Here is a 144,179-nt window from a genome sequence, read left to right on the forward strand (position 1 = left end):
TCACATCATGTACCACCAATTGATTTCAGGAGTGCTTACTTGCAAGAGAGTGCTCAAGTTCTATCGATATGTCTATGCAAAAAAGGGATTGTGCTCAGGGCTGCGTAGATAGTATACTGTAAGAACATCAACAAAAATGTACAAGCAACAAAATTGTACAATGCATGCTTAAAGCTTATTTTCTTAGAATTGGGCCTTTTCGATCTGTGAGCACACACAGCTCATAAGTGTTACTTTAGCATACATTTTTGCTGCAAACTCAGCAGACCGGTCATTACCTGCGACGAGAAATTCCAGCTGTAGTAACTGTGTAACTTAACTCTAACAATAAATGTAGCAAGCCTGAAATATTTTTTAGGCCCTTCACCTAAATACATATTACCTATATTATAGGCTCATGGCCGAGAATTAAAACTAGTGCCTACCCTGTCGACAGGACGCGACATTGCACAATTGTTAAATACTCAATGTAGCATTGCAGAGCGAAAAAAATTCAGAAGTGCACGCATCCGCAATTGCTTATTTAACAAATTTAGCAAAACTGCATTGCTCTCACTGCGGGAGCTATCTTTTGGCAATGTGCAAGCTTCCTTCCCAATTCCACATCATGCATTCACTTCACTTCAAGATCAACACTACAAAGCTAATGCCCCATCTGACGGCACAATCGGACAATTGTCCTGAATCCACGCTATTAAACTCGAGCCCCGCAACACGATGAGAGCGACATTCATTCAGCGACCTTGATGCTCAGTTATGTGCATATGCTTGTTAGCTTTCAAGAGTCTTCACACATGAGTTGAAAGCTGTCGATATGTATTAGTGACTTGTATTGTTCGGACCGTACCGTATACATTGATTGTACCAGCTTGGACACTTGCAATAAACGGTGCAAACCTTGCTTGATTGACGTTGTTTTTGCCAGTTGAGGCGAGCTAGGTAACCTGGCAATAACTACAGACGTGAAGCGCGATTTAGCAACGAAAAAAAAAACAAAAACAGAGGAAGCGAGCAGCATTGACCCCCCCCCCCCCCCCCCCACCTGCAGCAAAAAAAATTTGTCTGTTTATAGATGATGATAGTACTACCAGCGCCATCTCGCTTCGCGATACTGCAGGACTGTACGCCGCCGCTACATATTTGCATGTTATTTTGATACAACAGCCCGAAGGTACAGTTTCCGTTCTCTAAACTGGTAGGTGTTCTGTGGCCACACTTCTGCTTGTGAAGACAGTGAAAAGAACTTCTGCTTGGAAATGCAGTGAAAGTAGCTTTTATGCTTCACAAACATGCGTCTTGTATATATGCTTCATAAATCAACATGAAATATTGCAGTAATAAAATTTGGTCAAGCGTCCATTGCCAACGGGTGTCAGAATATGTGATCATCATGATGGCTCCATGGTTGGAAGCCCGTACCCTGGGCCACTACAAAAGGCACACACGCTACTGCGCCTAATCCCTGAAGCCCACGTATAGTGGGTGCATAGCAAATTCGAAAAGGTTTTGTGCTCTAATTGTTTGAAGTACGCACTACGAACAGGCTGTCACTTTCAAGTTCAACTCCTAAAGGCGAAGCTTCAAGGTCCCCTCATTTTTTAAGCAAGAATTTGCTGCTGTGAACGACAAGCATATTTCCAATGCAAGGCCTAGGCACTACGATAGAAGAAAAGAACTAGAGAAAGAGAGGAAGCAAGCAGTGAGGCAAGACAATTATTCATAATTATTGTTACATTAAAAATCATCTCAAAATCATTTTAGCTCTTACTTAATATTAATCATAAATTCAGTAAGTATGATCCGCCCGACACATGGTTGATCCCCCAGAGTGGGTAGGTGCCAATGATCTAAGGAGCATCATCATCATCATCATCATGAAATGCTGTTGAAAGAAGCACCCTCTTCCGCTGGCTGAGTTTTGAACAGTCCACTGTATTTCAAGCGCACTGCAGGCACGGATGAGAAAAATAGACACCATCAATTATGAACAAGTGGGAGTTCCGTAGTGCCTGAACAAAGGTGAACCGAGATATAACCATTTATCGATATACCTTGAGCAGCGGTGTTGAGCTAAACCCCTACGGAGAGCACGATTCGGTGCGAAAAGCATCCGCTGCTATCAGCAGCTACTCGCATACGTGTACAAGCTGTTATTTATACACGGTGCGCGCCTTGTGAGCGCCCACTTCTGCAGCAGCAGTTGAAGGAAGGAAAGTATGTTGGTTAGGGGATGGGTGTAATTGCGTACACCTTCTCAATCCATCCACTCTCTCAGGCCTGATACCCAAAGAAGTCAAACTGGACGTACGTCACGACTTCGACATTAGTCATGCATGACGGAGTTTTATCACCAATTTCAAAACATCATGCAAAAACACTACGGGCTCCTCCATTTTTTAATAGGAACAAAACCATGTCTCTTGACAGCAAGCCTCATTGTTTAACGTCAAAAAAAGAAAAAATGTGCAACTGGTCACGTGACCAGTGAGAGACGATATGTCCAGCTGAAAAGGGAAGCCGCAGATTGCACAGACACCAAGCGTAAATCAAGCTTCATCACTTACCTTATCAAGCACCGCCTCCAAAACATGCGTGTCGCAACAGCGCTCCCAAAGGAGGAATCCGCTCTGGTTATGGCTTTTCATGTCAGGCCCGAGGCCCCTCACACTTAGGGGCGAAGCTCCTTAAGACCTCATGATGTCCGCGTCTCCCGTCTGTCCGTAACACCATGTAACCTTCAACTTATAAGCAACAGAGGGCATTGGTGGTAATTGTTTTGCATGTAACCTTCAACTTATAAGCAACAGAGGGTGCTGTGGTTAATTGTAGGTGTGATGGCACTGCTGTCAACGCTATATATATATAACCTCGTTCCATACCACGCATTCTCTTCTCTCATATGGACGAAGACAAGCGCAGGAAAGCACGACGTGCTGAGTATCAGCATCGCTGTCAACGGGAAGCTACCGCGGAGACAAAAGAGAAGGAAGCGGATGCAAAGCGGCGACGGCGACAACAAAGTTCTACAGCACAGACTAGGGCTAAGGAAGCAAAGGCTAAGCGGGAAAAATGCCAAGCTGACGCGCAGTTGAGACAACTTGAAGCGGATGCAAGGCGGCAATACCAACGAGAAAATTCTACACCAGAGAATATAGCTAATGAAGCTGTGATTATGAAGTCAAAACGTAACCCGGAACTCAGAACCTCATATCAGCTATAAAGAAGAACCACTGCTATATCACAATCGGTCTCAGCACTATCACTTTGAATAAAAAAAATATGTAAGTATCACAATCACAATCAGTCTCAGTACTATCTCAACTTTAATCACAATAATCACCTCCGAAACCTTCGCTCCATAATTATCTTCAAGCAGCTTGAAATGAAGTGATTTTTTATGTGGGTGCCAATCGCAATCTTCAAATGAACTTAAGCAAGCTCAATGTAAAACAGACGCTGATAACTTTATTTACATATCACCACTGAATGGAACTCGAGTACATCCACATGCCATAATGTGACCACACACAAAATATAGTGAACATGATACTGATTAAAGGCACTTGTTCATTCTATTCTATTACAAGAAGACAAGTTAAATATGCAGGTATTGCACGAAATGTCTTTGCACATTAAAACAATGTATAAAGATAGTGCTGCTTACATTCTTTGTTTGGTACAACAGTATGAAAACCGAACAGTGAAATTTTGATAACCTTGAAAACCACTTCTGAATCATCAAAGCTCAATATAAAAAAGAGTTCTCTCACACAAATAGGCAACACATGAAATAGGCTATTTACTTATTCAACATACTTCAAAGTTTTGAGACCATGCAAAACTCACAGGCCAAAATAGCAGCATCTGCAATGCTAATAATATTTTTTGCAATAGACTGCAAATATAATGACTGTGCTGACAGCACCTTATTCAGAACCTACAATATCCAATGGGAAAATATGACTGGTGCATACAGCATTGGGAACTGAATAAACAGCTCACCTAGAAGACAAAATGATGCAAAGGTTCAAAACATGAAAATTTCACTAGGCAGTGGACAGCATACATGTTATAGCTACTGTGCATTCCAGTGGTGTAACCTCGCTGTGGATTTGGTGTTATGCAATGTGATGTCTATCGAAGGTAAAAAAGAACATACACCACCAGCTTGTGGCCTTAAAATCACACTTCCTGTCATTATAAAAAATTATGAAATGGTGTATCTCACAGTATGTATGGGCTGTGAGTTAACAGCATAGAATCATATAAGAGACACTAAGGAAAAATACAAATTCCTTAATGTTGGGAGTGTTACAGCAAGAGCATCAATGGTTTTATTGTACAGCCAATGGTACGACAGAGCTTAATTGTTATACAAGCCCAAAAAGTTTATGAATAAGGCAAACATTGATTTAACTCTTCAAATAATGCTTAAGAAAGTGGTACTACCACCAAATTACTAGCCATCTAAAAGCTTGATTACCTTTACCAGAGTTTCATAATGCATGCCAAGAAATCTGCAGTGGAATAGCTTGCATTTTGCTACACAATGGCTCATCCTGGAACAGGTCCTAGGTCCCGTGGAAATAAATTAAACTTCAACACTGTCTTTTGACACACTACAGTCAGACATGACAGCACTAGTGTTAATAGCATATCACCTAATAAATTCGATGGGCCTTCAGCATAGCCTTCTTTGAATATTGTAATTGAGACATATAGCGAGCGTCTTGCAACGATAAATTTTAAATAATAATGCAATAGTAGCTTTTGCAATAGTAGTGTTTAATCAAAATACGATGCCACCAATAGTGCAGTTATTTTAACTATCTCACCATCTAACTTGATATAGCGAAGAAACACAGCTGCCACTCAACAATGCGCTGATGAAACCAGTTACGAACAGATCAAAGACGAGCTAGAAGCTGATGTGGCTCTTGTGCCAATGAATTCATGCAGATGGAGCAGTGAAAATGGATCATACTATTAATAAAATGGACCATTCCATAATACTGGACAAAATTTGCATGAGAAATCTACCTGAATGCTAAGAGAAAAAGTACTCTCTAAAAACACACTGCTCAGGCCCATTAAGTTACTATTGCCATTAGCACCAGATTACCTTACAGTAGCTGTCAAAAAGTGTTCATTTACTCGTGATAAATAAAACTTGTATATTCGTGATATGGTCGTACGGCTCACAAGTTTCTGACAGGCTAGAGGACCAGCAACAATTTCATTACCGAAAGTCTACATATTAGAAGTATTTTAAAATTAACCAAAAAGGAACATTATAATTCTATAAAATCTTTGTAGGCTGATTTGTGCAATCAAAAGTTCTATTTTTTAAAGCAAAGATTGAAAAGCAAATACAACATTTCATGATATTTAACACCTGACTCATGGCATGTGAAGAGCTGCAATATTCTTCATGATTATGCAATATTCTTCATGGTTATGAACTGCACAAGGTTTCTTCTTAAAAGGCATCTGCTTAATCACAGCACAATAGATAAGGATGTTGAAAATATTTTGTAAATACCAAAATTGAGCAATTAAGCTATATATGATACATGAGTTTCCATTATGTGATGGTCAGAACAGCAGAAAAATATGAAGTTAATGCTAGCTCAAGAAAATAACGCAACTATTAGTTGAAGAAGTTAAAGAACAAACACACCAAAAGGGTACATAAATGCACTCACTAAAGGAGCCAGATAATGAGAACTTCTACATTATGCAACAAAATGCCTTGAACAACATAAAAGAAAGCCAAGTGGATAAATGCTAATGCCTTTCTTCTTCATCACAGCGCACATTGTGTGAAGACACAGTATACAAGGTACCGCGAGTTGTGAAAGTAGACCTAGTGGGGCACAAATGTGAATAGGTGAATCACAGAGCCTTTTAGATGAATATCAAATCGAGAAACACAGGACATGGACTTCAAATAAACACAAGCACAGCACACATAGCTTTAGGAGCTACATGTGTAGGACAAAAGACAAGACTGCAGAACTCTAAAATGCTCATAGACAAAATTAATTTCTCCTCTGAACAATGAAATAAACAACGTGCCTACACACCAGGTAACTCACTGAACAACGAAACGCATCTTGTTTTTTATAATCACACATTTAACAGAACCAAGGTTACCTATCACATTAGTTCAGATGCTTTGGTTTAGTTCAAATGCACAACTAAAAACATGGAGGCCAACTGGATAACAACTTGGATAGCACAGAAGCGGATGAAATAAACCATACAGCGAATTACTTGCCAACCCTCGGTAGACTTATTCAATCCACCGATAAATCCTTTTTTCATGCAGGCGATGAATCGATAGAACTGTGTTCAACCTGTTTGTAATTAGGCCATAGTATGTGCTATGACTATAAACTAGTTAAATCGCGGTACCTTTGCCTTGTTTTGGCTTTTATGTATGGACTATGAATTAACCCATACGTTAAACACCCAGCTTGCCCGAAGCTACTTTAGGGTAAAAATGTGTGTAATCAAATAATCCAGTTGAGCTTAAAATGCAGGATTTGTACTTCAACAGCAGCAGGCTTATATTGAAGTGATTCGATCGTGACACTTGTTATGAGAAGAAAGTTTTCTTTGGCTGAAAATTCCCGATTTCAAGATAGCAAATGACACTGTCCCTTTTTGGTAATGTGCACCTAATGGCTCTTTATTAACTAACAAATAAGCGCCAGCAATGCACGCGAGAATCAAGCATCATAATACATACAGCATGCCACCACAAGTAATCGAGTGCTTCAAACTGATGAATTAACAGGAATATGTAAATGAACAGCACTAGATACATGGTCATCTGAAAGACAGCAGGTACACAGCACAGACCATCATGTGGCAATGCTACATGTGTATCTTTTAGGTTAGATATCTTTTTTTCCCACTCACGGTGCTCTGGGACTCCAGGTGCAGTGCAGATAGACGTTTGTGACTAGATAATTAAAAGAGTTCCTGGAAGCGTTTTAACATCAAACCTGAAAACCGGGTTAATGGGAGGGTCGCTGAGCTCTAGAAGAAAGCACCAAAGGCACCGTGGAGCCTGTGGGTCGTCTCTCGAGCACGTGCAGATGATAATTTCCTCATCGCCATTGCGGGTAATGTTTATGTGGTCATATTCACCAGCAACATCCATGCCCAAATCATCGCTGTAGCCCCCACCCACTCTCCCGTCGATGTAGACTTCACTCACTTCTTCTGTCGATGCACTATAACCTTGCGGCGATGCCAGGAATTCTTCTGGCATTGTCGGTAAAATAGCGAGCTTGCTGTCCTCCATTTGAGCCATGTTGCATGTAATGTCTTCTTCCTTCAAAACAATGGGCTTGATCAACCTCTAGTAATGCGACAAATACAGAAAGACTAAAAAAAGATCACAACCCTGGATAGTTGACTGGCAACCGCTAATTTACTTTACTAGTGTTGCTTAAAATAAGCCTAGAGCTTGGCTATAATAAGTGCCTAGGTGTTATACTTCACACTTCAAGAGGTGCACATACAGCCTTTATGTACTTGAGAAAATTGGTGCCTTTTTAGGGTTTTTACCAACTAAAGTTATTGCTTCACCTTAATACTCCTTTACTGCAAATAAAATCGCAAGGCAACTTCATTTCCAAGAAAGCCAATCACTGGAAAGCATTATTTACACAAAATTTTTCACTGTCTGCCAGGAGCATCATAAAGCAGCTCATGTGAGGGAATTGCAGCACAGTTTAAAGAAAAGGATGCAGCAATCCTTTTGGAGCACCTGCCTTCTGCAGCTTCCAGCTGATTAGAAATCAGTTGATTAGCAAACAATGTCTAGGCTGATGACATTTGAACTGTAGCTAACTCATTTTTAATGAGTTGAATCACCTTTCATTTTTTTAATTACAATGAAATATTATCACAAAATGTTAAAAACACTCACACACTAAGACGAGAATGTTTCCCACAAAACTTCTGCAAGAAAAGAACAGCGCTTTGCCATATCTTCTTCGTGCATTAAGCGAAATATCTGCCACTGCCTGATAGGATCACACATCACATACTTCATTAGAAATATAATGCACACAAATATGCTGTATACAAAAGCATGAACAAAGTGGAACACATATGCCCGAATGAAAAGACAGGCCAACAGAAACCTAAAATAGTGCAGTGACCCTACCACAAATTTTGTGAAGGTGCGCCTTTGAAATTAAAATAGCCGCTGTGCTAGCATGTGTTGCAAGTATCGTTTCTCGTAGAGAAAAATCTTAAGAGCAGCATTTGCTCAGCATTATTATCATCATCAGCCTGACTACGCCCACTGTAGAACAATGGCCTCTCCCATGTTTTGCCAGTCAACTAGGTCCTGTGCTTGCTTCTGCCTGTTTATACCCACAAACTTTCAATCTCATCTGCCCACTTAACTTTGTCGCCCTTTCACCCGCTTGCCTTTTCTGGGAATCCAGTCAGTTATCTTTAATGACCAGCGGTTATTCTGCCTATGTGCTACGTGCCTCAACCATGACCATTTCTTCTTCATTTCAACTATGATATCCTTACCTCTAATTTGCTCTCTGACTCACACTACTCTCTTCCTGTCTGTTAAAGTTACACTAATCATTTTTTTTTTCACTGCTCGCTGCGTAGTCCTCAACTTAAGTTGCACCCTCTTCGCAATCTTCCAAGTTTCTGCTCTGTAGGTAAGTACTGGTAAGATGCAGCTGTTATATACCTGCCTCTAATTAGCGTATCGTCTCTTAACGCCAAATCTGGAAGATGGCTAACTGCTTGAAGCAGGTTGCGGAAATACCGTTACTAAATTGTGCATGCAATGAGGATGTGCATGCAAAACGACGACGATTGTTTACAGTGCAACTTTTATACGCCTGTTCCTTTGTTGAGCGGCATTGCGTAAGCGATAGTCATGCAAAATTAAATAAGAGAAACCAAGCCCAGAATCGAATAGGATTTCAACCACTACCCCCTCCCTGCGTTGCACTTGAGTATTTAAGCACAGAAACAAGCTGGTACTCTGCAAAAAAAAACAAAAAAAAACATGCAGGGTCATACCAGGCATCCAATCGCATTAAAGTGTGTGGTTCCTTGCCAATTTAAAATAATTTTGAATAAAGTCCAAATGAATCAATGAATGAATGAATGTAAACAGCAAGGCAGAAAATAAAAAAAACAACCAGTCACCGCAAAATCCTATCCTAATGCTTTCCCACCCACTGCGAAGTGCTTAGCCAAATTATTCATCGGACGAGAGCAGGGTATTTGGGGTAAATCTCATCTCTTCGGGATGTTTAACATGCAGCTAAATCGTAGCACATAAGCATTTTTGCATATACGTAGCAACATATCACATGGAACCCCCATGGTACCGATCCGACTTCGAAATGACTCTGATTTGCAGCAGAAAGCCATACTTGTCAGTGCACGAGCTACTGCAGCGGTTTGAAGCTTCCATGCAATTTAAATCTGTGCCCTTTAAGAAAACGCCTGAGAACAAAACGCGATATGTTTGACACTGATGGAAAATTACAAATTGTGCACAGCTGATATCGCTTGCTTCCACTGCACTAAAGCATTAATATTACACACATACACAATACGTACAGTTTTCACTGTTGCCATCCTCATAGGCAGCTTGGTAGAGAGGGCTTCAGCAGCAGTGGGGTCTGAGCATTCGGTCTCGCTCACACAGTCAGAGTAGACTGAACCACGGCGCGAGCGCCTTGCGCCACGTGTTTTCTTGCCATTTCTGAGGAGGTAGTCTGCACAATAAATATAATGCAATCAATTTGTGTTATGTCATGCACATCTAGATCTGATGAAAGCATGAAGGATAGCCCTTGATCTCATTTCACGTGCCAACGATGCCACTTTCATATTATTGACTTAAGCCACGAATTAAATTGCTTGTTAACGTGGTGTGCTTATAACAAATAGAGATTTAGGGTTGCCCTTTACAATGGGAGAGCAATAAGCAGTGCCGTTTGACAGCTTCACTGTACCAGGTGAAACTACTTTGAACTTTTTCATAGAGACCCATATATGATTACTCTACAGATCGATGGTCAACTCTCTGGCGCAGACACACGCCTGTGTTCTTGTGTTGGTGATAAACCTCATAAAATTCATCACGGATTCCAACATGAATGCTCAGATAAACTTAATCTTATATATAGCAAGGACGGACGTTTGTACCTTTTAATATGCATAGTTCTTACAATTGCTGAGAAAAAATTATATTACCTCCCACTAAAAGGAACCACGTGTCTATAGATGCAAAGCTGTGGATGGTAACGCTTACACTGGCTGTGGCGTTGATGCTGGCGCTCACCGTGGCGTTGCGCGAGAGAGAAACCTGGATCGGTGCATTCACCGGTGTTTCCTACTATAACATGCCAATTGCTGCTAATGGGCGATGAGAAAAATACAACTCTGATTAGGCACAGAGACCTCCAGTCGTCTTTTAGTTAATGGGCATGTTGCGAGTTTTTATTCTTCAAGAATGCACAGGAAAAATCTCCCACCGGCCCTACCTTGGATGTCATGATGGAATGCCTATATATAAGGGATGGGGAGCGAACGGTTGTGCAGAGCTAGCAATCAGTTTTTTTCAGTCAAGAAACTCTCTAGCAGACGCTTGCGCCGGCGTTGCGATGTGAGAGGGAGAAGCATAGGAGAGGAGAGGGAAAAGAAGATGCGCATGCACTGTAAGGGTGGTCACATCGCACATCGAATTGAGCTCAAATATAAAGCTTCTCAAACTCAAACAAGAATCAGCTAGCATGCTTGTCATTCACGCGTAACGGGCTGTGCTATAATGTCTGGCTCTCGCATTTGCTGGAGCCACGGATACCCATAGCCAGCATTTTGTGTTGTAGGGCCTCTTTAAAGTTCCCAGCAACCCTTTGCCAAGTAGTCATTGAATGACTCCATTAAAGTAGTTTACTGCGTCACGAATCCTCCACACCAAAAACTTTCAAAATCTGTCAAGAGCCCATTTACAGAAATTAGACGCTCCCAGTAACTCCTTTCTCTCATCTATCGTCTCGACAAGCAATGTGGAAGATACTCAAGGAGGGTTTGCATGGGGAAAACTGTAGTATCGTACGGTGGATGTGCTGCATGGAGGCACCGGTCGACGGGAAGTGCACAGCAGCTGTTAGCCAAGCAGGAACTGTTTTATTATATACAATGCCGTGCATATATACATAGGGTAGTGCCCCCAAGGGCAGAAATACTTCACATGAAATTGAAACCGAAACACCACATCATCCTCCCCTAGAAAGAAAAGGACATGTGGCTCTAAGATCCTTATATAGCGAATAATAGAGACTATTATCCTCATTTTGAAATATTATTAGAAATATTAGTGGTACATAAGTAACTTGTATAACTTTATACAATTTTGAGCAGAGTGCTATGACACATAAAACTTGTACAACCTTAACATCCCCCCTCATTTTGTCGTAAAGTAACCAATTGAAGACAGGAGAAGCGGCATGAGAAGGAGAAAAAAAACATAGCTATGTACACTGTGCACCATGGCTGAAAACACTTAAACCATCTTACAACAAGAAATCACAGCATACCAGGCACCAAGTGGTAGACCTTTAAATAAATAAATGTAAATGTACAGCATACACACAACAATGCACTCGTATGGTACAGATTACAACATACGGGTAAGATAAAGGAATTCGAACACAAGTCTTTAAACTTAAACGGTTTCTTATGCAAACGTTTGGAACTCCAAAGCTCATTACTCTCTGAAGTGCTCCCTTACGGAGCAGTAAGTTCGTTATCTGAGTATGAGCCTACTGGCTCGCTTACGTGCTGCTCAGGCACAGCCGAGAGCGTACAGGAATAACTGGAGTCCCACGACTCGCTTAAGCATCCCTCAGTTGCAGCTGGGGACGGTGAACCCTGGCGCGAAACATGGCAACCTGAAGGTTCGGAAACATGTCCATTAGTGTTAGGAAGGATACTGGCATGGAGACTGGGCTCATCAGTCAAGTATTTAGACGAAGCCTGAGAAGAGTCCGAGGACTCTGAAGCGTGCTCAATGCACGGTAAAATTTCCTGGTGGCTGGGCATCTCAGCCGAACTTGCAACAGGTGCCTGAATACCATTTTTCCCCGGGAAAGATGGTGATGCTGCAGGAACAGGGATAGAAACCAATCTTGGAAACGAGGCAGAGTATTGCGTTTGGTTGTGCAAAGGTATTGAAGGGTGCAAGCGTGAAGGTGGTTCCCTTCGGAATGGACAATTACAATTTTAGAAGCATTCAAAACCAATTCATTACAGAATTTAAATGCCTGGGATCCCTCTGCCAACGTAACGGTAAACGGACCCTAGAACGCGTATGACACTTTGGCCAACCTGAATGACTGACGGTGTGGCTCCTCGCTTCTGATCCACATAATTCTTCATGTATTTCTGCTAATGAAAAACTAGCATCCTTATGGTATTGTCCGAAAATGACTGCAAAATAGAAGGCAATGGCAGATCAGTTATGTCAACCACTGTGCGAGATTGATGCTTATGAAGCAACATCGCGGAAGACGATCTCGTAGTTGCCTGAGCAGAAAAATGGTAAGTATGCAAGAACTCTGTAATTGCCTTCTTTAGAGGACGTTGTTCTCATTGGGCTGGTTGAGTGTACTCTTTCAGGACCCTGTTGAACTGCTCAACCTGCCCATTGGCTTGACGATAGTTGTTGGAAGAACACAGGTGTTGAATACCTCAATCGGAATGAAAAGTTTCAAACTGACGAGACTTAAACTGGGGGCTGCTGTCTGTTACTAAGCGTGCCGGAAAACATTCACGGCAGAAAACTGAAGTCAAGAAGGTAACGACTGCATCAGACGTAACATCTCGAACGAAAGAAACTTCAGGCATTTGGAGTAATAGTCAATCAAAGTGACTGAAAAGCAACAATCTGAGGGAACATTTGAAAGAGGACCTATAATGTCCATGCCTAACTTCCACAGTTTCTTAGAAAAAGAAACTAATTGTAGGGGTGCAACTGTAACAGGTTCCTCGCGGAAAATCAGCCCATTGTCATACGCCAGTTCGTCTTTCACCTCAAAGTAAGCTACAAGTACTGAAGTCAAATGCTTCTTTGGCAGACAACCCTCAGCAATGTATTGAATAAGCTGCTGGAAGGTACTATCTTTAGCAGTAGCTGCCTGTAACTAGTCCTTATTTAAGCATGCAGCAACTTCGGCGCCTGTGCTGGCAGAAGCTGGACTGGCAGCCGATAATGCGTCCGCTACGACATTATCGACACCTTTGCAATATTGTACAGAAAAGTTATAATGAAACAGTCGGGCGCACCATCGAGAAATTCGCAAAAGGCATCGCCGCACTGTGCCAGCTGACAGCAAAGTAGTTAAAGCCTGGTGGTCAGTCCGTAATGTAAAATGCCGACCCCAAAGATACACATGCCATTGTTCTACCGCAAACAAACAAGCAAAAGCTTCACTCTCCCCTGCTGAATACAGGAGTTCCGCCAGGGACAATGTTCTACATGCAAAAGCAATAGTTAGCAGCTGATCTCCTCTCTGTTGTTGAGAAACTGCTCCGATGCTGACATTGGATGCATTGGTGGTAACCACCACCGAAAGATTATTATCAAAAATATTTATGACCAAGGGTTCAGCCAGTATTTTTTAACCTGGTTGAAACTGGCATTGGCCTCAGCGAACCATTTAAAACTCTGACCTTGCCAGAGCATGCGGTGCAGAGGCTCAACAACATCAGCATAATGCGGTATAAACTTTTCATAATATCCAACAAACCTCAAGAAGGATTGAAGTGCTTTAACATCAGTAGGAACAGGGGTATCAGGAATGGCAGTGACCTTAGACTAACCGGTGATAACCCGCGAGCACTTATGTTATGACCTAAGAATGCAATTTCAGTAGCAGCAAATACCGCGAGCACTTATGTTATGACCTAAGAATGCAATTTCAGTAGCAGCAAATACACACTTGTCATTAGCTTCATGCCACAGGAATCTATTTTAAACAAGTCACCTTTCGAATGTACATAATGCCCTTTCCAATTACGGCCCCAAACTAAAATGTCGTATATCATCGTCATCGTCAGCCTGACAACGTTCACTGCAGGACAAAGGCCTCTCCCATGTTTTGCCAGTTCACTCGGTCCTGTGCTTGCTGCTGCCAATTTATACTCACAAACTTTTTAATCTCATCTGCCCACCTAACCTTCTGTCTCTCCCTAACCCGCTTGCCTTCTCTGGGAATCCAGTTAGTTACCCTTAATGACCCTTAATGTCGTCTAAGTAACAGACAACTCCTGGGCACCCCTTCAGTGCATCGCTCATCATTTTTTAGAAAATAGCTGGCGCAGATGCCAGCTCAAAGCACACTCTGTGAAATCTGTAAAGCCCTTGATGTGTTACAAAAGTAGTACGATCACGACTCTCCTCCGCTAACTCTACCTGGTGATATGCAGATGCAAGATCAAGCTTAGAACAAATTTTACCACATGTTAACTGTTGTAAGAATTCCTCGATGTGAGGTAGAGGGAAGCCGTGCACCACATTAGCCTTGTTCGGCTCACGGAGATCGATGCACAGTAGGATAGAATTGTCCTTGCGGACGACGATCAAGGAAGACACCCAGTCCGAAGCATCCACCCTCTCAATGATGTCAGTCGACTCTAGTTGTTGCAGCTCGTCGGCAACTTGTTGCCTCTGCAAGAAGGGAAGACGACGCAATTTTGCCGCCACTGGCTGTACACCAGGTCGACGCTTGACATGGTGAACATAATTTTGGACGGTGCCGATGTCCGACGAAAACAGGGGGTGATACTCCGGTGGTGCATTTGCCGGAACCGCCGACGAGTGGACGAGAGAACAAGTGAGGGTCTCACCCCTGACGATTATTTTCAGAGCTCGGATGGCATCTAATCCCAGGAGCGAGGCGGACAATTTAAGACGTAAAAAGGAATCGTGGTGCAGTTGCCATTGTGCGAGACTGTTGCCTTGAAATAGGCATCATTATTTATGGCTTGCTCTGAGCAATTCTGTAGAACGAGTTGCGAAGGTAGCAACTTGATATGCAAAATGTTCCATTTATATTCTTGGACGCTGAGTATAGACACAGCTGCCCCAGTGTCGATGAGCATGTTGAAGGTGGATCCACTGATTCGTACGGGAAGATGAAGTGCAATAGTAGTGACCCTTTCGTGCACTTGCAAGACAGTAACTGTATTGATCACCATTGATGTGCCTTGATGACCGGTCGACTCTGTAGTAGTGCGGCAGACCCACGGGAAATGTCCACGAGGTCCCCACCGCGAACACGTCCGGCTCCTGGCTGGGAAAGCGGCAAAGTTAGCCGAATGTCGCATTGAGCCGCAGCGGTAACAGGCACCAGCGCGAGCCGGCGGCGAAAATGGAGAGAAGGTGTCGGCAGCAGTGGAGGGTGAGGAGGGGAACGAAAAAGAAGTCCCGCGCTCCACCTCCCTCGCTACGTCGAGCGCATTTTGTACAGAGAAGTCTTTGCCCATCTTTAAAAAATTCTTTGTAGGTGTAGCGACGCGATGCCAGAGACGACCTGGTCGAAAGCGAGGATATCGCTTGCCACGCCGAATTCAGGAAGCTTGGCTACTCAGCATACTTTCTGAATGAATTCGACTGCTGACTGGTCCGGTCCCTGACACAGGGCTTTGAAGTGGGTGCGCAGACACACCGCATCCGGTTGCGAATCATATATTTCATGAAGCAGCACAAGAGCTGCGGCAAACACACTCAGCATCGTCTCCTTAGTTCGCAAGTCGGCTCCCGGCTGCTGCTCATCTTCGGCGGCATGCAGGTATACGTGTTGAGTCTCTTCACGCCTAAGGGGTTCAGCACCTTCTTGTGCTCTGACATAGCGTCCCTGGCAGCAGTGTCGATGTAAACCTGTAACACAGGACGCCACTGCCTCCATGGAATAGATGGTACACCGGGACACTGAAGAAATGAAGGCAGAGGAATAGCCGCGTTCATGCTTGCCAAAGGGTGCGCAGAGAAGGCAGTTCAGGGAGACGCGCACATCTGTAGGCCTCTTGACCGAACAGGCACGAAAGTGTAGAACAGGGACGAAAGTGTAGAAAAGTAGGAATGAATTGCAGAAAATACAATACCGGTGGGACAGCTTGCATGGGTGCTGAGTCAACAACACGAGGAAAAAGGCTGGATGACCACCTAGACACCTGATGCACATTTATTGAAGATTCCCGTCGCCAAAATGTATTCCAGGCTGGAAATGGAAATGATTCCCGACTGGAAAGCCATTTCCAGCTTGAGGCTTCCCAGTTCACTTTGGAAGTTATATTTCCAGCAGGAAATGTTTCCATCTTGCAGTTGGGAAATGATTTGTTCGATTAGCATGAAATTTTCCTGTTTGGGAGCGGTTATTTGTGAAAGAAATTCAAGCCAAACAAAAAGATGCTATACATACAAGAGACAAATTAAGTGCTTACCACGTTTACTCAAATGTAACTTGAGCTTTTTTTTTTCAGATTTTTGCTTCCTAAAGTCCCACGCCTTACAAATAGAATACCAAAACTCAACTTTTTTCTTCCTGGACGCAATGAAAAGTTACCTCTCGGTAATGCAAGCTGTGCATTTGAGGAAGACTCGGAGTATTGATCACATGTATGCATGGGTGTTGGCAGGGAGTTGGAAAAGGGGAACTTGCATCCCTCAATACACATCAACATTGCCCCCACCCAAGCTGCGCCAGCGCTATTTCGCTCCCCTGGCAATGATGCAACATGACTTTGCACCCCTCCCCCCCCTCAAAAGAAAGAGATCCTGCCGACAATTATTAAGATCATATGGCCGGCATACATTTCACCATGGTGATTTTAGGCGCCCCGTAGTGCTGGGAATTAAATATAGCACAAGGTCGGACCTACTTTTATTTGACCTTATAGTCGCACACTCAGCACGACTATAAATGTTATAACTGCAGACGTTCAACCCGGTGCTTGCTCAGTTGCTAATTAAGTCGCTGCGCCAAGAGCTTTAAACAATGCCACTTTCTTCCTTGTGAATAGGAGCCTTACTTTTAAATTCACCATTGACTGCCGCGATCTAATATTTGTAAGCTTTGCTAGCAAGCTCTTGTCAATGCCGCAGCCACAAACCACGAAAAATGACGCGCTGTCGCGATTTTTGTTGACATATCAGTGGCACTAGTAGCACTATTGTCATATCGTTTCTCAGTGCAATCTAATGCTATTTTCAATAATAGCCTACTCTTCATTACTCATACTTCATAAAAAAAGTAATATTCTTTTTCAAAAGGTAATATTATTAACAACAATGTTCTAGTAAATTGAATAAATCATTACTAGCCACCGCAGCATGACTGCAGCTTTACGTTAGTTTGGAGATTTACCTTAAGTAATACCTGTGTGGCGGTTGTATAAAATTGTTCAGTTTTATCTCTGGAAAGTGCTACGAGTGATGATAAGTGCGTTCGAGTGGTTTTTACTGCTGTACTGTGTGTGATATGTTGGATTGAGCGCCAATCGTGGGACATCGATTATGTCAACTGTGATTCTGCCGTTTAGAGGTAAGTTTTGTGCCTGCATACTTTAGGCACGCTTGTCCTGTATATTTGTTCACAATGTTTCTATATGTGGGAAATGCATTACAGGCCGGTTTGGGCAAAAAGACTTTGTTGCCATATTCATGTGCCATTCAATGCTTGTGCCAATGGCGTGCATGCGTCTTGGCAACTAATGCCAGCAATTACATATGTACGCGTGAATTAATTTGACGTTTACTCAGCGTAGTTTAAGGTCGATAAAAATAATTCTTGCTTAACTGTCGCTTAATAATTCTTGCAATTTAAACCGAAATGCCTACCGAATTTTTCCTAAAAAAGACATTCGCTTTACACACTGCTGTTGTTTTGGGTGTATGATAAAGGTCTGTTGTACTCCTTTCCAAAGCTGTATCGGTGCTGTCCATGTGGGTTGGTGAGGTTATACTGTTGCTAGAACAGCGTTTTATAGGTCAATGTGGTTTTAATGTGCGGAGAAAGCGGAGAAGTGGAGGGGAGCGGGCTTGTCGATTTTTGCCAGGGCCACTGTCCGCAACCTGTCCTTCATTAGCAAGCTCTGGTACATGAATGAAGATGCTGCACTGCTCTCATACTAACGTGCAGAAGTTGCACAGTATCTTCGCCGCACTTGTGCCGGCTTCCGAGTGAGAAAGATGCAGCAGTACCAGCTTGTTTAGATGGGTTAAGTACGGTGGCCTTGGACTGGGTCTTTTTTTCTTGTGGCAGCTTGTAAACTAATTTTCTTTTTTTTTAGATATGTCACTCATCCCTTCATGTGCACCCTGTGTCAATCAATTGCGGCTGGGTGGATTGCTGCCTGAGTATGTTCTGTCAAGATTGTGTTGGAGGGATTGGGGGCTGTTATGAAGAAATTGTGTCTAGTGTTCGATTCCTCGCCGTTCGATTTTCGAGAGAATACCTCGCCAACGTAAAACGAAAGGAGCTTTTTTTTGCTCGTTGTGATTTTGTCCTGCCTCTGTCATTGTATAGGACACCGCGCAGTGGAGGCCCAAAAAGCAATACTCTAAAAAGGGTAAAAAAAATGCACATGCAGCCAGGAACGAAAACATTTTGTTAAGCTCCATTCAGGAACACTACCAGTTAATTTTTCTATTTTGTTTTTTTAAGGGATGCTTTTTGCATCTCTTTTCAATGTTTACTTTGCAAGATCCCACATCTTTGCAATGTCTTACATAGAGCGCTAAGGAAAAAATTACCTCTGGACCCGTATGCAATTAGTTTCTTGAATTTCGATAATGATGACGGGGTACCTCTAGACGCAATCATGCTTACGGGCCTTCACTCTTTGTGGCAATCAAAAATGGCAGGCTATCACTTCGATAAAAATGCTCGGCCTGCACGAGCCTACTTTAAAAAGAGTATTCACTGGTTCGTAGAAATTTATAAGGCAGAACTTGAGCCCCCTGGGTGGCTCTCAAAGTTGAGCCACTGGTGACATTATGCGAATTTAAGCATGACGACACCAGCTTGGTGCTGGTCGACAACTCAAAAACTGTATTGTGTACGTTGGGTAGTTTTATGACAAATGTAGGCAGTGCATATGTTACATGCGTCGTTTAACATTTGTCAATTTCTACACAAGCAAAGAACAGAGGTGCAACAGCAAAAAAACCTTTGGATCATTTTTGGAGCAGCAAAATGTTACTTTTGGAGAATAAAAATTTAAATTTGGAGAAGTATGAGAAAGACATTTCGAAAAAAAATATGTGCAAAACATCTAACATGCCCTAAATCGGGCAGTGTAAGAGCACTGCTATTTATTAAAAGCAGTATTTTCAACAACCCCACTGCATAAATAATAATAACATACACATTAGCATTTGCTGTGTCTGACTGCGAATTCAAATGTGAATCTGCCAAGTTGGCGACATTGAAATTTCAGGGGATTCGTAGGGGTGGCGAAACGAAACACTGGCATGAACTTTTTTTTTAGGGCACCAGAAATGTCATACACTGCTCCAAATGATTGCCAGTTACTTTTCAGACGTCATAGATCTTACTAGTACTCACAATTATGCGCTGTAAAAAGGCATGAGTATTCGAACAAGACGTGCTGTGTCTCGTGGTAAGTGCTGACAGCCCCTTCAAAATGATAACATGTTTTTTCGCAGGACGTCATTGCACTACAGGGAAGGTGGATTAGGCAGCGCTCTGCACGATTTCGACATATCTACCAGCGCAAAAAAAAAAGACAGGACATTCAGGGTAGAAAGAAACACACACATAGTGCTGATGTGTGCGTTTTCTTCCTGAATGTTCTGTCTTTTTTCCCGCTGGTAAGTATATTTTATTCATAAACCAACTCACCCAAGCAGCAGTCCTAGCGAAGTTGAACAAGTTAGAAACACCAATATGTGGCTCCTCTTTTTATTCCCTTTTTTTTTTTAGTGATGGGAGTGGGTTTAGAGCACAAACTTTTTGGTTCGCTTGCAAGGTGCGTTCGACCAGTTGAAGTAACAACTACGTGCACTTGTTGGCTTGGTGATGATACTAAATATCTATCACCTGGAAGACACAACTTCAAGGTAGAAAAATGTTTTGTGTGTCGTTGCTATTGTCACGTTGTCGCGAAGTGGACAAAGAGAGCAGACTGTTTATTCAGCCGAACTTGTGGCCAAGAAACTGATGGCTAGACTACAGCAATACAAGCTGGCACTGATAGTTGCTAACACAGCGATAGTTGCTAACAACTCACAAGTCGTTAAGTACATCGGCATTTATACACGTGCCGTGGAATATTCTAGCATTATACCCAACAGCCCCGTAGGCATAGAATAATATAAAAGTTACAAGATTGGTCACTCGGGACAAAAGCGGTGGAGCTAAGCAGCTTCACGCCAGCCGTAAGATGTCAACACATCATTCACCGCTTCAAGGAAACATGCGTACTAGTTATTTACTACAGTACCGCTTCTAGTGCATTATACGTTGTTGCGACCGGGGTTTGCAGGCACCGGAGGTCCAGAAGGAAGTTGTCGAGGCAGAAGCAACAGACTTGAAGAGGTTTTATTTACATTATATACAAGGTGAGCTCTCGTACATGACGAGCTCTTTCTTACATGGCGAGCTTTTGAATCTGGCGTTCCCCTACATGGCGCTTCTTCGAATGAGCCGGGTGGCTCATTATAAAGGGTATGTGCTCCCCAGATCCCTAGATCAGGGAACACGTTCAGATGGTACTGCCCAACCACAGATCACACAGTTTGCCCGAAGTGTCGTAGTGTGGTGCCGTCTTCCAGGCCACTGCCGATGACGCCCAGATAAAGACTCTTTCCCGCTCATTCCTTGTGGCTCTCTCCTGGCAAAAACATTCATACACACCACCACAGGCACGGGAAAGCGCCCTGACCACACTGAGACACATCAAGTCCTAACAATTTTTCAAAACAAGCTTCCTTAAGCAGTATTACCAAGCACAAAGCAGCAAATGGAACGTTTCTCTGAGCTTTCACCAAAACTCCCAATCCCGATTCGAGAATTATCTTCCCATTAGACTGCTTTCAAGAAAGCTAACTGTCAATTGATGAGCTCCCCGTGGCACACCTATGTGCTAGCGTGACTAATCCGCTGTAGCCTACCAGGCCTCATACTCATAAAATAAAGTGTTGTTTCACGCTATCTTTTAGTTCCCGAAATTTTGTGCGCCAAAGCTAGTCGTCAGTTCCCTCAGAGCTGACGAAGAGACAACTGTCACGCTGCACCTGTGTCAGGAACATCCACATCAGCCAATGCACGTCACAGGGCTCCTGCCTGGATGAACTACTACTTGACTTTCCCTTGCAGTTACCACTCTCACAAAGCATACACATTAACTTATGAACTAGTTTTTCTTTCACTCCGGCCACATGCGAACAAAGCATTGAATGAACAAAAGAAACTTTCGCATGATCCCTGAAAAAATCTCGCAAGAAACACCTTTGCGAGTCTGCACTCAGCTCTACTTAGTTCCTAACATCGTCCCTGCTTATTTACACGTAGCCACATTGACGCAGGCTTCTATGTGTGTTGTTTGTGCAATCACACAATGGTTACCTTAGAAAAACGTACAACAATCAAGAAAAAGGGCAAAACCAAAATGTGTTACCTAAGAAAACGTATGCCTACATACCTAAAGGACACATTCTAAAATCCAAGACAAACTTAAACTGTCGAATTCAAACTTCAAAACAAACCGAATTTACCAGTGAACATCGTCAAAAGCCTACGGCTGTCTACTTCCTTTTCAGAAAGCGCACGGTGTCGCATCCTGTGGGTCTTTCTTGGCAAACAGCAAATGGAACAATAGCAAAACCCATTCGCTTCGCCTTCCAAAGCTCCTTTCTGGCAACCAGAGTTACTCAGTTACCATTAGCGAGCCACGGATCTCACACTCCCGCGGCCCATCAAACATGCCGTCGACAGACAGAGTGACGAAAGACTGACCGTCCCCTTCCTTCCGTTTGCCTTTTCACCCAACGTGCTTTTCTTTTTGCATTTTGTCTGGCGGCTTGGTCGCATACAAACCAACTCCTGCGCCGACGACAAACGCCTAATTCTGTAAACTGCACTCGAATGTTTACTAACTTTTTCAAGCCGGCTGTACCCTTTGTCATATTCTTTTCTTTATGATGCCGCTTCAGTCTACACTTTTTCTTAAGGGGCATCTCTTAATCCCTGCGACTCGCTCTAATGCGTGTCACTATCCTTTCGATAGACTTATATACAACGCATATAGGCTACCGAAACGATAGAGCACTAACGAAAACAAACTTCCAACTTGTCCTGTTCAAAATCAGTAAAGTAAACAAAACATTCCTTATAACAGTCCTAAGTCAATGTTTTGGAGAAGCTAACAGCTGTCCTCAACAACTTTGAGTCAAACTCGTGGTGGTCACGCCCGGAATGATTTTCTCGAGAAGCGGGGTGTACAACATGCGTAAAAGTCAATCGCCCTACTACCGAACCCCGCGACATTCCTCGAAGCTGATTTGCCGTCGTCCCTTCCTGCTACTTCGTGAAACTCACCGAGTGCTCCGCACTGCGTCCAATGCACCGCGAGAACAATGGAAGGGTCCCTTTCTCTCTGACCACTTACTCGCACAATGCCTTTCTCTTTTCTTTGCTCTCTGGCCGCTTGGGCGCATATGATACGGCAACTTTCTTGCAATTTCGCTCCGCCATTTGAACACATTCTTCAAACGCGTCGCGATTTTTGCCTTCTTGTCTTTAGGATGCTTTCTCCATTTTGCACGCTTTTTGGTGCCGTCTACGGAGCCTTTCGCGCACCTCTGATGCTCATCAGCACCCACATGTTTTTAGCTCTTTCGCGCGCACTGTCCTGGTGATTGCGTAGCAATTTATCGATTGAACACTGCCGCGTACGTTGCGCTTTTCTTTTCCGGCAATTTGGACGCATTTGATACAGACCCGTCAGAGATGACAACAGCACTTTTCTCGCGATTTCACTCCGCCGTTTGAAGCCCTTACTCAAACGCGTTGTGCTCATTGCGAGCTTTGACTTATTGCTGCCCTTCGGACGCTTTCTCCCGTGTGCTTGCTTCTTTGCACGGACTTGGGATCCTTTCGTCCCACTCTGACGTTTTTCATCACCGATATGCTCCTCCCCTGTCTCGCGCGCGCAGTCCAGATGATCGCCTATCAGTTCATCACTAGACCGCGGCGATTGCGCTTTTCCTTTGTTTACTCTCCGGCCGCTCAGACGCATTTGATTCAAGCCAGTAAGAGAAGACAACGGGCCTGTAGCGAGAGAGGAAGACGGGACGGCGGCCAATGTGGTCGTGTCGTTCTCTCGCCACTTTCTTCCACGCCTGAAGCGGAGCCGCGTGGCTTTCCACGTCCGACACACCAAGTACGCTAGCTTGTTCTCATCCTCGCGCAGCTCGAGCTAGCATCAGCTGCGCGAGAGGCGCGGCACGGTGATTGAGAAATGATGATGGTGATGATGGCACTACAGGGCTCCCCCCTAGCGCTTTGCGCGATTTGAAGGCATATGAAAAAAAGAAAGAGAGAGACAAATGCTATATACATGAACGACAATCCATAAAGTGTTCATTTGGCAAGTCCAGGTTGTCAACGTTTATGGGCCATCGGTAAGCAGTGTGTCTCCGGTGGGCGACTCTGGGAGAATCGCAAGGAACGAAGAAGGAAGTGCCGGGTCGCTGTGGTTGCCGACAAGCGGGTCTCACAATGACCTGGTCGGACCGGCCGAGAGTGGACCGTGTGTCGCGAGGTCATGCTGCTAACGTCGGCAGAGGGTCGGCAGTGCGGGTTTTGACGTTGGAGTCGACGCAACACAGACCTCAAAGTCGGGCGGCGTCTGGCTTGCCGGTATAGATAGACGTGCCGACGCACGCAGGAACGTGTCTTAACAATGCCGCCAAGTGTACGGTGGTTAGTCGGGTACACGATTAGTGGTGGGACATTGCGTCGGATAGGCCGAGTAGGCGCTTGCGCCGTCTTCAGGGCTGTGACTGCAACTCGTGGCTGCGTAGCAGGGCGGCTCAAAAGTTGCCGCAACCTGTGACGCCAAGCACGTTGTCGTCGCCGACGTAGGGTAATGGGTGGTAGACACGTATGAGGTATGAGCATCGTCGCAGTTGTGACACACGAGCTGGTGTTGTGGACACACGTCTGGTTGTTGCTGTCTAAAGGCAAAGGCTCCAGGGCATGGTGGTGGGGGAACCCAGTCAGCGTGGGCTCGCCCGGAGTATTGGACGGGACACCTGTGCTCGTGTAATGACCTACGGTAGTCCGCGCACGAGGGTTGGCGTGCAGGTCTGCATAATTGATGGCTGCCTCTAGTTAACACCCCCTAGATTGCGCTTCCGCAGGCGTGGTATGCCTGGTGAGCCCTGTCTGAAGGGGACCGGGCACGTTGTCCTCAAGCGCGTCAGTCATAGTCGCAGCGTCTTGGAAGCTCGGCCGTGGTTGATGGCTGGTGTCTTTAACTTCAGCTGCGGGAAACTGCGAGGACGATGGTGGTCGTTGTTGGCAGGACGTGCAGAGCATTCAGGCTGGTCGACAGTCGCCTTCGGACATCGGGGAGGGTGAAGGTTCCGCAACCGGGAGGTGAATAGCGGGCGCGACAATGCCCATAGTCGTGGTAGCCACCAGGGCGTTCGGTGATGTTGCCGTCGTAGAACCTAACGTGTCAGCCTTGTTGTGAGCCATAGAGGTCGGCCGAGACGAGCCAGTAGTAAGCATGCCTGCAGCGTCGTCGGCCGAGGACAATGAAAACACAAACCTCGTGGTTGACTGGTTGCATTCAGCCCAAATGTCGAGAACCTTGGCATATGGGCAGTCGGGCGCGGGACACGCGTCGCTAGTGGCCATAGGAGAGGTTAAGTCTCGTTTATCGGATGTTGTTGAAGGCGAAAGCTTCGAGGTCGGGAACTCTTCTCGCGAATCCGCCGCGCCTTTTGAAGGTCCTCGACAAACGCGCCTCGCTGATCGCGAGCCTTGCTGCGCTTCCGTTTTTCGGACTCTTTCTCCGTTTGGAACACTCCTTGGTCCCAACTTCAAAGTCTTTCATCCGCCTCTGACGCTCATCAACATTGTCTATAGGGCTGCGAGGTTCAAGTCTCGTGGAACACTCTGCTAATATTAACTCCGTTTCCACCACCACGGAACCCTCACACCCTGCTTTGACCGCGAGCTCTTTTTCCTCGGAATGGGTTCGAATCTCAATCATGTCCCTATAGGCACTAGTCTTCTCTTCGGCTTTAAATGGCACCACCACTACATTGCACCGTTGGTGCGCTACATCTACGGATGTCTGGCCTCTTTGCTGCAATGCCTCCCCTTTGCGATGCATTTTTTCTAGCTCCTCACTCATTTCCTGCATCTTCTTCCTGTGTTCTTCCTTTCTGTGCTTGATTTTCTCTTTGTCCCGATTGCGCTTCTCTTCCTCTTCCTGATCTAATAAGTACATATTCACGAAGCGCTCAATTTCCGCCTTTTCAATTTAGCTTTCAAGAATCACCTCTCGGAGTTAAGATGCCGGCATATCGTCGTCAAAATCTAGATCGAGATCCCAACACAGGTTTAGCAGATTATCTCACGTTAATCTGATGAGGTCCATGACTACTGCCTTGCTTTGGCTCACCTGTGACAAAACATGAACCCACCAGCGTTTCAATTCTGGGTCTGGGAAAATCGAAGCCTGGCAAATCCAACAGTGGAGACCACAAGCTTAAGCACACAAGTAGCACTACGTGGTTAACCTCCCTCCCTAACCTGTTTCTTGTGTCTTTCTCACTCCACTGATTTTTACAACATCCCAAAGTTTCTCGCAACATACCCTTAAAACTCCCACAAAACTTTTGTTCCTATCAAAATTACCTAAGCATCTTTTCCTTAACCTACTTGCTCAGATAAACATCCAGTGCTGCTCTTTGCCGAAATAACAACTACAGTGGCCAGGCAGTAGTTAGTTATACCTATCTTCTAACTGGTCTAGGCTAAAAGACTCAATATATCTCCAGCACAAAGCCAGGCACTCACCCCATTACGTGCGGTTGTGGTACGCTGCGCCTATCCCGCCGATTCCAGGGCTTTCGGCTGGCTTCCGGTCCATGTCAATCTCCATCGCCGAGTCGTATCCCAACGCTGCCAACCAGTTGTTGCGACCGGGGTTTGCAGGCACTGGAGCTCCGAAAGGAAGTTTTCGAGGCAGGAGGAAGAAAGACTTGAAGACGGTTTATTTACATTATATACAAGATGAGCTCTCGTACATGACAAGCTCTTTCTTACATGGCGAGCTTTCGAATCTGGCGTTCTTCTACATGGCGCTTCTTCGAATGAGCCGGGTGTCTCATTATAAAGGGTATGTGCTCCCCAGATCTTTAGATCAGGGAACACGTTCAGATGGTACTGTCTAATCACAGATCACACACAACTGGCGATGGGGACGAGCATGCACGGCCCACGTGAACGTCCAATATTGAGCCGTGATCACTGCGGTCCAAGGTGGCGCCGGCGGGGCTCTTCCTCATCGTGTGTGTGCCGCTGGTCGAGGGGTCTCAAGCTCCTGACAGTATACTTCAAAGGGTCCGCCGAACAGCTCGCCTAATTAGCGGGGTGATTTGTGGTCGCTGCCGTGGTCTCTTCCAAAAATGATGCTGTACCCGTTGTTGTCTCCCTAACAGCTTAGGGTGTTGTGGCGACACGACGTCTCACCCTCCAGCTAGGAGGGACAATGCCTGGCTGTCATAGGCAGCCAGCCGGTCGGCTACTTGTTTGAAGATTCAAAGAAGATGTTGTCTCCCTAACAGCTTAGGGTGTTGTGGCGACACGACGTCTCACCCTCCGGCTAGGAGGGACAATGCCTGGCTGTCATAGGCAGCCAGCCGGTCGGCTAGTTGTTTGAAGATCCAAAAAGCGACGCTCCCTCGTCAGCTGTGGCGCCAGTCACAACTTCTACGTGTTTTTGCGACTGTGATAGTTCATGTGATAGTGGCCTGAATCACTTTTATCGTCTGTGATTGTACAATGCAATATCGTCGGGCTGCAATCAGGCATGAATCCGATGCGAGAGAAGTGCACATGGCGTCGACATGACAGAAACATTGTCATGCTCCGTGTTCATGAGCATTTAGGACGAAGAAGAAATACGGGCAGCAGTAGGGAGACGCTATAAAAGATGTGCAATTACGTGCTCCGGCGTGTGTCATGCTCTTTGCTTGTTTCGTCTGCCTCTCAGCTTGGCTGCTGCTAGGTACGAACGCCATCAATACTTTGTGAAGGGCATATTGCATTTGTCATTGAAGCCTTAGCCTAACATTTCTATCATTGTACTGTTTGGCATAGAGGCATTTTTTGTGCTCTTCACTTTGCCTAATGATTTCGTAGATTGCTTCGTACGAAAAAAAACAATTTGAAATGCTTCGCAGCACATTTGCAAGAAATGTATTTCTTGGCTCACGAAATTAGTCGCCACTCGCGTTGTTAGGTATTCTTTGTGCCGCTATACCTGTGTTCGAATTCTCTGCATGAGTGAGATTTTTTGAAAAGCACAGCTATGCTCAGTTTTGTTATTTTTGCCATTCCTGAATTGCTTAAAGCTCTAGCAAGCGAATAAGGTACAAGTGGTGACTCTAGAAAAATTTTTGTCAGAGATAGCTAGGACATAATCTTGGAGTAAACACTTCTGCCTCATTAACGTTTCGCACGGCACCTAAAATTGCTTTGGTTTTGCTACAGCAACTGCTTGTGACTGTTTTTCGCAAAATAGCGATGCAAAGTGTGGAGAAATTTAGTGCGAAGGTCGGAAAAAACACATAGCCAATGAAATGAGGGGTTGAACAAGCAGGAGTCAACTCGGTGAACGAGAAATTTATTTAGTGCAAGGGCTAAGGATGCAAGCCTGTGATAGCAGCACGTCTCCTTCTTCTTTTCCCACTCGAGCTCCATGTCCACTGCCCTTTTTACACCAACATTTTTTGTTTATTTTTTCAGTTCATGCCGAGATCCACCGCTAGGGGACGTATAGACCAGACGCGTCTCGCATGGGCTCCTGCTTTTCGTGCTTTTTAAGCCAAAACAAGGCCACTGACGAACCCAAGAGTTTCACAGCCTCAGCCGCCAAGACACGAGGAATCGGCGGACACCAGCTCCTTTTGGGTGAGTGCATCCTGTCTCAAGATATAAGACTTAATTCCCGACAAGCGCGCCTCCAGTTTATTGAGCCTAACGCCAAGTTCGTTCCTGAGCAAAGCTGCGTGGCGCGTGCACAACGCCCTCAGGCGTTCTTGACGGCACGGCACGAGCGCTCGCGCTCACCGTGGCGAAAAGCTTAGAATGAGCCGAGACACAGCCGCAGCAAGTGAAATGCAAAGAAATCAGCAAGACGAAGAAAATACAATGCAAACTGACCCAGTGGAGGCAAACAAAACAACAGAAAATTCGTGGACCTATGACGCTGGCAGTGGAAGAACAATTGCAACGGAAAGCACTTGGATCACGAGAAATAAGAAAGACAAGAAGGCTGTCGCCAATCCAAGGACACCGGCCAACCAACCCAGAGAGCAGCCACCTATCATTGAGCAGACGCTAAAGTCATCACCAACGCAGCAACAACGCAGGCCCAAGATGCCACCTCTGCCGCTCGATGACTTCAAGATCGTCTACCGCCTGCAAGCAGGTCTTGACCTCGCCAAATGGAACACCGTTGCTGTCACGCATGCCATCGTCAGAGTGAGTGGACTATCACAGCAAGACTTTAACGACAAGGTACGCGTACAAGTCTAAAGAATGGAAAACCTAATCATCGCAAGCACCGCCGCCTAAGAAGATGCCAAGAAGCTGGTAAGCATCCAGAAAACACAGCTTGGAGGAAATTTTTACACTGTGAATGGCAGCATCAGAATACCGGACGATGTCTCCAGAGGCGCCATCAGTGGCTTGATACCTGGTACGAGCACCGCAGAACTCACGGCTGGAATTCGCGCGCCGGCAAGATACACAGTTCTTCACGCCCGAATGCTAGGTCAATCGACCGCAGCAGTCGTCTTCTTTGAAGCACCGCACGTTCCCTACTACATAATTTTCCAGAGTGTAGACTTTTGCTGCAGACCATATCGTAAGTCAGTGCAGTATTGCCGAGCTTGTGGCAATACGGGTCATCGCCAGGACGTCTGTCCGAAACCTATCCCGGATTTCTGCTATAAATGTGGCAAGGCCGGAGAAACGCAGGGACATGAATGCGCACCCATCTGCAAGATCTGCGGAGAAGGACACGAAACAGCAAGTAAAGAATGCAAAAGGAGACTAAAGCCAAGTCCACCACCCTTCAACGTAAGACAACAGCGCCTCAACAGGCTTCAAGAAATAGACAACAACTGGAACATCAGCGGAGAAGAGTTCCCTGAGGTTAGCATATCAGCCGCTACCTCTAACAGTAACAATGAGGGCCGCGTCTCCACGCGCAGCAGTTCCAAGTCAATATTGCGTTTGAGTTCGCGCTCCAACTCTCGCACGCGTTCCGTCTCTGCGCACAGTAGATCCAAATCGATACTGCATTCCAGTTCGCGCTCCCACTCTCGCTCGCGTTCCGTTAAACGTGCGAGCTACGCTGCCATGGCAAGTGGATCTAACGACAGCAGCAGGTTAACCTCCTCGAAATCGGACACCTCATCCATACAGGTTCTCGAAGATAGACTGAAAAATCAGCAAAAAAAGCTCCAGAATCAGCACAGCCAACTGCAAAGCCAACAAAGCCTCATAAATAAACTGCTTCAGAGTCAAAAACGACAACAAGAGCTCATTGACAAACTACTTGAAAAGTGCACGCATCAGCAAGGACATTTGGACAATGCAGAACAACAATATCAAGAACAAGCAAACTCAAGCACAGAGCCGGCAATGACGCTGACCAAGGTAGGCGTCCAAGCCCTAGTGAACGCAAGGTGCACGATATTCGAAGAATCTTTCATGAATAACATGCACGCCACGATAGAAAAGATTGTCCAGTCTGTAATAGAAAAAACGGCCTCAATGTTTGAACACAAGATCACTACGCTTAATGCCAAAATTGATGGGATTGCTGCGCAAATCAACAATTTCATCGCACACGTGAAGAAAACTTACGTAACCATGGCACAGTTCGACAGCTTGAACAACCCACACCAAATGACTCGGAAGAAGGCATGAGCGAACAGTCACAATGCCTCTCGCTCAGTCTCGCCGAGTCGCGATGGCAGGCGTGACATCGAATCGATTGAAGATGGCAGTCCCTAACCATAAGTATAAGAACCAGCATTCAACTTTACGCATATGGCGATGGAACTGTCGTTAATACCCCCCTCGACACGCAAGCCTACAAAAATTCATCAAGCTTAACCAACCAGACATCATTGCACTTCAGGAAACCAACACGCAGAACGTACGACTGCAAGGGTAAACGACCTGCGCACAAACCCAACGCACTGCCATACTTGTCAAGAAAGCACTTTCAACGCAAAAACACGAAATTAAGGACACTCAGATAGAACATACCCTAATAGAGATTCTGCCGCAATGAAAGACGCAGCAAAGTCTTTTCATAACCAATATATACAGCCCCCCACGAGACCATCAACAAGACTTCGATCACTTCATACGAGAAATTAGGAAGCGCACGAATGGCCACCAGATCATAATAATGGGAGACTTTAACGCCTCTCACACGGCATGGGGCTATCATATCACCACGAGGAAGGGTTCTAGAGTGCACGATACTGCTCAACATCACAGACTAACCCTGTGGAACGACCCTCTTCAGAATACGAGAATCGGGAACAGCGTCTCCAGGGATACAAATCAAGATCTTACATTTACAGCGAACGTCACTAAGGCAGAGTGGAGTGTGCTACCGGAAACTTTAGGCAGTGATCTTCACATCATCCAACTCTCCGTAGCGCACACTCGTAAACAGACCAAGACTGGAATAGCGCGGTTAACGAATTGGCAATCCTTTAGGAATGACCTCGACGTTGAAACCACCATAATCGACATTGAAGACTGGTTTAGGAATGTGTTCAAAATAGTTGAATGCTACACTAAGGACATACAGCTTGACGTCGATACACCCGCCGTCGACGCACATCTCCTCCACCTTTGGGAGGCTAGAAGAGGACTTCTAAAATGGTGGAAGCGGCAAAAACTAAACAGAAAGTTACGAAAACGCATTTCTCTCCTCGCCGAGCAAGCTCAAGGTTATGCGAACCAATTGGCCAGGCAGAACTGGCATGCTTTCTGTGCAAAGCTGCAGGAGACTCTGAGCACCAAGAGGACCTGGCATCTGCTACGCACACTTCTAGCCACGCAACCCTCCAAAGCAGCACAGAAGCAGCACCTTCAGAGGCTTATTCGAAACTACGCCGGTACAGAAGAACACCTCCTAGAAGAATTACGAAAGAAGCTCTGCGGCGATGCACCCACTGGGGGTTCAATTCCCAGCAAAGAATACGCGGGCGCACCAAACACTGAACTCGACCGGCCCTTCAGCCTGGCTGAGCTGCACACAGCCCTAACGAAGTTCACAAGAAACACCCGCCCCGGAATAGACAGGACTGTCAACAAGCACTTACGCAACCTACCGTACCAGGCCACCGCGGCTCTTCTCCAATATTACAACAGCTGCTGGGATAAAGGAGAGCTACTTCGGTATGGAAGCATGGGGCTTCAATTCACACCAAAGAATACGCTGGCGCACCAAACACTGAACTCTACCGGCCCTTCAGCCTGGCTGAGCTGCACACAGCTCTAACGAAGTTCACAAGAAATACCAGCCCCGGAATAGACAGGATTGTCAACAAAGCACTTACGCAACCTACCGCACCAGGCCACCACAGCTCTTCTCCGATATTACGACTGCTGGGATAAAGGAGAGCTACCTGCGGTATGGAAGCACTCGGAAATCACCATGATCTCTAAGCCTCACAAACCAGTCGGCATCGAGAAACTACGCCCGATTTCTCTCACCTCGTGCGTGGGAAAGCTGTTCGAACACATGGTGCACGACCGCTTAACCCAGTACCTGGAAGATAGTGGACACCTACCGGGCACCATGTTTGGCTTCAGGCAGCATCTTTCAACGCACGACGTGCTCTTACTACTCAAAGAAGACCTCCTTGATCAGCTCACCCATCGAAGAAAGTACTCCATACTCGGAGTTGACGTCAAGGCGGCCTTCGATAACGTCAGCCACGACGCGATCCTCAACAGCCTCGAAGGCGTTGGCTGCGGCATTAGAACCTACACGTATGTCAAACTTTCTCACAGAGCAACTGTGGGCATATGCAACATCCGCAGCAAAAGCTTCCAACTACCGAAAAAAGGCACGCCACAGGGTTCGGTCATCTCTCCGTTACTTTTCAATGTGGCTATGATCAATCTGCCGAAAATTCTCGACAAAATACCTCATTTACGGCATGCGATCTACGCTGGTGACATCACGCTCTGGACCAGGGCTTCGAACACTGGGAGACAAGAGACCTGCCTACAAACCGCCGTAGATGCCATCGAACGGCATCTCAGAAACTGCGGTCTCTGCTGTGCCCCCGCGAAATCCGAGCACCTCGTCCTCAAAGCGAGAACAAGAGGAAGACCCCCTCGATACGACGAGCCCGACCCTAGCGTAATGCTGAAAGGGAACTTAATTCCAAGACTCTGCGAGTGCTTGGAGTTCACATCTACGAGGATGGATCGGGAGCTGCCACCATACCTAGACTCCGACGGACACTATCACAACTCACGCACCTCGTCAAGAGGATCGCGAATCAACGAAACAGACTCAAAGAGCATGACACGCTATGTATAATGTAAGCTCTGTTCACCAGCCGCATTACGTACAGCACGCCGTACCTGAATTTGAAAACCGCTGAAATTGAAAAACTTAATATCATGATAAGAAAGGCCACTAAAGCAGCCCTGGGACTTCCGCCAATGGCCTCTATCACACATCTCCTAAAGATGGGCGTCCACAACACGTGGCAAGAGTTCATCGAAGCGCATAGAAACAGTCAGCTGGAGAGGCTCAAACTGACGCCCACGGGGAGGTCGGTGCTCCAGTACCTCAACTACAGCGACACGTTCGTCGCCGATGCAGACCGGAAAAAGCGCATCCCGCTGAACATTAGAGAGTCCCTGTCCATCGCACCTATTCCACGCAACATGCATCCTACTTTCCACAAAAGTAGACGCAAGGCTATAGAGCTAACGCTATTTGACGAAAGTTCAAGCAAGACCCGGACGCCCGCTACACTGACGCGGCCAAGTATCCGCATAGAAACGCGTACGCTGTCAGCGTCGTCGATTCTCAAGGCCGAGAATCAGCGTCGGCCACGGTCAACGCACTCAATTCAGACGCCGCAGAAGAATCGGCAATCGCTCTAGCAACCACAATATGTACAGACGCCGCGGTGATTTTCACCGACACACAAGCCGCCTGCAGGAATTTTGCTAAGGGCCGTATCTCAGCCAATGCCATCAATATTTTGAAACGGTGAAGCACTCCACTCCCATACACTTGTGTATTATGGGTGCCAGGACACGAGGGTCTGCAGGGAAATGAAGCAGCCCACGTCGCTGCCTGCGAGCACGTCAGCCAGGCTGCCCCCTGCCCACAGGACATTCGACCCGTCGTTGAAGAGACGGAAGTTGTTCAAAACACCTACTCGTCGTTACTCCAGCATTACAGGCTGGAGCGACGAGTATACCCTCCACCACACCCAAAACTGACAAAAGAGGAAAGCGTAATACTGAGACACCTGCAAAGCAGCACATACACACATAGGGCCCTAATGCACCGTCTCTACCCAACGAGATATAGCTCTATGTGCCCGCTTTGCACCGTACTGGACACCCTGGCGCACTTGCTTCTTGCATGCCAGTGTATTTCCAGACGTGATATGCAAGAATATACGACTGATAATGAAGCAGGATGGACGAACGAAGACCTAACCGAAACGTGGGAGGCGAAGCTCGCCCTCGAGGACCTGGAAGAGCAACAACAACTCGTCGCCAGGGCCAAGAGGGCAGTAGAAGCCAGAGGGTTCCTGGACTAAGGAGCCCTCTCACCTCAGGGTGACACCGGGCGTTGCTCGGGGCACTGTTTCAAAATAAACGTTTACTTGTCTCTCTCAGTTCATGCCAAAGTCAAGTGCTGAGCCAACTACTCCCGTGTCGCATTGTGCACTGCATGTGTAGTTGTGTTCATTTATTGCCGTTTTACTCTTCCACAGGTCTTCTTCTATTGTTTAGTTCTCATGTGTAATTTATATTCATATGACAGCTGTATTTTCGCATCTTACAGTATAATAAACCTGTTTTTGTGCCTGCCTTTATCATGTACTTACCAAGAATATCACTTGAAAATAAAAGCTCTCGCTCCTCCGATGATTCTCATGTTTTAATTAAGATATGTACATACCCACACATTGGCATCGTGTGCTTTCCACTCTAGTGGGGAAGCTTACACGAAGCTCATCGATGCATGGAAGTGACACGTTAAAGTTTAAAAGAAAATTATAGTATGGCATCAGAGAAGAGCTATGCACAAAGAATAGGTCTCGGAGGCTGCATAATTTTCCTATTCACTACAAAATTGGCCGCAGGGGCCTACGAGCGTGTCTTCTCTTAACTTTATATGTCACTGTATGCGGTGGCAACCAGCGTAGTTGCCAACAACGCCGATTTTCACAGCACATCTGTTCAAGCGCGGGAAACACGGAATATGCTTCCTGCTTTTTCAACATGCCATAGCCACGTCTGCCGGCTAGGAAGTTCATATTTCCCGCGAAGCGTTGGTGGCTACAGCATCGCTTTTTTGTCTTCAAGCTGCATCGTCCCGCCAATAGGTATCTGGCGTGGTCAGCGGATCGATGGCGCACGGTTTTTTTACTTTATCTGATCGATCGCGTGTCGCGAGTGCCCTGACCTAACGGGAATTATATCTTACACTGTGGTTTCGGGCTAGGGTCTGCACATTTAAATTGATTGATGATGCAAACTGCAGATAGCCAACCTGGCTGCCGTTTCTCGCTGAAATTAGCGCAACTGAGAAAACTTTGAGGCTGGTCGAGTATTTTGGCGCAGCGTGATGCAATTTCAGCGAATTTCATTGTTTTGGCGCAGCTCGGCGCAAAAATGAAGAATTTCATCAAATTGGCACAATTAGCGCCAATTCGGTGCAATTGGGTATAGTATAAGGTAGCTGAAAGAATCAGCAGCCCCATATGTTATAAACTGATATTGCGGCGGAGCACGCCCATGAGAGATTGCAAACTTGGCATGTAAGAACAGATGCTGATTTTTTGATGAACTAGCTACCATATCATTATTGGATGCTTTCGGAGATCTAAATTCCCATTTATGTCCTGAAGATATATCTGTCAGCTTTTGGTTGAATATTTCGTTGTAAGAAAGCACATATCTCTCACATTGAAGAACCAGTACTGTTCGCCACTGTGATGTGAATGTGCGCATTTGAAAAGTGCGCGACATCATCAGCCTGAACCAAAGAGGACGAAGATTACGATCGGTTGCAGCACGTGTGGGCGTGAAGATTTGATGCCAATAAGGGGCCTCCATGGAGATTTAGGAGAGCCACGGGAGAAGAACAGCGAAGCTTGACAGGCATCGCTGAGTTAGGACCGAGTGAAGAGGGTGGCCAGGGCGCGGAGGTGGCGGCCATCAGAGCTCCTGCACCATGGTCTCTGTGGGCTCCCACCTGGACACCGAACTTCATGAATTCTTCTCGTTGCCTGGTGTGGGCCAGGCATGGTCGTCTAGCGTTTGCCAAGAAAGGTCTCTGGCTTCATGTGCGAGCTGAGATTGCCGAACGCCAAAAGGTCACTGACCTCGACCAGCCTGATGCTTCTTTCCCTGCAAGTCAATGACGTGAGCCTCTTAACCGCATCACCGCTGTCACCGTTTGTGTGAGTGCGTCTATGGATGATGATGCCATCCATCCGTCCGTCCGTCCGTCCGTCCGTCCGTCCGTCCGTCCGTCCGTCCGTCCGTCCATCCATCCATCCATCCATCCATCCATCCATCCATCCATCCATCCATCCATCCACCCATCCATCCATCCATCCATCCATCCATCCATCCATCCATCCATCCATCCATCCATCCATCAAGCTGCTTACATTTGGGTGCTCTCATAGTCACCCCCTTAAATTGACATGAACCAAAATTAGCATGGGAAGGTAAGATGGTTTGATGAATATGACGCGCTGGTGAAGACATGAATAATTTCAATATCCTGTCGCGTACACCGTCAAACACTTCCCGCCAGACAGTGGTTTATACCCGCGGGCGGGTATGTGGCACAGATAATTGACACTTAGCATCTACCCATGAGGGACGAGAACACACATGGGCAATTTTAACGCACGAGCGCTAAGAAATACCCGACAATGGTAGTGTTGACCTAACGAATGCAAAGAATAAATGTCAGGGTCCCAGCTGGAATTGAACACAAGCATTCTGCGTGGCAATAAAGCATTTCACCACAGAGCTACGCCAGGTCTCGTAACTACTTTTCAAATAGACACTAATCTTTCTGAAAATGTCAATATTGGTTCCAGTGCTGCTTACTCAATTTTATAAACATTATTTATTTACTCCTTTGATACCGCAGTCACACGTCGGGTTAACATCTGTGGTTAGTTGCCATGCGCTGAAGTTGATTCATGTAGTGGTGTCCATGGCCAGCATCCTCACAAACATGAGCACTTCATATAAGCTTCTGGTGTTGCTTATATGCATGTTCCATTTGGCATCGTTGCACAAGTACAAACAATGGGTTATATAAGCACCTGCAACTCTTCAACGTAAGTCTGTGCGTGTAGTGTTTGTACATGTATTAGGTGCCATTTCATGGCGTGTCGCTCAATCAAGAAATAGCTACATGGTCACCTTCCCTCAGATTGCTTTGCATAACGTTAATTCCCAGGTACTTGGGATCTGCCGAATTTCATTTTTATTGAACCTATGTTCATCATCACATGCCCACATATAACAACTTCAGGATGAATGAATCTTCCAGCTGTTTGCAGTTTTCTTTTTTGAGATGATTCGATATTATACTTGAGTGTATACTGCGGTACAGGCCAATCCGAAACCATAGAACACAAACCCCATGTAAAGGCATGTGTTCCTCATTGTACAAGCCGATATCACAGATTATAGTGTTAATAACAGCCACTCCTAAATTATGACCAATAATTAGACACTTACCTAGGTCTGCCTTTGGAAATCGACGGAACTGGAATCCCTTTAGTGGCTGATGGGCTCTCCAAGATTTGAGGGTTTGAAGTCGCATCTTCGTCATCGCTGCGCGAAATCGCTGCTTGGCCTCAAATGGCTTGCAACGATGTGAGCGCATCTTGCACTGGTCCCAAGCCTGCGTTTGGAGTATAGTCTTGAGGGAACCACCAAGTTTGCTCCTCCTCTCACACAGGATGTAAGTGTTCCCAGAAACATTTAGCAGGGCATTATTAGAATTCCCGTAATGAGATAAAATCATAACCTTCCCCATATTTTTCCTGTTAGCATGATTTCGCAGAAACACAATCAGCAACTGAGGATGCTAAGTAATATGACACTGCACTTTTACACAAGTCAAAGAAATATTAAAGGTGGAGAAAAATTTGTGCCTTTGACTTTATCCTGATATCTCTATGTCACGGTCAGGTGAAAAAAAATTATACCCATCTTTTTGATATATTATGCGAACGGAAGGTAACAATGTATCGGCTTTAACCCAAAAACTACTATACGATTATGATATTTGCCGCAGTTAAAGGCTTCAAGAATTTCAACCATCTAGTGTTCATTAATGTGCACTGACATTGATAAAGTACCATTTCGCCTCCACAGAAATTCTCCATCACGGCCGAGATCACACCCATGAGCTTTGCGTCAACGGCTGAGCACTGTATATACACCATGACTGACTAGAAAAGGAAGAAGCACATATCTAAGAAGTACACCGCACATGCAAAACAAAATCCAGTAGCACTCACAGAGACACATAATCCACTGCAGTAAAAGTATTTTCTGAGAACGGACACTATCACGCTGAATCATATTTCGATGTCAACCAAACATAAATTTTGATGGCAGCTGCAAGTGGACTATTTGGCACTACGTGTGCATGCAAGTTTTCACATCTAATCACTGAAAACATTCTCAATCAAACATAATAAAAGGGTGATTCCACGAGAGATCGACATGGGTCCAAAAGTTGATATTTTAGATTTCATTGAGTATTTTATATTTCGTGCACCTCACACCAGGTAGCTCGAACGTCAACTTCGTTTTATGATTAACGGCATAACTTACAAGAAAAAATATCGAACTTCACCAACACGGAGGCACCAATTTCGTCACCTGTCATTTTCGAAAATTGCAGAAGCTATAAAAAGACAAATATTTTTGTTTCAAGGAAGATATTTTTTACCTGAAATGCATGTCGAATGAAGAATTAATTCATACGGTTTCAAGTTTATAGACTTCAAGAAAATAGCTTTTAAAAATGTCTAATTTTGCGACAGTTTAAAATAAGTTACGTATTCCCCTTTTTTTTTTCTACGAAAGTAATGCAAGCAGCGTTTTCAAACTTGACACGTTTTAAGAATATAGTGTGTTCATTAGGTACATAAATTATTGCTGCCGTAGGGCAAATGAAAATTTTTATATATTGCCTCAAAGTTCTCATATTGGCAAAAGCGTACTCCACTGAAATTTGAATAATAAAAAAACCTCATCTTCGATTTTTCTTAAAATCTCGTAAATAGACAACTGAAGGCCATCATAGAGTAATATAGAAAAACATGTTGCATTATTTTGTTTTTAGTGACAATATTTGTGGTACAAATCAGAGCTTTTCGAGAACGCGTTGATAAGTTGAGAAATCTAGAAATCGGAACGGAAAAGCGGCAATAAGCTTCAAACGCGAGTAAACGTGACCGATATTGGTGAAGAAAGGCTGTTTCAGCAGATAGGAGTAACTATTTTGAACACGGTATTCTACAGTATCTGAATTCACTCTTATACATAGAGCACTGAGACTTCTAATATGTGGTGCCTCTCCATTACTGACACACAGATGGAGCTGCTGTGACGACCATGTGTTTTCAACACGTTGGGTAAGAGAATTGAATGTTGAATCAGTTCATAAATGATTCATAACAAATTTTTATCATTCGGGGCACGAAGACTGACGCATTAGACTGAAGAACACGCTTTAGGGCAAGTTTTCATTCGTCGTCTGCTCTACAGATGAATTGCTGTGCGCCGCATCTCGAAGCCAATGATTTAGATCTTATGGTTCAAAGCAGGGACAAAGATTACGCCTTCCATAATTTTATCGACAAAAACATTGTGAAATTCATTTTAATGTACTATACTTCAGTTTTGCATCCACACTGTGGATACTTGCGCACAAGTATCCACAGTGTAAAAAATAGCTAACCTTGGCCTGTTTCTTTGTTTTTGAAATGTTGAAGACGGTAGTCTCAATCTTATCACAACTCGCGATCACAACTCATCACAACTCGCACTTGTCGTCGTCTTCACCGGTTTCCGCAAGTTCCGTCGCCTCTAAGCCTGCCTTGCGGAAGCAGTTGACCATTGTGTTCGTGTTCACGTCTTGCCAGGCATTGAAGATCTTCACAGGAGAAAACTTTGCGGAGATTTCCGGCCCCTCCTTTGCATCCACTGCTGAATGTCCTGGCTGCTGACAGCTTCGCTTTCGCCAGAAATGGTTTTGCCAACAATGTTGTAGCGCTGCTTTTAAATCGGTGAATCTGCCTGCTGTTGTCCGCGAAGTTGTTTCACCGATTGTAGCGGCAAACCATTTGGTCTTGGCAATTGGTATCAGGCCTTGCACTGAAATAGATGTCAGACTCTGGCGTTTTGTGGACACACAGCGCTACCTGTTGACGCAGTTTAATGTAGTGCAAAGCCCGACTCCCTTGCAAAGTTTGCTGCACAGCCAGGTGCAACTACAGCTTACAAAACAACGATTGAGCTAAATATTAGATGTATATTCGTGCATTGAACACTAAAAAAAGAAGCTACGAATTTCTTTCCACTATATGAACTTGTAACTATACGCAGTTTCCATTATCTATCTTTGTCTTGTATATGCTTGAATTCTTATACATTTTTAGTTGACTTATGTTGCCTTCCTGATTTGCGCATCTGATACTTGTTTCTTTATTTTGTCTTTTTTCTTGTGTGTTATATATGTTGTACCCACCCCCTCTGTAATGCCCTACGGGCCTTGAGGGTATTCTAATAAATAAATAAATAAATAAATGAAGTCATTACCAAACCATGGTGAAGTTCTTGCTGGTTCACTCGCCTGAATGATGGCGAAGACAAAAACAGACACAACAGCTCTGTGCTTTACAAAAAAGACTCCGGTCGAGACTACTGTTGCTTTGGGAATTGCCACAAATATAGATTACTTCAGTTTTGCTGATTTCCGCAGCTTTTGCAAAGCAGAATGGCGAGAGCGCTAAATACAGGCTGTTGTGAACGTGTTGGGCATGCGAATACTTGTGTTCTTTATAGCCGTTCGCTTCAGTAAGTGTGATAATGTAGGTCTCAGGTCTCCCCAGACAACACAAACACAAGCTGAGGAAGTCCTCAGTATGCCTCTGTGAGGACAATATGATGCCCTCAAAATGTCCTCTCATGGTACTAGAATGACACTAATCCCGTCCCCTTGTCCATACACATAACAACCTCAGCAGATCCTCAAAACAACACTTCAGGACTTTTTCAGTATCTTTTCAGAATAACGATTTCATGGCCGGTTCGGCACTGTGGGCAGTGATACTACTAAGGTTTACTTGTTTCATCATATTTCCGTATATCAAAAGAAAAACACCTGCGAGGTCTCGTGTATATATACTGTATCAGTCAACAGAGAGGTGATAAAACAAACAAAGCTTGTTGGCTGAAATTTATTTAACAGTAATTATTCACAACTGACAGCTTTGTCAGGCATTCGAGTCCACATATAGTCTGAAAAAAGAAAAGCCGTCAACAGAGCTCAATCAACCACGTTTGTAATCTTTCTCGAAAGTTTGACACAGTGTCCTCATTACCACGTGTATAGTGCCCAATGCACTCGCTAGTGTTAGAGGCTCCGTTATGACAGCCTACCAGTACACTCGACATGGGCTTTGACTTCCCTGAGGTCGTGCCATGTGTTAGATGCAGAGTTCGATCCTTTCACGTTGGGACAAGGCTGCTTCAAAGTGCAATTGATCGCGATTGGCTGGTGTTCCAGGCTGCTTCGAACCACACCTCGCCGCGGTCGGCTAGTGACAATACATCCATGATCAGTCTGAACGTTGAGCAGCCCACTGCACCCATCAACACGGCAATTTACCTCCTGTCGTCACCTACGACTTACACTCTTAAACATATCTCACTTTTAACCATGCACACAAACAAGAAAGGACATGAACCTTCACTAGTACACAGCACCTTCCCTGACAGACCCCATTTTGACAGTCAGTTGGCTTGAAATGGCTTGGCTACTTGACTATCCAGAATGGTGCCGCATGGTCAATGGTTGCCAGCTGCTAGTTTGTTATTACGCGCTACAGCGGCGTATAATGACTAATTTAAGGCTGTGACGTTTAAGAATACACCGTTTCAAATGTACATTTCGCAATACCAAGCCCGATACCCAAGCCAATTATTTACGCGTGTCTCATTAAGCGGAATGCGTAATTTGAAAATTTTCCGCCAAAAAAGAAACAAACTAGGTGAAAACATCCAATAACTTTATGACTGTATGAAACGAATGTGTGTAGAAAGTTTTCAGATATGAAACACATCTACTTGGTGCGCAAAGGTTCTGAGGAATTATATCTAAGTGCTCAGTGCAATGCTTTTGTCATCCCCAAAAGATCTTTGACAGGACCTTTTCCGGACCAATTGTTGTCCTCGGAAAGCACTCGAAAAGACTTTTCCGGGTCAAACCAGCTTGTGTCGTCCTCAGTAAATACTAAGGTCAATGAGAACTGTGCGAGGACGTTTGTACCATATGAGGACGACCTCAGGACATCCAGTGTTGTCTGGGTCCTGTTATAGTTTTGAGCAGCCTTGACGGAGAACCGGGGTAACTTTAATTATGAAGCTTAACAGACCCTCTGTTTGTGGTGCGCGACGTGCAACAGTAGACAGGTGACGCCCGGCCGCAATAAAGATCACACACACACACACGCTACAACCACTGATAATATGAAGTTATCAGCACCACACAGCATTACACACACTAGTGCTTTCAAAGCTCTAAGTACCAGCTTTAACTAGGAAATGCAAATACTGATAAATTGCAAAAAGATTGTGACCACAAACAATTTTTTTTCCCATTGGTTTTCAGCATTATCGAAGCTATCTCGGAGGCATTGGTTTTGCCTTCAATTGTACACTCAGAAAGTGGATATGCATGTATCCCCATTCGTAGTATATACACACGGCAGATAATTGTCAGCAGAGCATTCGATCATGCCTAATAAAACACTTCAATGCACAGCAAGCAACTGCAAGCAAGAATGCAACCATAAAGCAAAAATCACCAGGGCCATTGGTGACGGATAAAGCGAGCTTCGTACCACTGATCGCATACACTGTTCGTGCATACAGTTAGTTTAGTACTTGCCTCAAGCTTGATGCCTTGGAATGCTCGCTTGCACTTAAATTGCCAGGTGCAGCATGCCGAAATAAATTAAACATATTTTGCATTCAGCCGGCATTTAGTTTTGATGAGCTTCCTACTTTCATGAAGCAAGTTTAGATTGAAGGAAGAAGCTTGCCAGGTCCTTGATTTTCAGGAAACTGCACCTCAAGACGAACAAAAGAGGAGGAGCTATGCACGTTCACTTGCGGACGGCTCTCTGTGCACTACCTAATTATCTTTCGCGTGGCGATGGAAGCGCTGGTGGCGGCGTTTTTCGCAGCGCCGCCTGGGCGGAGTCCTATGTCCATTTTCTTTGTGCCCATTTCGAAAAACTAGGCATAAAGTACCTTTTTTACATTCCCGAGGGCAGGAGCGTGCACATAACAAGCCTCCGACGTTTGCTGCTCCGCCGCCTTTGCCTTGATATCTGCCTTGTTCTTCAACAAGTTCCTCGGAGTGGTCGGTGGTATTCCGAAGTCGTCTGTGATGGTTGAACAATTCTCGCCCACCTCAACACATTGAATGGCCTTCAGCTTCGTCTAAAGTCAAGAGTCTTGTGCTTCTTGACGCTGGTCATAGCTACACGAGAAGAGGACAATTCAAGGAGTTTGCAGCGGCTTTGCACGCCATGCATACAAAAGAGAAATGCTGCGCATGCGGTGGTACGTAGGCGACGCGACAGCTCGAGAGCAACAAAGCGCTCGACAGGCCAAGACAGCTACCTGCGAGGGCAACAGCGAAAGGCCTGAGCTGTGGTTGGCGGCTCAAAACTCACAAAACCCAGTAAAAAAAGGTGAATCAGTCCAATTGGTGCAGTTCCTAGCAATGGGTCCTAAATGGCATGAATTGGAAAGCTACTGGGATGTGGTGCTTTAATGTGGAAGACCAATTGAACCACACAGTGATGATTAGTCATTCCAATAGGTCCACTAGTTTCCAATTGGTCTCCCAATTGGAATGCTTATCAGTCAATTGGTTGTACACATCCCAATCGGTAAACCATTGGAACAGTGAATTCCAATTGGCCAGCCAATTGGAATGCTTGTTGGTCCAAGTGGATGGGCACACCTAAATTGGAAAAGACTTTCCAATTGGAGGAGACCCTTTATAGGAAACATTCTAGTAGTAAAGAGTTCATGTTTTAAGTGTTCAACTGGTTGACCTGATAGACACCAGTTAATTTCAACTGGCTGACCAGATGAAGACCAGTTCTCTTCAACTGGTTAACCCTATGGAGTGCCATGTGCAAATTCTGTGAAGTCGGCAATAAGGGAAGTGGTAAAAATTTTGTAATATTTTTTTTGGAAATCATAAGACACCTTACTACAGTGCTATAGCTGCTGCAAACTTTTCTTGCCACTTAACTTCTTTATCACGCGAGCAGCTGCCGCAGATTATTCATAAGAGATTACAGTGAAAAAGTGGCTGAGCAAGCATTGGTTTGGTACTAACAACACTTCAAAAAATGCTGCATTCGAAGCAATGAAGTAAGGTCAAAATAAACTAAAAATTAATTTCTCACAACAAATTTGGTATTGTTTTTTTGATGAAAGCAGTAGTCGTGTAATTTATATCTTCATAAAAATGCATGCGCTCACAGTTCAAGCGCGTCGGCAAGTGCCATCAGCATCGTCATCACTACTGGACCATGCACCGCCGCTATAGAGAAAGGAAAAGACAAGAGAGGACATTCCGCGAAACCTGGCCTCAGGAAGTGCGTCACGACTACGTAACGAACTAGTGCTCTCACCAAACGTCAGAGGGCGCAAGCGAAAAAAAAAAACCGTTATAATCAATGCAACAGAATTGTTTTTACAAAATAATAATTATACGCCCAAATCTGGTATGTTCTTTATACATAAAAACAATTTATTCAACACACCTTACGTGATTATTTTTCTTCAGCCGTACTGTCATAAACACCATCCACCCAGCGACAAGCCCATGCATGACTGACAGAGGGAAGCTTTCGTCGCTTTCGTCAACGTCGGCTGCGTCGGCGTTTTCGTGTGTGAGATAACAGGTGAGGCACGTTTTCAAGTGAACCTTGTTGAATGACATGTTGTTGGGCTCGTTGGGTCATTTTTTCAGAAAACGGTTACACCTGCGCGAATAAGACACCATGCAACAATCATAGAAAGATGCCCACACACACGTTGCGCTTCGTGTGTGCCAGTTTGTTTCTTACGTGGCGTCTCATTCACGCAGTTGTAACTTTTTTCTGAAGCTTGTAAGGACGGGGAGGTTCGCTAAAAAGAAAGTTTGCGGCTCTATGCGGCAACTAGACGGGAACATTGTGCAACGTATGCAGTATAGCAAAGGCGGCACAGCGTCAAGCCGAGGCGACGCGTGCTGCGTCTGCCACGGACGCGAGCGTCTGTGCGCTGAGCATAGCTGGGCAGCTAGGTCATAGGCTCGGTGGCTCGGTGCAAAATATTGAGAAGCGTTCGCTGGGCCTTGCATGCTTCCCGACACGTTTCCCGAAGGCTCGGAACACGAATAATTCTTGGTGTGCCGGAGGCAAATCTGGACTAGCCAAGTGGCAATCATCTTCGTTTCTTTGCTAGCCTTGTGCCACTAGTGCAAGCTGCCCACAAATTTTTTTGACATTTCCAATATAATTTTACCGCACAAATTTCAACTACGATTTTTCTTCCCAATTTACTGTTGATACTGCGTACACACGAAGGTGCTAAAGTTCCCAGGCCGTGATACCATTTCATTACAAGGGATAGCGGCCTGGAAACTTCTGAAAATCTTTGTACGTGGTCTTGACGTCTATCTTTGTAAGTCAAGAGTTTTATGGGTCAGAGATGAATCACTGGTTTTGTATTGTGCATCGATTAGCTAATCATTCAAAGGGGTTTGCTGGTACACTTATGATGTGCACATATCTTTTTCGTAATTTGACAGCGAAGCATCCACTTACTAACATTTTCAGACCGCGCTGATGCCATGCCGTCCGGCGGTCCAAGCTACGGCAGCTACTGCTGTGTATCGTGGTGCTTCAACAATGGCAGAACCCACAAGAAGCCTGGGACGAGTTTCTTCTGCATACCACGGGACGGCAGGTGTGTTAAAGCTTTTGTATGGTTTGCATGTCTTTAGGCTTACTGTTCGTACTTGCTCAGTGAGGGTAACAATAAAAAATCACTATTCGAGCACTTCCCCTTCCAGCTGATAGTTCATTGTGTTAGCGTCCTCTATCCCGCTTTTGGTAAAATTTAGGGTGTCGCCGGTATGGCCGTAAAAATGTGAAAATTGACAGAAGACACAACACACGACTCACGCACTGTTAAGAAAATGTAAACAAAAGAAAACTGTATTTCATTGAAAAAAACTAGGTTACAATTATGACTCGCGCCACCGTTCAATTCCGCACATCGCACAACGCACAACCGCTCAAGTCGCTCGCAATTCGCAGACTCTCGTTCGTTCGCCGTTCTCGCTGCGTCTCTGGCTCTTCCCGCGCTTTCTCGCTCTCCTCTGTCGACCACATATCCGAATACACATACGCGCACGCACCACACACACACACACACCACACACACACGCGCGCGCGCGCGCACGTGCACAAATTGTTCCACGAAGTCAGTGGGACAAGTCCGTCGCTTAGCCATTCGGGGAAACAGTGTCGAACCTCCCACAGGCCGCGGATGCACAAAGGGACATGTTTCCATCTTCTTGCACTCGAACTGGCAAGGTGCATTAAAGCGGGCCGCCGCCTTTGTGCTGACCCGGCGCCCGCAGGTCTGGAAGGCTCGCCGATCGCTGCTGCCCGTAAACAAGGAGGACGGCCCCCTCGAGTGACCAACGGACACTCGCACGGCACAACACACGCAAAAAGAAAGAAATAAAACAAAACTTACAAGATTTGAGGCAGTCGCGTACACTCGGTCGTCCTGACAGTCATTAACGTCCTCGTTAATGGAAAAAAATCATAAACAAACCCACACGCCAATACACAAACAGAATTGTTTCCTTCGTCGAAGAAGACAAGAAAAAAAAAACAACTGTTTAAGTACGCACAGTTCACTCGGTAAATCCCGGCACGCACTGAAGTTTTCAACAGACGCCAACGCAACTATGGCGCACTCGCATAGGGATGGGTCTTGGCGCAGCTACGGGCCGAACGTCTCAGTCGTTGCACCTCACATTCGGGGGCGTCCGACTCCTCCGCAGACTCTCCGTCGTCATGAAGGTGTGAATGCGTATTGGTCGTTGTCCAGCACTTCAACTGCGACACGTGCGCAGTGGTCGCGAAGCGGCTCGCCCTTGTTTCGTCAAGGTCGGCAACTCGATACGTGTCAGCTGGCAACACTGCCGTGATTACAAGAGGGCCCCTATATTTTGGCTGGGTTTTGGCAGGCTTTTCCGTCTGTTCTGGAGCCCTCGTCATGAAGACCACGTCACCGACACCGTACATTTTAGCCGGGAAGTGGTGTTTGTCGTAAGCGACCTTCATCTTCTTCTGCTCGCTCACGAGGCGCTGCCGTACACGTTCGCGCAGCCCGCCAGGCTCCTCCCACTCTGACGCTTTAGATTCAACCAAGCGCTTCAGTGCCACGCTGTGAAATTCCGGTCGATAACCGTGTAACATCTCGAAGGGAGTCTTCCCAATCGTCTTGTTTACAGCGTTGTTCAAGCTGCACTCTGCCTCACTGAGCTTTACGGCCAAATCTCGCTGCTCTGTATTGACCATTGATGTAGTAATGACTGGGCTCGCATACTCGGAATGTGTCTCAGTTCCGATTCCCTCTCTTTTGCACTCTCCGACGATGTCACGTATAGCCTCTCGCTTTGCTGCATTCGTGCGGTAGGGCCGAACAGCCACGGGTGCGCTACCAGGCATCTCCTGTATGTCCATCGAAAGGGCAGATGTGCAGCCAAGTTCGCAGAGATTGGCGGCGAAACAATCCTGGTACTCATTTCGGAGGCACGCGAGCTTACGACGCTGCTCCTCTGTTACGGAGGGGTCCATTTTAATTCCCTCGCACCCGAACGGCCGTCGCGCCTCCGTAACCAGAATTTGCTCTGGCCTCGCCGCGCTGCACTCCTCTCTGCACTCATTTATTTCCTTCATCTCGCAACCCGGGATGTCCACCTCTGTCGCGTGGCCAAGTCTTTGTCCTTTACGCAGAACCACGTCATCATTTCTGCTCGTAAACACCGGCACAGTAACCTCTCCGTCCTCCATGTCAACAAGAATTTCGCACCCACAGTTGTTGAATAGCACTGCACCAGTGACGTTAGACTGCGATGACAGTCTCACCCAATTTATAACATTGGCCTGCAGTGGGGTCTCTTCAGCAGTTTTCAAACGTAATTTCGGACATGAAACGAAGGGTTCGAGATGTGAGAATGGGCACTCGTCTCTATGCCAGAATTGCAAGCTGTCGCCCAGCTTAGCGTAGGTCACATATGGCAGCTCGGTAAACGTGCGACCGACAAGCAAATCGACCGACTGGACCTCGTCGGGTACAACAAGTATCTGTATGTTCTTGCCAACGACGCCATCTATCAGCAAGTCGGCCCGGCACCTGCCAATCGCACGAGCAGCTGGAACTCCCTGGCTGCCGAAACCATACAGAGCTGTAGCATCTTCCAGCACTTCCGCTCCGCACCGCACCGCCGCTGATTCGCGCAGTAAGCAACCGGAACTGCCTGTGTCTATCATGCCAATCAAAGTCTCATTGCCATTCCATTTAACTTGCTTCAAAAGTACGCCAGGGTCAATTTTCTCTCCAGAGACAGCGTTGGTCTCATTTCTGGGGCCTCTTGCTTGGCAGTGTTTTTGGGTATGCCCAGTCTTCCCACATTTTAGACATTTTTCTATTCGTCTTTCCTCTGGGCAATCCCGCGAAATGTGTCCGAATTTGAAACAATTATAACATTTTCGCTCACCATACTGATTTGTGATAGGTGGTCGCTGGTCCCGCCTGTCGTACCCAGACGCACCCTGCAGCGGTGCCTTGGGTGCAGGTTGCATACGAGGTGCATCGCTTGGCGCTCTTCGCTCAGCCGCTGTCCCGAAGCGTTCCCGTCGCTCACGGTCGATCCTCTCAAATTCCTGAATGTCGTGCAACAGGTCATCCGCGTCTTCGTGCGACCTTCCAAGAAGCATTGTGCATAGCTCCCGTGATCGCAGACCGGTCAGCACCTGCTCCCTCGTATCACAGAAATCTAAGTGCGCCTCTCTGCAAAGGCGCACCTTCTCGTGGAAGTACGCAGCCGTGTTCTCATTTCGCTGCTGCATTCGCTCTTGCATACGCCTCCATCTCTCCGCCGCCCGTGTGTGGCTGTAGAAAGTCCGCCCGAACATCCGCTCGAAATCGTCCCACGATGAAATTTCAGCAGCTCTCGAACGGTACCAATCTTTTGCGGCGCCGACCAGGTGACACTTGGCAGTTTCGAGCAGGAATGGCGTTGGCCACCGGTGAAGCGTAGCCGTCTGGCGCAAACCTTCCATCCATTCCCGGGCTGCTGACGCGCAACCATCACCGGAAAAGTCTGCAATATTTCTGCTCAAATCGGGCATCACCTGAAACGTGTTGATGGCCGCCTGGTGTGGAGCTCCCGACGACTCCGGCTGAGGCAGCCGCCGCAGCAGGTCCGCCAACAAGCGGTCTTTCTCGCGCAAAGCGTCGAAAAGTTCCCGCTTGGTGAGCCCAGCACAGTCGTCGTCATCACGGTGACCACTCTCCCCCGGCGATGATCCGTCCAGCATGGCTGATGTTAGCTCTCTAGAAGTGCGCGCTCACTGGAAGTCCACCATTTCTTTGTTCTCGCACTGACGCAATCGCACTCCTCGCTAAGATTTTCCAAACTCGTTCCGAACGTTTTTTTTTTTTTAAAATCGGTCAAATCCCACTTCTGATGAATGTTAGCGTCCTCTATCCCGCTTTTGGTAAAATTTAGGGTGTCGCCGGTATGGCCGTAAAAATGTGAAAATTGACAGAAGACACAACACACGACTCACGCACTGTTAAGAAAATGTAAACAAAAGAAAACTGTATTTCATTGAAAAAAACTAGGTTACAATTATGACTCGCGCCACCGTTCAATTCCGCACATCGCACAACGCACAACCGCTCAAGTCGCTCGCAATTCGCAGACTCTCGTTCGTTCGCCGTTCTCGCTGCGTCTCTGGCTCTTCCCGCGCTTTCTCGCTCTCCTCTGTCGACCACATATCCGAATACACATACGCGCACGCACCACACACACACACACACGCGCGCGCGCACGTGCACAAATTGTTCCACGAAGTCAGTGGGACAAGTCCGTCGCTTAGCCATTCGGGGAAACAGTGTCGAACCTCCCACAGGCCGCGGATGCACAAAGGGACATGTTTCCATCTTCTTGCACTCGAACTGGCAAGGTGCATTAAAGCGGGCCGCCGCCTTTGTGCTGACCCGGCGCCCGCAGGTCTGGAAGGCTCGCCGATCGCTGCTGCCCGTAAAGAAGGAGGACGGCCCCCTCGAGTGACCAACGGACACTCGCACGGCACAACACACGCAAAAAGAAAGAAATAAAACAAAACTTACAAGATTTGAGGCAGTCGCGTACAATTGCCAATGCAGGATGAAAGCATGGATGCAGTATGCTGGACGCGATGATCTCCTTAGTAAGCCGGCCAGCCTATTGTACGCAACGTACAGGGTTTGTGGCGACCATTTTACTGCTCAAAGTTTCATGGACCTTGCGCACACAAGGCTTACAAGAATGGCTGTTCCCAGTGTGCGACCAGCTGCACCATGTGTGATTGACTGAAACTCAAATATGTGCAATAGCAGCCGCTTGTATTGAATCAGTGGCGACAGTTAACTGCGAAGATCTTTGTAGCCGATGGAGAAACCTCACTATAGAAGTAACACTTGGAAAGTTTTAAATTTTGTGAATTGTGGGCTATTACCTTCCTAACAGCAGCTTTACATATCTGTCGTTTTTTGATGCTCTTGACCTGCGCAACTTGTTGTGAAAGACTTTAAAGGGCTATGTCATGTTATCTTCAACCCTGAGTGCACATGTACGTATACCTTTCATCAGTGAAAGCTGGCACTGTTGACAATTCCAAAAATCACAAATTACTTGTTTCCTAGTTGGTGCCTTCTCTTTTCTTCCACCTTCGACCAATTTATGCGTTTGAAAGAGCTGTTTAAGTTTCCCCATGCTACAAGCTTTGTAACTTGTACCAACTGCACATATATGCAGGTTCTCTGAGCGTCGCTTCAAGTAGTGACTGTGACATGGCTGCAGAAGCTGCACTGCAAGGTGCGGATGAGCTTCAGTTTGTGTTATTTTAAGCCTCTTACTGACACATTGTCGTAATTTCATTTCTTCAGGACCTGTGGTAGAGGCTTCAAAAAGCGGCTCCCACACATTGAGGTGCCCCGATGAGCAGGGTGCGTTCAGTGTCGCGATTTCTTTTTTTTACCCAAATTGACTGTTGACCAAACCTCTGCAGGTGGCAGCTCCCTTGTAGCTGGTGAAAGAATTTCTGCTGACTTCGTCTTGCCAAAGAAAACCTTAACCAGTCGTTCAGCTGTCACAAAAGGAACTTGTGTGACCGGTAAGTTGTATGTTCACTTCAACACCAGAGTGGATTGATATAGAGACTTCCGCAGGCCGCTCGCAAGATTGTTCCGACAGCACTGTCCGAGGCACTGAACAAGCTTCACAAGACCCTCCAGAAGACGTCTCCGCCAACAGCTCCACGCCTGAGTGCCCTAGAGAAAATGGTGACTATGCTTTTATTGCAGCTGTTTTTAATGTGCTATTTTATGTTTAGGACATTCTGAGGAAACTATCCTCAAAAGGACACTACGTGTGCACTTACAAAATGTAAGGGTGGGCTCTAAGTGATTTTCATATTTTTTGTGCATTGTCAACATTGTGAATGGTTTGTTTTTAGGTAGTAAAATCGAAAACTTTGCACCGCAGAAAGTTGTGCACCTTGGGTCTGAAAGAGCGAGGAAATTGCTGGTATGGGATTAGTTGTTCTTCGCTTTTAAATCCATTTTTTTGTTTATTGCAGTGCGTTTCTGTGTGCCAGCGACAATGTCTCCATCAATGAAGTACAAGCAAACCATTAAACATCTGCAAGCCAAAGTAGCAGCACAGCGGAAAACTATCAAAAGACTGTGGAGACAGCCTCACCAAGCACTGTTATCGACTTCAAAGGCCCTTGGAGTTATCCGACTGCACGTCACCGAGGAGGTTTTTAAACTTCTTTCTGCACATGTTCGCTTGAGGCCCAAACGCAAGGGCAAGCGGTTTCCCGTGTGGTTCAAGAAATTCGCTCTTCACTTAAACTTCCGAGGTCCGCAAGCATACCGATTTCTGGCTCCATATTTTTCTTTGCCCTCCCGGCGTTCATTAAGGAGGTGGCTAGCTAATGTAAAGATGACTCCAGGCATATTTCCAGGAATCCTTTCTTCCATTGCAACAAACACTCAAGCTTGGAATGAACGGGACCGAGTGTGCGCTTTAGTTTTCGATGAAATAGCACTCAAAAAGAATTTGTACTATGATGCTGCAAGAGACGTTGTCCAGGGTTTTACAGATGATGGCACTCATCGCACTTCAACCATCGCTGATCGAGCACTGGTTTTTCTTCTTGTTGGTGTTTCGAGAAAGTGGATTCAACCGGTTGCTTTTACTATAGGGCATACATCAACACCATCATCTGTTATGCATAACTTGCTGGTGTCACTCATTTTGGAGCTTAGGAGCATTAATATTGCAATGAAAGCAGTCATTTGTGACCAGGGCAGTTCAAATGTAAGTCTCGCTAACCAACTAAGAGTGACTGTAGCAAAGCCTTTTTTTGAAGTTAATGGTGAGCGGGTGTATTACATTTTTGATGTTCCGCATTTAATTAAAACAACGTGCAATAATGTCCAAGCACACAAGTTATACATTGGGGATGACATCGTTAACTGGTCGCACATTGTAAGCCTTTACCAATCCTCACATGAGTTGCGGTTGCGATTGGCTCCAAAGTTGACTGAACGGCACGTTCATCAGAAACCTTCTTCTAATATGAAGGTCAGCAGAGCAACTCAGGTCCTCAGTGCATCAGTTTCGATTGCTATCACGGCAATGGTGTATGCGAAGGTGCTGCCTGCCTCGGCCATCACTACAGCTCAATTTTGTGATCGTATGGACAGGATTTTCGGTGCCTTGAACAGCTCGAGTAAAAAAAGAACTTCGCAAAAGCTGCGGCATGCAATCATGAAAAATTATTCAGAGCTGATTGACTTCCTCCGAGGCCAGCTTCCCTGGATTTCATCATGGCAGTTTGTTGGCAGTTTCGATTGCTATCACGGCAATGGTGTATGCGAAGGTGCTGCCTGCCTCGGCCATCACTACAGCTCAATTTTGTGATCGTATGGACAGGATTTTCGGTGCCTTGAACAGCTCGAGTAAAAAAAGAACTTCGCAAAAGCTGCGGCATGCAATCATGAAAAATTATTCAGAGCTGATTGACTTCCTCCGAGGCCAGCTTCCCTGGATTTCATCATGGCAGTTTGTTGGCAGACGTCAACCACAAACCGTCGTAGGTTGGCGAATTACAATTCAGGCAATTTGTCAACTATGGGACGACCTCTCCAAAAATTACAATTTTGAATACCTGTTAACATGCAGGCTTCAACAGGATCCTCTGCAGAACATATTCGGCCACATTAGGCAAAAACAGGGTTGCAACCCCAACCCCAATGTAGCACAATTTATTTGTGGCCTGAAGCACCTCTGCATAAGAAAACTCTTCAAGCTGTCAGAATACGGAAATGTCGAGGATGATGAATGTGACCTCCTCCAGGAGCAGCTCTCGCCATTCTCCCTCACCAGTGCGTCTATTGTGGATAATGAGGAGTGTGCACAGCCACAGCCTGACGACTTTCCCGTTATAGACGATCTCTCTGAACTTGCGACCAACATTCACTCCCATATTATCGATGACTCCGCTGCATATTATGTAGCTGGTTTTCTCATCAAACACTTCCTTCGGAATGCATGTGACGGTTGCAGTTGCCCACAGTTACTGAAAGACGACAGTGAGAGGCTTAAGGGTACCCACCAGTATTTCACAATGCTCAAAGCATACCAGGTCCCCAGCAAACTTTTTGGGAATCTCACTGTGCCATCAGAAGCAGCTTTTGCATACGTACAACAACTTGAATCTCACTTTCTTGCCATAATTGAGGCCACTGCACATCACCTGAAAGTGTGCAATGTTTTGTATCACCATTTGTCAAGTGTTGGCGATTTTCATTTCTGCTCTGCTGGGTGTCACGCGAAGTTTCTGAAAATGTTTTGCCGGGTTCGTTTATGTTGGCATGTGCGTTTTGTGAACCGAAACTTATATAGGGTTAGGTTCCAGTCTTCAATCTCAGGCATACAGCTTGACAAGTTCAAAGGTTAGTAATTAGCGGCGGGTTTACACTAAAGTACTCGAGTTGAGCCGAATCCTGCAATAGCTTTGTTATGTTATTACTTCGTTACAGCAGACTTCATTATGGACTTATATGCTTATATTTAGTTCAACTGGACTAACCACTCCTTCGTTGCATACTGTCACGGACGGCTATTTTTGGCGACACCGCGTCACGGCAATTAACGGGCGCCGTACTGCCCGACTGACCGTGAGAAACGGCGGCGCATGAAGGGGAGCCGAGAAGTGCAAAATGGGGTGCTCTTCTTAGAACGTCGCCGCCGACGGTTAATCCTTTTGTAACTGTGGCGGCGTCTGCAAGGTCGTAGAAGGCCGCGGTATACCCCGAACAAGGATTAGACTACGAGACACGCCGGCTAAGAGCTAAGTGGTTGACCGTTCCCACGGGGAAAAGCGTGGGAAACGCTCTGGTGGCCAAGCCGTATGACAACAACCCGACAGGTTGTCACTCTCGCTAGTTGCGGGCCCTCTCCCAATTAAAAAGGGGTGGGGTCAAAATATTTTTGGGGCGGAGTTTCCATCAATTAAACGCGCATGATTGGACCCAGGTAGAGGTCTCTTGTCCCCAAGGAAGAGAGCGAGGAGACACGAGGGGGATTTAAGCGCAGGATTTTGCCCTGCTAGGGAGACTAGTCGCTGACCAACATGGTGTAGAAACAGATCAACAAGCATCTCTTCTAGAAGTTGTTAGTGTGGCTCTGTATCGGCTGGCCACCTAAACTTAGCCGTTCGTCTAGTTGTGACGCGATATTAATGTCTGCAACGTAGACATCGGGACTTCGCCTCGAGTTAGCTCAACCTGCTCGAAGTCACCTGCAAGCACTAGCCTCCCGGAGCCACCAGCGTTGCAACACCGCCGACATCGCAGTCGTGCCAGAACTCGCTTCGACTTCTCGCATCCGATCGTCGGGGACACAACGCTGCCGGTCATCACACGTATGCCTTCACCTGTTTATATCTTCGAACTTTCTCCTCTGTAGTTCTGTTGTGTTAGTTTGTGTAGCTTGTAATAGTTCTCTCGCGTAAGCTTATTTATTGTTTTTATATGTATTTGTATCAAGTGTTGATGTAATTTGTGAGCTGTATTGAAGTGTTGTATTAGATCCCGTGTGCTGCAATATCACTAGAGTAAAGTTTGTTTTGTTTTCCCACGTCTCTGATCTCTTCACTGTCTCTGCTTGCGTACGGAACGAACCAACCTGCTGTCATTCCCGTCGCCGACTTCGCACTGACGACGCTAGAGTGGCAGCTTGTAACACATACATTGTTTTGGTTACCCGCTATGAGGAGTAGGGACTCGCTCGAAGTGATTCGCTGTATTCGCTCGAAGTGATTTGCATAACCTTAAAAAGAATGTTGGGTATCCTGTCTGTATTTTTGTAGTAAATGCGGGCGGACTGTACACTTTACAGTGGGTCGCTTGGTCACTGTGTATGCTTTATCTTTCCAGCTCAAGTAATATATTGATAACAAAACCGCTTGTTGAAATGTCTTCAAGCGGGTAAGGAACACAATATGAAGTGGGCACGGTTCACGTTATCACGCTTTTCGTATTTTAGCTTCTCATCAATCTCCTCATCTCGCCCATCAAAATTTTCAAAAGAATACCCAAACTTGTAGCGTTTGATGGGGCTGCGGATGCTGCCATTTTATTTTAGGGGCGAAGTTCCTTATGGCGTGGCTTGGGCGTCCCTCGTATGTAACCACCAGTGGCACATACCCGAAATAGGTATAACACTTGACCTCCAAGGTGGTGCCAGTGAGAGATTTCTTCTGTGCGTTGTTTAGCAATAAAAAATAGTGCTTAATGTACATGCCAATGGCTGCTAATGGGGAATAAGAGACATGAGCATTCAGCTTTTAGTCAACGCGCACGCTGCGATCCCCATTAGCAGCCATTGGCATGTACATTGAGCACTATCGGGCAAGAAAGGGATGCTACATTATACTCGCTGGGTGTAACCTCCTTAGCTTTAGAAAGGTTTAGCAAGCGTTGAGCCGCAGTGCCATGAATACAATGAACTTGTATATACCATGAATGAACTCAAGGTGGTTAAAAATGAGAAGTAGATACGAAGCGCAAGCCGTAAGAAAGTAAAAGCCGAATTCTCCTGTCTCTCATTTCTCATTAGCAGCCATTGGCATGTAAATTGAGCCCTATCTGACAGGGAAAGGTTGCTACGTTATACCCGCTGGGCGTAACCTCCTTGGTTTTCGAAAGGTTTAGCGAGCGTTTGGTCGCAGTGCCATGAATACAATGAACTAGAATATACCATGAACTCGAGGTGGTTAAAGGTGGGAAGTGGACCCAAAGAGCAGGCCGTAAGAAAGTGTGCGTGTGCCACCTCTCGTTTAGTCCTTGGAATGTCCGCTGGATGGCGGTGCTTCTATATGGGGAATATATGATAAAAAGATGCGAGATGGTGGGACTTGGAGTGTTGAATAGATGAACGAACGGACACACAAACAGATGCATGGATGGACGCATGAACGGACGCAGGGGCGGATGCATGAAAGAACGCAGGGACGGGCGCACAAACAGACGCATGGACGGTCACGCAGACGGACGCATGGACGGACGAATGCTTCGCCCCACTCTCCATCATTCACTCCGTGGATATGGTGCCATTTTTTATATAGCTTGTGAGTGATAATGTACGATGTAGAGCCTTTGTGAAAAATAATGAGCCAAAGTGGTTTTCTTCTCCTATTTATTAGCCCTGTAATGCCGCTCTCGTAGCACCAATTAAGGTCCACAATTCTGGATAAGTGATGACTACAATCTATTTTATCGCAAGCGTCACAGCAACACCCAGGCGCAAATCACTTGGGATCTTAAGTTTGTGATGAAGGCGACGCATAAGAAGAGCCACAAGACCTGCCAGTGTTGTAGCATAAAGTTTGTCTTTCACGTAGTGAGCAAGCTGCAAAGCCCTACCTTTCTGAGGACAAGCAGGCATCAAGTCTGCTTTTTTTAATTTTGGGCTAGCTGTTCTTAAGCACAGCTAGCACACTGCACCTTTGCCTTTCTGCTATATTGTGTTGTGTGGTTTCTGTGCGCTCTTTTTTTCTATGCATTATTTCGGTTAACCCCAGGCGTGATTCGCGACTTCATTGCTGTGTATATGTCACTTCTTCCTTCTTCATCAGCATTGTGGGCTGTGTTTTTGCCAGAGATCCTTACTTACCCACTGGCCCGGTATGTCATACTTCACCAGCTTCTCGGCGTCTGCCAACTTTCGCGATGGGTGTGTTGCCTGTGTTCTCTCTGTATTTGTTACAATATTTGTTACAATTTATTTGTAAGGCGAGATGCATTTGTTGTCTACCTCTGTCATATCGTGCTTTTTATATTTTCAGACTCTACCTTGCCTTTGAATAAAACATTGCGGATACTCTGTCTCTTTGACTGATATATACATTGATCACTTGTTCAAAAAGAAAAACACAAGCGCAATGAATAAAACCGTAATGAATTATAATTACCTGCATCTCTTTTTATTATAACTTAATCGAAATAAAAATTACGTCACCACCAATTCGCACAAACCACTGAATAAAACAGCACACGGAATCGCTAAATCAAAACGACCTACAAAAACTATCCATTTGGGCGATGAAAAGTGGTCTAAAATCATGAACTTTCGTCATAGCCAAACGTCGGTTACGCAAAGTAATTCAAAATTTGCGCCAGTGAAACCGAAACAGGAAGCGCACGCCACTTGCTCTCACCAACCACCAGGTGTGCTAGGGTCGATTGGGCCGCTGGGGTCTACGGGAGTGTCCACTCTTAACCTTTGTTTTATTTCTCTATGCCACCGCAGTGAACACCACGTACCTTAGACTGGCCGTCTAGTTGGACACCAGTTCTCTTCAACTAGCGAACCATTTAGATGCCAGCTAGCTTCAATTGAATGACTACATCAATTCGAATCGGTTAACTAATTGAACGCCACCTAGTTTCAACTGGGGGACCATTTATGTATAAGTAGATTACAAATTCCACACCAGTTTACTTCAACTGGTTAGCCATTTGGGCACCAGTTAGCTTCAATTGGATGACCAATTGGTCCCCCACCTACATCAATTGGTCAACCAATCAGCCACCAGTTCTGTCTGAATGGTTATAACCAATTGGATATGAACTGGTTCACCAACCAGATACAATTGATACGTTTCCGACTGGTGGCGAAATTCCAATGGGTTGGAAACCACTTGATGTCGATTGGTATTTTTTCAATTGGACCACTTAAACTTTTTTGACCGAGAACAGCAGCAAAAAATAAAAGAAATGGCGAATAAGAAGGACGAAGGACGTCAGCTTCTTTGTTCCTGCTCCCCCGAGCCGACGTGTACCCTGAGAAAGCATGAAAGAGAGAATGAGAAACTGAAAAAAAATTTTGCGCAGACCGCAGTCCGAGCCCTCTTGCCCTTACAATGTTTTGAGTGTTTCGGGTTTTGGCGGCCGCGCAGAGGTGGCTGGCCCCGCAGCTGGGAGTGCCAAAAACGCGCCTTCCAACTCGGCTTCCAATCCAACTCGCGCGTGCAGCCGCGCTGCCGCCGAGATAGCGAGGGGCGGAGGGGGGGGGGGGGCAATTGCCAGAGAGCACTTTCCAGCTTTCACGGCGTTCGATAAATCTGAAGGCGGCTGAAAATACGGTTCGATATGAACGTACGAATTCCTATACTTTTTCAAACGAATTTCAAGGGGATAACTTCAGAGTTCGATATACCCAAAAATTCGGTATATGGGGGCTCGATATACCCGTGTCCGACTGTATTGCTTTCGGAGCACTCGAATCCAAATTTTGAGCAGGTTACGGGGAAAATTTTTTTTTCATGATGAAAGAAAAAGTTTGGAGCGGTATGAAAAAGGCTTACACTTAGAAAAAAAAAGATTTACAATCTATTCAACGTCTCTTGCAGAGTGAGTGTGAACACTGCTCTTTCAAGAAAGGGAGTATTTTTTACCACCCCACTCAGCAAACTGTGAATAACTCCACGTCATCATTTGCATTCCTGTCAAATCCTTTGACAGACTAAAAAATCATATGTAGATCTGCCAAGATGATGACCTTGAAACTCGGGAGAATCGTAAAACTGAAGAGTAGACGAGGTGGCGAAAAAAAGAAAGAACTGGCGTACAGATTTGTTTGATTTTTTTTTAGGGCTGCAGAAGTGTCATGCAGTGCTCCAAATGATTGCCATAACTTTTTTAGACGTTAGCGATCTTGTTTCGTACTGCCAAATATGTGGTGTATACACACATGAGTAATTGAACAAACTGTGCTGTATCCCGCGAGAATGGTGCTAATAGCGTCTTCCTAATCTTAAAACGCTTTTCCGCAGGCTACGAGTGTAATGCGGCAAAGTTGACCTAAGCGGCGTTCTGCACGGGATAGTGCAAGACCAAGAAACTTTCAAACCGCTATCACCCCCCCCCCCCCCCTTTTTTTTTTCACGATGGGGTCAGGTTTAGGGAACAACTTCTCTGTTCGCTTGCAAGACGCGTTTGACTTCATGAAGTAACAACAGCGCGCGCCTCTTCACCCGGCACGGGATATGCATCGCATGCTGTTACTAAGGAAACTAACGAGGTCACCAGCAACGCTTGCATTCGCAGCATCTCGAGTTCACGCGCAGTAACAGCGGCGTGCGCTTCTAGCTTTAGTTTGTACCATACCATAGCCGCCGCGTTGGCCGAGTAGGAAATTCGTAGTTCCCGCGAAAGGTTGCTGACTGCGTCAACACGCTTATGTTTTGAAGTTGCGTCGTCCCGCCCAAAATTATCCGCTGTGTTCAGCTGACCAATGGGCACAGGGCGTTGTCACTTCATCTTGTCGATCACGTTTCGTGAATGTTCTGGAGTAAATATCTTGCGCCGTACTTAAGGGAGGGTCTGCGTGTCTGGATCCCTGAAATAATTGACGCGAACTAGAGATGGTCAACGAGGCGGCCTTCATTTGTTGCTGAAATTAGCGCAACTGAGAAGAATTCTGGGGCTGGTCGGGCTTTTTGGCACTGCGTGGAGCAATTTCGGGCAAATATGATGGCTTTGGCCCAGCTCAGCGCAAGCATAAAAAATTTTATCAAATTGGCTCAATTAGCACAGCTGCTGCACCCCTGCAAAACGCTCCGTTTAAATTCCTTGGCGTGATGGGGACTGCGTGACCCGGACCGCATCTCCGTTGACATACCAACGACAGAATTGACAAGGGTATACGAACAGCTTCGCTGTTAGTCTCCACACTTAGTGCGTGTGGGTATGCTTCAGAACTTAAATTCCAGGGGTTCAATTTCACTTCAGTAGGGAGCTGCAGTCACGAAATTCACTCTAACAAAGGCCGGGACAGTGAAGACAATGGAAGCGGAGGGGGGGGGGGGCAGTTAGAACGAAATGACACGTAACATTGCTATGTAAAATAAACGCATTTCCTTCCAGTTTTATGATGCAAGTAAGATTAAGAGGTTTAGATGCTAGCTAATATCCCCCGACTAAAACCTGGACGCCAATGTCTAATTATGCAGTTTTTGTTCCACGGTGATGCATGAATAGTTACCGCGTTTGGTGCTGAACAAAAAAATATATTAAAAAATATATATGAGGCTAGTCTTTTGTCTGTACGTTACCAAAACAAAGCGCTAATATTTCCGATAAGCGAGAAAATAATGCCAGCACTAATTAGAACATTCGCAAGGCTTTATTACATGTGACACCGCGGGATACTAGCAAGAGCTCCGGGGCCACGTGTGCGGTACCTCGGCTCTACTGCTACCCGAAATGGAGGAAAAGAGAGCCGCGAAAACGGGGATGGCGCAGGAGGAGGGGCCAGTGAGCCATACTGGTCGGGTCAAAAAGGAAAGAACAACAATGAAAAAGAAGAAAGCGAGGGGGCTTGTGGGAAATTCGCGGTCCGCGTCGAAAGAGTTGAACGAGCTGCAGCTCTTTTGCTGAATCGTGATTCTCGAAAGCGCCACCTCACAGATCGTCATTCCACAGTGATAAGAACGATTGACAATTCTAATAAATTTTCGAAGTCTAGCTACTGAAGGAGAACTAATGAGTCAACGTTAGTTCCAGCCATTTCTAACTGTTATCATCCCCATGAAATCATGATTTGGCGAAACAGCTAGCTCGCCTTTTCGCCCTTCAACGTCAATAGCCCCTCCCTCACCCCTCAGCCATTTCGGTTCTTTTCCACGGACTATCCCTTTTGACTTCAACAGGGGCCGCTTCGGCTGGTTGGCACTGCATTCCTAAAGAAAATTGCTTTTCTTGTGCGCAATACGTTTCAGAAACAGTTCGCATACGACAAAGCGCACGTTCAGAAAAAAATATGGACCGAACTATTCGAATTTTAATGCGATAGCAATTATATGGACTGTCCCGACTGTTTTTTGCCGCCACTGCCACCGCCCTCATTCACGTATATGTACGTGTATAAATATATACGAGGAAGGATTTGCTAGCCTCCTCTTTCTGGAGCGAACACACCTTTCTGGCCGGGGTCGTATGCGTGCGCACTTATCTCGCGAGCAAACAAGGGAGGGGACAGGGGGGGGGGGGGGGGAGGATTTTATGGTTGCCGCGCTATTGCCGCACGGATCAGCACGCGGCTCTTGCCTCTAAGCAGGCGGGAGCTTCTGCGGGCTGCACTCTCAACACGAAAAAACGGTGCCAAAAGTCTACTTGGAGCGGCCGTCGACATATAGATGCGCTTTACACATAAACTGCCACCAGCGGCGACAAATGACGTACAGGCCTTAGTACCAGCATGCGCTGCCCACGGGAGGCACTTCTTATCGACGCCGTCACTACGCACGAGCCTTGCTGTGGTCATCTACTGTGGCTGCGCAGCTGTAAACTTGGTTAATTAGCAAGCGCATGTTTACTACAAGTATTATTACTCCTAAATATGCCAGCCTTGCTTCGTAAAACATTCGAGTAAGTTGATATCGCATCATAGGCGGATCCAGCCACATATTTTATGGTGGGCGGTCACTTAAATTAACACCTGAAAGGTGGGCATGGTCATTACTTTTCGTTTTTACTAGCACAAAAACCCTGTTGTGGCATAAATACTGTTAATGTATGCCCACAATAGTTCTACTCATTCGTCCTAACTGGTCATAGCAGGTACTGATCGCAGGCAAGCACTGAAGAGAGAGGGAGGGGGTGCTGACATGCTTTGGGGACCCCCCCCCCCCTCTGGATCCGCCACTGTATTGCATTTATTGCATCGCAGGCGAAACTGTGACTTTTTTTTTTTCGAGTAACGTTTTGCGCACCAAGAAAAAAAAATCGGCGGGCCGGGATCCTTTCGGCTCACATGATTCGGCACACTAGCCCCTTTTGCTCCCCCACCCCCTTCTCGGAGTTGTTTTTCCTCCTCCTCCTCCTCCTCCTGTGTTCTGGTTTGAACTTTGGAGGAGCTACCAAGCATATACACGCGCACTAAGACGTTGCAATATTGACGAAGACTTGTCCGCTTGTCTAAGCGTCGCCTGCAGTCACGCGTTGAATGCTGTATTAATGTAGTATGGCAGAAGTTCGGGAGAAGATGCATACTGGAAGTCGTGAAGTATTCTTGAAACACGGCGCGCTGTTGGACCAAACGTTTCGAAGAGTAAACTTGTATTTTCCAAGACCTTGAACGAGACGAGTCCGCAGGTCGAAACCACGGTGATATGTTCGAAACGCCTCCTTCACCGACACACCATGAACCAAGAAGCGTCAAATATAAACAAAAATCACAGCATATTTACGTAGTGAAGGATGATGAGTGGGCGAAATTCCGGAAGTACATCGGGAACCCGTGAATCCTCCATGAATTTTTTGCAATCGATACGCCATATCCAAGCAGTGAATGATGATGAAGGAACTTGTTCAGTCTGTCTGTCTGCCTGGCGCGCGCCTCTGCGTCATAGAGTGATTAATTTGAGTACGAGCAATGCGAGTGACATCTATTAAACACTTCATGTACTAGACGTGGCTACGACACTGCAGACTACTACGGCAGACAAGCCTACACCTTAAGGTGCTTGGCCCCTAAAAATTTGAGTTGAACGTGATAATGATATTCTTTTCCTCGCGCGTACTTCAAACACTCAGTGTATATTTTTTTTTTTTCAAACTTCTGATGCAACCACTACGAGATCTTAAAGGTGCAGTAATGCGTGTGCCTTTTGTAGTGGGTGATTGGCTTTAAACTATGAAATCCTCATTATATTTCTATATTCTGACGCCCGATGGCTATGTACAATTGTACCACGCATTTTTACGGCAATACTTCATGTCATATCGTGAAGCATGTACACAGGACGCGTGTGTTCGGTAAAGCACGAAGGTTACTTTCGCTGAATTTCCAAGCAGAGAAAGCTATTTTTTACGGCATTCACAAGCAGAGGCATGGTGCAGAACCCACGACTGATTCAAGCATGCATTCCATGCGTATGGCTCTTCATCTGAACGACATTTACAAATAACCAGACTGGCACCCCACCTTGATGAGGTGCTGATGCTTACCAACCTTTCGAATAACTTTTCCTCTTTTTCTGGACTTGCTAAGTATATTCGTATGTAGGCATTTGAATGCTCACGCAGTTGTGCGATTATTGTCGCTGAGTTCTGTCCTGGCTTCCATCCCCACTCAGACCCAAAATTTTATTACTGATTTTATTTGCATGTTTATCGACTTTTCGGTCACGCAAAGATGACTTCTCGCTCAGAACCAACGACGCTAACGCCGATTCCGACGCCGGGATTCCTGGAAAACAAGCTCTTAAACGCTATCACGTTTAATATGCTGAGCTGCGAAATGCCCGGAGTCGCACTTCAGTAACAGCGCTGCCTGCTGTTTATAAGACTGAGTACCCAAGTGAAGTATCGAAAAAGGGTTGCTAACCATGAATACGGCGCAATCTCTGTACGGCTCATGTGCACTTCCGTTGCCGTGCTTCCAGAGCAGCTGGAACACGCCTGCCCGTCGGTCGAGCCATACCAGCTGCTCGCCGAATGTCCTTTGATCGAGATGCTCAAACAGGAATCTGCACAGCTTTCCCGCAAAGCGCTGAGGCATCTGCGAGCAGAGAGAACCCAGCACCTTCGGAGGTTAGCCCTTGTCAGATCACATTCGCAAAAATGTTCACAAAGGTCTCTCACTGAATCGAAATTAAACATTGCTGTTCAACGGCGTTTACAATAATAGCATCACTTAGTCATATCTAGCCAAGACCAGCCAGTACCAGCTGTCATATGGCAAAACCGGTTTTGTACTTCAGTTTTGCAGCGTTGCACATAAAAATGTTATAAGCGAAGTCGCACCGTATTCGTGATCGACTATGATAAGCAATCACTATTATTTCCTCTGACCCCGCCTAGCTGGGTGGTGTTCTCTTTGAACCAATTAGCCTATCCAAGTTAATATTGTGTACTGATGACACGTGCAGCGTCAATGGATTTGCGCAACGAGTCCGCACATTTCTCGTTCTTTTATATTTGCAGCTACTTAACAAATATACTACAACGTCTTCCTTTAGAAGGCATTTATTAGACGCAAGGCCTCGGAAGCGAAGCAGAGCGCACACACACACGTTAATGATAATGACTCAATGTGACGATCAGGACAGAGAGTCAAACAGGTGATGATGATTATCACAATGCGCAGATTGATTGATATGTGGGGTTTAACGTCCCAAAACCAGCATATGATTATGAGAGACGCCGTAGTGGAGGGCTCCGGAAATTTTGACCACCTGGGGTTCTTTAACGTGCACCCAAATCTGAGCACACGGGCCTACAACATTTCCGCCTCCATCGGAAATGCAGCCACCGCAGCCGGGATTTGATCCCGCGACCTGCGGGTCAGCAGCCGAGTACCTTAGCCACTAGACCACCGCGGCGGGGCAGCGTACTAAACACTTATACAAGAAAGAGATTCGATAAACATAATACGAAAGAAGAAACAAGTACTCATCAAAATACGTAAGGTGCAGTTCTATGAAAAATAGAGTTCTATAGGATTAAATAACAGCATATAAGAGTGATACGTAATTTAGGCAAACCAAAACCAGAAAGACTAGGCCAGAAACAAAATAGGGACAGGACCTCCATCTTACGAACCACGTCTAATGAAACGAAAACAACACCTGAGCAGCGAAACAATCCCCAACATGCACCGAGTGAGTAAGTTTGTATCAAGAGGCTCATTACTTAAGTAGTACTTCCAGGATTGAGAGAGAGGGAGAGAATACAAGGAAGGCTGGGGTGTTTACAAAGAACCGTAAAATAAAGCGCCCATTCGGTTGCTGTGGTAATAGATATACGTGTGCCGTTTTAGGACACGTATACTCACCAGTATTGCGGTATTGCCACTCTGGAATTGGAATGATTCCGCGGTCATTCTACAATTTTGCGGCCCCGCAATGGAATGGGCATGGAATGAACGCAATGCTTGGAGGAATGGAATGGGAATGGAATTAAGCATTTTTCGTCCGGAATGGATTGGGAATGGAATAACGTCTTTTCCCGGAAATGGAGCACGTTTTCGTTCACATGCTGTTTTTTTTTTTTTTCAAACTTCGAAGATTAGTAAATCAGAGCCTCGAATTCAACAATAAAGCAGCATTTTTAAAATGACGACTGATTACAAGCACGGTACATCTCTAAGCAACGTGCCTACTAAATCCGCCACGGTGGTGTAGTGGCTATTTAGGCACTCGGCGGATGATCCGCAAGTCACGGGGTTGAATCCCGACCACACCGTCGCATTTTTGATGGAGGGAAAATGCTTGAGGCCGGTGTGCTTTGATTAGGTGCACGTTATAGAAGCCCAGGTGTCTAAATTTCCGGAGCCCTCCACTACGGCATCTCTCATAATCATATGGTGGGTTTGGTATGGTAAACCCAAACAGTTATTATTACTACAACTATATCCTTATATCGATTCCATTCTTCCGAAGTTGGTCTTTATTCTTCGTGTAACCGCGGTCGAGTAGAACTACGGCGGCAGCACCCACTCCACACCACACTTATTTTACGCTTTATCCCCCCCCCCCCCTCCTCGGCAGCGCCATAGCCGCCTGCAGTCGCTCGACCCTTATCTTTGCGCTAAGTCGCCGTCAGCGACTCGGAAGCTTTCGTATACCATGCAGCTTGCGCGCCCTCTCAACACATACACCCCCCCCCCCCTTCTTTTTGGCTGAAATCGCGAATGATGCGTGACTGCGCCATTCAGCTGGTAGCACATACGCGTAGGCGTCTCGGGCGTTCTCGAAATCCGCCAAGACCTCAACCGCCGCGTGCACGACTGTCCCCCTGTCTAGACACATGGACGCCTTCGGCCGAAACTCTCCGGGCGAAGGTCTGCAGGTCAGCGCAGCACGCAGTCGTACACGATGAACTGTATACGCGATCCCCCTCCGTACAGACAGAGAGAGAGAGAGAATAAGCTTTTGAAAGTATTGGTTCGGGAAACCGCGCGGACCAAGAAAGCCCGCGTAACCACGGCCACAGCGGCGCCTCCCTCAGTCCCGACGCGACGATTCGCGCCGAAGAAAAACCAAGTTCGCTCAGTTCTGGGGTGGAGGAAGGCCCGCGTGGAAAGCTGCCGCCCCCCCCCCCCCCCCGCGTCCGTTGGCGGCTAGAGAAGCACTACCATAATGCACTACCGCACAGGCTCTTGCGTCCAGTGGTTCACGCTCGAGCAGCTCATGTTTGTGAAGCGCAACACATAAATTGGTGTAGACGCAGCTCATGTTTGTGAAGCGCAACACATAAATTGGTGTAGACGGCAATTTTTTTTATCTCAATTCTTTTTAGAACCAGCCGTTAAAAATGCCGTTATTCACCATTCGTGTTTTCAAACTACGCGGCGAAGCGCCAATTTAGCTCATAACACTGCGTGAAAAAATTTCGATGAATAAAGTCAAAATACGGCCTCTTTTTGCACCTTGTCCTGCTTGAGGCCTTTTTTCAGCATTTTAAAATCACGAGGACGCGTAAGCACTTTTTATGACGTAAGCCTGGTGACCAAAGAACTAGTGAGCAATTGACGAACGTGCTCAGAAGGTCAGGCATTCGGTAGATCAAGCGCAGAAGGTAACACGTTTCTGAATTTCAATCTCCGAGCTGGTCATCCCGCACTCTCACTGTTCCGGGGTGTGGTCATTATCTTTTTTTTTATCCTCTTCTCGGCAACTTCGTTCGGTCCCTGCGACTCGGCATATATCCGTGCTCGCACCCCAAACAAAGAGGTAATTACAGAGGAACGTATTTTGCTACACCCTTGATAGCTACAACTGTAGTATCACGCCCAAATTAGTCACGTAGGCCTGAGTACAAATTCTATCGAAGTCCAAAGGGACAACGTATTCTCTATGTACACCTTTAGTTAGCCCATACCAATTGTTGGTGCGTTGAAAAAGTGGGGACAATATGCCAATTTGTAAAAGAGAAACCGAGGCATAAGTTAGCCTACCAACAAATTAATTATCACGACAGATACTGAAGATACACGCGAATTATCCCTGCGAGTTGGTTCCCGTTGATACCTCACACAAAAGTGCCGAATACTGCATGCGAATACTGTACGCACAGCGTAATCTTCATCTCGCGAGCAGTTTATTATTCCACACACGTAAATAACCTTTTGCGACAAGGAAGACAATGCGTAGCTGCGTAAGGGCGAACACAGAAAGTTCTGCTCTCCCCCCCCCCCCCCCCCACCCACCCATGCTTGCGAGACGCGCTTGTCAAGCTTGAGTGCTCATGAGTAGTGTGGCTCGCTGTTCGGTATTCGACGCAAAGCCGCAAGGTGCCCGAGCGGTGGTGCACTGTTTCTGTAATACCATCATATCTAGTTTCGTACCCCTTTAATTAAATTTTAGTAACATTAAAAACTTTAAGCTCAAAACAAAATTAAAATATCACATTCGTTTAACATGCTCACCATGCAAACACTATATGTAGAGGAAGAAGTGCTCCTGTGCGAATTATAGTAGGGTTGTTGCACTGAGCGAGATATGCCACCAAGCTATTATCCCTCGACCTTGGTTACGTGTTTCGCGTACTTTTGCAGTTCTTGGTGGATCTCGTCGCGACATAAGCTTTATAGGGACGTTCATTATTGGCTCAATAAAACTATCAAGATGCATTTCCAACGTTGAGGAAAAACAGGAATGGAACTGAACTGCCCGGCCATTCCCGGAGTCGGAATGGGTTATTTTTTTCATTCCGAGGAATTGAAAGGCATGGAATTGCGGCAAGTCCTTATTCCCTGGAATGGAATTGAAATGGAATGTATACGCGCCCTCTCCGCAACACTTACGCTTGCAAAGCAGCTCGTCACAAGCCTACTTTAACGGTTGGTACAGAAAGCTGTGTACATTACAAAACGTACTAAGAGCAGTTATCTGCGTAGAAGCTATTACACGGCACAGCTGCAACTGCTAATAAAATACTAAATTAACTACGTTATTCGAGCTGAGCGCAACATGACTGCGGGGCACATCGTATTGGAAGGCTGGGCAGTAATTTTACTAAATGAGGTTTTTTATCGCGCATCTAAAGTAAAGTGCACGGATGCTTTTGCAACGCATCATGGGATCAAACCCTCGAGAAAGCAACCATTTTGGGAATGCTGCGGTCTTTTACAACGCTAAACTAGGCTACCACGGATGGCAATCGCAAACGAAGGCGTGCTTAATAGTACAGTTGCTTGCGGGCGCAGCATTGTTCACCACGCACCCTTGTAACCGAATACCGAGGCGTGTACGAAAGAGGCAAGACGCCCAGCGAAATTCCCGCTCTCAGAAAGTGCAGGTCTGGAGCAGCTGCGCGCGCCGAGTACCGATCCTGCAGTGTCGAAATGAGAGAGCGTGATGAAACAGCCATTGTATCTTTACAATCATACGCATTCATAGTTCTTGCTTTATTTAGGCCCTAGACAGACGGTCGATGCCCCCCTGGCCTATAGGATTTCACGGGTTCTAAAGAGCTTGCTTGCGAGTCCAGCTGCTCACAAGGGCATTCGCACAACATCCGAAGCGTAAGGTATGCGAGTGGAGGAGAGTGAATCCTATATAATCTCAGCTTTCACTCGGCATCTTATGCGTCCGCATCGTGCGCAGAAGGAAGACGACCCCACGGTTTTTCACGACACGCGCACGCGAGCGGACATAATAGCGTACTGACAAAGCCGCGAGGAAAAACTACAATGCAACCTCGGTGGCAGCGCCATGGCGAGATTTATCAGTGTGTGCATCTGGCAACGTATTTCTCTGCGCATATCTATGATAGATACGTTAGCGTACAATCACATGTCGATGAAACACTGCTTCTCAACAGCCTTAGCGAGGGTAAGTAAACACGATATCATCAGTGTTTAGTGTTCATCTATCTACACGCAAAATACAAATCCACAGTTCCCAAAACGTTACCGCAATAATCTCCCGGCGTCCGCTCAGTGGCCCTGGCGAAATTACTTTTAGATTGATTGATTTGTGGGGTTTAACGTCCCAAAACCACCAAGAGAGACGCCGTAGTGGAGGGCTCCGGAAATTTCGACCACCTGGGGTCTTTTAATGTGCGCTCAAATCTGAGCATTGGGGCCTACAACATTTCCGCCTCCATCGGAAATGCAGCCGCCGCAGCCGGGATTCGATCCCACGACATGCGAGTCAGCAACCAAGGCGTACCTTATAGCCACTAGATCACCGCGGCGGGGCAAAAGTGTTAGTATGCGAGTGTTCGTTTCACAGACTGCAAAGAGCGAAGGTCACACAGCGATACTGTGTCTATAGTGACGTCATTTCTTGGGTGCGTGACAATTCACGGCCGGTGTTCTGAGACGCTCATTTGTGGCGGCAGTGTCACTTTACGAGAAGCTCTTTCTCTCGTTCCTACCAACGAGCACACTTGACAGCTACGCACGGGTTATGATTTCGCGCTTTTCGGCTATACGCTTCCATCTTTGCTTGCGCAGTCGAAAATGCATCATCGTCATCATCAGCCTGACTACGTCCACTGCAGGACAAAGGCCTCTCCCATGTTCCACCAGTTAACCCGGTCCTGTGCTTGCTGCTGCCAATTTATACCCGCAAACTTTTTAATCTCATAGGCCCACCTAACCTTCTGTCTCCCCTTAACCCGCTTGCCTTCTCTGGGAATCCAGTTAGTTACCCTTAATGACCAGCGGTTATCCTGTCTACGCGCTACATTCCCGGCCCATGTCCATTTTCTCTTCTTGATTTCAACTATGATATCCTTAACCCCCGTTTGTTACCTAATCCACTCTGCTCTTTTCTGGTCTGTTGACGTTACACCTACCATTTTTCTTTCCGTTGCTCGCTGCGTCGTCCTCAATTTAAGCTGCACCCTCTTTGTAAGTCTCTAGGTTTCTGCTCCGTAGCTAAGTACCGACAAAATACAGCTGTTATATACCTTCCTCTTGAAGGATAGTGGCAATCTACCTGTCATAATTTGAGAGTGCTTGCCAAATGTGCTCCACTCCATTCTTCTAGTTACTTCAATCTCATGGTTCGGCTCCGCGGTTATTACCTGCCCTAAGTAGACATAGTCTTTTACAAATTGAAGTGCACTATTACCTATCTCGAAGCGCTGCTCTCTTCCGAGGTTGTTGTACATTACTTTCGTTTTCTGCAGATTAATTTTAAGACCCACCTTTCTGCTCTCCTTGTCTAACTCCGTAATCATGAGTTGCAATGCGTCCCTGAGTTACTCAGCAATGCAATGTCATCGGCGAAGCGCAGGTTGCTAAGGTACTCTCCATTAACTCTTATCCCTAACTTTTCCCATTCTAGGCTTCTGAAAACCTCCTGTAAGCACGCGGTAAATAGCATTGGGGAGATTGTGTCCCCCTGCCTTACATCCTTCTTGATTGGTATTCTGTTGCTCCCTTTATGAAGCACTATGGTAGCAGTTGATCCCCTGTAGATTTCTTCCAGGATGTTTATATATACTTCATCGACGCCCTGACTCCGCAGTGTCTGCATGACGGCTGATACTTCTACTGAATCAAACGCCTTCTCGTAATCTATGAAGGCTATGTATAGTGGTTGGTTATATTCTGAGCATTTCTCTATTACCTGATTGATAGTATGAATGTGGTCGATTGTTGAGTAGCCTGTTCGAAATCCTGCTTGTTCCTTTGGTCGGTTGAATTCTAATGTTTTCTATACTCTGTTATGCATAAAACGATCTTAAATAAGTTGATCGCGCACGATAGACATGCAATACAAGGCAGAACGTTCATGCGACTGCATGGTAGAGCAGAGTATACGAAGAAATTGACAACAGATCTTTCTTCCATGCATGTTGACCAATCGAGAGCGCATTTAATCTTCACATCACGCGAATTGCTGATGTCCCTAACTGGGTCATGAGAACGGGAAACGACGTGAAGGGATAAAACACTCGTTTCTTTTGTGTGAGTGTACTTTAAGCGGCTATTCAAAAGCCCCTTCATATACCGTTTAATGTCCTTCAGTTTTACCGCTACGTTCTCGCAATCACCGCACGATTACGTTCGGCATATCGGCCACCATGAGGACAACAGTACGTCGTCCATTATTAGAGGTGAAGCGACCTTGATAAAGAACCTCCGGAATGCTTTCACGAAAGCTGTAGCCTCGGCAGAGAGATAGGAAGTAGCGAGGGTCGATTGATGATTGATTGATACGTGGGGTTTAACGTCCCAAAACCACCATATATGATTATAAGAGGCGTCGTAGTGAATGGCTCCGGAAATTTTGACCACCTGGGGTTCTTTGACGTGCACTCAAATCTGAGCACACGGGCCCACAGCATTTTCGCCTCCGTCGAAAATGCAGCCACCGCCGACGGAATTCAAATCCGTGACCTGCCGGTCAGCAGCCGAGTACCTTAGCTACTGGACCACCACGACGGGGCTAGAGAGGGACGTCTGTCAATCGTATACGTATAACAGCCGTTTGCTTTATCGAGTCCTGCCGCACTCATCCGCCTCGCGTTTCCTATGTAACAACGGGACATGACTCAACATCGGATAGCGTACATGGATTACACAAGGAGTCATCGTGTCCGCATTGACATCCGCGCTTACAAACTACAGAATCTGCCAGCCACCAGTCGTCTCTCCAATGTTCAGAATCATGCACGAAATGCTGACTTCGAGTACGCAGCCAGAGATGAACGAGTTTTGCAATAGTCACGCTATTGTAAATTAAACTACATTCCAAAATAAACGTGTTCATTCTCACTACCGAACTACACAATAAAAGTGCAGAAATCACATATTTTGAAAGAACTGTACAAAAACTGTAACACATGTTATACGTGTAAGCTAAGTCGTATTTTTGTGTTTCTTTAGCGGCAATTTCTTTCAAAGTAATCAGCGGGATGTTCTTCGTTCTTTAAAATCTATTTCCATCTCATCCGATGCATTATTGCTGCATTACGTCCTCTTTACTTTTTTTTACTCTATTAACTTTGACCTTTCCACTTTTCCAAAACGTGTCCTCCTTTCCTACAAAGGCCGCATTTTGGCGAAATTAGCCATAATGCTTAAGCATTATTATACCCACTAGGAGCGACATTTGTGTCATGGAACGCACATCACTGCTGGAGAAACGTTAATGGATTTCTGACGCTCTTTATGTCGTTTTCTTTGTCGAACGTTCTTTTTTGAGAACACGCACTTTCTACACAGGACGAAGGTTGGTTACAAACTCAACGTTCATATATTCACTCAATATTTAGCTCAAGTTCCGCGTCAGACTTTTGCTGTGGCCCCGCCGCGGTGGTCTAGTGGCTAAGGCACTCGGCTGCTGACCCGCAAGCCGCGGGATTGAATCCTGGCTGCGACGGCTGCATTTCCGATGGAGGCGGAAATGTCGTAGGCCCATGTGTTCAGATTTGGGCGCACGTTAAAGAACCCCAGGTGGTAAAAATTTCCAGAGCCCTCCACTACGGCGTCTCTCATAATCATATGGGGGTTTTGGGACGTTAAACCCCACATATCAATCAATCAGACTTTTGCTGTACCCCAGAACGACCTTTCACTTGTGAAAGCCGATGCGAACGCCGTCTCTAGATACGGAAAGTCACTGCATATCATCAACAATCTGCTGCGATTCCTGAGTAGCCCAGCGTCATTCTCAGCCGAGCAGCGGCGCAGTGCTCAACTCTGTCAAGTGAAGGGTGAAAGTCGAGTTGAGGAGCGTTTGTGAATACGGGGGTAAATGAATTAGAGGCATTGCTCTCAATAAGAAGGCAGTGAGCGAGCTAATCATATCTGACGCACTGATTCGGGTAAGAAGAGGTACGCGGCTTCGCGCAAGTTCACCGATATCATTCCTTCGGCCAGAAACACGACCAGCATTGCGGATGTCGAGGTGTCTAACGCCCGAACAACCACTAAAACTATTTAGACAAAATCAACTAATAAGAATACTCAGACTGCGCACGCAATCAGCCCAAGTCCCAGTACATATTCCGAATGTTTTAACATTAGATCATCTAGACCGACAATTGTATCAATTCGTGCCTAATTCATTCACGCTTGACGCGTCAGTCAGTCAGTCAGTCAAAGAACTTTATTTGGTCCTGAGAAGACGAGAATGCCACCGTCAGGGGGTACCGTCTGGGGGCCCCGCCCACGATGGCACCGGGAGGTTGAAGCTCTCGGCGACTTCGCGGGCTCTCTGGACAGCCCTTAGCTGCTGGTCCTTTGCGGAGCTGGTGATAAGCTGGAGCCAGTCTTCCTCAGTGGAGGGAGACCCTGAGCCCCCTTGCAAGTCGTGACACTGCCACAGCATGTGCTGGAGGGTGCACCTCGGATGACCACAACGCGGGCAGCGTGGGTCTCAACACTTCGATGTGCAGAGGGCGAAGCCGTCTGAGCGCACGTGTACACAAGCTTTTGCACGTGATCCCCTGCAGGTCTGTTGCGCATGCTGGTGTGGAGTGCGTTGATTTGCTAAGTCAGAGCGGTTTCTTTCACATGGCGAGGCAAAAGGGGAAGTCGGTACGCGGGAGGTGAACGTACTTAATGATCGGTTGACGCATCGACACTACTTGAATGGATGCAGACGTTTCGCCAACTCCCAATTCCTTTCTAGCTTCCGCATTCTGTGGTGTGAGACGGAAGTTTACGAGGACAACCGTACTCCTACAATACAGTTTCATTCTCTTGCTACCATCGTCCAGAGGAATGTCCACTGCCTGTTTTAAGTTTTCACCTTGGTCGGCGCAGTGCCTCGGCTTCTCCACCTCATCATGCCTGTTCAAAACATCGGTCAAACGCGACCTTGTGCCTTTCACCAAGGCTCTTGCCACGACTTTTTGAAAGTAGGACATTTAAAGCCTCGGTGTAAATGCGTCGCAGACGAAACTCCTCACGAGTTTTATGTACGAATCGTTATATTCTAGTTTGTAAAGAGATGGCTGAAAAGAGAGAGAGAGAGATGCTTTAAAGAAAACTTCCAATGTACTTTTTTTATGCTGTACATCCCAGAAGCGCATAATATACGTACATTATCGCAGGGGTTCTTCACCACAATGGCGCATTAAGGAGCGGATTCTGGATTATACAGCTAAGGTATCAAACAAGGTGTACACGCTTGCAGGAGCTACTCCACAGACGGGCGTTTTCCGCAATTAGAAAATTGCAAAAGACGAAGACGTGAATGAGATTTCAGATTGAAATTGCCAACCTAATATCCTCTTACAACGGAGTCGTTTTGCTTTGCGTTATTTCGTTACGCGTTCATTGAAACTAGCACTTTGATGAATAACCTTTGCCTTTCTGTCTTGTGCAACGCAATACCACAATGGTAGCTCGCGTTCTTGGTCCTTTTCTTAATGTTCGGCTGCACTCCCTGAACAGGTGCGCCCGGCGCCCACTCTTCCGTGTCGCTGATTTGTCCGTTGTGAGATACAATAACTCGGATGGGTGAGAGAACGAGTGCAAAAAAGAAAGAAAGTCAAAGAAATACTCTCGGGGAAAAAATTTCTACCAGACAGCATTAGAAACCGCGTAACGTTATCACGAAACCATGGTGCCGATGGTCCTGAAACCACGACCATTGCATCCACTCAGCTATGCAGGCAGGTTAACAGAGCAAAAGATGGCCTTGTTTGGTATAGCAATTAGCAAGGAGGATCGGAAGAGAATTTGACGATGAGGAGCAGCTGTGTGACGATTAAGAAAAGGCAAAGAAGAAGAAAGAGTAAAGCCAGGCGTCGAAAATAAAGAAATAAAAAAACGAAAATATTTATACACCGAAAGAAAAAAATGGATATTGGCGGAGACGTAAAAGGACGTAGAAAAATAAGTTCGGTAGATCGCACGCACCTTGGGAATCGATTTAATCCGAAGCATGTGGATGGAAGGTGACCGTGTTGAAATTGTGTAGTGAGCGAAACCCTATGAAGTGGCACGAAAAATGTGCACAAGTGCACGCATAAACATTAAACAGCCGTGTATGCTTTATATAACCACTTGTTTACAGCTGCGCAGTGATGCCAGCTGCAACAATAATAATATTAGCAACACCAGCTGCCAAAGCGGTAAGCTGATATGAAGCGCTGCTTCTCGCCCAGATGGTAGCCCTGGACACCACTACGTATACATCAGCTTCAGAGGATGACGCCTAACTACAATAGCCGTCCCGTCGCGGTGGTTTAGTGGTTAAGGTACTCGGGTGCTGACTCGCAGGTCACAGGATCGAATGCTGGCTGCGGCGGCTGCATTTTCGATGGAGGCGGAAATGCTGTATAGGCCCGTGTGCTCTCATTTGGGCGCAGGTTAAAGAACACCCCAGGTGGTCGAAATTTCCGGAGTTCTTCACTACGACGTCTCTCATAATAGTATGGTGGTTCTGGAACGACAAACCCCACAAATAAATCAATCAACAATTAACTAGCCAGCGCTACAACCACCATTTACGTTTCACGAACAAGAGACTATTTGAAAAGTAGTTCCGAGACCCAGCGTGGCACATGTGTAAGAATACTTCGTTGCCACGCAGAATGATAGGGTTCGATTCCTGCTGGGACACAGACATTTATTGTTTGCATTCGTCCGGTAAAAGCTGTCTGAGTCAGCTATTTTATAACGCCAAAGAGTTAAAATTACCAATGTCTGTTTGTCACCGTGCCAGGGTAGATATAAACTGTCAATCACCTGTGGCACGTACCCGTCCGCGGGTATGCGTCACACGTTTGTCGGAAATGGTTTGACGATGCACTCGACGGGATTGTGACGTTAATCATGTTATGACCAGTGAGTCACATTGAGTCAAATTGGGATCATGACATCCTAATTTCTCATACTAATTGTGGTTTAACCCTTGTTGAACGGGTAGTCACGAGAGCACCTAGACCTATAGGCGGTGTTGCGACGCGCGCCTCCGACGACGTTACGAAGGGCGCCTCGAAATCCCACCGCTGCAACCACTGTTTCGAAAGACGGCGACGCCAACACGGTCCCGAAGGCGCCACTGCTTCGAACTCCACAGGGAAGGTCACCAGCCGTTTGGTAGCGTAGGTTTCTCAGCTCGCGACTGCTTCTGCGCTGAGCTGATAGACGAGCGGACGAGACGACGGTGAGTTAAACAAGGTTTATGTACAGCATATATACAGAGGCGTTACAAATTGGGCACTGCGGCCGACAGAGACTCGAAGAGCCGAGCTCTCCTCTCTAACACATAGGTCTGCTCTCAAATGGGTCTCCTGTCAAAGGGGTCTCTCTCGACGCGCCGCAGGGCTTCTTTTATATGCCCCGGGTCCAACCCAAATGTCCAACCAGAAGCGCCGCTGGTCGTGAGGCCAGACTCCTCCAATGGGGTCGCCGCTGGGCCGCGTCCTTCTTTCTCATCGAATCTGGAGAGGCTGCGCTGCAGGTGGCTGCACCCAAGGGCGAGTGACGTCGCCGTGCATTGCGTCACCCCCCCAGACAGGAAGACGCCGGTTGTTTACGGGCTCGCTGGCTGCGCTGACTCACAGCACGTGCGCTCCAGAAAGGCGCCGCGCGTGTTTACGCCGTTGAGTTGTTCGCGTCAGGCGGGCTGGCCTTGACACAGATTACCTTTTTCAGAGGCACGGACGTTCGCTGTGGACTCGCAGGCATAACAGCGGCTATAGCTAGGTTTCCCTTCAGCGAGAGAAGGGGGGGCGGTGAAGGTTCGTCGCAGCGGCCCCCCTTCCTCCTCAACATGTCAATGGATGGGGCTGGCTTTGCACCCCCGTCTCAGGCAACTACTAGGGCGACCGGCCCCCACGCGCCCGCTTACGGTGGTGGAAGTAGTAGTAGTAGTAGTAGTAGTAGTAGTAGTAGTAGTAGTAGTATAGCACTAGTAAAGTACACGTGAAGGATTAGCGCTTCGAAATAATTTAAACACATCAATGTGGGACATCCTATTCAGGAATACGGCGCCATCCCCGTCAACCAGCAAAGGAACGTACTCACTAATTAGAGAAATATGAAAAAAGGATCTATAAGGAAGACGAAAAGAATCATCCCCAAAAATTATTGCAGTAACGGTATATATAGTACCTAAGGGGGTATGTAACTCGTGTCGTGATAACAATCTAACTGCGCTAGTTTACCCTTCAGGGGGAAGAAGTGGCAAACGTCGCGCTTTCTATAAAGTCAATGTATGTCACAGACTTCGAAAGAGACCTGCCCCCCCCCCCACCGCCCCCCTCTAATGCGCTTAACTGTGTCATAACAAGCACCGCAATAGCAACTTCATGGCAGTGCGTTATTTAGCGCCCGCTTTCTAATATGCTACTGCGGACTGTCAAAATGCGAGCAATGCATAGCGAGAGAAATACGGTAGAAGGGGAGAGACGAATCAAGTCGAGCGTTGAAGCCTGGTCAGATGATGCTGAAAATACCCCTCTTCCGCCTTCTGGGTTCGGAACAACGGCGCGCTGTCCTTCTCACATGCTGCGAGCACTAACTGCAAAATATGAGCGCTATGTACTGCGAACGAGGGGTGCGCTGTAGCGTCCAAGCAAGGGGTGAATTGAGACGTAAACTTTCACCGAGAGACGTTGACCAGAGCATAAAGGTTGCCCTGGAGTTGAGCTAAGCACCTACAAAGAGCGCGCTCTGTGGGGAAAGTATACGCTGCCATCGGCAGCTGCGTGAGGACGTGTAATAATGCATGGCTATTGATACGAGGTGGGCGCTTCGCAAGCACACACTTCATCGGCAGCATTTGTATACGAAGGCAAGTTGACGGACCCAGGCGGCGGTGTCGTCGTCTATGCCCTTGAGTCCATTCATTCAGTTACACCATATTACCATGCATGGACATTGAAAGGGGCGTGACGACATCGGAAATAATAAAAATGTCTGGTTTTTACGCATCAAATCCACGATATCGAGGTTCGCGGTGAGAGTTATCATCACGTTATATTTTAGACATGGTGTACCTCCGCTGTTCACGGCATCACCCAACGGCCTCAGCGCTTCGTTTCTTATAAAAGAAAATGCCACCTCATGAAGGCGGAGCTCGCCTGAATGTCTAATGTGAAGGAATTGCCAACTACAGTGGTTGCATGTCTACCGATAAACGAGACGGGGGTCCAAGCGAGAAGTGCGAGCCTTAAGAGCAGGCAACACGTAATTCTTTATCAAACTAATTACCACCCCCAGAACACCCGTGAGGACACCGAACACCAAATCTTCAATTCTGGCTTGTCCCGGCTTCGATGTTGGGAGCGAGGCCCTTTATTGGTTAAAAGGAGTGCTGTGATCACTGTGACGCGCTAAGTTAGCCTGATCCCGTGTCACACAATATTTTTATCCCGTGAATCAACGAAAAATCAGGCACCTGCCGTGCTCTTTCATATCAAAGAGAAACGCGACTTGCACAATGTAATTCGGTGAACGCGACAGGTCAATGTAGGCACTGTAGGAAAATATGACGACTGCGTTAAGTGATCGAGCAGTTATACCATGTCACGCGCGTAAATTTAACGTGCGCAGCAGAAAGAGCCGTACGCTACGAAAAAGTTTATTCAAAGAACCCCGGAACTGTTACCGTTCAGGGCGACACCGTACAACCTAATAACGAAGAGCGTAAGATGGCACATGTCGTACGGAAAGTCGCACTGTCCGGATGACCGACAATACAAAGTTTTCGTCTCGGGTTTTATCAGTTACCTTTTATTTTATCTGACTTTGGTAATTTATTGTGAATTTCAGGCTGCGTGCTGTTCTATAATATGTGGCTCACGTGTTGTCGGGAGCCTCTACTACCGATCGGCAGCGTTTTCTGACATTGCTCAAAAACTGATGCATGGGATGTTCGCACTTGACGACTGTCTGCGCTTTTACACAGCAGTGTGTCACGTTTCTTCTATCTTTGTTTTAGGTGCTGAACTTGCGTCCCGTCTACTATGCACAGCTGTGGCATGACTGAATTCGTTCTTCATGCACGCTGGTCGTGAATACCAACCCCCTCACCCCCCCCCCCAAAAAAAAAGGAAGAAAGCTGATATTTTTGAGCGATGAACCCAAAAGGACCGCGATTAGTCATCCACACTTTCGTCTTAGTAATTTCTTCATGAAATAAATGTACGACAGTTGATAAGTTTATTCAGGAAAGCTACGTGAATTACAACGCTTAAGCACGCTTGTTCTTACTCCCTTAACAGTATAAAAAGGTAATAGTTCAGGCCGCAGCTTTCTTATATTGACTATCTGCATCAGGGTGATGAAAAGGTTCGATATTTCAATGGAACAAATCTTTTTTTTTTTTTTTTCAAGTGAATGTGTGCCCACTTCTTCCGTCGGTCTTGCACAATGCCACAAAAACGCTCAATGTGAAAAAAAAAAGATGACATTCTCCTTGAAATTATACGACATATGTGAGACTTGCCATCTGGACTAATTTTGACAATCTGGCCTCTTTTAAGCAAACCCAAATGTAAGAACACTTGTGAAGCAATTAGAAAACTCCGACCAAAAATTGTATTACAGCGCTTGAGTCAGCGCTTGGTTTGGCTTTGAAGCCTCAGTTTTCCGAATACAATTTTTAGTAGGAGTTTTCTAATTGCCTCATTCCTATCCCAACGAGGCAGACTTCTGCCAAATGTTCACCTTTGATAGGAACACGGGTCTACCTGTATAGATGTCACACAATGCTAAAATTGCGCACGGCAACTCAACTTTAATCAGCTCCGTGTCATTCAATTGAAGTACTGAAGTGTCAGAATTTACTTTACAGCAGTGTCATGGGACTAGGACAGTAAAATATAAGATTATCTCAAGCACAATGAAAGCTCGTGGCGTAACAGATAAGCAAGAACGCCACAATTCTGTTTTGAAGTAGACACCTAACAACAGTGCAAAACTTTCGTTTATCCCTGAGTCGCGAAAACACTGCATTCACACAATATTTATTATTCCTCATGTTTGGGACGAGGCCAAGAGCACTGTTTGATGGATTTCAGCTAAAAAGCGGCACCTACACCAACATGATCTTGACGAAGAGAGGTTACGACGACAATACACATCACTCTCGCCAAGTGTTTGACCTCATCTTATTGGGGTACATATACATGCGTCTAAGGCCAAACGATTCTGTAGACAGTGCTAGGAAAACATACAAGCAATTGCTCTTGCGCTAACTGAGTGGGACAAGCCATCCTGTCACAAACGACTGCAATCTTCGTTTTGCCCGCGCGCCCCATCGTCCAAGAAAGGGCGCTTTTGTGTTGGGTAGACGACATCCGGCGAATAACGACCGAGCGATGGAGCCGCTTCGTCTTCCCTACACCTGTACTGAAAGGGGCACACGTTCGGTCTAAAAAAAGGAAATTACCTCCAGATGAGACGAGAGCATGCGTACGCCCCTGAAAAAGTTTGGACTGCATCGGAATGAGCAGTTGACGTGCAACCAACAAGAAGCGTGGTCGTCGGTGTCGCGAGGTTCGCGTAGGCGACGAGCATGGAGTGACCCGCGCAACGTATTGAGACGGCTGCATTACCGGGCACCCGGGTCGTCTACTAAGCTGGCGAGATCTTCAGCGACAACCCGTCAACTCCCATACGCGTACCAAGAAGAGCTGGCCTGGTCCGTTTGGAACACGTAATGCCTTATTATAATTCTTACTGTTCAATTTGTTCTGCCAGTTACTCACCACCACAGATATTACGTCACGGGAGGGTGGTCTTACGGTGCGATACGGACATGAACATAGCGCTGTATTCTCCGGAAATGAGCACGACGAGTGGACGTGAAGAGCATGGAGCTCTTCAGCCGCCGCATTATGACGCCAAGTCGCCGTTATAAAGATCTCTTAACCACATGTCACCTCCTTCACAGCATATTCCATGGCGATTTTCTTCTGAGTATACACCATTCCCGCTCTTTCTCTGCGCGTGTGCGTGTCTGTATGCGTTCGTGCTTGAGCGCGCACGTGCATGTGTGAGTTCGAACGCGTCTTCGTGTGTATGCGTATGTGTGCGCGCGCGCGTGTGTGTGTCCGGTCGCGTGTCTGTCTTTGTGTATGTGTGTGTGTGGAAGTGGGGCTGCGCATGAGTGCATGTGCGTGAAATCTAGCCTTCTATACACTGCTAAACATGATCTGGGAATTCGCAGCACTAAATGCACACTTGACACCGTCGCAAGTGAAGCCTCGTATGAAGCCTCGTAATGCATTAAGGCTGCCACCACACCTCCGCTCCCGGAGGCGCAGCTGCGGCTACAGTGCACGGATGCTGACCCTAATCTCTCGGTATAGATCCCGCAGGCGGTCGCATTGCGATGCCAGGCGAAATTCTACAGTCGTTGTCAGTGGGCGTTAATGGACATCCGATGGTCGAAATTTCCGGAGTCCTCCACTCATCTCTCCTCATCACATCGCCGTTTTGAAACGTTAAACCCCAGATATTATTACGGCTGCCACTAAACCGATACCATCGTATAACAACACGTAATGTTGGGCCAGTTGGCGCATCGTTACCTGAAAGACATGGAGTAGGGTTAGGACCGATAAGATTGATTGATTAATATATGTGGTTTAACGTCCCAAAACCAACATATGATTATGAGAGACACTGTAGTGGAGGGCTCCGGAAATTTCGACCACCTGGGGTTCTTTAACGTGAACCTAAATCTGAGCACACGGGCCTACAACATTTCCACCTTCATCGAAAATGCAGCCGCCGCAGCCGGGATTCGATCTCGCGACTTTCGGGTCAGCAGCTAAGTACCTTAGTCACCAGACCACCACGGCGGGGCAGAACCAAGAAAAGAGTCGAGAACTGGCAGTAAGTCTCACCTTTTTTTTTTCTCCTCGGTTGTAATCGATAGCGCCACATCTTTCCAGGAACAAACGCTATACCATAACCAGAAAAACCAAACGATCGGCATGGCATCGATTCTTCATCGGGCTGAATCGCACGCCATACAGATATTATACAAAGGAAACTGTGAAGCAAGAACTTGACTTTATCAGCGGCCTCCGTATAAGGCTTGCTACATGCATATAAAAAAACAAGATTTAAGCCACGAGATTGCCCCCAAGAGATTTGGGTGCACGTTAAAGAACCCCAGGTGGTCGAAATTTCCGGAGCCCTCCACTACGGCATCTCTCATAATCATAAAGTGGTTTTGGAACGTTAAACCCCACATATCAATCAATCAATCAATCAATTAATCAGATTGCCCCTAAGAACACCGGAAGCACCGCGTTCCTTTGTTATCAGCTGTCGATTGCTTCATGATGCCATTCCTGCGACAATCAATCATTCCTGGCCTGTTTCTAACCGCATATCTTTGTGCACTCGCCGCAAAAAGAATTATGCTGCGTTAAGTTATCATCGCGCTAGCAAATGATTATCTCGATATTTATCTCTTATCAGGTTCGTCTTCGCGCCCGGACGGTATGCATACGTCAAAATTAAATATGCTACACAGTAATATCAATAGTGAGATTACCGCACGGCAGTTGGAGAGGACATATTTTATAAACGGCGGGTGGCTTATAGAGATTTTTATGATTTCGTTGAACTAAGTATCACGTTTATGATTTATCGACTCACAACACGGATTTCCAATTGACCTTAAATATGACAGAAACTATCATCACCCATTTAAATAATAATAATAATAATAATAATAATAATAATAATAATAATAATAATAATAATAATAATAATAATAATAATAATAATAATAATAATGCGATTGTGAGCGATAGAGGAGACCTCCGAAAGTAGAATCATCTAGTGGGTGTTTATTAGCGTGTCACATCGCACAGTAAACGGGCTTCCATCCTTTCGCCTCCAACAAAATGCGACCGCCGAGTCCAGCATTGTACTCGCGACCTTCGCGTCAGCAGCCGAACACCACAATCACTGTAGCACCAAGCGACGATTAAGAATCACACAGCCCTCTCACAATGAGAACGTGTAAAACTTGAAAGAAACGTCACCGCGATTAGTGAATCAGGAAATAATCTAAACTGGTGCCTTTTAGAGGTGGTTGGCGCTGTCATATTGGAGAAAGCTGGATCAAACAAAGCGTAAATAACCATGCTTTTTTTTTTCCTTTTTGAAGGAAGAGGATAACTGATCACGACTGCACCACACGCTCGTGGTGCGCACACAAGTTTCAAGATGAGTCACACAACACCAGTTATCCCGCTTAATGTGGGCAAGGGCCGCTCTACTGTATAGTACATCCTGCTTGGCTAATAAATAGCAAAAAGGTCCTCGGCTCTGACGGACGCATTCCGACATCAACGAAATGAGAGACACTCGCGGGAATAAATTTAGGTTCGCAATGAAGAACCACTCATGGTCAAAATTATTCCCGAGCCGTCGTCGGAGTCCTGACAGCTCTTTTGGGACGTCGAAACTATATCAAGCAAAAATAAGTGTCACAAGAACGCGTAGCGTGCTTCGTGATAGTATATCGCGGTTCTGGCACCTCAACCCTAAGCAATTATCAAAATTAATAGCTACTTAAATTGTCAATACGGCTTTTTTTAGGGCAGATTTTAAGGGGACGCTAAAGTACCACAATGAATGAAGTCTTTTAGAATAATAGTTCTTTTCTCGAAACTCTAATGTCGTGAATTTCACCGCGACTACATTGAATGGAGGACAAAAATTGTGCTTGAAGTACGACTGTCCCAACGCATGATGTCACGAATTTCAGAATTACTTTGTGATAATTTAGATATAAAGGCTCAACGAAATTTTCTGAAAGTCGTTAAGAGTACAGACTGCTCAGAGATCAATCTAATTCATCTTTACCAATTAGGGTTAAAAAAACCCAGGTGGTCAAAACTTCCCTAGCCCTCCACTACGGCGTCCCGCATGATCACATTGTGGTTTTGGGATTTTGAACCTGGGCAATTAAAAATTGGCGATTACGAGCTATGCGGGCGCTTGCAGATGCCGTCAGAATTGACGACGTCACTGCGTTTCATGTGGGAACTTCAAGGTGGCGCCATAACCCACAGTTTTTTTTTGTTGTTGTTGTTTCAATTTTCCTCGCTTGATAGGCGTCTTCCCGAGGCAAGCACGCTGATTTTCGAATTGTGAGAGAGTATAATTCACGAATATTTAAAAAAATGTGTTTTTAGTTTTAGTGTCCCTTTGACAACATGTTTAACTGCAAGCACAGGAGGAGGAAACAGAGAGAGAGAGGGGAGTACGTGTCCGATCAAGATGCTGTACGAACACCCCGAGCTTTAACTTTCTTCAAACCCACGTCCTACTACTCAGCCAAATCTCAGGGAGACCTCAAGCAGAGGAGTCGAAGATCATAGCAGGAACGTTTATTTACAGAATACACATATCGGCGGCACGTGATACTAAAATGTCGATGGTAACATGTTTTGAGCGTCTCGGCGCTCGCTTTCCGGGGTCTTCCAAATATTCGCTGTAGGGGAAAGCAATGGAGTCCAGGACAGTCTTCATCTCCGCCCCCCAAATGGGAAGGTCAAACACCACCTCCTTCTGAACCCAGAAAAGATGGAAGAGGCGCGACCAGTTCGTCTCACGGTGAGGGGGAAGCACAAGACACAACGCGATAATTACAGCATGACCCAGAACAGCGCAATGACGTGGTGTCCTACGTGCAGATCAACTGTGCAGGTGCAGTGTTGACTCATCCATAGCGGCTGCTGTGCCGGGCAGACCACGGCGTGTGGGAAAGAAACAAAGACTTGAAGGCACCACGGAGCGTGGGAAACGTTCCCGAATACGGATTCCAGAGGCTCGGCCAGTTGTCCGGTGCACCTCGCAGTACAATAAAGAAAGCATCGCAGAGGTGACAAACCTTTCCAAGGAGCTCCGACTGCAAATAGCCCTTCCCACGACATAAGTCGGTCGGGCGTGTCCAAAGAGTTTTTGACGAGGGGAGCCGACGGCCTTTCTAAACGGTATGAGGTCGATGGCAGGTACGGCGGGTATCTTTACGATAGCTAACTCCCTGCCGTCATCCCCATAGCCGATCTTCGCCAGTGAGATGCGTTTTTAGAGACACAATGAAGGTTTATTTACATCATGAACAAGAAAATACTGTACAGAGATTCAGCGAATATTTGCGAATGCCTTCGACTTTTATAGCCCGTCGTTTCCTGCACACATCAGTCCGAAGAAGTCGGTGACCACTGTTGCCGCGACCCAGGTGACGTGAAGCCTCAGTTGTCCACCCACCATAAAGGGTGCAGATATTGGACCACTCAGCTGATGAGAAACACGGGCGCAAATGTCCAATGGCTAACACGAGTGCACCGTACAATGACGCAACCGACCCACGCTTTGAAGACTTCGCAGAGCGAGGGTCCACAGTCCGGCGGAGAGGGAAACTCGAGCTCCTCAGGGGAAAAGATCGCCACTAACATGAACGCCAGCAGCGGTCCATGATTGCGTTCTGCTACAGTCTACCAGAAATTTCTCAAACACAGCAGTCCAGCTGCTCAATCCTTGAGCATACTGCGACGCTTTCCCACGCTTCCGAACTGTCAGTGCTTTGTGATGACCTCGCGTGGGCGACAATAGCCAAGTCGAGAGGTTCACTCCATGAGAAATGCAACGGTGGCGCCGCCTCATGCTGTTCGACCCCGTTACACAAAAGGGTTGTTTCGCAAAGCTTTCCTCGCATTCGTTGTGACCCGACCACAGCGGACTTCCTGAAACACCTACAGGACAGAGTCGTGCGTGGTGCTTCTGACCGGGCGCCGATGGGGTTGGAAGCACTCTAGCAGACCAGCTTGCACACAATGGCATCTGCTGAGATGAACTGCTGGGACGAACGTAACACGCTGAATAATTCTAAGTACGACTGCCCTGTTGTCGCCGCTTTTTGTGCACATCGGAGGGTGTTGCCGGAACAAATCAGAGCAGACTTAGCCGAAATCATCCCACGCGCCCAAGCGGCGCCAAACCATGTAGGTCGATCTACTCTACAGAGAGCGTGTACGCTAGCGCCAGAACGTGAAGTGCACGCGTCAGCCGTGCAGAGCGAGTGAAACACGCGACGAGAGAAAGGCCGCCACAATGTAAGCAAAACAGGCGACTAATCGACTGCCTTTCCAACGAAACAAAATAACAAGCCGAGCAGACAGCGAAATTGGTAGCCTGCAATAAATTTAATGAAGTCTGATATAGATCGACCACTACACGTGACGATGCATCTGCATAGTTTAGAAGGTTATACAGCTCACGCAAAATACATTGCTGTCTATAGTGGCCACCGCACACATTTCCGCCATGTGAAACCCCAAGCGACAAATCTTCGTGCACCTTGTTCCTCTCATTGAGGGAACTGAAATGTTGAAAAAAAAAATGACAGGAAACAACCCCGAGTACCTTAGCCCCCCCCCGTTGTTCTGGTGGCTAAGGTACTCGGCTGCTGACCCGCTGACCCGCAGGTCGTGCGATCGAATCCTAGCTGCGGCGACTGCGCTTTCGATGGAGGCGAAAGTGCTGTAGGCCCATCTGCTTACATTTGGGCACACGTTAAGAACCCCAGGTGGTAGAAATTTCCGGAGCCCTCCGCTACGGCGTGTCTCATAACCACATGTTGGTTTTGGGACGTTAAACCTCTCATATCAATCAAACTACCCTCCTTGAAGCCGACGAGAATGGGCAGATCGTTCCGTTGCTCCGGCGGCTGTCTATACGGCTAAAGCCGTGTTTGCATTCACCTTTCTAAATATATGCGATATGTCACCGCATCGGCTCTCATCAGAGAACACTATTTCATGTCATGCAGGAACGAAACAGTTTTCGCGCCGTGTGGTTGCAGGCCCAGACAAAACGGCTTTGAGTACGAGTTTCACACCTGCACATAGCGGCTACTCGCACATGCCTGCGCTGCAGTTGACAACATTACTTTTTTTTATTGCAATTCGATAGCAATTATACACATGTTACGCAAATAGCTCGTGCGCGTCGTCGATTCTCCGCGAGCGGACCGCTTATGCTAAAGCGTGTTGCTTGTAGTTTGTTTTCGAATGTGGAGTTTAACAAGGGGGCGTTCGGCGCGATGTCTTTGCGTACGGATTGCTTCCCTATGCGTATTTTTAAGCGTTTGTTGTGCCGTCACAGCCTATTTCACAGTGTCAGCTTTGGTGTCCTGCACCACCCCCCGCCCATTCTTCTTTTTTTGCTTTTCTTTTTTCTATTTACACCTCATAAGCACATAGCTGGTTCTCCCAAAAGCTGATCTCCCGCAGGAAAAATGATGTATCCACCCATGATTGCTATGAAAAGTTTACAGATGCTTAAAAAATGTGGCACCTTTCGTATGAAACTGAAAACAAAAATTACACCATCTGCCGCTAAATGGAGCCATGAGTCGATGCGAAGCGGCGGGCGCTAACGCTTACACTGGCCCCGACGTAGACGCTGTCGCTCATCGCGGCGTTGTTCAGGAGAGGAACCTGGGGATTCGCAAAGGACGAAGTGATGGACCGGTGTTTCCTAATGGAACTTGCCAATCGCTGCTAATGGGAAATGAGAGACAGACGACTCCAATTGTACACATAGGCCCGCAGTCTACTTATTAGTTAAATCGCACACTGCGAATGTTTATTGTTGAAAAACGCACAGGAGAAATCTCCCACCGGCACTACCTTGGATGTCGGGATTCAGTCCCAACATGTAAGGGGTGAACAGTGAACGGTAGTGCAGCACAAGCAGTCGGTTTCTTCCTTCAGGAAACTAGCTTGCAGATGCTTCCTGCTTCGGCGTTGCGAAGCGAGATGAGGGTGCATAGAAGAGGAGCGCGGGGGAGGGGACGTGCAAGCGCAATGGCGACGTGTCAGGAACAAGCGCTATGGTGGCTAGAATTCTAGCCACCATACAAGCGCCCAGGAAAGCGTGCGCCGCCGAATTCTGGCGACGGTGACGATACCAGGCGCCAGAGAGTCGCTCCAAAGCCAGCGGAAAAGCGAAAAACAAACATCAAAGAACTTCTCGGGCGCGCCGTCTCTCCCCCTCGAGGCGCAGTTTCGCCGACAATCTTCCTCGCAGCGGCCGGCGAGAGATTGCTCAAAAAATCTTGAAAAAAAAAAAAAAAAAAAGAGGGGGGCGTGGCATGCACAGTTGCGTCACATTGGGAAAGAGAAATCCCGCCGTTTCACACAGCTCGGACGGTGCGACACAACGACGAGACGACTAGAAACGTCTCGCCGAGATGCTCCCAAAATCATCGATAAGGAAAGTTGTGTCACGTGTTGCGGATTGTTCTCGCAAAGGCTCACCTTTTCCCGGCCTTGACAGTGCAACGCGCTGAATAACTTTCTGGAATCTAGCGAGAAGGTATTTAAGCGAGCAGCGGAGAAGGGTGTTCAGGAGATGAAGGCAGTTTACGCCAGTGTGTGTAGGCAAGAGATGAAGGAAGTTTTGCGTAAGTTAGCTGATGCTCCCTACGTCAGCGTAGCGATGCGAAAAAAAAAAAGGGGGGGGGGGTGGGGGGGCGTAGAAGAGGATAGAGAAGGATAGCGGATGCGCATGCGCAGTAAAGGTGTTCACGCCGCAAACCGGATTGAGCTCGACCTTAAGCTGCTTCGCGTCTAAAAATTTGTCCCGGCAAATGAGTTGCATTTCATTGTGGGTGTCTACACAAGGTTACGCGCCAACGAAGTTCCGTACTTTAGTCAGTGACGTCAAACTGACTTGCTGCGACGGGGTGAAATTGTAAGGGCATCACCAGGTCCCGAAATCAACGATGTCAACTTGAATACTCTTGGCTTGTCATGCTATTTACGAGCACATTTTGGAAGAACACCTAATGAAGTACAAGGTAATCAGCACCTACACTTTGGATCAACCAGCACTTTTCATATGAACTTTTCACGAGCATGGGATGACGACATTTTTAATTGTGCAGTAATTTTATATATAGCATACGTCGGTGATTATAGCCGTGAAGTATGTTTCATTCGAGAAAAAAAAAGAGGGGACAAGGTTTCGTCTAAAATTAGAGGCAAAATATGTTTGGTGGACATATAGGCTAGCTGTCCCTTTTCAATTACGCTCTCAAATGAGTCAAGAGCACTTTCTTACCATCATCGCTGTGCCTGGCAGCGTCGCGTGCTAAAGCCTCCTCCCAACCATCTTGTCCTATACGCATGATATTCACTGATAGCTAGCAACGCTATATTGGCTACCCTGAAAACACACGAACAATATTCAAAACCAGCGCAAAGATTCATTCTCTAAGACGACATGCTAACACGTGACTCAGTGACAACTTGAATCTCCCTGTTGTGAGGCAGTTCTTGACAGGCAATAACTGCGAACGTGATAACCGAATAATGCCGGTAACATGTACGAACCCTAACACACTCGTCTAACACTTTTCATGTCGCTATAGCCAACTTTCAAAGCAGATACAAACAAGAGACAGCAGCGACAGCAATACGATTTGGACACAAGTCTCCAATATGGTGCCGAACCGGTAGCCTCTCCAAACTTCCGACAGATTGCTGCAAATTTCGCATAAGGTCTACAGCCAGCAACACTAACCACCGCAAACCAACGCGTATGTTTCTAGATCCCGAAAGCGCATCGCTAAGGTATCTTTTGCGCAACTGCGTAGGTCAAGACAGCATGCCATAAAGCTCTGCTTGATTCAAAGCGTCTTTCTTATTCAATCTAAAGTATAGGGTGGGGGGTCATACAATCCACTCAAGATAGAAAGATATCTTTCGTCTTAGGCTCATCTTCTGTGAATACATAAATGACGGTAGTGTGAGTTTTTCATCATCATAAATTAAAAAGACGTATTTTAAAAGCGCGTGTTATTTGAACAGTTTCGCGGACATTATGCTCGCGCCAACTGGAATAAAAAGCGCTTCCGTTTACACCTACAAACTCTTAAACTAGCTAAAAATGTTCCGCCAAAAATGTGAAATAAATACGCATTAACATTTAACTAACAAGTGATGAAATCGCCCAGCAGAAACCGAACATATAATAATCTTTCTCCCATAAATCCTGAAATACAGCCAACTAATACAAGGGTGATGCCACGAAAGATCTAACAAAGCATGGTCAGTGCACCTCTCCAATTTCCTTCGAAATTTTTGTGCTGTTGCCTGATGAGTGGAAAAAAAAGAGATACGCAATTGCTTTTGTCGGGAAAAAATTTTTGAACCACAATAAATCAATAAAAACGAAAAGGTGGAGTGCCAATAAGCTTACCCGCTGTGCTGTTTTTTTCCGACTTTGGTAATGAATTACACAAAATAAATTTAAGCTACGTACTTCACATTAATTTAGGTAAGTATAGGCGTATTTTTTTCTTAGGTTCAGTTATTTTTTACTTCTCTGGGTAGTGCACATAACTTTACTAAATAATCTAAAAATTGACCAAGACAACCTTTTTTGCCCAGTTTGCAGGCCTTTATTTCAAAAAGCGCTCACGACAGAGCAGCGAAAATTCTGAAATCTGCACTTCTTTCTCAAAATGCCTCTTTATAAATTTGTCAAAGCTTATAATATAACACCCTTCAATTAAAAGATATAAGCCCGCTAACTTAAAAAAAAAAGGTACTTGTAACGACAAATAATTTTTTTTATGTTTCTTAAACTTTCCCCACTTACTCTGCTGAACATCAGCTATCACAATCAATAAAAACATGTTGCACAACGTGGTTTCACTTTCAGTTACGGCCTGTCAAAAATTCCTTCCGCAAGGACTTCTTGCCGGCTAAGTACGGAATGCAGGCCTATACTTTAGTTTTTTACAAGGAAAAGCAGCACTGAAATAGCTGTCGACTGCAGTATGAACGCCAATTTTGAATTGATTTGGTCACGGGAGCAGCAATGAGTGCGGGATTACAGAACAAGCATGCGCGCACAGTCCGAGTTGCAGTACGGAGAGATGATGATGATAATAATGATGATGATGTTGATGTGTGGTGTTCAACGTCCCAAAACTACCATACATATGATCATGAGAGACGCCGTGGTGGAGGACTCTACAAATTTCGACCACCTGGGTTTCAACGTGCACCCAAATCTGAGCTCACGGGTCTACAGCATCTTCGCCCCCGTCAAAAATTCAGCCGCCGCAGCCGGAATTCAATCCCGCGACCTGCGGGTCAGCAGCCGAGTACCTATAGACCACCGCGGCGGGGCCCAGTGAGAAGAGGGCCCGTCGACCTTGCGCGAGACTGAGCACAACATGTGGTTCTGAAGATTGTATGAGACTTGTGATCGCGTATGATTTTTAATTTGGCATGATATTGTACTGGGTAATTACGTCTTGCCCCCGCAAACTAGCAGTGACAAACACTGTAATGAATGATTAGAAATCAGTGATGTACGCGTGGGGTTTATTGAGGCACTGCGGCGTCAAGCTGAGATGTGCAAGTCGGTAACTGTGCCTAAATTTAGTTTCTTTGAAATGAGCTTCTTGTGCTTCGAATGGTAGTCTGCAGAATAATTTTGCTAGGAACTATACATTGCGGCCATGAAACGTACGGCCAGTACAAGTCGTCTGCTGCAGCTATTTGATATGGACAGGCACACCAGGTTTTCTATAGATGGGCCTTTGTTCACTTTTTATTTGGCTCCTCTAGCACCACCTTTAATGGTTTTCTCTGAGATCAATTCGCTCAGCACTGTATCTCTGGCTAAAGAGGCTGTCAGCTGCTTTTGGGGAAGCGAGCGCTCTCAGGTTCCTCAAGAGTTTTCATGGTGCTTCCCGCCCAGAGAACAGTCAAACTCCAACTTTCACGTCGACATCTTGAAGTGTTTCTCGTGCGGGCGCCGAATGCGGTCGGGGAACTTTATCTACAGACAGCGGATCTGTGACCTTCGCTGATCGCCTCTGTTTACGCGCCAAGCAGGTGCGTTGGAACCCTGTCGTGCCCAAGTTCAATCAGTCACCTCGGGGCGCTTTTGTTTATATATACGAGTATGTATTGTAAACGTGCTTTTAGGTGTGAAGCTCCTTAAAGCGGCACCCATTCTTCCCTCGTAGTCGCCCAAGTTCAATCAGTCACCTCGGGGCGCTTTTGTTTATATATACGAGTACGTATTGTAAACGTGCGTTTAGGGGTGAAGCTCCTTAAAGCGGCACCCGTTCTTCCCTCGTAGTCGTAGTGTGTAACATGTGTTACATTTTGACCTGCAAAGTGGTGCCGGTGGGAGATTTCTCCTGTGCTTTGTTGAACAATAAAAAGTTCGCGGCATGCGCGCTAACTAAAAGCCGAATGCTCCTGTCTCTCATTCCCCATTAGCAGCCATTGGCATGTACATTGAGCACTGTCTGACAAGAAAGGGTTGCTACGTTATACTCGCTGGGTGTAACCTCCTTAGTTTAAGAAAGGTTTAGCGAGCGTTGAGCCGCAGGGCCATGAATACAGAGAACTAGTATATACCATGTACTCGAAGTGGTTAAAGGTGAGAAGTAGACCCGAAGCGCAAGCCGTAAGAAAGTGTGCGTGTGCCACCTCTCGTTTAGTCCTTGGAATGGCCGCTGAATGGCGGTGCTTCTGTATGGGGAATATATGATGAAAAGATGCGAGATGGTGGTACTTGGAGTGTTGAATAGATGGACGAACGGACACACAGACAGATGCATGGATGGACGCATGAACGGACGCAGGGGCGGATGCATGGACGCACACACGTGGACAGGCGGATGGACGCATGGACGGTCACACAAACGGACGCATGGACGGACGGAAGCAAGAACGAATGGACGGACGAATGCTTCGCCCCGCTCTCCATCATTCACTCCGTGGATATGCTGCCAATTTCTTTGCTCGCGTTTGCTTTGGACACAGAAAAAAAGGCGAGAAATGTCTGCTACGTCTGCATGCTAACAGCACGTGGCCGCTATGCGCGCAAAAGGCGGAGGAAATAGGTATGCTCCAATTAACATGCGTGGAAGTGATCCCCGGCTCTATCGCAATCTATCCATCTGAGGACACGAAAACGAGCCCTCTTTGCCACGCCGGACTGTGCGCGCATGCTTGCTCGTAAATCCCGCATTCCTGACCGCTTGCGTTACCAAATCATTTTGAAATTGGCATCCTCAGTGCAGTCGACAGCTATTTCAGTGCTGCTTATACCTCTTAAAAAACAAAAACATAGGACTGGATTCCATGTTTATCCGGCAAAAAGTCCTTGCGGTAGGCCATTTTTGACGGGTCGTAACTGCAAATGAAACCGCATCATGCAACATGTGTTTATTGATTTTGAAAGCTGATGTTCAGGAGGATAAGTGGGGAGAGTTTAAGAAATATCAAAAGGGTTTTTTCTGTTTTCATCGTCATCAGAAGTTTCGCTTGCGTGCTCTTTCTTTTTTTGGAAGTTAGGCGCGATTATACTCTTTATTGAAAAGTGTTAATAATATAAACTTTAACAGATTTATAAATGAGCATGTTGAGAGAAAACTGCGGAATCGTTACCGCTCTGTTGTAAGACCTTGTTTAAAAAAAGGGCCCCCAAACTAAGCATAAAAAACAAAACTTTTTCTGGGTCAATTTCGATATTTGTTAATGAAGATATCTGAACAACTCAGAGAAACGAGAAATAACAGAAAGTAAGCACAAATATGCGTTTATAGAGGTACGTGAAGTTGAACTACACGTTGTTATTTATTTTGTGTAGTTCATCGCCAAAGTCGGAAAAAACAGCAGAGCAGGTATGCGTGGCCACGTCTTCGTCGTTATTGATTTACTGTGCTTGGAAAAAACATTTTTCGGCAAAACAAATTGTGTATCTCTTCTTCACACTCATCAAACCACAATAATAAGGCTTCTGAAAGCAATTTAAGGGGTCGCCTGGCCATGCTTTGCTCGATCTTACTTAGAACCAAGCACAAGCTCCTTCGGCGATGATACACCTAACTTGGAACACGCGCTCTGGCGTTGTCCCCCATTACGTTGTGCTGAAGTTATCACGCCGTCCATATGGGAACGTGCTATTACCAGCTCCAGACTCGAACAACAGTTATGGGCAGTTCAATGGGCCTGCGACGCAGCAGAGCAAATTAGTCTTGCTTTTATGACGTGGGAACGGCCCGCAACGTGCTAAAGGGCTTTCCGGTGGACGTAATAAAAGTTCATCCATCCATTCCAAAAGGATCACATCATGTGACTCACGCCCGATAAGGCGCCTCGTACAGAAATACTTGTACGGAAGCATTATACCAGCGCTTATATTTAAATAGGACCCTTCATGCCTGCTCCACTCTTCGACAGTGCGAGTAGCGTTCGTCCTGAAACGTTTCATATGTCACTTCAATCGCGCTCGGCCGGTGGTGATGGTTAGAAGATGAGAAAAGGCAGCTAATTTCTGCAACCTGGTCGGGAGCACGGCGCAGGGCCTGTCTCGGCCGATGCTACTTCGCAACGATCGCAACGCCGAGCGCGCCTCGGTGCCACGCCTCCTCCTCGCGTTCGGCAGCCAGCGCGCCGCAAAACCACGGCAGTCGCGAAGCCCTCAGCACCCTTTATTTTTATTTTTTTTACCCTTTCCCTTCTCCGGTATCCGAGCGTCGCCCGCCGTTCGGGCGCCTTCGAGCGCCGGCGAAGCGCGTGTAGCCGCCGCGGTCTGCGCTCCCCTACCGCGCGACCGACACGTGCGCGTCAACGTAGCCGCTCCAATCCACATGCCGGTTCACGGCCCGGCCTGCTCTTTCCGATCACCTTCGTTCCGCAAAATAGATATGCGAATTACTGTGATATTTAGAATAGTTGCATATCTTCGTTTTCTGTTCATGTATTGCCGTTTTGCGCAGTAGCGTTATTATTCATCTATTTGTAGCTTTCTTGTGCGTCGTTGTATATTAAGTTGTGTATCTTTGCTTCTTTCGAAGCTGCTGGTTGATTCAGGTCCGGAATGACAAGACATTTGGCTACGCTACAAGATAGCTTTGGACGTGGCTTGTCACGACATAGTCGTCTAAACAAAAATATCCAGCGAGGATCAGTAGGTCAGTGCAATAAACAAAGCCCATCCGGGCAATTTTCGGGAGCGTACGCTCGATTGACCCGTGTTCTGCTGCCAGTGTATTTCGCGACATTGTTTGTATCCTTAATGATTTCGTATAAAACTGGGCACCGGCCTTGGCTTAGGACATCACCGGTATACTAGCTTATATCATTAGTTTACCAGTAACGAAAATTATAAAGCGTTAACGTGAGTATTCAGCCCGTTAATCTGCTGAGCCCTTATAGAACGCGTATGAGAAAAAAAAAATCAAATTCGGGAATGGAGGAGGGGGCGTACGTTCCCTCGTGCTTTTATTTGTAAGGACCCGATACCAGACAGCGTAACGACAGTTTCAGGACTGTCTAAGCAAAAGTATGGCAAACAGCTCTCCTATTGCAGTACCAGCACACGTTAGGATCACGGCCGCTGTGGTTCACATAGGGAGGACCGTTCGCAGTTGTATACACAGCACCGCGGACACTTCATACATGTACGCTTTTAACTTCGATCCAGATATTTAGTTATTCAATAAAGAGTACAAATATCCATCTGGATAATTATCCCTCACGAGTTCTAAAAAAAAAAATTAAACAGCGCATACACGGCTGTTTTACGTAAACTTAGTCCTACATTATTTTTGTTTCTCGCTCGTCTGTTCACAAAAACGAGAAACATCTGCACATTTTTTTTTTGACAAAAATTGATGGCCACCGATTTTCCATATTTTTTTTCTGCAATAGCACGAATAGAATATGTTGGCCTAATCAGCTGTGAGAGTTTACTTCCGCCGGGCTCAACTAATAAAGAAGGGTCTCCAGCTGCAAGGGTGTTGCACAAGCTAGTTGCGTAAAAACAGATCCGTCGGCGAACGGTCGCCAAGCGATAGGCCAACGCACGCGCACGTCCTGTAGCTGTCAACAACGCCAAAGCAGTGCATACAGTTCTCCTCATTCAGTACAGCAGGGCGTCGCTCTACGTGCACATTTTAATGTGTCGCTGTACTGCGCGTAGAATTGCCATGTAGACTTCAATATTATTCGAGAAAAGCGATGAGTAATAATGCAAGAATAACGAACAGCAACGAACCGATGAGTCAAGTGGGGTAATTACCGTCCCGAACAAAACAAGACCTTTTTAGTTTTTGGTGCTTAATACCATTTCAGCGTAAACGAAAAACCTCGTCGCTGACAATACACCCACCCTTCCATCGAGGGCGCAATAGGTTACTTCCCCACCAGCGTTATTTACCGAAATCTAGTTCTAGTTGCAAACCTGTCCGCATTTCAACCATTTTTGTTTCCTCCTACAAATTTATTGTTCCGGTAATATTTGCAGTACGCTGTGTACGCATACCTAAGAAAAGAACCGCAAAACGTGGTTAGTCGCCAGCGTAACAATAACCTTACGTAAGCGTATGCACTGAGCTTACAAAAATGAATCTGTAGCTATTTAGCTAGTAATTGTCAAGGGCAAATTATTACCTTCTCAGCTACAATTTAGTAGGCAACGCGTCCAATGGTATGAAACGGTATTAAGAAGCATCGTTCCACAAACACTTAGCCTGTTTTGTTTATGTTAGTTTTCACACGTGTCATATTGGTTATTGGTCATACTGGTCATATTGGTTATTGGTCATACTGGTTATTTTTTGATCCACTTTTCTTTCTTCTTATTTACATTCCATTGGTTCTAATAACTTCCCCTGTACATTCCTTGGCATTACTGTCTGTTAGATCTCATTAATATTGTGTTAAAACACGGAAAAACGAGCCCTCGAGCCTTTAGGTATACACTTCTTTCCCTTATATATATATATATATATATATATATATATATATATATATATATATATATATATATATATATATATATATATATATATATATATATATTAGCGTGGTCACTAGCTACAGTCACAGAAGGGATGCCGTCTATTCAACCTATAACCCATGTATATGTTCGCTCCCTATCGTGAACCCTTTTTTTTTTATCTAGCATCTGCAGCACAGCAGTCATAGAAAGCCGCTGCAGTACTTAGAACAATGGTCTGTATGAACTTCCATGCTCTGATAATCAATACTGAGCCACCAACTAAACAGCGCTGACGGGGCGCACAATTACCCGCGCGACGTGGTACACCAAGACAAGTGAACACCGGCGCCGTTTGTTTACGTTTCGGATATCCTGCAAGAACCCTCACACCGCCAGGGAGGAGCGAACGTTGGCGGCACCGTCTCACCAGAAGTAGATCCGAATGCAAACAAAACTAAGAGGGGGACAAAAAGAGCTTCCGTTTGACGATTTTTACGTTCGCTAACACGACGGGAAAGTAAAACAATGCAGGCGTGTTGTGAACTGCGAGCTTTACAGCGCGCTTGCTTGGAAACGATGTCCACGCCAAATGTAAACAAATCAACGCACATTCAACGAGCGTAGTTTTGGCACTACACGAATCAAGGAATACTAGTGGCACCACAGAACATTTGAAAAAAGAACAATAGCAAACAGGAAAAAAATCGCACCAGTAAATCCTATCTCACTTGAGGCATCGCGGAGAAGAAAAAAAAAAAGCCGACGCTAACACCAGTGTAAACACTCAACAGGTGCTGAAGAAAATAGCTCGCAGTTGTACTCACCGTTGATTAATTGCGAGGATTGAAGGTTGCTGAGAGGAACACCCTAGGATTAGAAAAAGCCGAAAGCTCGCCGATCACACACTCCACCTCATTGAACTCCACGGGAACTGCGATTTCAAAATCGACGGCCGCCTCCGACGCTTCGTCACGCGGACTGAGGTTGAGTGTGAGAAAGAGGGTAGGAGAGAAGAACAGGTGAGAGATGTACGGAAGAGAGAGAAACAACCACATAACCAGGCTACGGTGAGTGCGGTACCGAGCGGAAGTTGCGCAGCGCGCGCCGCCTGTTGACTGCCACGGCAAGCGACGGTGGTGGTGAAGATAGCTGGTTGCGCAATCGCTTGCAAACACGCGCAGTTATGTGCCCGCCGAAACGTCCACTTTCGAAGCAGCGCTCCGCGAAGAGTTGGATGCTAGCGTGCGCTACGTGCTACGTGATAGCTGTTCTCAATGACGGTGCAAAAACTACAGAAATTCGATCACGTATGAGTGGTTGCGTAGGTCAAAAGACAGAAAACGACCGCGGTCGACGCGACATTCGATCTCGATAAGAAAATCCGCGATATCAGCCGCAACGTCAGTGCCGCGCGGGCTCGGAGCGTCAAGCTTTGCGTACCCGTGACAAGTAGGTGTCTGATTCTATGATTATATTTGATGAGAACGTAATCATGTAACCTGATAAATGTGTGTACATAACATGGGTACGATTCGCTTAAAAATAAAGTGATAAAGAAGGTTTGAGCGCCTATATAAAAAATTGTCAAAATTAATTTGGACAATCTTTGTTGGGCCATGGGCAGAATTATAGTGCACGATTGCTAAGTACACATTAGTCTCTATAATTTGTCCATATTCAGGCCCTTCGTAAACAGGAACGACTCCTCGCACATAAGATATTCCCAGATCAAGAACCCACTTGAGCACAGAGGGGAAACATTCCCGAATTGTAACAAGTGACAGCTGCCTATAAAGGTAAACAAGCACAACTGCTTTATTCCACCAGTACTCATATAAAAGACAGTTAGTGGAAATTATAATTACGAAACGAGAGAAGTCGAGGGCCGCGAGAGGGAACAAAAATTATAGGCGCAGTATTAAGAGACGAGATGAGAGCACACGATTAATGATGTAACTAAAGAAAGCGCTGATATTGTTGAAAGAAAAAAAAAACAAAATGAAAAAAGTGGGCTTGGGCGGGTCGCGTGATCCGAAGAATCGATTCCCGATGGTGAATGAGAATTAGGGTATGTATACCACACAAAGAGAAACGCAGCAGAGGATGGCAGAGATTAGAGTAAGGAGCTTAAATTAACGAGTTTGCAGATATAAAGTGGAATCCGCTGAAGCACGACACAACAGATTAGGGACCGTGGGCAGACATTCCTCGGGCAGCGTGCATAAACATATGCTGTGTATCGTGATTCAATGTGCATATTCGTAATTGATTTAATATTATCTGTAGTTGTATGCCCCAAACCACGATATGATTTATGAGAGACGCCCTAGTGTAGGGCTCCGGAAAATTCGGCCATATTGTGTTCTTTGACGTGCGCCGACATCGCACAGTACCCGGGCTTTTACCGCTTCGCCTTCATCGAAATTCGACCGCTGCTACGGGGATCGAACCGGCGACCTTCGGATCAGCAGCTGAGCACCCACTGATCCACTAGGACAGACTGAAAATATTCGTATGCGATGGCATAAACATTTCACGTGTTTATCATATATAATGAGTATTTAGGGAAATTGGGGAAAATATTTAGTGCTGCCCCAAGTAATAACAACAACAACAACAACAACAATAATAATAATAATAATAATAATAATAATAATAATAATAATAATAATAATAATAATAATAATAATAATATGTCGTGTTGTGTATTTGTGTCTTTCGTTTCTAAAAAGTTCTTGTTAAATGTCCCCCCCTCTTGTTTCCGTATTTTTCCTGGCTTGATCGTCTTTATTGTTTCGTACATCGGCATGTTTTCCGCATGCAAGCGCCAAGATTTTGCGGGCATTCATGGCAACACTAAACAAAAGATTGAATCTTTGGCCGATTCACTGATTATTACTAGGAAGGTATCGTGGATGCTACGGAACCTTCCGTCTCACTGGCAGACTTGGGAAGTCTAATGTTCCACTTTGATTCAATCAACTTGTTTGTCTTCAGTTCAAAGCAGGGACAAAATACTTTAAAAGAGGCGCTCACTCAAGAATACGTGAAGCAGTAGGACATATTTTTGTTAATTTGTTTTTTTTAATATCTGGTATACATGATTGCATAATTGTCCTTCAGACTGTAGTGAATTCATTCTCATAGTTGAAGAAGGCAGTTCTATGTGAAATGCCGATTTCAATTTTAGGTTATTTACGTTCGTTCCAAGCACCCTTCTGTCCCTGGTGGAAGTGGTTAGAAGATGAGAAAAGGCACCTAATTTCTGCAACCTGGTTGGGAGCACGGCGCAGTGCCTGTCCTGTCCCTGAGAGCGGCCATCGTCTAGCGTTCGTTCGTCCGGTCCCCCCCCCCCCCCCCCTCAACTTTTCGGACACGTCGCCCTCCCCTGCTCACACATCTATTTTCCACGATGTGCTTCTCCCACCCAGACTGTGGTCTTGCAGGCCGCGGAGCACCAAAACGAACTCGTGAATGCGCTTTCTGTCGCTGTTACTCGAACGAAACGACTGCCTCGCCAAATGACCTCGCGGGGAACAAGCGCTGAAGACAGTTTACCCTGCGGCATTCTTACCACGCACGGGCTAATCCTCCCAGCTCGTCCTCGGGGAATAAAAGGGGATGACAGCGGTGGTTCTCCAAAACAGGGTCGAGATATTTTCCTGTACAGCCCTGCCACCCGTTTCTCAAGACACGAAAACACTGCTTTTTGTTATTAATTTTTTTATTTTCGACACTCGCAAAAATAATCGTGATCGTGCTCTTCAGCGTGGTTACAGCGAGGGCCAAGAACGCTTGAATTTTCGCCGCGATCGGCTGAAATTATCCAACGCTTTCTACCATACTGCCGGAATGAGTCTTCAATGCACGAAGGAAGGAGAGATAGGAGAGGGCATGCCCACCCAGCGCGCTACGTGAAAAGTGTGGAGGAAATGACATCATGGCGTCCATATTCACTGGGCACAATGGCGGCGTTGCTATGGTTACGTGTTGCGCAGTGTAGCTGATCTAGCAGTGAGTGGCCGCGGCTGGCGGCGGCTTATGTGCCTTCGCAGGTCTTATGCGGAGCCGTGGCGGACAATATCCGAGCTCTGCGCCGCGTTATTGGTTACGCAGTGTTCCCCTGGCAGTTACTGCACTCTTAGCAACGTTTACAAATCCTTTCGTCCACCACGGGGCCTAAACGGTGCGTAGAACGCGCGCATATTCATGTATCGTGCGGCAGATGACGCAGATGAAGCATTTGAAGTGTTCAGCGAAATTGCATTGGGCACGATGACGAAGCGGAACGACGACGAACGCCTTGAAGGTCAGTGACGGTTGGGCAGCGCTGCTGTTTGTGGTAACGGACGAAACTGCTGTGCCCAGCAAGACCCAATGAGGACCATGTGCACATACGTAGTTTCGTGTTCAGTATGTGTACAGTAATAACGTGCATCTGTGTCATAAAACATGTATTTTGTCCCGTTTGTTATGCTCGCCCGCAGCATGGTAATCTCAACGTTAGAGCGATGCGTTCCAGTGTCACTTGCGCCGTTCTCAAAGCCACCACGGTCGCAGAATGCTGACGCCGGTGAGTTTCACGCGGAACACGGGCACAGTGGCCGGGTGCTGCGTCGGACTCGTGTCGGAATGCAACCGTAGAAGAAGGCGCACGACCGATCGTGATGTCTGTACAGTGCGTGAATTAATGACGTGAGAACACTCGCCGTTGTCAGTGCATCTAACGCGCGTTCTCTTGTACTTGCTTCGTTGTCGGCGAGCTGTTGCTCGCTGTCAATAGTCGGACGAAATAATTTCGCCGAAGGTGTCGAGCTAGCCCAGCGTGTTGAGCCCGTTCAATTAGTTTCGGATCGTCACGACACGCGCGCTGCGCAGCCCACTTGCTTTCCGAGCCGGAGAGAGAGTCGCGCCTTCTGCTTTACATTCGGATGTGAACAAGAGAGGAGAATTTGCCCAGTCAATATGGCTGACTTCCGGCTTCATCCCGGCTTTACAACGAGTGACGTTAGGGCTTCTGCTAAATGTGGGCAGCCACGGTGCGAGAATAGAGGAAGTGAAAAAGCTTGCACTTGACGTTATGTTCTCTATCTGTATGGTTTACGCTCTTGTTGATTACGTGGCACTCAGTTGTCGCGCTGAGTAGCCGCAGCACCGGGAACCCATTGTAAGTTATGAGCGACAACATACATCACCTCAAAGCGATGTTTACTGATATGTACGACAAATTACCAATCATTGGCGTAGCGAGAAAAAGAAAACGAGCAATGAGCAGTTTGTCATTTTCTGTGAACATGCAGCACCTTGCCCAAGTTAGCGCACTATATGGTGTAGCCACATTTTTTTTTATTTCTGGGGAGGGGAGAGGGCTTGGCTTTTCCGCTTTTTTATTTTTGATTTATTTGGAACATTAACAGCAGCGCCATCTTAGGCATTATTGCAAGGGGGGGGGGGGGTACAGTAGTTCATAGAATGAATCTGCAGTCTTGCGGCCAACTAAATCGGCTAGTAGTAAATACACTCGACCATGGTTTTGTGAAAAAAAAAGAACGTTTAAACAGACTCGCGCATTTGTTGGTATGTGCGCGTGTACGTACCCGCACTTTCCCACAAATAACCCTCGTCCCTAACTACTAAGGGACACTAAAGGAAGAATTTACGTCACAGTAAAAGATCAACGCTACGGAACGTCCAATACGTCAGTATTATCAACAGCAGTGCTCTACTAACCGGTAAATCAAGGTAAATTCTCAATAGTAGTGCTCTACTGGCCGAAAAATTAAGGCAAATCATTATCAGCAGTGCTCTACTAATAGAAAAATTAAGGTAAACCATAAATGCAGTGTGCTACTAACGAAGAAATGAAGGTGAATCTACGACACGATATGCGCCAGAAGTGGGACATTTTTTAACGTTTTAATCACGTCAAGAGTGCTGAGTACAGTTAGTCACTAGTAATCAAGCCTGTTGCAATTGTAATACCTTCCGGACATTACAATACGTAATAAAGGTCTTGTTTTCTGTTTCTGTTTGATTCATAAGAAAAAGAAGCCTTTGAGTTACAATGGGAAATGCCACGAGTGGTTCGAAAGTTGCGTTTCCGCCAAATTCAACTTCGCTTAATGAGCGCGTCACAGATAGGTGGTTTTGGTATCTCGTACGGCTACTTGTGATTTGCACGCTCACGGAAGTCACTGTGACGGAACGTTCGAAAAAATACAACATGCATGCTATGTTTCCGGATGCCCGAACTTGTAGGCTGCTTGAGCTACAGCATGGGAAACCGACGTATAAATTTTTCTCTGGGTGCTGAAAAAAAAAATGAACGTCGACGCTCGAAAAGACGGAGCGCTGCGAGGCGACGTCCTATTGTCAGGTTCATGAACGACATTTGTCGCGGCAAGCTTCGGTAGCTGTTGCTGCTGCCATGGATCCCGCTACTTTCGCTCTGCTGCTACTAGTCTCGGTGGCCACTCAGTAAAGGCGGGCAAGGCAACTGCTACGTCGGAAGACCCGTTCACGTGGGTGATTTGGAGTACGCTAACGCTGTGCGGACCCCTAAGCAGGGCTGGACGGTATTGAAGATACATGCATCTTAGATACTGCATTATATGCTCTTTGAATATCTGTATCGCGAAACGTGTCGCAAAAGAGCATTTCTGTGTCTGTATTTTCGATACATACAATAATATATAGTGTATCTTAAGATGCAAGATACTGCTATAGAAATTGCTTTATGCACTTGAAACTATATACCAGCATGCTTATTTGAAATGTTTGTATGTACACGCGCATCTAAACTATGTTTATGCATGGTGAATGTGCACTGGAGTAAGAGCCTCTGACAGGATATGCAGCCCATAGCTCCCACTCCTTATTCTACATAAGAGAGAAATATCATGAATTTCTATCTTCCAATACCACCGGACGAAGCGATAAACGGACACCAGAAGTCAAGTTCACACTCTGATATCGCTGTCACTAAGCCGCCTGAATAAAACTAACGACAGTGACATTTTTGTACTTTCGCCCGTGCACTCCGGCGAACACGGGTTCACGCGTCTCTATTCGTGAAGCATGGTCACGTGATTGCGCTCTAGCCATCTACAGAAAAACGAGGGCGCAAACGTCAACGCACAGCCTACCTTTCGTTTTGTCGACGTTTTCTTTCTTTTCATTTGTTTCAGTACGATGCCGTTTATTCGCAGCCATGGTACTACGCTGTATACTCTAGTGCTTGCGGCGTCTTTCACTCAAATACTGGTGCCGCTATAGTTTCGTTACAGAAGATTGTCTTGCGGGGTGCTCCGTTGCTGTTTCAAGAATGAAATACCGGGGCTGCTTTAAGTACCATGGCCTTCACACATCAGCAATTCAAATGATGATGTGGATGGATGTAGGCATGACTTACATACGGTTGATTGATGATTGATATGTGGGGTTTAACGTCCCAAAACCACCATATGATTACGAGAGACGCCGTAGTGCAGGGCTCCGGAAATTTAGACCACCTGTGATTCTTTAACGTGCGCCCGAATATGAGCACACGGACCTACAACATTTCCGCCTCCATCAGAAATGCAGCCGCCGAAGCCGGGATTCGATCCCGCGACCTGCGAGTCAGCAGCTGAGTACTTTAGCCACAGACCACTGCGGCGGGGCGACTTACATACGATGAGATTGACTTACATGTGGATGAGATTCTAACCTTCGCGCTATTGGTGCCGATGTTAGATGAAACAGAACAGTCATTTCCGTAACAGGAAATATTTTGGCGTACTGTGTCTTTGGTTTTTCTGCTTAATTATTCAAGGAGTTCTTATAATGATGATATGAATGTTGTTAACCCATGTGCATTCCTTGCTGTTTTGCGTTTTAGTCTCATATATTACCTGGGCATTTGCGTAGTTTTTGCCTGTCTGTGAATTTCGCAAATTGTAATAACATCTTTGTTTCTTATGCTCTTATGCTTTGTTTCTTACGTTCTCTGTTTTTTGTCCTGTTTTTAACACTTTGCTAATGTAATATTATTTCATAATTCGTGGGTAGTCTTTACGAGCCTTGAAATTTTCCCTACGCAGTCCATACAAGGCAAAAAAAAAAAAAAACACAGGTCGATGTGCAGTTGGCATTAAAAGAAATTGTAAAGATGTGGCAGAACTCAGCTTATTTAATCAACCAAGTAAGGCCATTGTGAAAGTACTATAAGAAGATTCACATCACATTAACGTCTATATTTTTTTTTATTTAATTCAGCGGTGTTAAGTGTTAAGATACTAAGGGTTGACAGCATGCCGCCGCTATCACCAGTTGTTGCGGCTCGGGTTTGGCGGGTCTCTTTGTAGGGAGCTGTACCGCGCCACCGGACCCGTCTTATAGTCAATCTTGCAGACCGAAAGGTGTGCTCGTAGGTGGGAGGTTACAGGCGTTTATTTACATTGGAGGCAGATAAAAAATAGAGCGCTATATTATGACAGTCTCGTGACGAACAGCTTTGAGGGAGCTCGCGGAGGTTGATTATAAAGACTGCCGCTTCCCCAGGAAAATGGCTCCAAATTACGCGGTTCAGTCACAGAAAACACGCCAGTTCCTTCGGGGCCACCCACACCCGCCAATGCTAACGTCCTTTACGGGGGCTTGGTCACTGCACTGCACGGTCCTGAAGCACACCTCAGCGACGAAGGCAACTGGGGGATGATTTCCACGCTTCTACCGACGCTCCAAAGGACTGCCGATCACATGCATGCTCAATTAGCGGAACGGCTTGTCATCCGAAACAACGCCGGTGTCCCTTCAAAGAAGGTCTCGCAAACGAAAACCATTGTGGTCGTCTCATGGAACTCCTTGCGACGCCGGACTGGAGGGCGCCTCACTTCCCGGCTCGGAAAGACAATGCACGGGCTTGAACGGCTTTCGGCAAGCTAGCAGCCGCTCGGCGACTCGTTCGAGGAACAGGGAACGCCACCCCGCTTTCGGGCCAAGCACTGATCGGAACAGCGTGAATTTCGTTACCTACGTGAAACCACCTGTTTACTTATTCATTACGGTCGTTTATTATCAGAATCGTTTACTTCAATTGAAGAGAGAATTAGGTACATCGCAAGAATATAAAGAAGGAGGTGCCGTAGTCGCAGACTGAAATGGGACCTCCTGTGCATAACATGGTGGATAGTGTATACAAAATGGCAATATGGAGACCGAATAGAGACGTAAGCTAATAAGAAAAAAAAAACAAATGAACGAACAGCATCAACAAAAATCATTGAAAGAAAAAGGCAATGTGCCTTAGTCAATACGAGTAAGAAGAGCATGGCGCGAAACATATTCAAAAGATAAAATGAAACTTCAATGCACAAGATAATAAAACGCAGGAAATAAACAAAATGCAAAGACCATATAATATATATTGTAGAAATAGGATACAAAGATGCAGGATGAAACTTCAATGCACAAGAAAATAAAACGCAGAAATTAAACAAAATGCAAAGGTCCAATAATATATATTGTAGAAATAGGATGCAAAGATGCAGGAAAATATATATTAAACAAAACATTGGAGGAAAAAACTAGAGCAGTCAAAAACTGGAGTTAGATGAATCAAAAAGAAAGTTTTTGAGTTCGCATCGAAAGCTATGGGCAATAAGTAGCTTTAAAGTGGATGGTAGCGTATTCCTGAAGGCGAGTGCTGAGAAATGTAACGACTGTTTGCAGTGGTTGGTGTGGACAATGGGTAAGAATAAGTTATGTTTGCCAGCGAATCTTATAATATTATTAGTGTTAACAAGGGATATCTTCGGTATTGTGGATGCCGGAATGTTATCCTATAGTTCCCTATAAACAAAAATAGCGAGATTATATCTATTGAGATTCGACTAACTTAGAATATTATAGGGATGCAATAACTGACTGGCATTAACACAATGCAGAGCAAAAAAAAAATTTAGGTGAATGGCTAGGTTTTGAATGGCTTGCAGGGACGTAAGGTGGGTATTGCATGTGTTGCCCCATGATTAATGCAATGTTCTAGTTAGGATGAGAATGAACGAAATCATAATAAAGCATAATATGATAGAACCAGATGGCTAATGGGCTTTATTCCTTTTTGAACTCAACACAAAGTATTCTTATTGTTATGAACCAACAGTTAAGCCGAGCTAGAACAAGCAATAGTAAAGAGCGGTGATAAACTGCCAACGTTTTGCGTCACTGCAATACGCGTGAGAACTTTCTGAGAGCAGCTAAATTTATCTCGGTGACCAAATGGTAAAAGATGGCATGTTAGTGAATATTTCTAAAGGAACACTTAGCAGATGAGTAGAATATTCAAAATTATTGCAGTTTCATGTACTCAATTCATTGTGAGCGCCCACTCTATATCTTCACATGGATCGTCGCAAACAATATCGCTACGAATGTTGGTGCTGCCCCACCCATGTCATGTTGATGTGGTATAACGAAACCTGCACTTTGCTTGAAGACAAAGTAACACTGCACAATGGTATTCGCGCCATCGTGAATCTTAATTAATAGCGTTATTTCAAATAGATGGCAAGCCAATAGCTCAGGGGTCTCACACTCACCTCCGCTAGCGGACGGTTGTGACAAAATTTAGTTACGTTAGGGTGAAAGTTCATTCCTTTGAGAGCGAAAAGGGGAGGTGGGTACGAGCTTTCGGCTATACTGTTTGCACTTCAAAGGTGGCTTGATCCCTCTCGTATATGAGTGATGGAAGAAGATTTTCCGTGACTATTCCCATGATATATCGATACTGACCACATATTGACCAAAACATGGATGTCGATACCGAAATATAGCACTTTTCGTTGACTGTCATGTTCAATACATAGTGGCTGCATGGGATGATGGGATGCTTCACGAAGAAAACTTGTTAGATACGAGTCACGCACATGTAGTTAAAGAAACACGCTGATTAAGAAGTAAAGGAAAATATGGGAGGAAGACGGTCATGCATGGACTGCGGGCTTCTGGCGCGCGCTGGGCGGGCTGCCTGTTTGAGACCACTGCCTTAGCTTGTCACTAAGTGGGGCAGCGACACCCATATCTACGCGTGTCATGCGTGTGGCCTGGTTGATATCGCGCAATAACCCGGTTTTCTGACATTTGGTAAACATCGCCCCCGCGCCAGATGCGCTTTCCGGAATAGGTGACCAGTAAAAGAGCGAGGGATTGTGGGTGCAACGTCTGCTGCCGGCTTCCTTTTCGAGGAGAGTAGACTACGGCGAACCGCTCCGCCGCCTCAGATTATTCGGCATTCGCGCGCACGGTCGTCCGTTTATCTTTGTCCTGCTAAACTATGGTCGGTCGTTCAGCCGTTGCCTGCTCCAACTCGAGCGTGAAAAGCAAACGCATCTATAGATTCCCATAGAACGAAGAAAGAAAAATTAGGTGGGCCGCAGCTGTGAAGAGAGCTGCAGCGATAAGTAGCCTTTGGGTATCGAACGTTGGATCCAGAGTGTATACGAAGACCATTTTATCACAAGTACGTGTGTATTCCTCACTAATAAAAAAAAAACTTACGGATTAGTTGATGAGAATATTATATCCAAAAATAAATTGTCGCGCGGGTGCACCTTGCAAAAATATTATGGGAACGCGCGGGCGAAATCTACCTGTCATATATGAGATGAGCGCCGGCATAGCACCCATATATATAACAAAAAAAAACGCGAAAGCTTCACTCAAGAATAAGTTTACACGAAGCACTGGACGAGTCCGATTGCGTTTATCTTGGTTAAACTGTGCGTCCGGACGGCACACAAAGGAAGAAGTGCGTTAAGTAAGCGCAGGTTTTGATTCTTCGGCGCTGTCTATGTCTGACTATATTGCTTATTTGCAGCGGTGCCGCGCAGCATGACCAAGATCAGCGTTCAAATAAACATCCGGCTTCGACTGAGAAATGCATCTTATAGAGTGCTGAAGGCTACAAAAAAAAAAAAAAGACGTCTCAACGCGCTGGGGAAATGCTGCGTTTCATGCCAATCGACCGATGATTTCGGCCGAAGAAACAATCCCGAAATGAACTTTTAACACACTGCTAGAGTCATCACCATCCTCCAAGATCTTTAAAATCACGATTTTTTATCTGCAGTAATGTATCATACAATGAAAACTGTCTTCTGTTTGACTGCTCTGCTAGCAAGACTATATAACAGTACCCACGAGCAGGATAAAAGCACTGCAGCGCGTTTTGGTGCGAAAAAAAGTTTCTTTACTGTTCATGGCTTTTGTAGCTGGTCATTGTCGCAGTCACGGCTAGCAGAAAAAAAAACAACTTCTAAAGCACCGACGTTGCACGGAGAGGTGCTTTTTTCAACGGAGCGTTAGAAAAGTGCATGCGTGCTGCTGCTAACCCACGTGGTGTGTCGAACCGGAAGCCGTCATATAGTTCCCTGCGATAGCCTATTTTACCGGTCACCTCTTTGCCAGCAGCCAGCCACGGCCCTCATACCGGTAAGCCATCTATCGGCATGCCGCAAACCACAACATAGTCGGTCCCTCCCCTCCAAGCGCTCGCTTCGCAGCGTTCGCTCGCCTATAGCGTATTCTCGCACCATGACCCTGAGTAAAGAGATAGAAATCTTGTGATACTAGCAGATATGTCAATAAAAAACAAAGTTGGTCGCATTTGAGAAATTACAGGTAAACGCAACCGTTGGTAGTACCTTGCTGCTTCATAATGGCTAATTTAGCTTCATAGTGGCTAATTTAGCTTCATAATGGCTAATTTAGAAATTTATCGAACCATCTTAAGACAATTGTCAAGTATATATGATGCAAATATGCCAAATATCTTCTATCTGTATCATGAATAATTTTGGCCCTAGCATTTTGTACTGTATCACGATACAATTTCAAAGTATCTGTGTCCAGCCCTGTCACTATTGCGCGATTCTACTTCAAGAAACACATCTTGGGAAATCATGGGAAGCATGCGGATGGAAGTTTACTATGTTGTCATTTCATTGCGATGGCGAAAATATGGATACTCTCAACTCATTTTTGCCGTTGCCATCATGTCCCGTATATCTGTATGTTTCTTATGTAGGTAAAAACGCATAATGAAAAATAAACGAGCACACAGAAGTTTCAAAACAACATACCGACGATTTGAACCAGGAACCCCTCACTCCACAGCCCGCTACGCTAGCGAACACAGCCACGCACCATTTTTTTATTCCTCTAATACCAGACATAGACAACTGCGTACGCAGGCTGCCAATGGACGTTGCCCGCGTCCGCAGATTCATGATTATGGACCACTACAAGCATCACTTTCAGCAATGACCCAACACAACCACCGCGTGAGCGCTACCTACGGAGAAAAGAGACACTTCCGAAGATGCGCTTTTTTCGAACACAAAACCACCGCGCACTGTTATGCCTGGGAGTCCACACCGAACGTTCATGCCTCTGAAAAAGGCAATCTGTGTCAAGACAAGCACGCGAGACCACCTGACGCGAACAACTCAACGGCGTCATAACGCGGCGGCGCCTTTCTGTCGCGCACGCACAGCGAGCCACCTCGGCCCACGAGCCTGTTGCAGCCATAGGCGCCTTCATGTCTGGCGAGTCTTACGCAATGCGTGGCGACGTCACTCGTCCTTGGCTGCAACCACGCGCAGCGGCTCCGGATTCCATGAGAATGACGTGGTCCAGCGGCGACCCCATTGGAGGATTCTGACCTCACGGCCAGCGGCGCTTCTGGTTGGGCATTTGGTTACTCAAAGAATCCTCCCGGTACATATAAAAAAAGCCCTGCGGCGCGTCGCGAGCAGTTGACTTGTGTGTCAGAGAAAAAAGGTCGAATCTTCGCGTCTCTAAACTGTCGGCCCCAGTGCCGAATTTGTAACGCCCCTATTTCTTTGCTGTACATAAACCTTATTAACTCACCGTCGTCTCGTCTGCTCGTCTATCAGCTTTGCGCAGAAAAGCAGTCGCGAGCTGAGAAACCTACGCTACCAAACGGCTGGTGACCTTCCCGGCGGAATTCGAAGCAGTGGCGCCTTCGGGACCGTGTTGGCGTCGCCGTCTTTCCTGACAGTGGAGGCAGCGGCGAGGTTCATGGCGCCCTTTGTACCGTCGTCGGAGGCGCGTTTCGTAACAGCACGCAACGCACTCCACCAGACAGACGAGGCAGATAGGAGGCGCCGCCGCAATTGTCGCGCCGAGGTGGTCGAGGCGCCAACGCTGCTGACGCGGCGGCGAGCGGAAGAGCCCTGGAGCCCTGCCGGCCCCGCTTGTACTGACAGCTGACGGTATCAACGAGGCATTGACAGTACCAGCTGAACTGGTATAAAATCCGTTTGAGAGCTTCGCCAGAGAGGCGGGCTGGGTCGCGGTCCCGAAAACTAGTGGCACTGCAGTCCGATTTTTCTTAATTTTTCTTAAGGAGCTTTCACGTGCGCGCCGCCGACGCGCGCACATGATGACTTCCTAGTTTTCCTCCCGGGGCGAGTGAGCAAGCGGTTACTGCGAATGGTGTGCTGAATTCGCACGGCACTTCTCACGCTGTTCTTCACACGGCGTAACTTCTTGTACGAAAACGTGTTTGTCATGTGTGTTTAGAAAAAAAAAGTTTAATGATTTCGGGTACTTCGTACTCAACTATGGGAGAGTACTGAGCCGTCCCTCTAAAAGAAGCGACGATGGATATTCGAAAACGAACACCACCTGTATAAAGCGAGCGAGGAGGAGCAAGTTCATCTGCAGTGAGGTACGCCGACTTGCTTTGCGCCCGGACCCCAACAGCCACGACCGCAATGATGACTCCGCTTCGCGCAACTTGTTCGTTTGTTTGTTTATTTAGTTATTTTTTGTTTGTAAGTTTGGTTACGCAGTCTCGGGGGCCCAGATAAAAGCTGCCATAAGCAGCTTTATAGGTTGTCCCCTTAGTTATGTTTGTGGCAAGCGAACGACAGCCACTCGGTAGACGGCGCCTGACGAAACGGGAAGAAATGAAAAGTAGGTGCGCAGACCACGTACTAAGCCGTTCGCTTCTGCACGCGCCTGTGTTGGCAAACCCCGTCAGCTTTTGTTCACCGCACCTGGCGCTGGTGAGTCACCCGCATGGCGGAAGCGTTCTCACCGTGGGCCAGTCTGAGAAACGAGTGGTCCCAGTCGCGACACCACTCCCGACAGAATATTGTGGCAGCGTGAGCGGTCACAGTGTGTGGACAGATGGCAGCATCATGTGTACTAACTCCAGACAGCCGACCGGCTGTCTAGCGAGGCTTGTTCTTGCGTGAAAATATTTTAAGCTGTACGTTGACGAAATAACGGAGTTCCTCTTTAGCCGATTTCTTGGAAGATGAGGAAAGGTGGTGGTGGTAGTGGTTAGAAGATGAGAAAATGCACCTAATTTCTGCAACCCGGTCGGGAGCACGGCGCAGTGCCTGGAGGAAAGGTAAGTGTGTGAACGCAGGGGTGGAAACACGTCTCAGAGGAAAGGAGAGGTGTTTGCTGCATCAACTCCTTTTCTAGAAGATGCTTGCGACTTGAGCCAAAAAACTGGTTCCCGGCCCTCTCCTGTTCTATCCTCCTCCGCTCCCACAAACAGTGTCGGCTGCGAGCGCTTATTGCGGCGGTCGCTTTAAACCTTGCTGCCTCTGAGATTAAAGCAATGTGTACTGCCATATCGGAGGCAACAGAGTCACACCTTTGTGTTGGTGTCACTTCTGAATCTAGCGGAACTACTGGATGGATGGATGGATATGGCTGTACCCTTTAGATCGGGCGGTGGCTAGCGCCACCAGGCCGTAATACTTAATGAACGAAAAACTAGATTTTTTTCCTTTAAATAGTGAGGTTGAGGATTCGTACTTTGCAGTGAAAGGTTCAATTTTCACTTGTGCCTTGACTTTAGCCACCAATCGAATAACCTCCGTCTAGTTAATTCTACCCGCTTAATGTCTATCTTGCACTCCTTGTCTCTAAACCCCAGTGCTTTGAAAAACTCTGCACCATCATCCTGAACTATAGGTGAAGCCCTTTAAAGAACAATATCAAGTGTTTGGCACTTTTCTCTTCCTCTCCACACGCACTGCATACCGTGTCTACCCCTTCGTATTTGGCCCGATATGTCTTGGTTCGCAATACTTCCGTCCTATCCTAAAACAGCACAGAACTACCGCGAGTATTATGATAGATCCTTTCCTTGGCAATTTCCTGCTTAAAGGTTCGATTGATCTCTAGTGCGGATTTCTTATTCATGCCAATTTTCCACATGTCAGTCTCCGTTTCGTTCACCTTCTTCTTAACCGATAGTTCTTTTAAGTTTGGCCCCTTGCTGTTTTCTAAGTATTTAACCGTCAATTTTCTGGTTCGCTTTCTCCATTTTGTATCGAACTTCTTCATGTACAAGTAGCTGAAAACCTTCCTAGCCCAATGCTCCTCCCCCATTTTTCTCAATCACTTCTCAAATTTTATCTTGTTCCTAGCTTACCTGCCCTCAAATAATGTCCATCCGATATCACCTTGTACTTCCTGATTTGGTGTATTCCCGTGAGCTCCTAAGGCAAGCCTACCTATTCCACGTTGCTTAATTTCTAATCTTGCTTGAACTTCTGATCTCATGCACAAGGCCGCATTGCCGAACTTCAGACTAGGAACCATGACCCCTTTCGATATTCCTCTCACAAAATCATACCTATTGTAATTCCACAGTGCTCTGTTTTTCATCACCGCTGCATTCCTGTTACCTTTAGTCGTCACGTATATTTCGTGTTCCCTTAGGTACTCGACTCCATTGCTTATCCATACGACCAGATATTTGTATTTATCTGTTATCTCTAGCGTGACCTCCTGTATTCTAAGCTTCATTGTCATTAAAGATCATGACTGCTGATTTTTCCTTACTGAATATGAAATCTAACCTACCTCCCTCATTACCGCAGATGTCCATCAATCTCTGCAAACCTTCCTTGTTGTCGGCCATTAGCACTATATCATCTGCGTACATCAATGCTGGTAGTGCCTGTTCAATGAGTTTTCCTTGTTTGACGGAACAGAGGTTGAAGCCCAGCCCACTTTCCTCGAATTTGGCCTCTAATATTTGTAGCTACTATGAATAATAAGGGTGACAAAGGACACCTCTGCCTAAGCCCCCGTTTTACCTTTGCAGGCTTGGATACCTGTTTTTCCCACTTTATAACTTCTTTGTTATCTTTATAAATATCCTTTAAAAGATTAGTGACTCCATCTTTCACGCCTAGTGTGTCCAGTATTCCTCACAATTCTTCTTGAACGACGCTATCGTACGCTCCTTTGATATCAAAAAATGCTAGCTACAGGGGCCTGTGTTCTTTTTCTGCTATTTCGATGCACTGCGTGAGTGAGAACAGATTGTTTTCCAACCTCCTGGGTTTCCGAAACCCATTCTGCAGTTCCCCCAGCACCCTCTCATGCTCTATCCATGCCTGCAGTATTTCCTTTATACTCTGCATCGCCAGCCTGTAGACAACTGATGTCATTGCTATAGGACGGTAGTTGTTTATGTCAGCTTTGCCCCCCTTTCCTTTATAGATCATGCTCATCCTGCTAAGTTTCCATCCATCGGGGACTTCACCATCGATTATTATTTTGCTCACTGCCTCTCTCAAAGCCTGCTTAGACTTCGGACCTAATGACTTTATCAGCATAATTGGAATGCCATCTGGGCCTGTTGATGTACTACTAGGAACCTTCTTCTGAGCCCTTTCCCACTCTCGTTGTGAAAATGGAGCCATTGCGCCACTTGATTCATCCTTATCTATCGTGGTGCATAAAGAACTTATTAATTGAAATTTTCCTGTCACCCTTGTTCTTATATATTCAATAGCTTCGTCCCCTTCTAGCCTAGCATAGCACCTTGAGCTGTAGTTATAAACCTCTACTCTAGGCTCGTCTCATTTCTTAGGGAGTTTAGATGGTTCCGAAATTTCGCAGTTGCCGTTCTATCTTTTTTATGTACTTCTTCCAGCCACTTAGCTCCCTTTCTTCTAATCTTTTCATTAATCAGAAGGGATGCAACCCTTCTACAGCTTAGAAAGTTTTCACATTTTCATTGAACATCATCTGTCGGTTCACCATGCAGCTTAGCATGTCTGTGTTCCCTAAAGGCTTCCTGACGTTTTGCTATGGCTCTCTAAGCTTCCTCACCCCACCAACTTTTGGGTTTGTGTCTTCTTTTCCGGGGTGACTTGTCACGTGCCTTAGCAAGCTCTAGCTCAAACAGCCTAATTATATTCGTGTATATCCACACTGTTTTATTATCCTCAGTGATTACTTTCTCAATTTGTTTAATAGCTATTTCTATTTGCCTTTCTGAATAAAAATTTTCCTGTAGTTTCTCATCTTGTCTCCTTCTCACTTTCACTGCTCTTCCAAAACTGAGCTTGATACTTTTGTGATTACTACCCAGACTTCTGGAGCCACCTTCATCTATGTGCATTCCCCTGAGCTTATCATACATCCTATGTGTCATCAGTGCGTAATCTATCGTCGACTGCAGGCTTCCTACCTCCCATGTTATTTGCCCTTCACACTTCTCGGTACTGTTGCAAATGATCGAATCATGCCTTTCACACATATCCATATTCATTTTGCCTGTCGGGACAGTATACCCATCTATATCTTCTATGTGCGCATTCATATCTCCGAGTATAATTATCTCGCACTCTCCTCCTAACTCCTCAGTGTCCTTTGATATACACTCTACCATTGCCTGGTTTTCCTCTCTGGCCTTTGCTCCCGTCCATAAGTACACGAAACCAAGGAGTGTAGTTGGCCCTGCCCCTTTCCCTTTTAGCCATAAATGTTCCTTGCACTCCTGCTTGACCCTTTGCCAGTCTGTACTTTTATGAATGAATGCCCCAATACCACCCCCCTTTCTGCTGCCTTCTGTGCTATTACAATATTCCCACGCGTAGTCCGGATTGTTAGGAGGTTGTTCCATCTCCCTAAGACGTGTTTCTACAAAACCGTATACCATCGGCCTCTCCTCTCTTAGCTGTTCTTCATCTCTTCTCACTTAAGCCTGTTCCTGCCACCCTGCATGTTAATATACCCTATGTCTGAATTGGCTCGGCGCTTGTGGCTACGTCTATTTCTGACCCGGACTCTACCTATCTTAGATACTGGTGCCACTTTGGAATCGTATCTGTCCATACCACCTGTCAAAGTGTCTCTCTGGTTGTTTTCCTCGTTACTAGCTATCCTGTACCCCGAAGGGCTCGCGTGCCCCCCAAAAAAGCTACTGCGCGTCCTGCAAGTCGCCAACCCACCTCATAACCTAGCCGCTCATCGAAGTGGATTCCCTCTCGTTGAAAACCACCCCACCTATGCACCTCTCTGTTCATTTCCACCACATCACGGCCATTCTCTCGACTCATCCATCATATCTCTTGGTTTGCGTTGACAACCGCTCTTTGCAGGTTGCTGTCATGCACCGGTACCTCCGGTATCGTGCGTATCACTGCCTATACCTGAGGAAAAGTGGCGCGCATGTCATCGACACATTTCGCCAGTGTGGTTGCTAGTCCTGCTGTATCTTCATTTAAGACATCGTTCAAACCGCCTGAAATTATCACGAGGTTTCGTCTATCAGCTGTAGTTTTGAGTTTTGCGTTCGCTTGCCTCATGACTGCTTCCAGCTTGTGTCCTGGGAACGCCCCTACTACAACCCTCTTGTCACCTCTTACCCTCTCTTTGATTGCTTCTGTGTATCGATTTAAATTCGAGTCCCCGGCGATTATCACATGCTGTGACTTTTGAGCTGGAGCGTCCTGCACCTGGGGGTTACTTGCTCCTGTGACGCCAGCTGCTTTGTCCCCTCCCAGCCCCACCACTACTTCGCTGAAGCTGGGCCTTGCGACAATTGAAACAGCTGAACCTGTTTTTTCCAAACTTGCTTGCTCTTTCTCCTCCGCCGTTCTGGTTGCCGGTTCCCTATTTTTCTCTCTGTAGGCCGCTCCTTTGTTCACCTTGGCTAGTGCTTCCTCGGCGGACTTCAGCCTTTGTCCCATCGCCCTCGTTTTCTCTTTCTCTGTCGCCAACACAGTTTCTAGCTCGGTGATTCTCATGTGCAGTTCACTCTGGGCAACCATCATTTTCTCCATTTTTTCCTCGACCTCACATTGCCTACACTTCGCGTCAGCCTTTTCTCCATCAGCTTCTACACTTGGGTCCATTTTCAAACCCACCTCGCATCCTGAACGCTTTACAGTCTTTTTAACCATGTCTTTATGACACCAATGGTCCCTACGACTTGTCTCACTCGATAATTACAAAACTCGAGCCCTGCCCTACGAAAAAAAGAAAGTCTAAGCTCTATTACAAAAATTTGCGTGTTCAATGTACGTGCACCTCCCCCACGGGGTGGCAAGAGAAAAAAACAAAAGAAACAAAAATCAAACACACATTCACACGCACAAACTAATGAATACCTTTGACTGACCGCCGAAAAATCCGTACAATGTAAGAAGTGCTGCAAAGATTTTAACTGCTGCCTTAGTAATTATAAAGACAAGCTGAAAACATGCAACACCACTTATCTGCGCAGTCGATCGGGAGCGCTAAAAAAACACGTCCATCCACCGTGACAGTCCGACCCGAACCCCCACTGGATGGATGGATGGATATGGCTGTACCCTTTAGATCGGGCGGTGGCTAGCGCCACCAAGCCGTAATACCTAATGAACCAAAAACTATATTTATTTTTTTTCCTTAAAAAGTGAGTTTGAGGATTCGTACTTTGCAGTGAAGAGTTTAATTTTCACTCGTACCTTGACTTTAGCCACCAATCAGATAACCTCCTTCAAGTTAAGTCTACCCGCTTAAACTTTATTTTGCCCTCCCGGTCCCTAAACCCCAGTGCTTTGAAAAACTCGGCGCCATCATCCTGAACTATAGAGTGAAGCCCTTTACAGAACATTATCAAGTGTTCGACTAGTGTCCGCTGCGAGTGCTCCACGCGGAGAAAGCACTGAACAACGAGGAACCACCCGTCCCCATAGGAAAGTGTGTGGTGTCACAGGCATCTTTCTAGAGGAGGCTTTGGCTGCATTGGTAGATCATCAAGAAGGGGTTCGTCCCAAGAGGCCGTCTCGGAAGAGACGTGAGGTATTTAATGAAGAGAAATCGCTCGAGTACGAGATCGGGAAGCGCGGACAGAGGTCGTGCTTGGCGACGAATCTGATCCAAAGTTTGATACTACATCGAGAAGTCGGTGTCAATGTGTGCAGTATACTGTGGGCTCGGCAAGTAACGCCGACGTTATTACAGCCTACTGCTTATTGTGCGGTCGGTTCAGTAGCCGCACCGGCCTTCCATTGTAAATAAGTGTCAGTGTGAAAATAAACTGAAGTTTGTCAGGAACTGGGCTACTGTGCCTGTCCAGTCTTTCAACGTGTCATCGTGGCCATCTGAACCATCGGGATTACCTCCATCATTTTAAACTTAACTCCCGGTCTTTCGCCATGCGGTGACGGGCCAGCAGACAGGCGATCATGAGGAAATTTCTTCTCTGGCCTTGCACGTGACCTCAGAGTTCATGTTCCTTGGCAAATCAAAATTATTATGTGAGTACAGTTGTTGACTCTTCTTTTTTCCTTAGACATATAGTCATCATTTGTACAACTTCCTCATCTGTATATATCATCGTCAACGTGTGTGAGCCAGAGCTCGACGCGAATAAAGCCGGGCCTCAAGAATGGTGGATGGTGCTTTTCCATCCCCTAGTCCTCTCTAACGCTTTCACTGCAGCTCCGCTCGGGTCGTCGCTTCCTGTCATGGCCGCTCCAGACAACGCTAGATCGTCTGCCGCCGCCAGCGCCCTGCAGTCTCCGCCTTCCGGTTCGCCCTGCCACAAGCGCCAGCGGGATCCGCCAGTGTTATCCGGTCTACGAGGTGATGACGTCGAAGAGTGGATCCCAAACTTTGACCTCGTCAGTGACTTGAACAGGTGGGACAACTCGCAAAAGTTGCACGATGTATATTTCTACCTGTCTGCTGTCGCCAAAACCTGGTTTTGGAAACATCAACCACATCTTGCCGACTGGGATGTGTTTACACAGCATTTTCGCCAGATTTTCGATGCCCCCACACTTCGTGCTGAGGCGGCGAAAAAGAATTTGGCTTAGCGCATTCTACTGCACGGTGAATCTTACAGCTGTTACGTTGAGGACGATCTTGCATTGTGCCAGCGGGTGAACTCTGCCATGTCTCAAGGCAACCGCCAATGCCATATATAGGGCATAAATACGGTCGCTTTTAAAGCCCTTGCTACGCGAAACCCTGCCACCACTCAAGACGTCATTACCATCCGCCAGCATCTTGAGGAGTTCCAGACTCTTCGGCCTTACTCCGATACATACGACAATCGTCATCTTGCGGCCCTCGACTTACGTATGCTGATTCGCGACATCGTTCGTGAAGAGCTGCATGTGTGCTGCTCTTCCTGCGCTCCGCAGTCGCTTCTACCTGCTTCTCCGCCTTTGCGGGACAAGATTGTGCAAGAGATAGCGTCCGCGTAGTGTCTCACGTGCATAAAAACGTTGCCATATTACAGATTGATCTATAAAAAGCCTTTTATTGTGTTGACCTTCAAATTTTGTTTTCTGTGTGAAATCATGTTAACGTCGGTTCTGTTATTTGCGAGGGAGTGGCCCTGGCGTACCGGTACTGCACGACGAGGTTGATTGTAAATAAGAATCTGGGGGCCCCCATTAACGTGCAGCGTTCGGTTCGTCAAGGTTTCCCCCTCAGCCCTTTGTTATTTTGTATATATATATATATATATATATATATATATATATATATATATATATATATATATATATATATATATATATATATATATATATATATATATATATATATATATATACATATATATTAGTTATAAACTTCGAGAATAGTGCAGTATAGGAAACAAAACAATAAAATATTTATTTAATCCTAACAGTTTCGGCTGGTGGACCAGCCTTCTTCGGAGGATGTAAATGAAATATATATATATATATATATATATATATATATATATATATATATATATATATATATATATATATAGAAACGCTGTGCTTCAAAGTAATCAATGACAAAGGAATTCATGGTTTTGAGTTGCAGGCAGCCGAAGTCAAGCTGCTCGCTTATGCAGATGATGTGGCTATCTTTTCAAGGGATCAAGAAAGTATTAAACAGGCTGTTGGTATGTGCGTGCTTTCAGTCAAGGCACTGGAAGCGGTGTTAACTGGTCAAAGTGTTTGGGGCTATGGCATGGATCGTGGCCAACGAATCTAGACGACTTCGCTAACGTGCCCTGGGCAGTGATCCCACACCGATTGCTTCAGGATGTTGACTTTGAGAGCATGTATGATAATGACATAGAAAAGGAATGTGCAAACTTTCTGGAGTCGATAAGCAATTTGATTAGGCGGTCGACACGTGAACGTACGCGTCGTAACTACAATCACGCCATTTGTCCATGGATGACTAACGACCTCTTAGAAATATTGAAATTAAAGGATTCATATTATAATAAGTGGAAAAACAATAGAAGCAACACATATTACCGCGAAAGCTTCAAGTTCTATAGGAATAAATCAGTTACTATGAAACGTAAATTGAAGAGGGAGTATTATACAAACAGTATTACACGAAACGGGAGCAATGCAAAGAAGGTGTGGCAAGTAGTCAGAGATGTTACAGGCATAGGCCAGACAAAACGCATTCTTCCAGATAACATCTCCTCAAAGGTTGCAGAAGATTTCAATGCATATTTTACTAGCATTGGCGCTAACCTTGCTTCACAGTTTTGCTCGTCGATATCCGCTCCTTCTCTCGCCAAATTAATTGATAAAGATTTCAACCTTGCAGCTGTCACAACAGATGAAATCAAATCTGTCGTGGCTAAGATGCCGGTCAATAAAGCCACTGGTGATGATAGAATACCAGTTAAGGTTATTGAAGATAACATTAACCTTCTTTGCATTCCGATATGTCATATTTTCAACCATGCATTTACCTGTCGTATATCCATCTAGCTTAAAAAACGCCAAAGTAGTTCCTGTATACAAATCAGGGGACTCAAACAACCCCGAAAACTACAGACCAATCTCAATTCTAAGATGTCTTAATACACTTTTCGAGAAGATAATTGTCCTTCAATTAAAACGCTTTCTGGTTGACAACGACATCGTATGCCCACAACAGCACGGATTCGTTCCCGCTAGGTCTACTGCTTCAGCCATTCTAACCCTCTCGCACAATATAATCACCGCGCTCCACAACAGTGAAATCGCAATAGCAGTCTTCCTAGATATTAAAAAGGCATTCGATACAGTTCCCCATGACATACTATTACAAAAACTTGAAAGTTATGGCTTCAGTGACAGTTCACTCCAGTTCTTCTCAAGCTACTTGTCCTCGCGCAAACAAAAAGTGGTGTATAACAATAACGAATCAGCATACAGCACAATAGTGTGTGGAGTGCCCCAGGGATCCGTATTAGGCCCGGTACTTTTTTCTCTGTACATAAATTATTTCCCCAAAACACTAGTGTACTCTAAAGCATTAATGAACGTGGACGATACCGCCATAGTATTCACAGGAGATAGTCTTTCAACACTGCAAGCTAACATAATGTCTGAATTGACACACGTAAGCAACTGGTTTATACAGAATAAATTGACACTACATTCGGGGAAAACGAAGTATGTTGTTTTTCGATCAAGGCGAAAGGATATTGACACGGCGTCTATGCAACTTTACCTGAACAACCATCCTATCGAACAAGTGGTTTCTTTTAAATATTTTGGAGTGTTTTTTGACCAACACCTTCACTGGGAAGAACAAATTCATAGTGTTTGTAGAAAGGTGGCTCACGGTTGTTATACCTTAATCAAAGCACGCGAATGCTTTCCCCCGAGCGTTCTTCGAACATTGTATTTTTCCTTCTGTCATTCACATATTAGCTACTGTATTGAATCGTGGGGTGTAACGTATACGACATACCTAGAGCCATTACTACGACTACAAAAGAGAGCCCTAAGCATAATAGGTGGAAACCATGGAAATTCATATAAAACTACATTTCAGGAACAACAAATCTTATCAGTTTGGGCACTTCGCGATTATAAGGTTGTCCTTTTTGTTCAGAAAATTATAGGCACTAGCTTTCCCCTCTCCCCCACTCTATTTACAATACCATCGCGAAACACTAGACACGCATCGAAGGGCAATTTTAACTCACCTACGAGCTATAACTTATATGGAAAACGCTTATTGGAATTTCTTGGGACTAAAACTTGGAACCGACTACCCTTAGAAGTGGCAAAAAATTTTAAGCACAGTGTGAAATTATTTTGCTTGCAGCATCAAGACATATAAATAGGTTTTTTTTTCACTTTCTCCTGCGCTAATTAGTGCTTTTACCCAGTCACTTATTATATATGATGATGATGATGAAACAAACTATATTTGGGTATGTTGTGAAAATGCATATATGTACACGCGCTTATGTATGTAGTATGTATGTGCATATGTGAATAGTTATATGTATAAATAATTGTATATATATGTGTTTATTGCTAAATATGCTCTGCTAAGCTGCTTTTATGTACTCCGATATGGACCGATCACTAGCCAATGTAGGCTAACGGTCCAGATATCTTGTAATCTTTTCTTTGGTTTGTCAATAAAAATCATATTGATTGATTGATTGATTCAAGTACTTAGGTGTCCCGCTTGACGCATATCGCGACAGCGACCAGTTTTGGAAAGGCCAAATTAAGGACACACAGGAAACAGTGGAGAAGTGGAAAGGAGGCGCGTTGTCGATTTTTGCCAGAGCCACCGTTTGCAACCTATTTTTTATAAGCGAGCTGTGGTACGTCATGCAGGTACTACATTGTTGAAGGACGAATGTGCGAAAATTCTACAGAATATTTGTCATCTTTTTGTGGGCCTCAGGATGGGAACGCTCCAGCCGTACTAACTTGTTTCGAAGAGTAAAAGACGGAGGGCTTGGGTTAGGTTACCTATTTCTACGGCAGCTAGTTAATCGGTTTTTGTTTTTTCGAGACGCCACCGATCCCTTCCTACGCACCCTGTGTCAATTGCCACTAGGCAGACATCTGCCGGAATATGTTGTGTCCACCGAAGAGTGTGTAGGAGGGATAGGGAGCGGTTACAAAGAAAGAGTGTCTAGTATGAGATTTTTAAGTGTACGGTTCACAAGAGAATACCTTTCGATTGTTAAACAAAAAGAACTGTATTTCGCTTTATGCGACATTGTCTTTCCTGTGCCGTTGTACAGGTCATTGTACAGCAAAGGCCCAGGCACAAACGTTTTGAAGAGAGTGAAGAAAATGTATGTGCAGCCTGGAGCAAAAACTTTTTTCTTTAAGTTGCATTCTGGTACATTGCCTGTGAACAACATTTTTGGAGAGAAAAAAGATGCTATTTGCCTTCGCGCACGCATTGCCTAATTTGTAAGATCCCAGAAACCATAGACTATGCGTTTTTACATTGCTGGGAAGGGGTTTATTTTTGGGATGTGCTGCAAAGGGCTCTTAAGAAAGAATTCCCGTTGAACCCACACAGAGTTCGGTTCTTGAGTGTAGAGAATAAAGATGGGCTGCCATTCGACGCAATTATGCTCATGGGCCTCCACTCGTTGTAGCGTTCAGAAATGGCAGGCTATCATTTTGATAAACATGCGTGGCCTGCTCGAGCCTACTTCAGAGAGAGCGTTCATTGGTTTGTTGAGATTCACAAAGCGGTACCGGAACCACCCGACTGGCTCTCAAGAGTAGAGCCCCTGCTTATGTTACCAGAATTTTAATCCGACGATACCAGCAACGGGCTGGTTGACTGGTGTGTCATCGTATGTACGTGGTTCATGGAGTGGTTTTACCATCAGTGTTGTTTGCGTTGTATTTTATGTACCAAAAACAGGTATTAAGGAAAAAAAAATCGGTGGCTCAGTGGCTGACGCCTCGCATTTACGGCGCGGATGTTCTTCGATACCGCGCGCCAGAGTCCTTTTTGGATTTTTTTCTTTCTTGCGTTTTCATATACATAGATACGTATACATATACGGTGCGTGACATCGACGTCCACATCGAGGCCGGCGGCGAAATCAAGCCGAGAGTGTCCATATAATTGCTGTCGCAATAATAATTTTAGTACTGAAGCTGTGGAGGGCGCCTGCATTTGGCGCGCGCGCGTCGTATATAGCCTATATACAAAAGCAATGTTTTACGAAAGCATGCAATTCAGTGTTTCGAGGGCTTTTAACGCATTGCTAATCGTTAAACGGTGTCTCAACTTCTGCCATAGTGCACAAGTAAATACGCAGCCTGCCGACCCTCAAAGAAGACGACAGTCGGATTCCGCATATATGCACCTGTAAGGATAAAAATAATTGTGGGATAGAGGGCCTGAAGAGAAATCTTGTCGTTGGCCCGAAAAGAAAAACGCGTCTGCGCTGCGTCGAATGCTGCCTCGATCCGGTCTCGTATCGTAATGCACGTGGCAGCCGCTTTTTCGACGAAGTTTATATTCTTCGTTTCTTTTTTTGCCCCCCCCCCCTTTTTTTTTTGGTGGTACCATCTAAACATCGTTCAATGTCTATCGTAGTGGCCAATAGCCTGTTCAAGCGACCTTCGTGCATGAGAAGCGTTTGCTAATTCCTTCAACTTACATTTTAGGGAACTCAAAGCGCCGCGCGTTAAGCGGCATTCACGTGGCATTTTTTTTAAAATTTGTCGCACTTTATACCAACCCTGAAAAAAATTAACCGGCGCTGGCATGTTACCGTAACATAAAAATTTTGTTATTTCTGGATAAGAGCTACAACTCTTGTATTGAATTTTTTCTTCTAGAGTCAGTATTTAAAAAGTTAATTTTAAAAAGAGAAAATGCTTTGACAGCGTGCGACAAATCCTTGCAACTCCGCTCGTACTGAACGGACTCTTAAATATTTGTGGCGTCGAATTCGTAAGGCAATACATTATTTCTGTTAATGCCTTCCATGGTTACTTGAAACACTCTAAGCCAAAAACGACCGAAATCGGAGCAACGACTGTTTTAAGTCTTTCAGACCAACTGTTACTCCCCGAAGGAACCAAATGAAACAAGATGGCCGACATGTTCGAAAATAGAAGGGTGGGGGGGGGGGCAATTGTATTAGTGTTAAGTTTCTAAGGGAGCAACAGAAGGAGGAACCGCAGTAAATGCTCTGGTCACGCAACGGCTACTCCCCTGAAGAACGCTGTGCACAAATATCCATGCCGCCCACATTGATATTCATGGGCCAGATTAAGATTTCTGTGAGCCAAGCATCAACAAACCAAAACAGTATTCATTTTAGCATCTGCAGATAATAAAATTGCAGCGCTGGATGAATACAGTAGGCCTGAGAATACAGCTACCGCAAGCGCCTAACACACGAAGGAGCAGCATAGAGAGTTGGCAAGTCAAAGCAGGCCAAGCGCCGAAACACGTGCAAAACAAGGATATTTAGAAAAAAAAAGCCTAGACGCGCCGTTCATCTGCCAGGGAAGGGCGTCAGAGCCGATCATACACCGAAACACGTGAGAAACGAGGACTCAAAAAAAAGCCAAAAAAAAAAAAAAGCAGACCCAGACACGCCTTTCATCAGCCGCAAGACTTAGTAGCCCGCTTCAACGTGTGGTTTGAAGGACAGAATGACAAATCAGCGCCATCTGCGCACGCACGACAATGTGGTGCTAACATAGCAAGCGATGCATTTTACAAAGTGATCATTATTCAATATTTGTGTGAACTAGCACTAAATAAAAAAATTAACACAATTTTTTCTTGAATAATTATGAGTTTCAGTATACCTAATTTTTTCAATAGGTACATTGAGAGAACACAGTAAAAGCATTGCGCTGACGCCTGCGCTGCCACCGCTCGAAGTTTATTCACAACTAGGTTCGCGTTTGTGCTACTCATATACATAGTATGCACGTGCGTCACACAGCGCCCCTTCGTCACTTCCGAAATGCGCCACCGACATGCCCGGGTACCTATCGACTCCGTTGCCTACCGCTGCCGTGTTGTCTCCTCGTGCTTGCGCCCGTTTAGTTTTGCCTCACGACGCAAGTTTGGGGGCTGCTAGGGAGGCAAGTTGATTTAGTAGTCCCCAAAGAGGGAGCAGAGCTTCTGGGTGTTTCTTCGCCGAAAGTTATTACCTAAAATTGAGAACGCACACTGTGATTTTCCGAAAAGTACCAGCGTGTTTAGCTGGCGCGGAATAAAAAAAAAATAACTACTTGAAGAAACTCGGTGATTGTTTGCGTCTTCAGGTGCGACTTCATTCCGGGAAAGTGCCATAGCCAAGCACTTATCTGCAAACAGAGATAGCTTACCAAGATACTGTACATACAAACTTGTCCGCGACCGCTGCGTGCACAATCAGCGTACGCGTCAGGGAGGCGGTTAAAATCGTGATGGCAATTGTGTAAATTAAGGTATTGCATTGAACAAACTGTGAAAATGGATGCGGGACAATATTACTTCACTTTGAAGTGTAGCCGACAGGTTCAAGCTGGGGAGGTCAGGATTTTGAAAAATTGGTCAATTAATTCCCTAACGCAGTCTCCATCGTTTTTAGCGACTCCACTGTACATTAGCGTACAAAAAAGTAAAATACAAGGTGAGAAAGATGTCAAAACATACGTGAAAAAAAAAAGTGATGACCGGCATTACCACGGCACGCACCACGCGAAGTCTCTATTGGCCTCGCATAATATTTTCCTCGGCTGTTTCCACAAATTTCAATCAAAGAGGCTCAACATTAGCACTGTTTAAAATACTTCGAGAGGGGGGGGGGGGTGCGCTGCTACTTTGGTGGCTTGGGCCGCAGCAATATATTAATATTATATCTCTTGTAAACTTGCCTAGCTCTGCACGACACGTTTTCGATGGGAGCTGCTGCGCTTCGCTCATCCACTCTTAAAATTGCAGCTCGAAAGACTTTGGGCTTTCACTTGCTCTTAAGCGATGCAATTTGTAGTGTTTGTAGTGAAAGCGGGATACTGCGCCCTCGTAGGTCGTGGCTGGCAGCCGGTGTATGCGGTGGCTGGTATACGTGTCGCACATCTTGATTTTCGGGTCTTGTATAGAGTGAACAAACTAGAACTTCCTGATCCGATGAGCTCGTTAAAGTACGACAACAAAAACCACAATGCTTCCCTTTTAACATCGTACACAGCAACAGATGACGAGCCCCCAACAAACCGCGCTGCAGCACGCAAACTGCCGCCGGTACCCGGGGAGGTACCGGGCATGGCGGAAGAGTGCGACAACGGCGGAAGTGACATCACATGAACACTATGTATTCATATGGTTTGTGGTCGGCGAGCACATGGACGGTGATCTGGAGTGCTATGTTTTGATTATGCATGTGTGTCACAGATATACGTTTTTACTTATTCGTGATAAAAGTTAGTGTATATTTATTTTTCGAGAGTGCAATGTTGTTGTGGATTTTGCTGCTGGATGGAGCGAACACAACGTAAACACGTCTTCAGCTATATGCAAAACTGTTCGCTCGTAGGACATAAGACTGCACATGCATCAGCTTGCAGGTGAGTGGCAATTCCAGCTATATTTAATTTTCTTAAAGTGAGGGTAATTACTGTCTAACATTGGTTGTGGCATTTTCAACCGCCAAATTTATGCTTGTTCACAGCCTGTGATGAGTGTGAAGTTCTCAAACAGCTGGCTCATTGTTTTTTCTTCAACTACATTGTTGAGTGGTCACGTTATCTAGAGAGAAATGATTTGCTCTTTTTTATTCACCGTATTCATTGCTAGCTGTATCGGACTAAATTACCGCTATTATTACTGCCCGCTTACCCCGGTGCTGCCTTTGCCATCACTGCAGTGCCAGTGCTTTTGCTGCTTGCGCGGAAAGTTCCTTTCTGCAATAATATTTACTTAAAAAAATAACATTGGGGCGGGGTTGTAGGTGCCTTGGTACTCGTACTTGTATCTCATTGGCTTTGTGTAACGTTAACGGCTGGGTGTTGAAGCGTTCGGCCGCATTATTTTAGAGCTGTAAAGTATGTAGACCAGTAAGTCAAAAAACTATTTTCGCATCACTTAAGTGGCATAGCCAGATGGTGGCGCACGAAACCCGTGACCCCCCCCCTCCTCTCCCACCATATTCCCAAATGTTTTTAGGTGGGGCATAGGGAGCCCGATATGACATTATGGCACTTGACCATGTTTGCATGCCCGACCTCTAATTCAGATGAGCGGACCCCCTCCACCCCCCCCCCCACGCCTCAAAAAAAAAAAAAAAAAGGCTGCCTACATCTTTGTGTCACTTGCTTCACCTCCACCCTGAACATATTATTTTTTAAGGGCACCATCAAACAAGCACTTTGCATATGGACAGAACAATGTGAGGAGAAATGATCCAAATATTTCTTTAGTGATGCAAAACCTCTGCAAAACTGAATATTGTGAAAGACGATCATAAATGCTTTACGTTCACGACGATAGTAATAGCGCGAGAACAGAACGACGACACAGAGGCAAGAAGGACACGAAGGACACGTCTCTGTGCCGTCATTCTGCTCTCGCGTTGTAACTATTGTCATGTCATACAAACTAGCCCAAGCTGCCACACTTTTAGGTTCACGTTAGCGCTGTCATTATTCTGATTATTGAATCTGTATGCACTGCGAAAATTTGGCAAGCCATTTAAGTCACATTTTGACGTCAATAACAATCGACAAAAAAATCATCTTTTTTTGAGCTCGATAATGCCGTTTGGTATTTGCCGCATGCATATAATTAGGCTGATTCCCAATTGGCTGTTCTTAACTATACAGTGACTGCTACTAAATGAAACAATACTTGATGCATGTTCTTTACTACTTTTTTTTCAGGTCATTGACACACTGTCTCCCCCTAACCCGCTTCCCTTCTCTGGGAATCCAGTCAGTTACCCTTAATGACCAGCGGTTATCCTGTCTACGCGCTACATGCCCTGCCCATGTCCATTTCTTCTTCTCGATTTCCGCTATGATATCCTTAACCCCCGTTTGTTCCCTAATCCACTCTGCTCTCTTCTTGTCTCTTAAGGTTACACCTACCATTTTTCTTTCCATTGCTCGCTGCGTCGTCCTCAATTTAAGCTGAACCCTCTTTGTAAGTCTCCAGGTTTCTGCTCCGTAGCTAAGTACCGGCAAGATACAGCTGTTATATACCTTCCTCTTGAGGGATAGTGGCAATCTACCTGTCATAATTTGAGAGTGCTTGCCGAATGTGCTCCACCCCATTCTTATTCTTCTAGTTACTTCAATCTCGTGGTTCGGCTCTGCGGTTATTACCTGCCCTAAGTAAACATAGTCTTTTACAACTTCAAGTGCACTATTACCTATCTAGAAGTGCTGCTCCTTGCCGAGGTTGTTGTACATTACTTTCGTTTTCTGCAGATTAATTTTAAGACCCACCTTTCTGCTCTCCTTGTCTAACTCCGTAATCATGAGTTGCAATTCGTCCCCTGAGTTACTCAGCAATGCAATGTCATCGGCGAAGCGCAGGTTACTAAGGTATTCTCCATTGACTCTTATCCCTAACTGTTCCCATTCTAGGCTTCTGAAAACCTCCTGTAAGCACGCGGTAAATAGCATTGGGGAAATTGTGTCCCCCTGCCTTACACCCTTCTTGATTGGTATTCTGTTGCTTTCTTTATGAAGCGCTATACTAGCAGTTGATCCCCTGTAGATTTCTTCCAGAATGTTTATATATACTTCATCTACGCCCTGATTCCGCAGTGTTTGCATGACGGCTGATATTTCTACTGAATCAAACGCCTTCTCGTAATCTATGAAGGCCATGTATAGTGGTTGGTTATACTCTGAGCATTTCTCTATTACCTGATTGATAGTATGAATGTGGTCAATTGTTGAGTAGCCTGTTCGAAATCCTGCTTGTTCCTTTGGTTGATTGAATTCTAATGTTTTCTTTACTCTGTTAGCAATTACCTTTGTAAATAGCTTGTATACTACAGAGAGCAAGCTGATCGGCCTGTAATTCTTCAAGTCCTTGTCATCTCTTTTCTTATGTATTAAGATGATGTTAGCGTTCTTCCAAGACTCTGGTACTCTTCCCGTCAGGAGACAGCTCGTAAACAGGGTGGCTAGTTTTTCTAACACAATCTGTCCTCCATCTTTCAGCAGATCTGATGTTACCTGATCCTCACCAGCAGCTTTGCCTCTTTACATGCTCTCCAAAGCTTTTCTGACTTCTATCATTACTGGTGGGGTATAATCTGGGTTACTGCTAGTTCTTATAGTATTAAGGTCGTGGTTGTCTCGGCTACTGTACAGATCTCTGTAAAACTCCTCCGCTATTTTAACTATCCTATCCATATTGGTTGTTATTTTGCCTTCTTTGTCCCTTAGTGCATACATCCGACTTTTGCCTATCCCAAGTTTCCTCTTCAATGCTTTGACACTTTTGAGAGCGTGTTCAATTCTCTCCATGTTATAATTTCTTACATCGCATACCTTACGTCTATTAATCAACTTCGAAAGCTCTGCCAGTTCTATTTTGTCTGTTGTACTTGGCACTTTCATGATTTGACGCTTCTTAATTAGGTTCTTCGTTTCCTGGGAAAGCTTGCCAGTGTCCTGTCTTACTACCCTGCCTCCAACTTCCCCGGCACACTCCGTAATGATACTCGTCAGATTATCATTCATTGTATCTACGCTAAGGTTGGTTTCCTCACTGAGAGCCGAGTACCTGTTCTGCAGCGACACTCTGAATTCCTGTACTTTCCCTCTCAGTGCTAGCTGATTGATTGGCTTCTTGCGTATCAGTTTCTGTCGTTCCTTCTTCAAGTCTAGGCGAATTCGAGACCGTACCATTCTATGGTCACTGCATCGTACCTTGCCAATCACTTCCGCATCCTGCACGATTCCAGGGTGTGCACTCATTATAAAGTCTATTTCGTTCTTATTTTTGCCATTAGGGCTCCTCCATGTCCACTTGCGGTTTTCTCGTTTTCGGTAGAAGGTATCCAAAATCCGTAAATTATTGGGTTCTGCGAATTCTACTAGTAGCTCTCCTCTGGCATTTCTAGTACCGATGCCATAATCTCCTACTGCCTGGTCTCCAGCCTGCTTCTTCCCTACCTTTGCATTAAAGTCGCCCATCCCTATAGTATACTGTGTTTTTAACTTACTCATTGCAGATTCCACGTCTTCATAAAAGCTTTCAACTGAAGCGTCATCATGGCTGGATGTAGGTGCGTAAGCCTGTACTACCTTCATCTTGTATCTTTTATTCAGTTTAATTACGATACCTACCACCCTTTCATTAATGCTATAGTACTCCTCTATGTTGCCAGCTATGTTTCTGTGAATTAGGAACCCCACTCCCAGTTCTCTTCTGTCTGCCAAGCCCCTGTAGCAAAGGACGTGCCCATTCTGTAGCACCGTATAGGCCTCATCTGTCCTCCTAACCTCACTGAGCCCTATGATATCCCATTTAACACTCTCTAGCTCCTCGAATAGTACAGCTAGACTTCCCTCACTAGATAAGGTTCTAGCGTTAAACGTTGCCAAGTTCAGGTTCCAATGGCGGCCTGTCCGGATCCAGAGATTCTTAGCACCCTCTGCTGCGTTGCAGATCTGACCGCCGCCGTGGTCAGTTGCTTCGCAGCTGCTGGGGACTGAGGGCCGTGAGTTATTTGGCGTAAGCATGTGGGAGGTAGTGGCCAGATACTGCACCAGGGTGGCCAATCCTTCTCTGGTGAGGGAGTGCGTTCTCGGTGGTGTTTGCCGGTGAGGCCGCACCCCAGGCCTCTTAATGCAGTTCCATCATCACGCGGATTTTTTTTTTTTTAATCCGGTTGGAAACTGCGCGATACCGGGATTTGAACCACGGACCTCTTGCATGCGAGGCGGATGCTCTAACCACTACGCCACTACGCAGTTCTCAGTAAATAGGGCACTGTTATTGATAATATTGTTGTATTAGATGTTGTCATACTTCATCAGCTTTCACTCTGACGTATATTGTTATTTGACTTTAGTGTCCCTTTAATGAGTGATCCAAAAATTTGAACTAGCCTACAGGAATTGTACCAATTCTGTAATATAAGCCCAGCAAACCTGTGCATCTGTCATCTTGTCAGCTCGAGATCCTGAACGGGGCCCTGTTATGGTTGAGATAAAATGTTTGTGTTTTCATTGCAGGGATTGCTGTTTGTACTAGAAAGCCAACTGCCAGGATTCGTTTACACTGGTGCTACTAAAAGTACGTTTCCCATATTTATGCGTGTTTCGGCTTCTACAAACCATAACACTTGGGCCTAGATTCGCAAAGCTGTCCATGCGCAGGCCTTCGCAACAGCGTTTCATGACTCGCCTTTGCCCTGCATGTTTTTTGCACATGTTTTGTGGGTTTAAAAGTCTCACTGCATGTTGACCTGTCCCACTCTGAAGAATTTTGGTTTAAAGTTCTGCAAGAGTGTGCTCAACTTTTTTTGTGCACCTCCTTGCTGTTCTAAGATACTGATGTGTTATGCTGTTACTATAGGTGGCACTGTTCCTAATGTTTGTATTTCCATCACGTTGACCAAGTATGCGATATGTGGGCTTGAATGGTAGCCGATCCTCAACAAATGTTTTTGTGGCACATGTAGAAGGCAGTGCGCAAAATAAATAGGCAGACATTCACACCGGGCGCTAACTTCTAATAATGTTTTTTTTTTTTGGAAACCGCGGTGCACTGATTCCAATTTGTCCAACAGAGAAGTAATCTGTTCGGCTGTGAACCAACAAGACATCGAACTATTAAATGCTTGGCATATTGTTGCGCTCAGTTATATGTGTATCGGCAAGCTATCTGCGACACTGTCGGACAAAGAATTAAAATATCTGCGCATGCCTTAAGATATATTGTTACGTTCCCACATCTCGTGGCTGTGACTCGTCAACCGAGTGTGAAAGTGCACCCTAGTTTCCTAAATTTAAATCATTGTCTGAAGGTGGCGCTTTCTATGTTTATTTGTTTCTATAGTTTTGCCCAGCCGTTTGCATCAGCTACATGGAAATTTACTGATGATCATCATGTAGCCTCCGGTAAAGGTTGCTTTCAAGCAGGCTTTGCATGCTTGGCTTGTGCCTACAGGTATTGCACATTTCATGACGCAGTAGCGTATGACAGAACGGTATAATAGAGAGTAACTATGTGCACGAGCTAAATATCTATTTTAACATGAGCGGACAGTATGTGTTATTTACCACACACATGATCTCGCTTAGAATGTCCATTAGTGAATAGGCTCATGGAGATGTCACTCAGCTGTGTATAGGAAACAAGTTAGCTGCTACAAAGCTTTAACTGCTACAAATATAATGCCTTCTTGAGGTGCTGCACATATTCTGCCGAAACTTGCTATATTGGCAACAGCCATCATGTGAAGAGCGTCCACCACATCAGCATTTATGTGGCTTGCCAAGTCACGTTTGGCCGAACCAACATTTTTTTACCATTTTATTGTGCAGTAGACTTCCTAGAATGTAAATGCTGCTGCGGGGTGTGTCACTCATTGGTATCTATAGATTGATTCTGGCATGTTCAAAGTCACACTTCTATTTTTTCTTGTAGCAATGAGATCTTTCACATATGTCTGCTGTGACATTACGCTGCGCTAGCTTGGTCTATCTATCTGTCTGTCTGTCTGTATGTATGTATGTATGTGTGTATGTATGTATGTATGTATGTATGTATGTATGTATGTATGTATGTATGTATGTATGTATGTATGTATGTGTCTGGCCACTTACGCATCGGTGCTCTCATATCACCCCTTTAACTTGGAGTTAATTGCCTCCTTCTGCACGGTGCACGGTGGCAGCTCGAAGGAAGAGCTGCAGTCTGGTGAAGAGACGCTACATTGCAGCCTCACGCTACTGCCCGAGTACAAGCCCGAACATCCGCTCCTTTCTTTCTGATTCAAACATCCTCTATTCAACCCTCGGTTGAACAAAGGGTCTTCACACAAGCCAATCACACGCGTCGGCTCGCATTGCCACAACCAATTGCAGAAACACTTTCGTAATAGACACTGCATTGGTAAAAACCACGTTACCGAATACAACACGCAAAGGGATTCCGCGTGTGACACTCCTCAAAGTTTCTCCGCGTGTGATACTCTCTCCCATGCCAGGCCGTGCTGCCTCTGTCGGCCGACTTCCGTCGGCGGCTGTTCTCACGCTCGGGCCCCGTCAGCTCTCTCGTTAAATGTTGAATCGTAGAAGCCTCCTTAAGAGCGGTGAGAACACCGTTGGGCTCTGTGCGCTTACCAGGTGTGCATGCGACAGCGACTCGCTTGCTGGATTTCGGGCCGACCGGTCGTGCGCTCGCGCGCTCCGCGCGCTTGCGATCTCCCGCGTCATCGTGACTCTGGCCGACTGGGCTCGCCCTACGTCATCTCCTGCCGCCGACGACCTTCCACCTCCGACGACAGTGCAGCTCTGACTTACTGGACTTGTTCTACGCCATCCACCGACGCCGAAAGGAGCTCTCGCAGGTGCGCCCCGTCCTCGGACTCCAGTGACCGTGCTCCATCTTTCCTATCTCTTCTATCCCCTCGGTTTGTCCTCGCTCGCTGTGGCTTACCACCACACGTCTCTTCTCTTCTTCTCCTTCTTCGGCTTTCCCACCACTTTACTCCTATCCTTTTTATCCCTCCTCACCCCCATCCCTCGTGAGCTACTGTGGCGGTGTCGCTCATTGAAGCAGACAATAACGGGGCTCGCTTTTCTCTTCTTTTCTCTCTTTTAATAGCCACTCCGCAAGCGACAGCGAGGCGCCCCCACATCCTAACAACACCAGGTAATGAGGTACAGCGAGGGAGGTTATGCTCGTCTCCCTGCCGCCACTATGTCTGGGTCAGCTAAGTGGTCGCGTCCCCGCGTCATTCTCAATGGCACGCGTGCACGCCAACAATGGCCTAAACTCAGACGGCGGCGCCTGGCCTGCTTCTTGCCAGACGCTCTTCCGAGTAAGCTTTCCCCTTCTAATCCCGAACGGGGGCGACCTTAACGGCTCCGCTCGTTAACCGGGTGAACGAAGAAGTCTCCTTTCTTTCCCGTGCTCAGGTCTTCCGCGTTCGCCTTCGCGGAACCGATCAGCTTCGTTAGTTGACGGGACGGGAGCTGGCTACGCGCTCTGCATCAGCCGCATTATTTGCGCTACACGCAACACGCCGGTAATTGGTGCCTCATACTAACTCTTGGGGTGAACCAAAAGAAGTATGGGAGGATAAAATGGTTTGGCGAATATGACTCACTGGTCATGACATAAATAATTGCTAAATAGCGTCGCGTACGTCGTCAAACACTAAAAAAAAAAGAGTTGCACGTATCTGTAATCGGCTCTGTCACAGCGGGTATCCGTCACAGGTGTTTCACAGTTTATGTCTAGGAACGGCGAGAACCGAAATGGTATAAATTCGACGCTTGATCGTTTAGAAAAAGCGGATATTCGCAGCGTTTATCGGACAAATGCAAAGAATAAATATCATTGTCCCACCAGAAACCTAACACTAATATTCTGTGTGCTAATCAAGTATTGCACTTCAGAGCCGTGTCAGGTATAAGAACTACCTTTCGAATAGACCCTAATGTTCGTGAAACGCCAATTGTGGTTGCAATGCTGGCTTTCCAATTTCATAAACAATACATATGTACTCCTACAATACAGCCGTCACGTTCGGTTAACATCAATTCTAGTCAGGTGCCATCCGCTTAAGTTTATTTATGTAGTGTCCAGGTGTGTACGTTCCTCGCGAGAAATGGCTCTTTATATCAGCTTACCGCATTTAGTGTTGCTAATATCCATGTTGCGGTTGATACCCTTACGCAACTCTAAAAAACTGGTGTTATAAGACATGCAGATATTTACCCTATGCCTGTGCCTGCATTTGTACGTAATTTTAGCGCAACTTTGTAACGTTTCGCTCAATAAAAAATACAACGCAATTAGCTTGCATGTGCATCATTCGCATAACACCGATTCCGAAGGTGCGTGGGACCTGCCGAGTTTTTTCATCCCACATATGTGAGCAGCTTGCCTTAGGATTGTAACTGCCACATATGAAATGATAGGTAAAGCTGGCGAAGGTGTGCTAAAATGTAGAGAAATAAGTTCATCACACCAGTTAATTACGATGGTATTGCAGCTGGCTGTATTGCTGCTGCCGAATTTCTTCCAAGGCATGTAACAGTTTCCAGCTGTTTGACCAAAACTGCGCATCACTGCACCTGGAGTTTGTACGCGATATCGTTGCTTGGAGGGAAACTACCTTCAGCCGGTGCATAGGCGCCGTAACCGGCTGCCCGTTTAGAAAGCAACAGGGGATATGGTACACAATGGCCTGCTGCTTGACGCTGCTCCGTGACATTTGTATGTTTGTTATGTTGTCGGGATGAACTGCAGAAACAATTTGATGCCTTGTTAAAGATGGCTGCATCAATCGCCACGCACGTACCATCGCAGACGCACTGACGCGGCTGCCAGTGTCAGCTAGGTCATTTAATGAATAAGCAAAGGCTAAGGTCCCGTTTAAGGCACGCTTTGATGAACGCTCAATCATTTTTCCGAAAACTACCCCGAGAGCAAGGCATTGACAATGTTTATCTAGATCCGGTGTCGGCAACCTTCTAAGGAAGAAAACCAAGTTACATGAAGCTTACCTGGGGGGGTGGGGGGTGTACATCGAATCGGGAGAAGGGGATAAGGCTTTGCAGTCGAAGAGAGAAAATTTAGCGAGCTGTCTATATTGTGAAAAGCTGCCTATTTTCTGGCTTAATTTGCTAAAAACTCTAGCTAAATGTGAAGATGGGGAACAGTGTCGTGCGGAGGCAATCTTTCCTTGTCTCTATGTAACCCCTTGAGAGGTCGAAATTGCCAATTCTGCCTTACAGTAGCAATCTTTGGGCCACTTGGTGTCAGTTCTTCAGGATCTCGTACACACTGCGCCACCACGACGTGGACCAAAAAAAAAAGCGGACAAAACTCAGTGTGGTTTTTGTGATTTCGAGATAAAACGTGACAACGAAAAGGGGCATTCTGTTGTCATTCAAGGGAACGCATAATAAAGCCTGGCGGGCCGCAGGTTATCGACAACTTATATCGGTGAACGCCATAATAACAAAAAATTGGCAGATCTCACGTACAGTGGGAATCGATGATATGCGAAGCATGAACGAGAATCGTTGATATGTCATTTTAAAATCAGCACAACGTTACGAGGTGGAGGTAAATGATGCCGTACATCACTTCCACGTTGTGTATATTAGGGGCGAAGCTCTTTATAGCGGCACCCGTTCGTCCTCCGTAGTATGTGACAAGTATAACATTTTGACCTCCAAGGTGGTACCGGTGAGAGACTTCTTCTGAGCGTTGTTGAAGAATAAGAATAGTGCTCAACGTACATGTCAATGGCTGCTAATGGGGAATAAGAGACAGGAGCATTCGGCTTTTAGTTAACGCGCAGCCTGCGATCACCATTAGCAGCCATTGGCATGTACATTGAGCACTATCTGACTGAAAAAGTTTGCTACGTCACTGGGCGTAACCTCCTTGGTTTTCGAAAGGTTTAGGGAGCGTTAGGCCGCAGCGCCATGATTACAGTGAACTAGTATATACCATGAACTCGAGGTGCATGGTTAAAGGTGTGACGTGGACCCGAAGCGCAAGCCGTAAGAAAGTGTGCGTGTGCCACCTCTCGTTTAGTCCTTGGAATGTCCGCTGGGTGGCGGTGCTTCTATATGGGGAATATATGATGAAAAGATGTGAGATGGTGGTACTTGGAGTGTTGTAGAATAGATGTACGAACGGACACATTGACAGGTGCATGGATGGACGCTGTTACGACCGGCCCTAGGGAACCAAGCAAGTAGAGTTTGGGGGAGAACCGGTTCTTGACCGACGGGGTCGTCCACCCCCACCTCCCCATTCAGGCTCCTCCTCTCACCGGGAGAACTCCGGACTCTGCTGTGCGTTCGTGACCATGTTTGGTAACATTTTAGGGCGCCGTGACCATATATGGACTCCGTGTTAGGTTGTGCCATTCCATGTGTTGTGAGAGGTGTTTCCCCCTCCCTCGTGGCCGAGGTGCCGGGGACACTGTATTGGCTGACGATGCGGACAAGGCGCCCAGTGTCAACAACGTGGCGCTATAAAATGCCGTTTTGTATCACACTCACTCTTCTCTCTTTGGGTCAGTTGACCACTTCTCCACATGTAAATAAATCTCTGTCGTTCGTTCGGGCGCTTCTTCTCGCTGAATTGCTGGACGATGGATCCTGCGACGGGGCCAGCTACCGAAAACGAGACCGGCAGGGCCCGGAGTCCCAACAACTGGATGGCAGCGGTGGGATGCTGATAAACCCGAAAGCGACCACTGGACGGAGTGAGCCCGAAGTCCAACAGCGGGACGACAGGAGAAGGACGACACAAGCTCATCGACTTCCAGAGGGAATCTAACGGCACTTCTGAGAGGCACGACGCCGGAGACATGACTGCGAACTGGGTGAGTGCCGGATTTCTCTGTTAAATTTTACCAGGCATTTACTCTATGTGTTAAGTAAAAGCTGGTAGAGAGGGGCTGTCTTGGTCATTGGGTTAACAGGTAACTTGCGTCAAGCAGAAATTGGGTGATAGCTTGGTTAAGCTCTTTCTGTCAGTGGCGTCAAGGTTAACAGTGACAGGGCAGGATTCCGTATAAGAGATTTTTGAAGCTTTATTTGTAGACTAAGTTAACGGAAAACTTGAGGCAGGGCAGGAACCTAGAGCTGTCGTTGCCGTCAAGGTTAATTAGTTGCAGGACAGAAATCTTTGTGGAACAGAGACAGCGGTACTGGAGGCAGCCATGAATCTGAAATCCCTGCGAAAGTCCATGTTGTTGCTACTTGCAAGGGAGTTGAATCTGGAGGTGTCGGACTCTCAAAGAAAGCCAGAGCTGATAGAGGCGATTCTCGCATTGGGGGCGGAGGATGACGAGCTGTCAGAATGTGTCGAGGAGATTCAGGAGAGGCAAGCGGCAGAGGCCGAAAGAAAGGCGGCGGAGGCCGAAAGGAAAGCGGCAGAAGCCGACGCAGATAAGATGCGAAAGCACGAGCTTGAAATGAAGCGCCTCGAGCTAGAGATTAGCCATAATAGTAGAGCAGGAGGCAGCGAGGCATGCGGTACCGCAGAGCGGGTCAGGTTCAAAATGACGGACCTAATGAGATCGTACAAGCTAGGGGAGGACATTGGGCTGTTCCTCGTCAACTTTGAGAGAACTTGTGAAAGGCAAGGTTTCAGCCAGGATACATGGTCTCAACGCTTGTTGTCCCTACTTCCGGGGGAGGCCTCAGAAGTAATCGCGCGCCTCACGAAAGAGGAGGCTGACGAGTACAGTGAGGTAAAGTCGAGCCTTCTCAAGAAATACAGGTTGTCAGCGGAAGGTTTCAGACAAAAATTTCGCAACGCCGTAAAAGAGAGCAATGATTCATACCCGGAGTTTGCTTACAAGTTAATGGCCAACATGGAAGAGTGGCTGAAAGAGGCAATGGCGTACGGGAATCATGACAAGGTGCTCGAGTGTATCGGTCTGGAACAATTCTATCAAAGGTTACCAGAAAAGGTGAGGTTCTGGGTGCAGGATAGACCAGACGTGAACACCGTAACAAAAGCCGCAGAGCTCGCTGAAGAATTCGTTACGCGCCGCGCCCTCGGGGCAAGCAGCGAGCCAAAAAGGGAAAAATTCCTACGACCGAATAAGGCGCCGTTTAGAAAACAACCAACAAGTCTAGCACAAAAGGGTGAGGAAAACAAGGAATCTAACCATGAGGCGTCGGCAGAGGCAAGCAAAAGAAAATTTGAGGCAAAAAAACCGGCGGCTTGTTTCAATTGCCACGAAACAGGGCACTTCGCGAAACATTGCCCGAAAGAAAAGGTGGCCTTTTTATCTATAAATGAAGCCGACGAGAACATTAAGTTGTTAGAGCCCTATATGTACGACCTTACCGTGAACGGCAAGCAGTGTCGGGTTCTTAGAGACTCCGCAGCCACTATGGACGTAGTTCATCCGTCCTTTGTTCAGTCCGGACAGTATTCAGGAGACTGTGCCTGGATTAGACAATCCGTAGAAGCAAACAGTCAGTGCCTTCCCGTAGCTAAAGTTGTCCTTAAAGGCGCATTTGGTACGTTGGAAACGGAAGCCGCGGTATCGCCATATCTACCCCCTCAGTATCCTTACTTATTTTCAAATAAGTCAGATCAAATGCTGAAGGAGAAAGGTCTAACGTTGGGAGAAGGCATAGTGCAGGCACTGACTAGATCGAAGGCACGTGCGCTGGCTGCGAGAGCAACGTTCACTGAGGCAAACAAGCCTCAAATCGACAACGGGCCTGGTTGCGAGTTGGACACCACGGTAACAAATCGACTTGTGCGAGAACAGGCTGCAGAAGCCGTAGTCGCGGAGGCAACCATTCCTAAAGGCGACGTTGAACCTCCTCCCGAATTGGAAGGGGTCAATTACGCCTCGTTGACCGAGCAAAAAGAAAATGCCGTTGCTCCCCAGCCGCTTCCTGGTAGTACAGAGGATAGCACAGAGGGTGACACATTTCAGGTACTAGGAAATACGAAAGAGTTGTGTGTCATGCCAACTTCGGATAATTTCAGTCGGCTGCTGCAGGTGAGCCCCGCTTCATTAATAACCGAACAAAAGGGGGACCCGGCGCTTAAGCAATTCCAGGACAGTTCGAAAGAGGGAATCGCCAAACGAAATGTGAGATTCCAAGAGAGGAGCGGCATACTCTATCGAAAATATCTAGATAGGCGAGGAGTAGAGTTTGACCAGGTAGTCGTACCTCAGGCGTATCGTCAGGATTTGCTTAGTTTGGTGCATGGAGGATCATGGTCAGGCCACTTAGGCGTAAAGAAGACGAAAAATCGTCTTTTACAGGAATACTACTGGCCTGGATGCTTTAAAGATGTAGAGAGGTTTGTAAAATCTTGCGATGTGTGTCAGCGAGTGGGTAAGCCGGGAGATAAGGCGAAATTTCCAATGAAGCTGGTACCCGTAATCACGGAGCCCTTTCGTCGGTTGGTAATTGACACAGTAGGTCCTTTGCCCAAGACAACTTCAGGCTACCGTCACATCCTGACCTTAATCTGCCCAGCTACTAAATTTCCAGAGGTGGTCCCGCTAAAAGACTACGTTCCGTGGAAGTAGTGAACGCACTTCTGTCCGTGTTTGCCCGGGTAGGCTTTCCTGCCGAGATACGATCAGACCAGGGCACCATTTTCACGAGTGCCTTAACGACAACCTTTCTAGAGCGGTGTGGCGTGAAATTATTGCATAGTTCAGTCTACCATCCGCAGTCGAACTCGATAGAAAAGCTTCACTCCGTGATGAAGCGAGTGTTAAGAGCCCTATGTTTTGAACGGAAAACTGACTGGGAAATGTGCTTACCTGCAACGATGTTTGCACTAAGAACTGCACCACATGAGACAACAGGGTTTACGCCAGCGGAACTTGTTTACGGCCGCAGACTGTGGTCTCCTCTTCGTATGCTGAGAGAGTCGTGGGAAGGTCAGGGTGATGATCCTGTAGTAGTGGAATATGTCCTCACCTTATTGGATCGTCTAACAAAAGCCCAAGAACTGACCGAGAGTGCGATGACCAAAGCACAGCAGAAGGCTAAGCTTTACTACGATCGGACCGCTAAAGCACGACACTTTGCTGTAGGAGACAGGGTCATGTTGTTGAGGCCCTCCCAAAAGAATAAGCTTGAAGTGCAATGGGTCGGCCCGGCCGAAATTACTCGAAAATTGTCTGACACCAACTATGTGGTAAAATTACCAGGAAGTCGTAAGGCACACCAGGTGTATCATAGCAACTTACTCAAACCCTACAAAGAGAGGGAAGCCATCGTGAACATGACTTTAAATGTTCCGGAAGAGGTTCCGGCAGAAATCCCTGAATTAGCTCCCGAATCGGACGGAGTCCCGATCGAGAAAAGAGTTGAGGATTTAGTATCAAAGTCACAACTAACAACGAAGCAGAAGCAGGAATTGCGTGGTCTTTTGACCGAGTTTCAGGACAGATTTGTAAGCGAGCCAGGCCGGACATCCGTCCTCACTCATGACATAGAGCTTACCTCGTCGGAACCGGTAAGATCTAAGACGTATCGGGTGTCACCTCGCCGGCTTGAGCTAATAAAAGCAGAGGTTAACAGGATGCTGAAATTGGGTGTGATTGAGCCGTGTGAAAGTGATTACACTTCCCCGTTAATTCTTGTGGAGGTACCCGGCAAAGATCCGCGTCCTTGCGTAGACTATCGTAAGTTAAACCTCATCACCAAGGATCAGACATACCCAATTCCCCACATTGAGGAACGCGTCGAGAGGGTAAGCAGCGCGCAATTTATCTCAACGCTAGACCTAGTGAGAGGTTACTGGCCGGTGCCGCTCACCGAGAGGGCGAGCCGGTATGCTGCATTTATTTCACCATTGGGGACATTCCGCCCTAAAGTGTTGAGTTTCGGCCTAAAGAACGCGCCTTACTGTTTTTCAAACTTAATGGATAAGGTTTTGCGTGGTCAAGAGGACTTCGCATTGCCTTACTTGGACGACGTCGCCGTGTTTTCCTCGTCCTGGCCAGAACACTTGACGCATTTGAGAGCAGTACTGACACGCCTACGCGAAGCAGGTTTAACGGTAAAGGCGCCCAAGTGTCAGCTAGCACAAGCAGAGGTACTCTATCTCGGGCATGTTATCGGTCGAGGGCATTGCCGTCCCTCTGAAATGAAAGTGGCAGCTATCCGAGACTTTCCCCAGCCCCGAACGAATACCGATATTCGGGCTTTTCTTGGAATAGCTGGTTACTATCGTAAGTACATCCCTAGATATTCCGACATTGCCAGCACTCTTACTGACGCGTTGCGCAAAACCGAGCCCCAAATGGTCGACTGGGATGAGGAGAAAGAAAAGGCTTTCCGCGTTTTGAAAGCGGCCTCGTCGAGCCAACCTTTGCTTAGTTCACCGGACTACTCGAGGCCTTTCATAGTCCAATGCGACGCTAGTGATAGAGGCATGGGGGCAGTTCTTAGTCAAAGGGATGAGGGGGATCAAGAGCATCCCGTCCTATATGTTAGCCGAAAACTCACCCTTCGCGAGCAGGTTTACAGCGCTAGCGAAAAGGAATGTGCGTGCTTGGTTTGGGCAGTCCAAAAACTGGCTTGTTATATTGCCGGAAGCAAGTTCATTGTGAAAGTGGACCACTGTCCTCTCACCTGGCTACAGACCATGTCCTCTAAGAACGGCCGCCTGCTGCGTTGGAGCCTCGTTTTGCAACAATATACGTTTGAAATACGCTACAAAAAGGGTGTACACCATGGCAACGCTGATGGCTTAAGTCGATGCTCCTGACGCGAGAGGATGTCTCGAGAACTCTGGCATTTTTTTTTCCTGACCTAGACAAGAGCTAGTGATTGTTTTTTTTACTCTTTTAGGTGTACTTGTTTGAAAACGTTGAAGACACGGCTATCCAGGGTTTCGGGTTCGGTGTGCTTCCAGTGTTGTTGTTTTGTGTCACCTTA

At 46.1% G+C, this 144,179-nt stretch overlaps 3 protein-coding genes across 4 annotated transcripts; 1 reads left to right on the top strand and 2 right to left on the bottom strand.

Annotated features, from left to right (window-relative positions):
- Positions 1–3,445: 3,445 nt before the first annotated feature.
- Positions 3,446–98,543, bottom strand: LOC119178488 (uncharacterized). Of its 2 annotated transcripts, XM_037429696.2 has the most exons (5): positions 98,352–98,543; positions 64,183–64,356; positions 37,353–37,518; positions 9,625–9,782; positions 3,446–7,345 (listed from the first exon to the last, which is right to left on the bottom strand). In XM_037429696.2, the coding sequence occupies exons 2-5, from the start codon at positions 64,354–64,356 to the stop codon at positions 6,971–6,973; spliced, it is 873 nt and encodes a 290-aa protein (XP_037285593.2). In that variant the 5' UTR covers positions 98,352–98,543; the 3' UTR covers positions 3,446–6,970. The 2 variants fall into 2 exon arrangements, with proteins under 2 accessions (XP_037285593.2, XP_075741431.1); XM_075885316.1 differs by lacking the exons at positions 64,183–64,356; positions 98,352–98,543 and adding an exon at positions 63,044–63,750.
- On the bottom strand, positions 46,169–49,556 carry LOC142790432 (uncharacterized). The gene has a single exon (XM_075885272.1). The coding sequence runs from the start codon at positions 49,547–49,549 to the stop codon at positions 46,907–46,909; it is 2,643 nt and encodes an 880-aa protein (XP_075741387.1). The 5' UTR covers positions 49,550–49,556; the 3' UTR covers positions 46,169–46,906.
- LOC142770886 (uncharacterized) lies at positions 50,855–59,658 on the top strand. The gene is made up of 6 exons (XM_075872697.1): positions 50,855–51,093; positions 51,165–51,224; positions 51,287–51,391; positions 51,447–51,560; positions 51,857–52,192; positions 59,627–59,658. The coding sequence occupies exons 1-6, from the start codon at positions 51,069–51,071 to the stop codon at positions 59,656–59,658; spliced, it is 672 nt and encodes a 223-aa protein (XP_075728812.1). The 5' UTR covers positions 50,855–51,068.
- Positions 98,544–144,179: the final 45,636 nt, after the last annotated feature.

Source organism: Rhipicephalus microplus, chromosome 1 (genome assembly GCF_043290135.1).
Source record: "Rhipicephalus microplus isolate Deutch F79 chromosome 1, USDA_Rmic, whole genome shotgun sequence".
NCBI lineage: Eukaryota > Metazoa > Arthropoda > Arachnida > Ixodida > Ixodidae > Rhipicephalus > Rhipicephalus microplus.

What these genes read in the sequence shown, in the direction of transcription:
- LOC142770886 (XM_075872697.1), top strand. Translation starts at nt 51,069, where the DNA reads ATGGCTGCAGAAGCTGCACTGCAAG. An exon ending in GAGGTGCCCCGATGAGCAGG is followed by an intron (nt 51,225 to 51,286) that starts GTGCGTTCAGTG and finishes AAACCTCTGCAG; the next exon opens with GTGGCAGCTCCCTTGTAGCT. An exon ending in TTTTTCTTTGCCCTCCCGGC is followed by an intron (nt 52,193 to 59,626) that starts GTTCATTAAGGA and finishes GCTTTTCCGCAG; the next exon opens with GCTACGAGTGTAATGCGGCA.
- LOC142790432 (XM_075885272.1), bottom strand. Translation starts at nt 49,549, where the DNA reads ATGCTGGACGGATCATCGCCGGGGGAGAGTGGTCACCGTGATGACGAC.
- LOC119178488 (XM_037429696.2), bottom strand. Translation starts at nt 64,356, where the DNA reads ATGCCTCAGCGCTTTGCGGGAAAGCTGTGCAGATTCCTGTTTGAGCAT. An exon ending in ATTTCCAAAGGCAGACCTAG is followed by an intron (nt 9,783 to 37,352) that starts GTAAGTGTCTAA and finishes TTTATTGTGCAG; the next exon opens with ACTACCTCCTCAGAAATGGC. An exon ending in GGATGGCAACAGTGAAAACT is followed by an intron (nt 7,346 to 9,624) that starts GTACGTATTGTG and finishes ATTGTTTTGAAG; the next exon opens with GAAGAAGACATTACATGCAA.